The 144,179-nt window shown below is 34.3% G+C and overlaps 2 protein-coding genes, 4 long non-coding RNA genes and 1 pseudogene across 6 annotated transcripts; 1 reads left to right on the top strand and 6 right to left on the bottom strand.

Annotated features, from left to right (window-relative positions):
- Positions 1-17,404: 17,404 nt before the first annotated feature.
- LOC133175638 (uncharacterized) lies at positions 17,405-27,832 on the bottom strand (annotated as a pseudogene).
- Positions 27,833-48,912: 21,080 nt separating this feature from the next.
- LOC133175945 (uncharacterized) lies at positions 48,913-103,219 on the bottom strand. The gene is made up of 5 exons (XM_061311101.1): positions 102,705-103,219; positions 92,203-92,370; positions 85,795-85,918; positions 79,777-79,938; positions 48,913-49,409 (listed from the first exon to the last, which is right to left on the bottom strand). The coding sequence occupies exons 1-5, from the start codon at positions 103,217-103,219 to the stop codon at positions 49,065-49,067; spliced, it is 1,314 nt and encodes a 437-aa protein (XP_061167085.1). The 3' UTR covers positions 48,913-49,064.
- On the top strand, positions 58,624-59,592 carry LOC133175637 (tigger transposable element-derived protein 4-like). The gene has a single exon (XM_061310752.1). It carries the CDS (start codon positions 58,642-58,644, stop codon positions 59,590-59,592), a length of 951 nt encoding a protein of 316 aa, XP_061166736.1. The 5' UTR covers positions 58,624-58,641.
- A 28,199-nt stretch (positions 103,220-131,418) lies between the features above and the next one.
- Positions 131,419-131,972, bottom strand: LOC133175776 (uncharacterized). The gene is made up of 3 exons (XR_009719324.1): positions 131,861-131,972; positions 131,602-131,754; positions 131,419-131,494 (listed from the first exon to the last, which is right to left on the bottom strand). It is a non-coding gene; the product is annotated as an uncharacterized LOC133175776 (long non-coding RNA).
- Positions 131,973-132,895: 923 nt separating this feature from the next.
- On the bottom strand, positions 132,896-133,756 carry LOC133175612 (uncharacterized). The gene is made up of 3 exons (XR_009719311.1): positions 133,660-133,756; positions 133,402-133,554; positions 132,896-133,041 (listed from the first exon to the last, which is right to left on the bottom strand). It is a non-coding gene; the product is annotated as an uncharacterized LOC133175612 (long non-coding RNA).
- A 423-nt stretch (positions 133,757-134,179) lies between these two features.
- LOC133175978 (uncharacterized) lies at positions 134,180-135,041 on the bottom strand. The gene is made up of 3 exons (XR_009719363.1): positions 134,945-135,041; positions 134,687-134,839; positions 134,180-134,326 (listed from the first exon to the last, which is right to left on the bottom strand). It is a non-coding gene; the product is annotated as an uncharacterized LOC133175978 (long non-coding RNA).
- A 3,259-nt stretch (positions 135,042-138,300) lies between these two features.
- Positions 138,301-139,162, bottom strand: LOC133175979 (uncharacterized). Its single transcript, XR_009719364.1, has 3 exons — positions 139,066-139,162; positions 138,808-138,960; positions 138,301-138,447 (listed from the first exon to the last, which is right to left on the bottom strand). It is a non-coding gene; the product is annotated as an uncharacterized LOC133175979 (long non-coding RNA).
- Between the last annotated feature and the right edge of the window lie 5,017 nt (positions 139,163-144,179).

The raw sequence follows: 144,179 nt of genomic DNA, 5'->3' as shown, positions 1-144,179 counted from the left end.
AAGTTTGTTTCGTTATAATGTAAGGTAATGTAAGCATTTCTTAAATCTGTCAAATTTATTCCAACATTTCCAATTTTCACGTACGTTCCATTTCATGCCATCAGGAAAACTATATCATATATGTAGAAAGTTTACTTTGATGCTTTGTGCATTCAAAATTATACCAAAAAATAATGAAGGGAAGTATTCCATAACTGGATCATCTTAATTCCAAAGTAATAGTTAGTAACAAAACCAAGATGCCATTTGTACGCATTTCTAATGCCAGACAAACTCTGCATTGAAGAATTTCTATCAACAAATTTCTTTGTTTAATGTTCAATATATATCAGATTGATACATAAAAAGGAAAGAAATTGATCTGAAGGACAATTTTTCTACATGTGTCTTCATGTTCTTCCATTGTCGGAGACCTATGCACTAGTTGAACATCTATATGCTTTTGTGCATACCATGTAATATGTGCGAAATGCTAGAGTACATAATGATGAACTGTACGATGTATATCCATATATGCATGACATGAATTGGAAGTAATGCTAGTAGTGGAAATGATATGTCAATGTCCATATTTCCGAAGAAATGGTACTGTAATGTTTTCCTTTAATATGTATAATTAGCTTGAAGTTTGACGTGCAGAATATGTACTTTTCAACTATGCATAATCAATGTTATACATGATACTAATTATAATAATGAAAGTAAGTATACCTATCATTGAAAGCAACATAGAATTATTTCTGTCCACATTGTTTTTGTTTAATGTACAATATGCCTACATAAGATTCTGTCTTATTTCATTAGTTCTTTCGGCAATAGCATTTTGATGACATCTGAAATACTAATTCTGTATGTCACATACACTGCAGCTTTCTTGAGGGCCTATATTTGTGAAGTTACCTTTATTGTTAGAAAAGATCCATCGGTACGAATCATCAAAAATGACATTTGAAACCAATCTTAAAACAATTTTGATATATGTATTTCCCAAATGTTATATGTCGCTATCAAGAGAAAGCTAATGATTCTTGTTTAATTTCTACTTTGATGCTATGCGTATCCAATGTTATACATAAGGTTTACAACTTTAATGAAGGTAAGTATTCCAAGACTGGATCATCTCAACGATTTAGAGCAGGTAAGAGTGCAAAATCAATGTATGATGCCTTCACTTTTCTAAGTGCATTCAGAACCTAATAGAAGTCATTCTATCTACAATTTCCTTTTTTCTGGTATACAGTATATCAATCTTAGATTCTATCTTCAATGCTAAGTTACTCAAGAATTGGGTTTGCTGACATCAGATATACCCTTTCTTTATGTAAGACATAAACAAGCTAAGGAGACCCTAACAGAAAAATACTATAGTCAACTATAATTAACTATAGTTAACTATTGTAAACTATAAAAAATCAAAGTGTCAAAGTCATCACTATATAAATCAAAGTTTTCAAATTGATCATTATTATGTCATAGTGATCACTATAGTAAATCAAAGTTTTCAAAAAGATCACTATAATGTTATAGTTATCTCTACAGTAAATCAAAGATTTGAATGTCATACCTATAATTAATCAAAGGTCTCATCAATGTTTTCACCATACTAAATCAAAGTTTTCACAGTGATCACTATAGTAAGTCAAAGATTTCAGAGTTATTATTATAGTGTCAAAGTGGTCAGTATAGTGAATCAATGTTTTCAAAGTTATCACTATAGTAAATCAAAGTGTCAAAGTTCTCAATATAATTAACAATAGTTTTCATAGTGTCTGAGTTATCACTATAGTAAACTATAGTAAGCTATTGTTAACTATAGTAAACTATAGTTAACAATAGTATTTTTTTGTTAAGAAGAGAGCTTATATTTGCAAAGAAATCTCTTTTGCCAAAAGAAGATGCATGTACTATCAGTTGGAAATATAAAAGGAACAAATGAAACCTTTAGATATTCGTCATATAAGTATTTTCAAATCCTACACTTTGGTGAAAACTATTCCAAAAGTGGATCATCTTAACAGTTTTCGTGTGTAAATGCTAGAGTCGTTCATGGTCGATGCATGATAGATAAAGTTTAGGAAGTTTGTTTCGTTATAATGTAAGGTAATGTAAGCATTTCTTAAATCTGTCAAATTTATTCCAACATTTCCAATTTTCACGTACGTTCCATTTCATGCCATCAGGAAAACTATATCATATATGTAGAAAGTTTACTTTGATGCTTTGTGCATTCAAAATTATACCAAAAAATAATGAAGGGAAGTATTCCATAACTGGATCATCTTAATTCCAAAGTAATAGTTAGTAACAAAACCAAGATGCCATTTGTACGCATTTCTAATGCCAGACAAACTCTGCATTGAAGAATTTCTATCAACAAATTTCTTTGTTTAATGTTCAATATATATCAGATTGATACATAAAAAGGAAAGAAATTGATCTGAAGGACAATTTTTCTACATGTGTCTTCATGTTCTTCCATTGTCGGAGACCTATGCACTAGTTGAACATCTATATGCTTTTGTGCATACCATGTATTATGTGCGAAATGCTAGAGTACATAATGATGAACTGTACGATGTATATCCATATATGCATGACATGAATTGGAAGTAATGCTAGTAGTGGAAATGATATGTCAATGTCCATATTTCCGAAGAAATGGTACTGTAATGTTTTCCTTTAATATGTATAATTAGCTTGAAGTTTGACGTGCAGAATATGTACTTTTCAACTATGCATAATCAATGTTATACACGATACTAATTATAATAATGAAAGTAAGTATACCTATCATTGAAAGCAACATAGAATTATTTCTGTCCACATTGTTTTTGTTTAATGTACAATATGCCTACATAAGATTCTGTCTTATTTCATTAGTTCTTTCGGCAATAGCATTTTGATGACATCTGAAATACTAATTCTGTATGTCACATACACTGCAGCTTTCTTGAGGGCCTATATTTGTGAAGTTACCTTTATTGTTAGAAAAGATCCATCGGTACGAATCATCAAAAATGACATTTGAAACCAATCTTAAAACAATTTTGATATATGTATTTCCCAAATGTTATATGTCGCTATCAAGAGAAAGCTAATGATTCTTGTTTAATTTCTACTTTGATGCTATGCGTATCCAATGTTATACATAAGGTTTACAACTTTAATGAAGGTAAGTATTCCAAGACTGGATCATCTCAACGATTTAGAGCAGGTAAGAGTGCAAAATCAATGTATGATGCCTTCACTTTTCTAAGTGCATTCAGAACCTTATAGAAGTTATTCTGTCTACAATTTCCTTTTTTTGGTATATAGTATATCAAAGTTAGATTCTATCTTCAATGCTAAGTTACTCAAGAATTGGGTTTGCTGACATCTGATATAACCATTCTTTATGTAAGACATAAACCAGCTTAGGAGACCCTAGCAAAAAATATTATAGTTAACTATAATTAACTATAGTTAACTATTGTTAACTATAAAAAATCAAAGTGTCAAAGTTATCACTATATAAATCAAAGTTTTCAAATTGATTATTATAGTGTCATAGTGATCACTATAGTAAATCGAAATTTTCAACGTCATTAATATAATGTTATAGTTTTCTCTATAGTAAATCAAAGTTTTCAAAGTGATTACTGTAATGTTATTGTTATCTCTACAGTAAATCAAAATTTTGAATGTCATACCTATAATAAATCAAAGGTCTCATCAAAGTTTTCACCATACTAAATCAAAGTTTTCACAGTGATCACTATAGTAAATCAAAGTTTTCATAGTTATTATTATAGTGTCATAGTGATCAGTGTAGTAAATCAAAGCTTTCAAAGTTATCAGTATAGTAAATCAAAGTATCAAAGTTCTCAATATAGTTAAATATAGTTTTCATAGTGTCAAAGGTAGCACTATAGTCAACTATAGTTAACTATAGTAAACTATAGTTCACTATAATATTTTTTTGGTAGGGAGAGAGCTTATATTTGCAAAGAAATCTCTTTTGCCAGAAGAAGATGCATGAAATATCAGTTGGAAACATAAAAGGAACAAATGGAACCTTTAGAAATTTTTCATATAGGTATTTTCAAATCCTACACTATTGGCGAAAACAATTCCAAAAGTGGATCATCTTAACAGTTTTCGTGTGTAAATGCTAGAGTCGTTCATGGTCGATGCATGATAAATAAAGTTTAGGAAGTTTGTTTCGTTATAATGTAAGGTAATGTAAGCATTTCTTAAATCTGTCAAATTTATTTCAACATTTCCAATATGATAAAAATATCATAATATATAGTTGAAAATTGTTGAGATAAACATATATGCTTCAGTACGCAGCACTGTTAAGGCGTACTTCGAAGAAATCAACAGAATATATACGTGTATAAATACATACCTTTTTAAAATGAATATTAATTTTGTAAAGGTACTATATTATCTTATGACTTTAACATTCTTTGAAATAACATTGTATACCCCGCTCTGTACTGAATTTGGTTTGGTCACATTATTTGATAGTCACGTGATAAATGCTTGTAATGTGTACTGTATGTAGGTCACAAACAAATTTCAATATCGCAAGGGCATACCCTAGTTAAAATTAAAAATTAAAGTAATAGATTGTTTCTACATAACTTGTAGTTTATGGAAAGTGCTGCTACTTTAAATAGAATTCGCATTTTATTAGTTTAAATTTCAAGTTATCTTGCTAATGTCGAAATATGTATGATCTTTACCAAGTATTTTATGTATTTATTAAGTTATGCTATCGATTTCAGGAAAGCAGCAGCACTTTTCAAGTTAAGGAATATGTCCATTATGTGTATTCAAAAAATGGTCAAGATCTATTAAGTGTATGCCCTTGCGAAAAGGCGATTTAAGGAGTTATTGATTAAAGTCTTTCGGCCTTTCTCGGCCCCTGATGTGATGAGTCAGCCCTTTCTCTTTGATATCATATAAAAGATCTTGTAATTCTACACAATTTCTCTTCAATATGTTCATAGTTAAAAAGTTATCGCAAGAAATGTCTCTAAAATTCACTCATGATTCGTTTCCTAAATTTCAATCCCTACCGAGGTTCCATACTAGGCACTTCCGGAAGATTTGAAAACCCAGGTGATCAATGGCAGCATGTCATCTATCATCGCTGAAAATATCAGCTTTTTAGCTTAAATCGTTTTTGTGTTCCATTGCAGACAAGGAGGTCCTCTGAATTTTGATTAAAGGGCGATAACTTCCGACCGGAAGTAAAATTTCAAAAAAATGAGAAAAACATATAATATTCAGACAAATATATATCTTCCCTGAAATTTTCAATCAAATCGATTGAGCCAACTCCGAGAAATCTTCTGCACAAGAATTGTAAAAAAAAAATAAAATAAAATAAAATAAAAGTGAAAAAGAAAGAGGGAAGACCCTAATAATAGGGAAAAAGAAACCGAACGAAAACAATAAGGTCTTCCGTTGGAGACGAGAGACCTTAACTAGAACGTCTGCTATTGCAAGCAATAGCGTATGTTGCCCCGAACTGGCTTTATTAGAAATGGTCTAAAAGTGTTTTTTTAAAAGAAGCTTTTAAAAACACATGGGTCGCCCGCGTGGCACGGTGGTTAGAGCGTCTGCTCTGGAGTCGCGTAGTAAGGAATTGATCCTTACGTCGCGGGTTCGAATCCCATTGTGGGGCGTGGAGACCGGTCCTTCGGATGAGACCGTATAAACTGAGGTCCCGTGTCGCAGTAGGTGCTGGCATGAAAAAGATCCCTCACTGCTCAATGGCCGTAAGTGCCGAGTATAGGACAAAATTTGCAGCTCTCCACCGGCAAGTGGTGGCGTCTCCATATGAGTGAAAGATTCTCGAGAGGGACGTTAAACAACATACAAACAAAAAAAACACATAGTCCAGTTGCTGGAATTGGACTACCGACTCTTAGATTGTGGAGGATTTGTTGTGCGGAGATAATAGTTTTGACAGGCAGGATTGTGATTAAAGAAATTTTGATTTCCTCAAATTCCCCTTTTTGTTTTATTTCTGATTGATGAACATGAAATACATCTGAATACCTATCTGTAACTAACACTACCGTATCCGGAGAATTGGATTGTATTGAAGGAATAGTATCGCTAGTTTTTAGTTACTACTAATACCGGAAATAATTTAACTAATACAAGTGGTTTATATTAGGATGAAGTGATCGTAAATAAGATGATTTACACACACGCAACAGAAAAAGCATCACGGTTCATATATTAGGGATACTTGATTTACAAAAAGTAAATTTTATATCTCTGCTCATCTGTACAGAAATTTTGCGATTGAGTCAAAGGTTTTAAAATACATTGCATCATGTCATGAAATTGACATCAGAAATCATATGGAAATTTAAATTTCTGTTTCTAAATAGACATTTCATTTTTTCATCACTAAAGCAATACTTATTAGCTAAGCTTGGAAAACCATCAACTCGTAAAAGTCCTTTCAGTACTTTGATTAAAAGAAATTTCTGATACATGTAGCACGTGACCGCGACTTTTCTTAAATCATTTGTTCCTTACCTGGCGTCGGCGACAAACTTTGAAAAATTAAAATATCCCATGCACAACTGCAGTTGGTGATTTTTATTTCTGTAAAGTTTCACGAAGATTTTGAAAGCCATTTACGAGAACGCTCGAGTACAAAACTAAGTTGAGCCAAAATACGACTTCGTTCCGGTGGTTGAGGCGATGGACCTGCACCAATTTTTTTTGTGGAAAACCATTTGATAAAATAGAAGGAATAAACCTTTAAAGTGAGATTAAGTCACCAGACTTATATGAGGAACAGACTTTAAGATGTAGCCAAAACCATTTGGGTTCAGACCGTCAGCCGTCACTTCCGGTCGTCACAGGAAGTGATCAAAGAAATCGAAAATTTCAACTTTTCTTTTTTTAATTAAAAATTGCATCACCTTATTGCATCTTTTTCGCAGATTCGAATGATGTTGGCCCATCGGAAACAAAAACGTCAACTTCCGGTTATAAGAGAAAAACTAAATAATTTGAGTATTTTTTTTTTACTTTCCAGTAAATATTCTTTATACATAAAGTATTTGAAATGAATTTTTAATATGTTATTCAGAGTGCAAATGTCTAAAGTAACTTCAAATATCTTTCAAAAATTCACTTCCGGTTGCGTTTTTTTTTTCTCTCACAATGAGAAATTGTCTGAGCGAGATCTCAAAAACAGGTAAAGGATTAAAACACCATTTTTTATGATAAACAGAAATTGAGGAGTAAGCGAAACCATTTTGATTAAATGCGTCAGTCGTAACTTCCGGTCGTCACAGGAAGTGATAAAAAAAAATCAAAAAAATTAACTTTTCTTTTCAAAATTAAAGTTTGCATCACTTTATTGCATCTCTTTCGCTGTTTTGAAATATGTTAGATTCCACCGGAAACAAAAACTTTAAACTTCCGGTTTTAAGAGATAAACTACGTTATTTCGTGGTTTAACTTTCTCATAAATATCACTTATAGATAAGTATTTGAAATGTTTTTTACATATGCTGTAGATACTGCAAAAGTCAAGAGAAAATTCAGAGATTTTTATTCAGTTCAATTCCGGTTGTGTGTTTTCCTGTCCTCTAAATTAGAATTTGTTCTCACAATTGTTCGGCAACAGTAAAAGACTGAAGTCTAAAACTTTCAGGACTTATAGTCAGTCATCAGTTCATTTGCATCTTGTAAAAATCGTGTGTCGTCATTACTTCCGGTCGTGACAGGAAACGAAGCAAAAAAGAATTTTTTCAAGTTATTTTGTTTCTACATAAGTTTTAGGCTAATACCGACGTTGGAAAAGACATGTTCATGCAAATAGGAAGTATAGCGGAAGACCTTCTCATTATTAGTAATGAGTTTCTAGTTCTTCTTCTTATTTTTTTTTTGACTTTCTGATTTTGTGCACGCGATTTCTCAGAGACTATTGAGTGGATTGGGATGAAATTTGCACGGAAAACGTGTCGTAGGCTGAAGTTATTTTATCTGGGAGCAAATTACAAAAATCAGATCCGGTGCCAAGTTATTGACCATTTCCTGATTTTAAAATGACATTTTGTCCAGGGATAATCTCAAGAACGGCTTAAGATATCAATGTCAAACTTTCAGGGATAATAGATCGTGATAAAGACTTGCCGGGAAACATATTTTTGTACGCCGTCGGCACTCCCTGTCGCTACAGGAGGTGGCTTTAAAAAATCGATTTTTTCACTGTTTTTGTTCTTCAATATTTTTCTGCGATGTTAGTAGAGATAATAGAGCGTCTTATTGGATTACTAAATATATAATTTGTTTTAATGTTGATTCAAACATTATCTAGAAATTCGCTTTTTTCGTTTTAAGTGACTTTCTAATTTTGTGCACTTGATTTCTCAAAACTATAGAATGGATTTACATGAAATTTTCAGGAAAAGTGTGTTGTGAAATGAACTTGATCTATCTAAGAGAAAATTTGGAAATTTTACTTCTGGTGCCAAGTTACAGACCATTTTCTGATTTCAAAATGACATTTTGTCCGCGGATAATCTCAAAAACGACAAGAGATATCAATGTGAAACTTTCAGGGATTATAGTTCGTGATAGATACTAGCCGGGTCGCTACTTTTCGTTCGTCGTCGGCACTTCCAGTCGCTTACGGAAGTGATCAAAGAAATCGTAAAATTTTAACTTTCCTTTTTTTCAAATCAATACTTACATCACGTTATTGCATCTCTTTTGTAGTTTCGAAATATGTAAGTCCCACCGGAAAAGAAAACGTCAACTTCCGGTTACAAGAGAAAAACTACATTATTTGAGTATTTTTCTTTCCCATTAATATATTTTGTAGTTATTAATGTCTTTTGTAGTATTTGAAATGAATTTTTAATATGTCATTCAGTATGGAAATGGCTAGAGTAATGTCAAATTTCTTTGTAAAATTCACTTCCGGTCGTGTGTTTTTCTGTCCTCAAAATGAGAAACCTGAGCAAGATCTCGGAAACGGTAAGAGATTAAAACACCAAACTTATATGAGCAACAGACCTTAAGATGTAGGCAAAACCATTTGGGTTCAGAGCGTCAGCCGTCACTTTCAGTCGTCACAGGAAGTGATCAAAGAAATCAAAAATTTGAACTTTTCTTTTTTAAATTAAAACTTGCATCACTTTATTGCATCTCTTTCACTGTTTTGAAATATGTTAGATTCCACCGGAAACAAAAACGTCAACTTCCGGTTTTAGGAGATAAACTACGTTATTCTTATATTTAACTTTCTCATAAATATTGCTTATCGATAAAGTAGTTGAAATAATTATATGTATGTTGTAGATACTGCAAATATCTAGAGAAAAGTCTGAGATTTTTCTAAAAATAAATTCCGGTCGCATGTCTACCTGTCCTCAAAATTAGAATTTGTTCTCACAATACTGCTCGGCAACAGTAAACAACTGAAGTCTAAAACTTTCAGGACTGATAGTCAGTCATCAGTTTATTTGAATCTTGAGAGAATCTTGTATCGCCGTTACTTCCGGTCGTGACAGGAAGTGATACAAAAAAGTGAATTGTAAATGACTAGCACGTTGGATTTTCACGCTGATGACCAGGGTTAAATCTCCAGAGTGTCCGAATTTCATTTATCACTTTTTCAGCTTGAACTCTCGTTTTATTTTCAGAATCTGACGGAGTACCTCTCATTGCTCGCGATGAGTTTCTAGTTAAGGTCTTCCGTTTCAGACGGAAGACCTTATAGTGATTCTACTGTTTTTTTTCTTCTTTTTCTTCTTCTTCTTATTATCCCCCCCTTTTTGTTTTCACGATTTCTCAGAAATGGCTTGACGGATTTTCTTGAAATTTTCAGGGATAATAGAGAATGAAAATACTTTTAAATGTATTTTTCATTTTTTTCAAAATTCACTCCCGGTCGTCAGATATGTCCGATTTCCGTTTTTTTTTTCAGAAATATTTTGTCCGAGTCATATCTCAGAAACGGCAAGAGATTAAGACACCAAACTTATATGAGTAATAGATCTTGAGGAGTAGGCAAATCTATTTGGGTTAAGAACATCAGCCGTCACTTCCGGTCGTCACAGGAAGTGATCAAAGAAATCGAAATTTTCAACTTTTCTTTTTTGATTTTTTTCTTTCATCACATTGTTGCATCTTATTTGCAGATTCGAAATATGTTGGTCCCACCGGAAACAAAATCGTCAACTTCCGGCTATAAGCGAAAAACTGCATAATTTGAGTATTTTACTTTCCCATAAGTATTTTTTATAGATAACGTATTTGAACTGACTTTTGAATATGTTATCAAGACTGCAAATGTCTAGAGTAACGTCAAATATCTTTGTAAAATTCACTCCCGGTCGCGTGTTTAAATGTCCGCAAAATGAGAACTTGTCCGAGTGAGATCTCAGAAACTGTAAGAGATTTAGACACCGAACTTATAGGAATATTAGACCTTGAGAAGTAGACAAAACCATTTGGGTTAAGAGCGTCAGTCGTCACTTCCGGTCGTCATAGGAAGTGATCAAAGAAATAAAAAAGTTCAACTTTTCTCTTTTTGAATAAGACTTGCATCATATAATTATATCTTTTTCACAGTTACGATATGTGTTGGTCCCACCGGAAACAAAAAACGACAACTTCCGGTTATAAGAGAAAAACTACATAATAGGGGTTTTGAATTTTCCCAAACATATCGCTTATAGATAGAGTTCTTGAAATGATTTTTATATATGATATTGAGACTGCAGATGTCTAAAGTGACGTGAAATATCTTAGTAAAAATAACTTCCGGTCGCGTGTTTTCTTGTCCTCAAAATGAAATGTTATTTCAGCGAGATCTCGCAAACGGCATGAGATTAAGACACCAAACTTATAGGAGTAATAAACCTTGGTGAGAAGGCAAAACACATAGGGTTAAAAGCGTCAGCCGTCACTTCCGGTCATCACAGGAAGTGATCGAAGAAATCGAAATTTTCAACTTTTTTTTTAATTAAAATTTTCATCACTTCATCACTTCCTTTTCGCTGTTTTGAAATATGTTAGATTCCACCGGAAACAAAAACTTTAAACTTCCGGTTTTAAGAGATAAACTACGTTATTTCGTGGTTTAACTTTCTCATAAATATCACTTATAGATAAGTATTTGAAATGTTTTTTACATATGCTGTAGATACTGCAAAAGTCAAGAGAAAATTCAGAGATTTTTATTCAGTTCAATTCCGGTTGTGTGTTTTCCTGTCCTCTAAATTAGAATTTGTTCTCACAATTGTTCGGCAACAGTAAAAGACTGAAGTCTAAAACTTTCAGGACTTATAGTCAGTCATCAGTTCATTTGCATCGTGTAAAAATCGTGTGTCGTCATTACTTCCGGTCGTGACAGGAAACGAAGCAAAAAAGTATTTTTTAAGTTATTTTGTTTCTACATAAGTCTTAGGCTAATACCGATGTTGGAAAAGACATGTTCATGCAAACAGGAAGTAGTATAACGGAAGACCTTCTCATTACTAGTAATGAGTTTCTAGTTATTATTATTATTATTTTTGACTTTCTAATTTTGTGCACGCGATTTCTCAAAGACTACAGGATGGATTTACTTGAAATTTTCAGGAATAGTGTGCTGTAAAATGAACTTGATCTATCTGAGAGAAAATTTGGAAATTCACTCCCGGTGCCAAATTACAGACCATTTTCTGATTTCAAAAAGACATTTTGTCCGCGGATAATCTCAAGAACGGTAAAAGATTACAATGTGATCTCAAGAACGACAAGAGATATCAATGTGAAACTTTCAGGGATTATAGTTCGTGATAGATACTAGCCGGGTCGCTACTTTTCGTTCGTCGTCGGCACTTCCGGTCGCTTACGGAAGTGATCTAATAAATCGTAATATTTCAACTTTCTTTTTTTTTAATCAATACTTGCATCACATTACTGCATCTCTTTTTTAGTTTCGAAATATGTTGGTCCCACCGGACACAAAAAACGTCAACTTCCGGTGATAAGAGAAAAACTATATCTTTTGTAGATAAAGTATTTGAAATGAATTTTGAATATGTTACTCAGACTGCAAATGTCTAGAGTAACGTCAAATATCTTTGTAAAATTCACTTCCGGTCGCGTGTTTGTCTGTCCTCAAAATGGGTAGTTGTCAAGTTGTGTGAGCAAGATCTCGAAAACAGTAAGAGATTATGATACCAAACTTATATGAGCAACAGATCTTAAGATGAAGGCAAAAGTATTTGGGTTATAAGCGTCAGCCGTCACTTCCGGTCATCACAGGAGGTGATCAAAGAAATCGAAAATTTCAACTTTTCTATTTTTAATTAAAACTTGCACCACTTTATTGCATCTTTTTCGCAGATTCGAAAGATGTTGGTCCCACCAGAAACAAAAACGTTAACTTCCGGTTATAAGAGAAAAACTAAATAATTTGAGTATTTTACATTCCCATAAATATTCTTTATAGGTAAAGTATTTGAAATGATTTTTTAATATATTATTCAGAGTGCAAATGTCTAGAGTAACCTTAAATATCTTTCAAAACTTCACTTCCGGTCGCGTGTTTTCCTGTCCTCAAAATGAAAAGATTTCTGCGCGAGATCTCAAAAACAGGTAAAAGATTAAAACACCAAACTTTTAAGAGTAATGAGCCTTGAGGGGTAGGCGAAACCATTTGGGTTAAACGCGTCAGTCGTCACTTCCGCTTGTCACAGGAAGTGATCAAAGAAATAAAAAAATTAAACTTGTCTTTTTTAAATTAAAACTTGCATAACTTTATTGCATATCTTTTGCTGTTTTGAAATATGTTAGATTCCACTGGAAAAAAACGTCAACTTCCGTTTTTAAAAGGTAAACTACGTTATTTTGATATTTAACTTTCTCATAAATATTTCTTATCGATAAAGTATTTGAAATGATTTTATGTATGTTGTAGATACTACAAAATGTCTAGAGATTTTTATAAAATTCACACCCGGTCGCGGGTTTGCCTGTTCTCAAAATTAGAATTTGTTCTCACAATATTGTTCGGAGTAAACAACCTGAAGTCTAAAACTTTTCAGGACTGATAGTCAGTCATCAGTTTGTTTGAATCGTGAGAAAATCTTTTATCGCCGTTACTTCCGGTCGTGACAGATAATTTATAATAGATGTTTGATAAACACACAGCACCTCCTAACCCTCTAACCATGTCCCCATTTTATTTTTTCAAAAGTTTGTTGCATCAGATTTACTGAAAGATCATTTCGAACAACTTTACTGCTGTACATACAGTGTCAAGTGATTTTGACTGACAGACCAAACATGCACATGTGTACTTTATGTGATACTTTTTAAGCACACAAATACAGGTTGTATTTTGTGATCATGACTGACTATGAAATAAAAAAAAATTGATTAAAAAGAATGGGTGTGACTGATACAGAACGCTTCTTTGGTCTATGTATATGGATAGGAGGAATGGGATTGAGAGGGAATCTCTCTCTCTCATATAAATTTAACATTTCATTATCATAATGTCATATTATAAGAAAATCTACCATTATAGAATATGAAATTCTGCATACATGTATACTGTAAGTATAACCACATGTTCTGGATTTATTTCTATAATGAATATATAATTCAAATGCCTATTTGCGCAAACTTCTCCAAATATCAATTAAGAAGCCGGGGTGGGGGGATGGGGATGGCTTTAAAGGAATTAGATAGGTTTATGAATTATAAGGATAAATAGGGGCGTCAGTTGCATGTACCATACAGTAGGTAAATGGGAAAAGGGCGGTACCTAAAATCTAGAAAATGAGCAACCAGATTTTAAAACAAATTATATATATGGTATTTGTAGACTAATCTCTGTTATGCATAACAATGTCTTGAAAAATTATTAAAAAACAAAAAAGTCAAAAATTGACCGAAACACAAATTCACTTCTGGTTCGGACAGAAAGAGCATGACAAATATCATTATATAAGATTCCTGAAAATTTCACTTCTTTACCTCAAACCGTTTCCGAGAAAACGCCAGACAAAATTCCATTTTAAAATTTGAAATACGGCCGTAACTTCGGACCGGAAGTGAATTTTAAAAAAAACGGAATTTTATATAAACTTCACATATCAATCTATTATCCTGTAAAAAATTGTAAAAATCCATCGAAACATCTCTGAGTAATCGCGCTCACAAAAGAAGATGGGTGAACAAGGCGTGCAGAATGCCTATAGTTTCAGATATTAAAAAGATCATATTCAATTTTGAATCAAGTATTTAAGGTAAAGTTCCCATTATACAATTATGATCAGCAAAACTTTTCTGAGAAAAAAAGATCTCGGAAAAAAACATTATTTTATTAAATAAATAAAATGGGATTCGTGGGATTCGAACCCCTAACAATAAAAATCTGACGTATCATATTGATTTGAGACTAACACGCTAACCACTCTCGGAAAGATGTGAATGCTTTGTCATAAAAGTGTACTTTTTAGGTATAGTGGGTCTTTGCTCCATGTTTTTGTAAACCAAAAAAATGTATATTTTTATGCAAACTTTTAGGATTAACTTTCAAAAAATGGAGCGAAGACCCACTCATATCGAAAAATTTGGTTAAAGTGTGAGAAAATGATCCTTTTTGTCCTCTTTAGTGTGTAGTGTTGCCTATTTCGTAGGCAAATATTTTCAGTCTTTTTGAGATTTTTGTAAATTGTAGAGATTTTACATAGAGTATACTTTAATGTTAGATGAAATATCAAATAAAATTTTGATATAATTGTGATTTTATCTTTTCACTTCATGTTTGTCGCACTATAGGCACTTCATCCGCCTTGTTCACCCATCTTCTTTGGGAGGAATAATAAAAATAAAAATTATAATAAATTATAATAAAAAGAAACAAAACATCACTATAGGTCTTCTGTTGTGAACGGAAGACCTAGAAAAGTTGAAAAGAAACAACAGAATAATAAGAAGGTCTTCCGTTGAGACAGAAGACCTTAATAATAAGGAAAAAACCGAATGAAAACAATAAGGTCTTCCATTGAAGACGGAAGACTTTAATAACAAGAAGCCCATGGGCCACATCGCTCACTTGAGCACACTGGCTAGGAAAAAAGCAACATTCAGTTCAGTATTGAAAAGTTTACCGGGGAGGGGGGGGGGGACTTGCATTTTAAACTATCTGATGATGCTTCCATATCAATATAACAAACGGCTTTGCTGTTCTTGAGCAGATTTTTTCCTATACATTCGTTTGTAAAAATTTGATCCCCCATAGTGGTCCCACCCTACCCCCAGGGGCCCTCATTTGAACAAATTTGAATCTACACTACCTGAGGATGCCTCCATATAAATCATGGCTTTTCTTTTCTTGAGAGAAAGATTTTTTCCCAAAACATTCCTATGTAAAACTTTGATTCTCCATTGTGGCCCAACCTATCCCTTGGCGTCATGACTTGAACAAACTTGAATGTACACTACCTGAGGATGCTTCCATATCAAATGACCAATCATGGCTTTGCTGTTCTTGAGAAGAGTTTTAAAGATTTTTCCTATGTATTCCTATGTTGAACTTTGATCACCCATTGTGGCCCCACCCTACCCCCAGGGGTCATTATTTTAACAAACTTGAATCTACACTACTTGAGGATGCTTCCATATAAATATGACCAATCATGGCTTTGCTGTTCTTGAGAAAATTTCTAAATATATTTTTCTATATATTTCTATGTAAAACTTTAACCCCCCATTGTGGCCCCACCCAAGCCTCGGGGTCAATGACTTGAACAAATTTGAATCTACACTACCTGAGGATGTTTCCACGTAAGTCTCATCTTTCCTGTCCCACTGGTTCTTGAGAAGATTTTTAAAAGATGGCATTAATTTTTCACTTGTTTCTAATTATCTCGCTTTGAAAGAGGGTGTGGCCCTTTATTTGAACAAACTTAAATTCCCTTCACCCAAGGATACTTTGTGGCAAGTTAGGTTGAAATTGGTCCAGTGGTTCTTAGGAATAAGTCAAAAATGTGAAAAGTTTACAGACAGACACCGGACAAAATGTGATCAGAAAAGCTCACTTGAGCCTTCGGCTCAGGTGAGCTAATAAAAACAATGGAAAAGAAACCCAAGAATAACAATGTCTTCTGCTGAAGACGGAGGACCTTAAATAGTGGAAAGAAACCTATGAATAACAAGGTCTTCCGCTGAAGACCTTAAAAGGAGGAGACCAGTATATACTCATTGTGTAATCTACTTAATTCTTTTTTCACTTTAGAATTTTTGAAGACAGAGTGATAGATGGATTTCATATTGCTTTGCAATCGCTTGATATGATTGCAACATCAATCAGATACATTTACACCATTCTGATAGAGCTTAAAAGGTCTTTTTTCATGTTAGGTCGATTTCCTGGCGTCATCTTCCAAAGAATTCATCATATTTATAAAATTATGACACCAGTTCAAAGATCAGGGTTCAAATAATTTTAGCCCCTATAAAACAAAGGCCCAAGGGCCTTAAATCACTCTTTGGCTATAGATTGTACAACCTATCACATCGATTTGAAGCCTCCAAATATCCTATATAATTAGATAAGGCCATGGTGACCTACTTTTCTGTTGACATACTCCACAACCTAAGATGCATCAACTGACAAACTTGATGATTCTTAGTCTCTTATTATTTGAAATATTTAAATATAGCCAGTTTCAAAAGTAGGTCACATTGACCAACTTCTCAGTAGACATAATTCGAGAACCTAGGAAACATTAACTTACAAATTTGATGATTCTAAACCAATTAGTATCTGAAAATATTGAAAAATATCCAAAAAAATTCCAAAAGTACGTCAAGGGACCTACTTTTTCAGTTGACATTCTCCAAAGGCCCCAGATGCATAAGCTGAAAAAGTTTGATAATGTTATGCCAATTAGTATCTGAAAATTTATATATAGCCAACAAATTTTAAAAGTAGATCATTGTGACCTACTTTTCAGTTGCCATAATTTGTGGACCCAAAATGCATCAACTGACAAAATTTGATGATTCTTTTTAACCTCCACATCTATATTTTCATTTGATGTTCACATTTTTAGAGTCAAGATTTCAACAACAAAAAAAGAAAGAAAGAAAATTACATATTTATTTCATCAATACAAATACATTGCATAAATAATATTAATGTCATGGAGATGAATTATGATATGCAACTTTAGAGTAAATTTTATTTAAAACATATATGAAATAAATGGATGATATAATACCATAGGGGTGGATGATAATCATAAAAAATACAAAATAATTTAATGAACCCCTACTATCCCATTGCTAAAAATATATTGAAAAATACATGGAAGACAAAACAACAAAAACACATTTAAATTTATTTTTTTCCAAACTGTTTTTGAGATGAAAAGACAATGATACACTGTACTTAATTTAAGTAATCAATGTGTCCTCCTTTTTTATATTAAATTTCTCTTTTAGAAAAACAAGTAAATATAGAGAATTGTTTTTTTTTTCTTTCTGAATATATCTGTATTGTTCAGTCTGTCCATCATACTAAAAAAAATTTTTTTGAGAGAGAAAAAAAACTTCCTGGTCAAAGTTATGTTAAAGGTTAATATTTAGAAAGTCAGAGTGTAAGTTGTGAATACATACACTGTGTATATTTCATTTGAAAAGGTTTTGCACTGGAAATGCACTTATAAAAGATGCAAGTCCTGTCTTTCACATGCAAAAGCTACAGTTAAGGTTGAAACTTTTAAACTTCAAGATTAATGTCAAGAATAATAGTACTTCAAGAAAGGTCTTGTCACAGATATTTTTGAATTTTATTTTCTTATTCCTTATATAATTTAAGAATCCCAATAAAAATAAAGGACCGTTGTGCGATTTTTAGATGTCTGTACAACTCTTAATCAACTTTTGAGGAAATACTGGCTTTAACTATATTTTTGATTATTAAGAAAAATATATATCAAGGATTTCCGTCATTCAAATCTTTTTAAAGCTCCTGGTATTGTATACTGATATTTTTGTCTTGAAATATCTTATGACACTATGATTTTGAATTTAGAATATCTCGGAAAATTATCAGTTAGAAAGGTATAATGTTCAGTACTTGCACAATACGCTGCATATGACTTTAAAGTTATTTTTTAAAAAGTCTTCAAGGTCATGAGGTCAAAAATTCATTATTCAATTGGAACGGTTTTGCCACAGGAAGTTCACATTAAAAGTATGAAGGCCCTCTATTTTCTCACTCAGAAAGTTTTCACCAAGATTAATCTTTTCTGACAGACAGACTGACAGTGGGGCATATGATTGATATTTAATGTTCATGTGCTTTTGCACATAAATCAGGGGATAAGATGTCCATTTGTTCCAACTAAACTATTGGATGCTACAGATCTCAAATTATTACCCCTGCAAAAATGTAAATGCTTAAGACAACTGAAAATTGTATAAAAACCATTTCTACTTAATTGTTTAAAAAACATTTCTATTAAATTGTATAATCATTTTACAGCAATTGATTTTTTCCAACAATTTGCATGAAATAGGATAAAAGTTAATTCTCAAGGATCACATAAATGTTAAAATTTGATCACATATTGTGGCCTCCCCCACCTCTAGATGCCTTGAACAAATTTGAATCTACAACCTGAGGATGCTTCAATATAAATATGACAAATCATATCCTTGATGTTCTTGAGAAGAAGATTTTTTTTTCTATGTATTTCTATGTAAAATTTGATCCCCCCCATTATGGTGCACCCTATCCCTGGGGGGGGGGGGGTCATGATTTGAATAAACTTGAATCTACCTGAGGACCATACATGTTACCCTACTGTGATAAAAAAAGGGGAAGATTCAAGCCTCAAAAGAGGTAGCATCGCACACATTGTTTTATGCTTCAATTTTGAGAAGATATATATGTAAATATGCCTCAAATAATTTAAAATTGAATTACCCAGAAGTAGACAAAAACACCATTGACAAATTATATGCAAATAAAAATGTTTTTCATGCTCATCACTATGGTTTAAGTACTTTAGCTTTTTCAAGAGCGATCTTTGTTGATATAGCATGAAAGCAATACTACTCAATGGAAGCAATACTACTCAATATGTTCATTAAGTTGCCAAATAGAGTAAATGATGAACTAGTTTACATTTTGTTAAAAAAAATGGATTTCTGCGAAGAATGAAAGTGAAAGTAGAGATCTGCAAAATGAATGTTAAATGAATGCCCATTCTTTTTTTTTCTTTTATTAACGATGTCAGAAGTTTTCATCCAGGTTCAAATATTATATCTCCCCTTTTCTTGGTTGGAATGTTGACAAAATTTATCGTAACCTAGTCCAATGTATTAATCACACAGATGTGTTTCAAATAGTTCTGACTTTTATTTGTCTTATAACTTTATCCTTAAACTTGAATCTACACTATGTCAGAGAGCTTTCACTTGTTTCATCTTTTCTCGCCAAGTGCTTCTTGAGAAGATTTTTTAATAACCTCATCCAATTCTACTATTTCTTTATAATTTCCCATTGGAAAAGTCCCATTGGAAGAGAGTGTGGTCCTTCATTTGAACAAATTTTCATTTCCTTCAACAAAGGATACTCTGTGCCAAGTTTGGTTGAAAATGACCCTCTTGTTCTAGAGAAGATGAAAATGTGAAAAGTTATGAAAATCAATGACAATGCCATAATGAAGGACAACGGACAAATTTTGATCCGAAAAGCTCACTTAAGCCTTTGGCTAAGGTGAGCTAATATGCGTAAGATGAGCAGGGCGGTTGCTAAAAATTTGAGTACAATAAACCTTTACAGTAATTGTTTAAACATGTATGGAAACTACTATAACAAGTCTACTTTTTCTGCTTGAGTTTCCACTCTCCAATTCTTCTGCGACTTTCCATCAAAAAATCATTAAATTCCCATTCATTTGGTAAAATGATCTCCTTTATAGGTGTTTGACCTACATTATGCATCTGAAGTCCATTTTCGTATACAATTTTCCTGTTATTAGCTTCTTCAAAGAAACATGCTTTAAATGGGAGCATTTCATCTGTTAAGCCTGTGCAAAGAAATCTGTAATTGACAGCTAGCCAAGTGACCAAAATTGCTTCCACTGAAAACATGCTTTTACATGTTGAAGATAAAAGAGGAATAAGGGAACTCTCTAAAAAGACATTATGCTCTGAATTATAAAACATCAACAGCATTACACTACTAGCAATGCCTACACATGGAATAAGGAAATTAGACAGCTCAGGGTGTGTGTTTTTTTTTTTTTTTTTGCAAAAATGAAAACACAATAGTCTCTGCAACCAGCTGAGGATTTCTACTTAAATTATTACTTTTCATTTTAACCTCTACAGGAGATCTTCCTCCTGGACTGTCTGGTTCCTTCTCCAAATTTTCAATAACAAGGTCATTCTTGACAATGATGTCGACACTGCCATGCCATACTTCAAGGTTTCCTGCAAGAAAAACGTAAAAACTACTTGCTATTACATTTCAAACAAGAGGCCCAAGGGCCTTAACGGTCACCTTAGTATAATGTAACAATCCATAGATTAAAACAGAATAAGCTGATTAATAAAGCTATGTTGCCCAAAAGCAAGAGAAAAAGGATAATCAGGGATCAGCAAAATATTAATTTAGTACTCAATAACAAATCTTAAAGTTGATCTATTTATTTGCCTGTACTTTCCCCCATTTGTCACTATCCTCATGCAGACTAGACAAAACACTATCAGTTAGCACATTTCATTCCCCCTCGCATTGGCCTCTCTTGCAATTATTTATTGTACAAAGATATGGTATTTTTGTACCATTTTCATTAATCTATGATTTATAACTTTTCCTGACCATTAAAAACTAAGAAAGTACTTTTGTATTAAATATTACGAAAATTTCTTGTATAATTCTGTTATTCAATTGACCTTTTAAGTTACATTATTTACAGTGATTAACTATTATAGGTGAATAGCAAAGGGGAATAACTTCTTTCAGTAGAAATTAATAAATTGACGAAAGGGTACAGAATTTCAAAATCTGGTAAAAACATCCCTGATTAATACAACTTTTTACAATCTTTTTACCTCAAAGATACCCAGGAACAGAGAGGAAGATTTTCAAGGAAATAATCCATTTTCACTATAGATTCAATAAAGCCCCGCCCTAAAACCAAACTCCTGACCCAGGGGCCAAGATAATCACAATTTTGAAAGAGTTGCCCTTGCTCGTCATAACTATATACTTGGTTGGTCTGCTATATACCCAGGGACAGAGAAGTAGATTTCAAAGAAATAATTCACTTTCACTATATAATCAATAGAGCCTCGCAATACAATGTAACATGAGAGCTCCTGACCCTGGGGCCACAAAGGATGACTGCACTTAAGGACATGCGAAAATTGCGACAAAATAAACTTTCAAAACAAGCATTTTTCTTTTAATTGCAGGAATGGTCAAAATGTAATCTACAACTTTACGTAATTACATTGAATAAAAGTATGTATTTATGAAGTACGAAGCTGTTTTCAAAGGGGGTCGTCACAATATCTTGAATCTCTGTACGATAAAGAGGGCGCCCACTTTTTCATTGACTTTGTACATTGTCAGCACATGTTTGTCGATTGTTCTTTGTTTAACAGTAGTTGTATATTTGCATTAATAATGTTGTGTCAAAAGGAGATTAAAAGACAAACATGTGCTCATGGTTTAAAAGAGAAAAAAAACTACTTCTTCTTATATTTGCTCCCTCTATTGTAACCAAAGGCTGTGGCATGTTGAATATTATAATTCACCATATTTAAGTATGATAAAAATATTTTGAATGGTTTATTTAAAACTGAGCTAAACACAAATTTAAAATAAAAGAAGTTAAGGTCAAAGAAAGGTCAAGGTCAAAAAATGTTGATGCAGTTGAAAAGGTTACATCAGTATGTATAAGCATATGAAGTTTGATAAAAAATATTCTGGATGTATTTTTTTTAAAACTGAGTTAACACAAATTGACAAAATTTAGGTCAAGGTCAAAGGAAAGGTCAAGGTCAAAATATGTTGATGCAGTTGAAAACCTCTCATCAGTATGTATCACCATATGAAGTTTGACAACACTATATTGAATGGTTTCTTTAAAACTGAGCTAAACACTAATTTAAAAAAGTGAGGTCAAGTTCAAAGGAAGGGTGAAGGTCAAAAGATATTGATGCAGTTGAATAGCTTTCATCAGTATGTATAAGCATATCAAGTTTGATAAAAATATCTTGAATGATTTCATCAAAACTGAGCAAAACACTAATTTAAGAAAAGTGAAGTCAAGGTCAAAAGAAAGGTCAAGGTCAAAAAATGTTGAATGCAGTTGAATAGCTTACATCAGTATGTATCAACATATGAAGTTTGATTACACTATCTTGAATGGTATCTTTAAAACTGAGTTAAACACAAATTGACAAAAGTGAGGTCAAGGTCAAAGGAAAGGTCAAGGTCAAAATATGTTGATGCAGTTAAATAGCTCTCATCAGTATGTATCACCATATGAAGTTGACAACACTATATTGAATGGTTTCTTTAAAACTGAGCTAAACACTAATTTAAGAAAAGTGATGTCAGGGTCAAAGGAAGGGTGAAGGTCAAAAGATATTGATGCAGTTGAATAGCTCTCATCAGTATGTATAAGCATATTAAGTTTGATAAAAATATCTTGAATGATTTCATTAAAACTGAGCAAAACACTAATTTAAGAAAAGTGAAGTCAAGGTCAAAAGAAAGGTCAAGGTCAAAAAATGTTGAATGCAGTTGAATAGCTTACATCAGTATGTATCAACATATGAAGTTTGATTACACTATCTTGAATGGTATCTTTAAAACTGAGTTAAACACAAATTGACAAAAGTGAGGTCAAGGTCAAATGAAAAGTCAAGGTCAAAATATGTTGATGCAGTTGAATAGCTCTCATCAGTATGTATCACCATATGAAGTTTGACAACACTCTATTGAATGGTTTCTTTAAAACTGAGCTAAACACTAATTTAAAAAAAGTGAGGTCAAACTCAAAGGAAGGGTGAATGTCAAAAGATATTGATGTAGTTGAATAGCTCTCATCAGTATGTATAAGCATATTAAGTTTGATAAAAATATCTTGAATGATTTCATTAAAACTGAGCAAAACACTAATTTAAGAAAAGTGAAGTCAAGGTCAAAAGAAAGGTCAAGGTCAAAAAATTTTGAATGCAGTTGAATAGCTTACATCAGTATGTATCAACATATGAAGTTTGATTACTATCTAGAATGGTATCTTTACAACAAAGCTAAACACTAATTTAAGAAAAGTGAGGTTAAGGTCAAATGAAAGGTCAAGGTCAAAAAATGTTGATGCAGTTGCATAGCCCTCATCAATATCTATCAGCATATGAAGTTTGATAAAAATACCTTGGATAGTTTCTTTGAAGCTGAGCTTTGAACAGAGCTAAACGCAAAGCATGACGGAAAGATAGACGGAAGGACGGAAGATGGACATGACAAACACTATATGTCCCCGCAATATTCATGGCGGGGCATAAAAACACATAAAAACAAAATTTTATCTAGACTTTCTATCCTAACAACAACATAAATGTTCACAAATGAAACTGTCAACATCAAACAGAATCTAAACTTCGTAACTCGACGTAACTTTCATGCCTTTGCAGTAGTATGCAATTAGTGAACTTTGATCCTGATTGTGAACTCAATTACATAGCAATTCATATCGGGATCAAAGTACGTTTTTTATGTACTGCTTCCGTCTTTACTTTCTTTGAACTTTCAATAGTCGTTCTTTTTATTATTTGAAGACTTCTTTACATTAAAATGCACTTGTCCAATCGGTCAAGTGCCAAGCAATATTCACTTGTCCGTATTTTTTTTTCAGTGGTACCGGACAAGTGGACAAGCGTTAATGTCGAGCCCTGGTAACATGGGGTATTTTCCACCGTGTGTTTTCCACGGTGGGGTGGCAATAACTCGTGAGCTGTACTGTATCCCACTCACAGCCAGTGGATAAGTGTTCTATTATACTGAGTGTATCAATTTCTAGGGTTGGAATTACCCGATACTACAGTTCCATAGGAAAAAACATGAAAAAAAATAATTATAAAAGTATTTGGAATAAGATAACACTAGTAGAATGAGCTGAAATCTTGACGACGTCACAATGCTACTGAAGTCAGGATGACATCATAAGACTATAGATTGATTACAGGAAATAAAAGTTGGCAGCAAAAATTGAATGAAAATTTTCAAAGGGGTGGGTAGCAAAAACTATACCCCAGAAATTTTCAGACTATATAAGATAGTTATTTTAGGCCATTATTAAAAATATCTTTTGTTTCCCCTAACCCGACCCTAAAATTTCAAGTTAGGTAGGTTGGTAGGTAAATTATTTTTTTTCTGACAACAGTTTTGAAAATACATGCTGAAAAATAAATAATATATAAATAATATATAAATAATATATAAATAATATAAATAAGAAAGAACAAAAGAAACCGATTTTTAAACCGAATATCATCATGATCATACAAATGAAATTTAAAAGCAACATGTATGGTAAATTAATTCACAAATATTATTCATTTGAACTTGTGAAATATCTCAGGCCAGCGTAAATTTGTTAAAATCGAATTTATACAAAAATACAAGATTCGCAAATACTCAACCATCTGCCATCCGAGTACATTTTTTCAAACCTACTATCATCTTCGAGTGCTTACACAGACAAAATGTCAAGGGCCTCGCGTGTTGCACTGATTCCAGTGTTTCGTTTTGGAGTCATGACGTAAGTCAGGAGCTTATTCTAAGTCACAGGTCCCAACGTGTGACTTGGAGACTGGTTAGTCAAATGAGATCGTAAACAACGTAGGTCCATGCAGTGTTGCAGTATACATGTAGATGTTGGCACGAAAAAGGTCCCTTATTGATGCTTTATGATCAATGGCCATAAATACAGAGAAAAATTCTAAATTAGGATCCCTCCACCAGGCAGGTGTTCAAATGGTGTCGACCTAACATTTTTTAAAGGTATTTTAAAGCAAAGAAACAACCTATTTTCAAGGGCCTAACTAAAGAAAAATACATTGGACATCTCAGGAAGCCATATCATAAGCCAATTTTAAAGATTTCTACACTATTTGTTAAGAGTGTACCTGTATAAAAATATTTAATTCAACCAAACCATATCTAAAATGATTAAAGTTTCATATATCTAATGTTATAGTCACGAAGTTTACCCCATAACTAAAAGAAATGAAGAAACGACTTCTGAATAATATTTATCAGGATGAAATAATTATACAAAGACATATTTACAACTCCTATGGTCCTATATAGTAAAAATAGAATCATGATACATGAACTGTTTAATAGATCCAAACGAATGAAATCAGTAAAATTTATTGATATGCATACATAAGGTGGGCCCCTCATCTGCTCATATGGCAGGCTTTGCCTTGCTTACTACGTACATTAATTTTAGAAGACACATTTGCAAATACCATCTTAACACTCCTTAGTCATGGTATATTTAACTCACGAAATGTTTCAAGAGTGAAGGATTCTAATACGTTAAAGATATATATTAAGACTGATACATCGCCGTTGTTTTATAACACGCCGTTGTTTTATTAACACGAACTAATCCTCTGTGGCCACATCTTGTGGGTGCCAAATGAGAGTAAAACAAAAGCCGCCGTTCTGATAGAATAGGGATTTTAATGAAATTGTATTTTATAAAGTTGATAAACAATAAAAAAAAATATTTGAATAATCTTATTAAAAAACTTTTCAGTCGGCAAGATTTAAGTTTATTTTGGCCTTACCTTCTTTACTTTATATGTGGAACATTTTAACAGATTGAAGTATAATAATTAAAAGGCTACTACAGAGCTTGAAATTTTAACTACCTGATGATGCTTCCATGTAAATAACAAATGGCTTTGTTGTACTTGAGAAGATTTTTTTTTTTAATTTCCTATATATTCCTTGGTAAAAATTTTATCCCCCATTAAGGCCCCTCCCTATCCGAAAGGGTCATCATTTCAACAAACTTGAATCTACACTACCTGAGGATGCTTCCATATCAATATGACTAAGTATAGCTTTTCTGTTCTTCACAAGAAAATTTTTTCCTATTTGTTCCTTTGTAAAATTTTTGATCCCCCATTGTGGCCCCACCCTATCCCTTGGGGTCGTCATTTTAACAAATTTGAATCGAACCTGAGGATGCCTTCAAATCAAAATGACTAATTATGGCATTGCAGTTCTTGAAGATATTTTCTTATATATTCCTATGTGAACCTATGTAAAACATTGATCCCCCATTGTGGCCACACCCTACCCCAGGGGGTAAGGATTTGAACAAACTAGAATCTACACTACCTGAGAATGCTGCCACATATACCAGGTAAATATGACAAATCATGGCTTTGCTGTTCATGAGAAAAAAGATTTTTAAAGATTTTTCCTATATATTTCTATGTAAAAATTTGATCCTCCATTGTGGCCCCACCCTACCCCCGGGGGTCACGACTTGAACAAATTTGAATCTACCTAAGGATGCTTCCATATAAAAATGTCCAATAATGGCTTTGCTGTTCTTGTTGAGATTTTTTAAAGACTTTTTCCTATATATTTCTATGTAAAACTTTGATCGTCCATTGTGGCCCCACCCATGATTTGAATAAACTTGGATCTACACTACCTGAGGATGTTTTTACATGAGTTTCATCTTTCCTGGCCTTGTGGTTCTTTAGAAGAAGATTTTTTAAAGATGCTATTAATTTTTCACTAATTTTTAATAATCTCCCCTTGGAAGAGGACAGGGCCCTTCATTTGAACAAACTTGAATCCCCTTTACCCAAGGATACTTTGTGGCAAGTTTGGTTGAAATTGGCCCAGTGGTTCTTGAGAAGAAGTCGAAAATGTGAAAAATTTACAGACGGACAGACAGAAGGACAACGGACAAAATGTCATCAGAAAAACTTACTTGAGCCTTCGGCTCAGGTGAGCTAAAAATACCCTTACAGAAATGTTAGCGGATGACTGACAATGAACAAGGAATGACACAAGTGAAAACAGGTTAGTGACTCAGGTGACCTACAACTGAAATTTTATAGGGAATCTATCATAAAACACAATGAAATAGAAGCCTTGCCCACGTGAACTAAAATCTACTACATGCATTTACTTTATACCTATACTGGTATCTCCAAAATCTCCAGTTAATACACAATTTTCATCACTGCAACTGCATTTTTTTCCTCTTTTACTTTTACAGCCTTTGTCAATAGTGAAGTCTGGTGAAGTTGCCAGCTTTCCGAAGAGATGGTTTGCCAGCAGAGTTTTCATGTTGGTTTCATTTTCAAAATCTGCATCAACCACCTCACCTGCAAAATTAGATTTTCAAAGAATTAATGCATTTTCACTTTATAATCAATAGAGCCCCCTCCTAACACCAGAATCCTTGACTCAGAGGCCATGAATTTCATACTTTTGGAGGAGGCACCCTTATAAATCAATTTTTAATACCTGTTCTATGTATTAATTACAACAGCATAAAGCAGTCTAGATTTCAAGGGAAAAACAGCATGCGTGAATAATTTAATTTAAAATGCTGCAAATAAACTCATTACAAAAGACTTTCAGAGCCAGCAAAAATGTTTCGGGTTAAATATTATTAGCTTAATAGAGATCAGGGCTTAATTGACCCTTTTTGAAATAAGAGTCCTGTATCCTTTCAATTGGGAATTCTAAATCAAAGAAGAGGCCCATGGACCACATCGCTCACCTGAGCACTTTGGCTAGGAGTTCAGTATCAGGGTTCTAAATTAGCTCATGTCCGTAAGTCCGAGACTAGTGAAAACTGTGTCGGACTAGCAAACTTTGCAAGGCACTAGTCCACACTGTTTTCAGAAAGTATAGCAGCTGTTGCAAGAAATGATATGTCATCTTTTGTAAAGCAGTGTCCTTTCCTTTCAATTATCACAGATGGTGCTACAGATACTGCTATTTTGACCCAGGAAATAGTTTATATCAGAGTCGCAGTGTCTGGTCTTGTTAAAACATATTTTGTTAGTGTGCAGTCAACAGAGAAATCAGATGCTGATGGTATTCTAGGGGCAATTGGGAATGCTATGAATTCTCTGAATCTAATTGAAGAGGAATGGTCAGGGAAGCTAGTTGGATTTGGTTCTGATGGGGCCTCGGTGAACATTGGAAAGAAGTCTGGTGTTGCTACTAAGCTTAAGGAACTACAGCCATTAATGCAAGTAATCCACTGCCATGCCCATAGACTTGAGCTGGCTTACAAAGATGCATTGAAAAAAAAATTCTCTGCATAGTAAAGTTGAAACTTTACTGACAGGACTATACTATTTTTATAGAAATAGTCCTCTGAATAGGTCAAATTTGAAAACGAACTTGTGATGCCTTGAGTTTGAATCTTCTAGTCCCTACTTGTATTGATAAAACACGATGACTGCCACACTGGCATAGAGCATTGGAAAATTTATGGAAAGTATTCCCTGCAATAGTTACTCAACTCCAACAGGTACAGAAAAAAAAAACATTATCATTATATCACTTGAGGATTATATTGAAATCTGAAAATTGCAGTGTCCAGATTTAATTATTTATTAATTATTTAATTATTTAACTTTGATTTTATTAAGTGTAAAATTAAAATAACAAAATCAATTAGGTCATCATTTCCCCTAACCCGACCCTAAAATCTGAAGTTGGGTAAGTAGGTAGGTAAGTAATTTTTTTTCCTGACAGCAGCTTTGAAAATACATTCTGATTTTCTGATTAGAACGGGTTTTCATGAAATTGTATTTTATAGAAGTTGATAAACATTAAAAAAAAAATATTGAAATAATCTTAAAAAAACTTTTCAGTCGGCGGGATTAAATTGGGTCGGTCGCGTTAGGGGAAACAAAGGTATTTTTTTTATTTTGGCCTTAAATATTTATTTTGTTTAGATGCCAAAGCAGCCAGGAGTTTCTGTTGAACCACTTGGAAAATCTAAAGGTTACTTGAAGCTGTTGCTTGACAAAGATGTCTTGGAGTTCATGGCTTTTCTTACCATGCTTACAGACATCATAGGGGTCCTATCCAAGCTTAGCCTATTCTTACAAGAAGAAGCCTGTGTTAATGGTGAAGTTCACCTCAGGGTGCAATTTACCATAACTCTGATAAAAAAAACTTCAAGATCAGGTTTTTATAAATTAAAAAAACATATATTAAAATTATAGTTATATGCTAATTATATTATTTTATTTTCCAGCAACAATGCATGACAAACAGTTCTTTAGAATTGTGTGCTAGGTACTGATCTCTCATAAAAGATTGCAGGGATGGTCTTAATCTTAAAGAATTGAAGGCATCATGCATTGTTGATGACTCAGAAGAAGCTGTAACTACATTCAATGGATTTGAGTTAACATCTTCTCCTGGTAGAGTCAATATGGCCACTTTTGTATCATCCTGGGAACAGTGTGTTGAGAACCTCTCATCATGCCTCCAGTGCAGGTTACAGGATGCACAAAATGAAGTAGTAGAAGCAACCATGGTGGCAGATTTTAACCAATGGCCATTAGAAGCAGAGGGTTTTGCAGGTATAAATTATAAGAAAATCAAAATCATGACATATGAAGGAAAAAATAAATTTTGTTCAAAATAGTTTTAAATTTATTATTTCAGATTTTGGTGATGATGAGATTCACACACTGGTTGAGCACTTTAGTCCCATTCTTGATAGGGCTGGCTTACAAGTAAATGAAATTGAAACAGAGTGGTGTACTTTGAAGACTGGCATTTATCAAAAAAATTTCCTATAATATAAATATTTGACAATGTCAAATTTAAAATTTTAACTTTTATGTAAATTTATAAGAAAAATAATACATGTACTTGCATTCAATCTGTTGTAAAACTTAAATGTTTCTAAATTTTAGAGGATCTGCTGCTTCACTGAATGACCTGAGATGGGACTTGGTTGGAAGAAAATCTGACATTACCTGCTTCTTCTGCAGATGCAGAAAGAGGTTTCTGTGAACTAAAATTAACCAAAAATGACTGGAGATCTAGGCTAAGAAACGCTGTTTTAAATGATCTTCTCTTGACTCAGTCTATGACACCTACAATAGAGGTGTTTAACCCCGTTCCTGCAATACATCACTGGAACTCACGTGGTGAAAGAAATAGACGACCATTAGATGAGGAAAGTAATGAGGAAGTAACTATGACTGAAGAAGAGGCTGCAGCCCTAAAAAGAGTCTATTAAGTATGGTTGCCTCTATCTTTCACAAAAGGTAATAGTTTCCAACTGATGTGTGGAGACACATTTTATTGAATAAATGGATTAAATTTTAAGTTTTGTGTCACCATTTTTACATGCTAGTGGGCGGACTAGTGGAATGCTTTGCGGACTAGTGAAAATTAGAAGTCACTAGTCCGTACGGACTAGTGCTAAAAAAAAGTTAATTTCCAACCCTGAGTATTTATGAGTGGTATCAACCCAGGGTTTGAAGTAAGCTCATGTCCGAGACTAGTAAAAATTGCATTAGATTAGTAAACTTCATGTAGTGCTAATCGGTACGGACTAGTGAAAATACGACTATAAATTCAAGTATATATTTTTTTCCAATGTTTTCTTTACATGTATAATGAATGCCTGTTTATGCACAGGAATCAGCAGTTTTATCATTAAAACAATGTAAACAACAACCATTGAGCTTTTTGAGCATAAGCATTTCCAGGATCAAGGGACGATTAGGACAAATTAAAACTGCCAGGTTTTCACAAGAGGTTTGGCATGGCTGGGGTAGTGTTGTTTAATCACCTTCTCTATTGACTTTCACAGAATCATCTTAAATTATTTGAAAAAGTAAATGTATTGAAAGCTGTTTTTACAGCCTGCAACAGTAGTTCTCAAAAATCTCAACAGAAATCTGAATATCTTCAAGCAATACATCTGGTAAATGATGAAGCGATGTTTCATAATGATACAATTACAATTACATAAATATAAAAAACTAGAAATATGTCCATAGGACATGAATGCCCCGCCGAGGGTATATTAGTAATGCAACATGAAAATTTGTATTAGTGTATGAAATTTGATGAGAATATCTTGAATAGTTTCTTTAAAATTGAAATCTAAAAAGTTGGATATAGATGATAAATTCTCACCAAATTATGTATAAGTGCATAAGCTTACATAAATATATCTTAAATGGTTTCTTTAAAATTAAGCAAAATGCAAATTTAAGAACAAGAGGCCCATGCATGGGCCACATCGCTCACCTGAGCACATTAGCTAGACACAAATCAGTTCAGTATTGAAAAGATTACTGGGGGTTGGGGGGGGGGAGGTGAATTTTAAACTACCTGATGATGCTTCCATGTCAAAATAACAAATAGCTTTGTTGTACTTGAGAAGATTTTAAAAACTTTTTTCCCATACATTCCTTTGTAAAATGTTGATCCCCCATTGTGGCTCCTCCCTACCCCAGAGGTCATCATTTGAACAAACTTGAATCTACACTACCCGAGGATGCTTCCATATCAATATGACTAAACAGCTTTTCTGTTATTGAGAAGAAATATTTTTTTCTATGTGTTCTTATGTAAAACTTTCGATCCCCATTGGGCCCCACCCTACCCCTGGGGGTTATCATTTGAAAAAAAAAAATGAATTTACACTACCTGAGGATGCTTCCATATCAAAATGACTAAACATGAATTTCATTTCTTGAGAAGAAGATATTTTCCAATATGTTCCTATGTAAAAAAAATTTGATCCCCAAATTGTGGCCCATCCCTATCCCCGGGGGTCATCATTTTAACAAACTTGAATCTACACTACCTGAGGATGCTTCCATATCAAAATGACTAATCATGGCTTTGCAGTTCTTCATCAGAAGATACCTTCCTATATGTTTCTATTTCAGACATTGATCCTCCATTGTGGCCCCGCCCTACCCCAGGGGGTCATGATTTGAACAAACTTAAATCTACACTACCTGTGGATACTTCCACATAAATATGATCTATCAGGGCTTTGCTGTTCCTGAGAAGAAGATTTTTAAAGATTTTTCCTATATATTTCTATGTCAAACTTTGATCCTCCATTGTGGCCCCGCCCTACCCCCGGGGTCATGATTTGAAAAAAACTTGAATCTACACTACCTGAGGATGCTTCCATATAAATATGACTCATCATGGCTTTGCTGTTCTTGAGAAGATTTTTCCTATATATTTCTATGTTAAACTTAGATCCTCCATTGTGGCCCCGCCCTACCCCCGAGGGTCATGATTTGAACAAACTTGAATCTACACTACCTGAGGATGCTTCCATATCAATATGACAAAACATGACTTTGCTGTTCTTGAGAAGAAGATTTTAAAGTTTTTTCCTATATATTCCTATGTAAAACTTTGATCCCCCATTGTGACCCCACCCTAACCCTGGGGGTCATGATTTGTACAAAATTAAATCTACACTATCTGAGAATGCTTCCATATCAATATGACTTAACAAGGCTTTGCTGTTCTTGAGAAGAATATTTTTCCAGTTTTTTTTTCTTCTGTATATTCCTATACAAAACTTTAGCCCCACCCTACCCTCAGGAGTCATGATTTGATACAAACTTGAATCTACACTACCTGAGGATGAATCCACATCAATATGACTTATTGTGACTTTGTTGTAATTGAGAAGAAGATTTTTCAAGATTTTATTTCCTATATATTTCTATATATTTCTATGTAAAACTTTGATTCCCCATTGTGGCCCCACCCTATCCCTGGGGGTCATAATTTGTACAAACTTGAATCTGCACTACCTGAGGATGATTCCATATCAATATGACTAATTAGGGATTTGTTGTTCTTGAGAAGAAGATTTTTAAAGATTTATTCCTATATATTCCTATGTAAAACTTTGATCCCCCATTGTGGCCCCACCCTACCCCAGAGGGTCATGATTTGTTCAAATTTGAATCTACACTATGTAATGAAGTTCTCACATAAGTTTCAACTTTTACAGCCCAGTGGTTCTTGAGAAGAAGATTTTTAAAAGATACCACCAAATTTTCACTAATTCTTAATTATCTCCCCTTGAAAGAGGGTGTGGCCCTTCATTTGAACAAACTTGAATCCCCTTTACCGAAGGATGCTTTGTGGCAGGTTTGATTGAAATTGGCCCAGTGGTTCTGGAGAAGAAGTCGAATATGTGAAAAGTTTACAGACGGACGGACAGACAGACAGACAGATGGACAGCTAGACAGATGGACGACGGACAAAATGTGATCAGAAAAGCTCACTTGAGCCTTTCGGCTCAGGTGAGCCAAAAACTCTGATCATTACACTAAATGATGAATAATATTAGTGCATTTTTCCATAATGAATAAATAGGAAGTTAATTTTTGTAAGATTGCATTTATAGAATGATATTAAAAGTGAAACATGTTCTATGCCACTAAAAGATGATTTATATTTATATGCCCAGTGTTCGATATACTCTCTCTTCTCTTAATCATTAGAATATAGGTAAAGTTTTCTATTTCAGTCTTAATAAATTGATTTTTTTCATTATATTTAATATTTTGATACTAAATAAGACTATCTCTTCAACTAATCATAACCATCAAGATTTCTATATATTTTTCTTTCTTAAACTCTGTATTCACTATACATGTATTTTATATAATTATCATATATATCAATGATATCAACGTTTTCAAACCAAATTAAGCTATTGTGAAAGATATATGCAATTTTCCTCTGAAATTAGATGTATTTACGAAGTTATGCCCCTTTTATATCAATTTCCATATACAGGTATAGGTAAATAAATCATACCAAATAATGCTTTCCCTTTCACCAGATTTTGTTGGAGTTTTCACCTCGTTTGTTTTGCATGATTAAGCTTCTTTTTTTTTTTTACTAAACAACTTTTGTTGGAATTAGTTTGAGACTGGTCTAAGTTTTTGTGAGATTAACCAGAGTTTTTCTTTTTCTTTTTCTTTACACATAACAAACGTTGATATTAGCATTGATAATGACAGAAACAGTTGGTTTCTAGAATATGTAGCATTGAGTAAGGGAATACAATGCATGTAGTATTGAGTAAGAGAATTTGAATTGGGTATTGTGTAGTCTTATTTTCAGTTGTGATATTATGTGAAAAATGTGTATCATTGGGTAATGAGTGAAAACAGTGGAGTCAAATTAAGTATAGATTAACTTCAGTATCTTAAGATTGGACAGTGTTGACTACATTTGGAATATTCACATCTGCCCATAGTCCTTGTGGTATTTCCTACATACTAGTAAATGATTTGCAAACACTCGGATATACATGCGACTTATTTACTTCATTTGTTGCATTTACAATTAAGGAACTTTTTTTTATGTAGATGATTAATGAACAATGATAAATTGAGTTTTCATGTGTATATATTATATTGATTCAAATTAATTGATGATGCATGTGAATAGAGCGATCTTTTATATAAATGCATTTATGTTTTCCAGGCCATGTCACTAGTGAATGATTCCTGAATTCATGACAATTGGAATGAAACTTTTCTATATTATCAACAATACCCACACATCAGATGAGGATCCCTTCCTAAGAATAGAAGAATTTGCTTATTCAAATAGTATATACTTTGTGTAACATTAAGAGCATAAAAGTAGTGCTGGCAAATTAATTAACAATGAAAGTTTATGTTTGGGAAAGAGGTGAGGGATCCCCCACTGATACTAGTGCCTAATATACCAGGGTTGGCAAAAAACTGGGAAATACTCATATTTCCCAGGACGATGGGAAATACTGGTAATTACCGGGAATTACAGGTACATGTATTTCCCGGGAAATACTGGGAAATAAGGAATAGCTACATATTTTATTCATATTGACAAAGATCCCAATCAGGTTTTTATGTAACTAAAGAAGAATCTAAGAAAATTCTTAAATGTAAAGTACATGTATGGTATAAATATCAAATCTAAGAAGAAGCCTTAATCAGTTCTACTTATGGTAATTATCTCTCAAAACAGGAGCACAAAACTGTCCAGAACAATTTGTTAAAACAACATGATTGTTTGAAATAACTACAGTGTTTATAGAAAAATTAAAACAAAGTTTTTTTGTTCTTGGATTTATAATTAATAAACTTAATAATCTTACAAAACTGAAAAGAAACTTGAATTGGAAAACTTCAGTTTTATACAGCCAGGGAAATTAATGTTTCAGAATGCTTATAGGTATGGGACCTGGAGTACAGTGATACATTCTGAATATGTTAAATTGCAATTTGAGACATATTCCATAATATTCATTTTCTGTTTTTATGTTAATTTTATTTTTAAATTTTGTATAAGATTGAATGAATAAGAGAAATAAAATGAAAGAAAAAGTGAGCAAGCTCACATACCCCACGCTCCCCCAAAACTCGACAATGCAACATGTACTGAATAGCACAGTGCATTTTAAATACACAGTATAATTCAAAAATAAAGTGCCCCGCCACAGCATGATACGCCCGTCAAATATTGTTCAATTATCACAAACAGTTCAGAGTGCAAGAAAATCAAGTCAACCTTGATACAAGGATTTCCAAGATTTTTCCATTCCTTATAATATTTGTTTATACATTTCCTATGGTGTAGGCATGAATTATAACAAATATAACATTATCGATCCTCAACTGGTTGTGTTAGAGCTTGACAAATACCCATCTGCACCCCCCCCCCATACACACACACAAAGTGACAGTGACACACACACAATCTTTCATATTTGTGAGACATGATGCTCTGAAATTTGTTCGTCAATATTTTCAAAAAGTAAAATAAAAATATCAATCAAACAATATCAATTTAGTCTTAACTTAATCTATACCAAATTAATTTTAAAATAAAAGACTGGCCATCAAATGACATATGCTATAAACTGACCAGCAGTTCTTCTGTCTAATTCCCAAAGGATACAGATAAGAGCTTGATCAGAGATCCTCTAACAGAAATGATCGAGACAGCTAGCCTTCCTACACTGAACTCATTAATTATTCTTTAACTGGATGCATGTCCACTCATTACTCCCAAAGGATGAATGGATCTGCGCTATCTGCTTTGTAGTGCATTTAAAATGAATATTTATGTCATTCTGAAATTAAATTTGAATACAAAGATTTTTTTTTCAATTTGTTACAAAGATTTATAAAAAGAAAAAAAATTGTAATCTTGATGCAACATTTTTAATAAGGTTTCTGCTAGACTCTTAGATTTGTAGGGACTATCTACCATAATTAATTTTCTTTAAATACTTTCTTTTTTTCTCTTTAGATTCAATGTCAGACTGGTTTTAAGCTGCAATTCATATGGACAACGGGCATGCTAATTCCAATATCACCCCCCCCCCCCCAAGTATAATTAGTTTTAATTAATTAGTTTATTATACAATATCAAACTAGTTTATTATACAATATCAAATTAGTTCTAATTACTTTTCACCAAATTCATTTTAAAAGTTAGGCTAGCCCACAAAAACTATTTAATCCAACATGGCTGATTCCTCTGCCCAATTCCCAAGAGACATAGATAACACCTGCTTGATCAGAGATGCTCTACCAGTTAGCTCCTCACACTAAACTCATTAATTTCTCTCTAATTTGACATGCAATTTTCTGTTATCAAAATTCTCCTTGACCAGTTCTTGATAATTACACCCATGGGAGAGGTGGAATTTCTCTTATAACATTATATTTCTTATAGATTGCTGTAAAGTATATAATGAAAAAAATAAGTATTTTCTTGATTTTAACATTTTTTGATAAGGATACTGCAACACTTTTACATTTTTTGGGATTGTGTAATTTAATAGTAAAAAGAAAAAAAAATTCACTTAAATTAAAGGTCACAGTGACCTTGAAATAGGTCGCGACACACCTTCTACCTAAGATGCATAAATTGGCCAAGTTTGATGATTCTAAGTCTAATAGTTTTCTAGTTATCAGCCGGACAGGATTTTTCCATATTTGGCCATAGCATCTTAATTAAAGGTCAGAACGACCTACTTTTAGTGCGCGACACACCTTCTACCCAAGAAGTATCAGCTGACAAAGTTTGATAATCCTAGGCCTAATAGTATTAAAGTTATGAGCTGGACACGAGAAAAGCTAACAGACAGACAGACGGACGGACATGAACGCCATAACATAATACGTCCCGTCTAAAGACGGGCGTATAAAAAGGGGCTTTACTTGCCAAAAAAATCACATCAAAACTTCTTGCATATAAGGACATTCAAATCTTTGTATGTTACAAATTTTATTGGGCTGAAGTTTCTAGATAAATAATGGAATAAAAATTTCTTGGTAATATACAAATCTATACATTATGTCTGAAATACCTACAAAGTTTCAGGAAATTCAGTGCAGGAGTTATGCTGACGAACTCTTATTTAAATTCCTCAGTGATTTCGATTTGTTAATGAGTTTAAGTCCATGTCCAACACATGACAACTTACACATTTAAATAATTGATGGAAACAAAATTATGATGTAGTCATATGAATTTGTTTATATACTGTACTTATGAAATTATTTAAGGTAAAGCACCAATTTGAGAGGGGGGGGGGGGTGAGAACTATCCAAGATTCAAGATTTTATGTGTGTGTTAAATCATTAATATTTTGATTAATCAAAATCAATAGGGGTCTTTTAAGGTCATAAAATATTTCACATAAAATGTCATTACAAAGGCCGATTCGAGTGTGGATTTCCTTATTACCTACCCGGAAAGTTTCTTCAATAATAGGCAAAACTCTTATGGCAAAAATAATGGAATCGGAATTTCCTGGTAATATGCACTTCTACACACTGTGTCCTAAATATCTGCAAATTTTGACGAAATTCTGTGCAGCGGTTTAGGAGGAGTTGCGCTGACAAACTGTTCATCTCTATGTTCAAGATGTGGCAAAAAATCTAAGTTGAAAAGTGCCGAAATTCCCAGAAAAAATAAAGGAATCAGAATTTCTTGGTAATATGCACATCTACACACTGTGTCCTAAATATCTGCAAAGTTTGACGAAATTCTTTGCGGCGGTTTACTGTTCATCTCTATATTCAACATGTTCAAGATATGGCCAAAAATCTAAGTTTAAAAGTGCCGAAATTCCCAGAAAAAATAAAGGAATCGGAATTTCCTGGTAGAATGCACATCTACACATTGTGTCCTAAATATCTGCAAAGTTTGACAAAATTCTGTGCAGCGGTTTAGGAGGAGTTGCGCTGACAAAAAAAACAGGACTGACGGACGGGCCAAAAACATTATACCCCCCGCAACTTGTTGCGTGGGGTATAAAAAAACTTTGACAACTGTATTTCCCAGTATTTCCCAGTTTAGAGAAAATTTGTAGTATTTCCCGGGACGGAAAATATCAGTATTTACCACTCGTAATTCCCACAAGTGTTATTTCCTGGCCAACCCTGTAATATACATGTACATATTTTAACTACAAAGGTATTTTAAAACCGATTATCAGTAAAAGAAAAGTAAACTATGCTAGTTTTTCACTGGCTTTTATAGAGATTAATTATTTAAATAAAAAAATCAAACTCGAGCATATTATAGTATGCAGAAAAAAAAATATATTATGTATAACATGTATAAGCTACTTTGTTATGTATATTTAGTTGTGTAAAACTTAGGGAGCTTGTGAAGGATGTTCAGAAAAAAAATGTTTAAAAATTTATCATAAATATCTAAAGCTATTAGCAAATGTCCTCAAATTAACAATTTAACTTGTTGTTGAACATTCCATTGTCTGTCTACTTGTAGTAGTCTTTTTTCTTAAATGAATAAATATGAATACATGCTGTTTGTTCACTGTGTCATTTTTTTCTTTTCTCTATGAGTCCTGATATACACAATTATATATCCATATATTTTTGTTGAATTGTTTAACTTGTACCTTTGTTCATTTAACTTAACAAAATGCTAACTGAATGTAATTGTGGAGATTGACGTACAAGGTACATGTGCAACCAAAAATACCTTGGTACTTGAAAATCAGAATGTTTATTAAATGGAAATTAATTTACATATGTGTATTGAAAGTAGATAAACTGTTGTTGAACCATTTTGTTATGTTTATGCTGACTCAACACAAAAAATGAATTTTATAGAGTTTAATTCAAGCGGGTCTGATTAAATAAAGGATACATGTATATCATCATAAAAATTCTTTTTAATATTTAATTAAACATACTTCACAATATTTAAGAACATTTTTAAATGGAAGAAAGAAACTATATATAATGAATGCAATGAATGCTCCCTAGGGTTCATGACCCTGAATATTGATAAGGTTGGGAGGTGTGTAATAGTAATGATTATAATATTTGGAAACAAGAAGTCTGTGAGCCAGTGCTCACTAATAATACCCCCGCTCTGATGTGAATACACAAGTTCAGTTACGGACAAACATAGTGATAATCAAGAAATTGACAAAATGAATCCCATTATATGGCATGCCTAAACAAATATTGTGCTAAAATTTCAAGCATCTGCGATGAGTAGTTGCTGAGAAAACTACGACCAAAATATGTTATGTATGGTATGGACAGACGCACAGATAAACAGGAAGTTGACATCAGATTCATACCAAAATGAATCCCACCATATGGCATGCCTAAACAAAGAGTGTGTTAAAATTTCAAGCATCTGCGATGAGTAGTTGCTGAAAAAACTACGACCAAAGTTTGTTACGGACAGACGCACGGATAAACAGTAACTTGACATCGGATTAGTACAAAAATTAATCCCGTCATATGGCATGCCTAAACAAAGATTGTGCTAGAATTTCAAGCATCTGCAATGAGTAGTTTCTGAGAAAACTACAACCAAAATTTGTTATGTATGGTACGGACAGATGCACGGATAAACAGGAAGTTGACATCGAATTCGTACATAAATGAATCCCACCACATGGCATGCCTAAACAAACATTGTGCTAAAATTTCAAGCATCTGCAATGAGTAGTTGCTGAGAAAACTGCGACCAAAATTTGTTAGGGACAGACAGACACACAGACAGAGAGACACACAAGGGTAAAACAGTATACCTCCCTCTCCTTCGGAGCGGGGGTATAAAAATATTACATGTATACATTAATAATAATTTTAACATATGATTTTGAACAAATCAAAATTGACTATTTAACATGAAAGTATAGGGGTAACAATTCATTCTTCCTTGAAAAAAATACTAGGATTCTTTTAATTGCTTGTATTTTTACTTATGCAAGTGCTTTTGACTTTAAATTTTTTTTTATCAATAAGAATAAAATTATCTACTCAGTGCTTAAACCATGCTCTCCAGTTAACATTACATAGCAATGGTTTAAAATGCATAGCGACGGGTAGCCTAACAGAATAACAAGAGGCCCATGGGCCACAGCGCTCACCTGAGTAACTTTGGCCTGGCTGTTTTTCACCTGATTCTCTCACCCCTCCTTGTGGTACTTATTGTGGCCCCGCCCTACCCCCAGGGGTCATAATTTGAACAATTAGACTCTACACTACCCCAGGATGCTTCCACATAAGTTTCAACTTTTCTGGCCCAGTGGTTCTTGAGAAGAAGATTTTTAAAGATTTTTACTATATATTTCAATGTAAAAATTGGATTCCCTATTGTGGCCCCGCCCTACCCCCGGGGGTCATGATTTAAACAATTTAGAATCTACACTACCCAAGGATGCTTCTACATAAGTTTCAGCCTTTCTGGCCCAGTGGTTCTTGAGAAGAAGGTTTTTAAAGATTTTTACTATATATTTCAATGTAAAACTTGGATTCCCTATTGTGGCCCCGCCCTACCTCCGGGGGTCATGATTTAAACAATTTAGAATCTACACTACCCAAGGATGCTTCCACAGAAGTTTCAGCCTTTCTGGCCCAGTGGTTCTTGAGAAGAAGACTTAAAGATTTTTACTACATATTTCAATGTAAAACTTGGATTCCCTATTGTGGCCCCGCCCTACCTCCGGGGGTCATGATTTAAAAATTTAGAATCTACACTACCCAAGGATGCTTCCACATAAGTTTCAGCCTTTCTGGCCTAGTGGTTCTTGAGAAGAAGACTTAAAGATTTTTACTACATATTTCAATGTAAAACTTGGATTCCCTATTGTGACCCCGCCCTACTCCCGGGGGTCATGATTTGAACAATTTAGAATCTACACTACCCAAGAATGCTTCCACATAAGTTTCAGCCTTTCTGGCCCAGTGGTTCTTGAGAAGAAGGTTTTTAAATATTTTTACTATATATTTCAATGTAAAACTTGGATTCCCTATTGTGGCCCCGCCCTACCCCCGGGGGTCATGATTTAAACAATTTAGAATCTGCACTACCCAAGGATGCTTCCACATACTGTAGATTCCTAAATATACGCGAGGAATAAATTATCGCGTAATTACGCGAGAAGCACCGCTCGCGAAATAAAATTACTCGCTTTTATTTTTATGGGGCTTTAATGTATGTAAAATCTGTAGATAAATCACACATTCGCGAATTATTATTCTCGCAATTTGACGCCCTTGGGCTATTTCGCGATAATAAGTACTCGCGTAAAATAGGGAATCTACAGTAAGTTTCAGCCTTTCTGGCCCTGTGGTTCTTGAGAAGAAGACTTAAAGATTTTTACTATATATTTCAATGTAAAACTTGGATTCCCTATTGTGGCCCCGTCCTACCCCCGGGGGTCATGATTTAAACAATTTAGAATCTACACTACCCAAGGATGCTTCCACATAAGTTTCAGCCTTTCTGGCCCAGTGGTTCTTGAGAAGAAGACTTAAAGATTTTTACTACATATTTCAATGTAAAACTTGGATTCCCTATTGTGGCCCCGCCCTACCCCCGGGGGTCATGATTTAAACAATTTAGAATCTACACTACCCAAGGATGCTTCCACATAAGTTTCAGCCTTTCTGGCCTAGTGGTTCTTGAGAAGAAGGTTTTTAAATATTTTTACTATATATTTCAATGTTAAACTTGGATTCCCTATTGTGGCCCCGCCCTACCCCCGGGGGTCATGATTTAAACAATTTAGAATCTACACTACCCAAGGATGCTTCCACATAAGTTTCAGCCTTTCTGGCCTAGTGGTTCTTGAGAAGAAGGTTTTTAAATATTTTTACTATATATTTCAATGTTAAACTTGGATTCCCTATTGTGGCCCCGCCCTACCCCCGGAGGTCATGATTTGAACAATCTAGAATCTACTCTATCCCAGGATGCTTCCACATAAGTTTCAGCCTTTCTGGCCCAGTATTTCTTGAGAAGAAGATTTTTTAATGACCCCACCCTATTTTTGTATTATCTTGATTATCTCCCCTTTGTTGGGGACTGGACCCTTCATTTTTAAAATTTAAACTCCCCTTCACCCAAGGGTGTTTTGTACCAAGTTTGGTTAAAATTGGCCCAGTGGTTCTTGAGAAGAAGTCAAAAATGTGAAAAGTTTACAGACGGACGGACGACGGACAACGGGTGATCAGAAAAGCTCACTTGAGCTTTCAGCTCAGGTGAGCTAAAAATTAATAACTGTGCAGAATCTTTGTGCATGCATTTCATCATATTTTCCTCTCAATGCATTGTAGCTATATTTAAATAAAATATTACATGATTTTTTAGGGTAACGTGAAAATTGTTACCCGTGAAATCCGGCTGCATGTTGGCAGTGATTTTTCTACAATTTTTAAAAGGGGCCTGGGCCTTTACAATTGGGAAAAATCATCGACATTTGTGTCAAATTGGGAAAATTCAATAAAATTGTAATGAGCCTTAATTAAAAGGTAAAATAAAATATTTATGTAAATGTTACATCATTTATTCAATTTATTTGCTACAAAATTACAAATTAGACACAATTCTACATTCTTAACTTTAAAAAAAAATATTTGAAAGTTGTAAGTGTGACCTTCCAATATTTCAATTTTTTTTTGCCATAATAGTAGACATAAGAGAAAATCCTTCTCGTAATAGCCATTGAAGACGGGATAATCTGACATGATTAATGACAAATAATTTATTTATTTAACAACTTATTAACTGGTTAAAGCTTTATGAATTACCCTAATCATATTGCCGCAATTTCTCTGCAATACTAGTTGCATCTACCGGGTGTAAAATCAGTTTGATTTTCGTGGAATCAAGGATGCATGTTGTAGAACTACTACTAGACTTAGTTTGATTTACAAATAAAGCTCAGTTCAAATGCATCCTTCCACAAAACGTGTTTCTACATCTTGTAAATGCACAAAATAATCTGCTATTCCTCACCATTAATTTAAGAGTCTGAATGACCAAGAACAAAAAATAGCATTCCTTATTTAAGATAAGTCATACATAACAAGAGGCCCAAGGGCCTTAACGGTCACCTGAGTATAATACAACAATTTAGAGGATCCATAGAGTATAAAATGAACTGAAAGGTGAAGCTGTTGCCCAAAGCAAGAAAAATAGGGTGATCAGGATTAACAAAATAATTAGTCTACTGTTCATTAACAGTTCATAAATTAGGTTCTAATCTGTTCCCCATTGATCACTATCACCATAAAGTATATTAACAAATTATCAGTGATTCTGTATTATTTTAATTCCTTGATGAAATCTCTTACATTGGACTCTCTTGGTCTTTGTTGAACATTGAATAAGACAAGTTAGTTTTGTCTCATTTTTATTTATCTATTACTTACAAGACTACCTGATCATTTAATCTATAAAAGTTCTTTTTGTATTATACAATAAAAAATGTTGCATAATTCTCCTATTCTATTAACCTTTCAAGTACATTATTTACAGTGATTAATTATCAAAAGTAAATGGCAAAGGGGAATAACTCCTCTCAGTTGAATACAAATTAATAGAGCCCTGGCCAGGACCAGAACACTTGACCACTTGATCCAGATGTTCAAAAATCTTTATTAAAACTTTTACTCTTTTTGCCTCTGATATGCCCAGGTGCAGAGAAGATTTTCAAAGAAATAATGCATTTTTACTACAGATTCACTATATTATTAATAGAGCCCCCCCCCCCCCCCCGCACCAGAACCCCTGACCTTGGGGCCATGAATTTCACAATTTTGGTAGAGTCACCCTTGCTTATCATAACTATGTATTGAATTTGTTTCAATAATACCCAGGAGTAAAGAAGATTTTCAAAGAAATAATGCACTTTCACAATATGATCTATATAGCCCCGCCCTAACACCAGAACCCCTGACCCTGGGGCCATGAATTTCACAATTTTGGAAAAGTCACCCTTGCTTATTAAAGCTATGTATTCAATTTGTTTCAATAATACCCAGGAGTAGAGAAGAAGATTTTCAAAGAAATAATGCATTTTCAGTATATAATCAATAGAGCCCCGCCCTAGCACCAGAACCCCTGACCCTGGGGCCATGAATTTCACAATTTTGGTAGAGTCACCCTTGCTTATCATAACTATGTATTCAATTTGTTTCAATAATACCCAGGAGTAGAGAAGAAGATTTTTCAAAGAAATAATGCACTTTCACTATATGATCTATATAGCCCCGCCCTAGCACCAGAACCCCTGACCCTGGGACCATGAATTTCACAATTTTGGTAGAGTCACCCTTGCTTATCATAACTATGTATTCAATTTGTTTCAATAATACCCAGGAGTAGAGAAGAAGATTTTTCAAAGAAATAATGCACTTTCACTATATGATCTATATAGCCTCGCCCTAGCACCAGAACCCCTGACCCTGGGGCCATGAATTTCACAGTTTTGGAAAAAGCATCCTTATGCACTATTACTATGCACTTAGTTTGTTTAAATAATACCCAGGAGCAGAGAAGAAGATTTTCAAAGAATTAATGCATTTTCACTATATAATCAATAGAGCCCCACCCTACCACCAGAACCCCTGACCCAGGGGCCATGAAATTCACAATTTTGAAAAAGGCATCAATGCTTATTATAACCATGCACTTCGTTTGTTTATATAATATCCAGGAGCAGAGAAGAAGATTTTCAAAGAATTAATGCGTTTTCACTATATAATCAATAGAGCCCCCCCCCCCCCCCCCTTACACCAGAACCCCTGACCCTCGGGCCATGAATTTCACAATTTTGGAAAAAGCTTCCTTGTGCACCATTATAATGCACTTAGTTTGTTTAAATAATACCCAGGAGCAGAGACGATTTTCATAGAATTAATGCATTTTCACTATATAATCAATAGAGCCCCGCCCTAACACCAGAACCCCTGACCCTGGGGCCATGAATTTCACAATTTTGGAAAAGGCATCATTGCTTGTCACAACCATGCACTTAGTTTGTTTAAATAATACCCAGGAGAAGAGAAGAAGATTTTCAAAGAAATAATGCACTTTCACTATATGTTCTATATAGCCCCGCCCTAGCACCAGAACCCCTGACCCTGGGGCCATGAATTTCACAATTTTGGTAGAGGGCCCAATGCTTATTACAATCATGTCCACAGTTTGACTGCTTGATGTTCAGGAGTAAAGAAGAAGATTTTAAAGATTGCATCAATTTTGGTGGTTTTAGCCCCACCCCTCAGGCCCAAGGGGGGCAGAAACCATGAAATTCACTATTTTTGTTCCCCTTCACCCAGAGATGCTATATGCCAAAATTGGTTGAAATTGGTTGAGCGGTTCTAGAGAAGAAGTTGAAAATGTTCAAGAGTTAACGCACGACGCACGACGGATGACGCACGCCGACGGACAGAAACGGATAGCAATAGGTCACCTGAGTGACTCAGGTGACCTAAAAATTTCAATATAACAATAACCATGATAACTACAGCAAATTTATTTTGGGGAAAAAAGCAACTGAAATTGGGAAAAAATCGGTAATTTTTGAGAGGGGAAAAGGCCGATATTCGGACCTAAATCACTGGTTGGTCAACAATGATTTTCAAGGGATAACAATTTCAGATTTTATCCTAAAAACGTGCATGTAATTGAGGGTAACACGGAAAATGTTTTGGAATATTTTTTGGAATATCACCATCTGTCAAGCAATATTGAATGTTGCTATGATCTAATCACGCTGGGGCGTGGTTTCATCATATGGAGGGTAATAAAATACAATTATCCACTTGATGTAAGATAGCACTTTTATTTAAACCCGTCACAAGAACTACTCCCGTAGGGCTCACCCGAGGGGAAAAGTTCCTATCAAAGGTTCGATGTAAGAGCTATCCTACTCATAGCCAGGGTATAAGCATTTTATTATACTGATGCATATTGCTATTTCTGAGCATTTTATACCCCCGAGTATAGCTTTGGGGACTTCTCAGTCTTGGAGGAGTTGCCAATCAATCATATTGCAGAAACTCAAAATTGGCATCAAAAGTTGAATAAAAATTTTCTGAGGGGGGATGGGTGGACAAAACAAACTAATCCATGGGGAAAAGCTTTGCTATACGTAAAATTTTTCAGACTTAAAAAATATTTTTTTGAAAAAAAGGTTAACCATATAGAAAAAAAACATATAAACTATTGGGGGAGGGGAGACACTTTCCTCTTTCTTCATATACAGGCAAAACCTTAGTTTCAAGAGGGATACGTGTTTCTGGGGGGAGGGGTAGTGGTGAAACGATATGCCCCCTTCATGACATGATACGTATCATATAATTTTGACTCGGTTCAGTTATTTTCGATACAATTTCTTTTGACAGAAGGAAGCAAAGTCAACGTTCTTTTTTGTTTTGTTTCACTAAATCAAGTCACTTAATCTACATGATATACAGGCAAATTGACAAGAAGAAATTGTTATTATGAATTGATGTTAAAGATTATTTTACAAACTATCAGTTCTCAAAAATTTACGCTTTTGAAATTGTGGACTGTGGACAAAAGTATCGGAACGATTTACCTTACGTTATATATGAATGCAAATGTTCGCGTTATTTATAGTTATCCCAAACATCATCATGATCATTGCTCCAAATCGTCAATATGCATCAGATGGTCTTAAAAAAATCAGTTGTTATGTTAGTTCAGAATGGAAATTCTTTTCAGAAAGTTGCAGATATGTTTACAATGTCTAAAACAACTGTGCACCGAATCTATAGAAATTTTTGTGAACAAGGAACTGTAAAAACTGCCCCGAAAACAGGTCGAAAGAAAAGGCTGAGCAATCGTGACAGAGGACAGGGTATTAGAAATATCATACTACTCTTAGTATCAGCTGCTTAAGGACCCTCTCTACACTGCAATTAATTTCAGGGTACTTCCTGACCCACCTTTTTAACATTTCCTACATAGAATAAATTGTAATCTGCACTGTATGACACAATTCAAAATAAATCCGAGCATTCTAGACGTTATGTTAGACAGAGTAATATAAAAATTATTAGCATGTATTTTCTCATTTTAGTAAGCAAAATCATTTTTTTTCATTTCTTCATTGTCTTTGAGGATTTTTTCTTGAAGAAAAACCCCCCTGCTCTCTGTATTAAAATGAATTAATTAATTTCGAATAAGCCCTTTTTTATGCTATATAACTTTCTCAAAGTAAAAAAAAAACAACAAAGAACATTTTCATCACTGTATTAGAGGGGTTCTTAATTATCAAGCATACTAACAATTTAATATCAAATTTTTAAAACCATTTACCATTTACAGGCTACAGATAATCAAGTTCTTATTCAAATAAGACAGAGTTCAATTGTGGTATTTTTTTCCAAATACAGTTTTTAAAATTTCATTCTTTATTCTGTTCTGTAAAACATATTTAGCAGTTCTATATTACATCTATTCATGTCATGGATATAATCAGAAAATGAAACATCTATTGCACATTTATTTTTCAAAAAATGAATAAATTATGAAAGAAAACAAAATAGAATCCATTATTGTACACTATTGAAACAGTAAACAGTTTCTTTTCAATACATTATATAAACACATTACCATTAAAAAGGTTAAAGCATTGAAATACATGTTGAAATATCTATAATTCATTAATCAAACACACTAAATATTCAATTATTCATGAGAATATAAATACATATGTTACATAAAATTGAGCATAAAAAGTTTATTTTAGATATCAAAAATAAAAACAAGTGAATCATTAACAAAATTTAATACAATAATAATAATTTTTCACATAATTCCCTAAAGGACTGTGTAAAATATATAAGTGCCACAGTATATGAAGATTAAAAAAAACTCTTTGCATTTAATCACATCACCAGAAAAATGTCTCAAGTAAATTTAAATCCTCTGTAATGTTTTTTATGGGACACTAGCTTTCTACTTAAATCCATCACTATATTTTTAGATAGGAATAAACTTCCAGTTTGTTCCATATATATATAAAATAGAGAGAGAGAGAGAGAGAGAGAGAGAGAGAGAGAGAGAAATATAACAAATATAACAAAACTCATATTTTTACTATGAAATTCATAATTATGATTGATATATTAATTGAATAAGAATAATATACAGATCAAGGCAAAATATATGGCCAATTGTGAGCAGTAAACACATGAACAAATACTTGTATTAACTCTTATCACATTTCCTGAGGTCATAACTTTTAACAGATCTATTCCACGATTTCAAATCAAAGATTTCTGATTTTCTCAATGCTATTTTATTTTCTAATTCTCCTCATATGCCCGTTCCTAGCCCATTTACCCAAAATGCTTTGCATTATGTTTACTTGATATTGATATGCTGATTATGTAAAGTCAAAATTGTGAGAAGTAACATAAACAGACTTGCAAACAAAAGAAGATGATATTTTAGATAGACAGAATATGAAGTTTCCTTTTTGGTTGTAATGCATTAATTTTACTATAACATCAAAATTGTAGTCCTATAAAAAAAAGATAATAAATAATCAATTCTTTTGTAATGTTGCATTTTGGCTCTTCAAAAATTGGAAATTACTTCGAGAAACAGTAAAAAACATATAATGTTGCTCTTGAACGATTTAAGCAGATGATACAGTAACTCTTTCACAATTTATTCCAATCCAAAATAAAAATTCCATCATTTCTTTCCTATCCTTGGAAATAAGGTAGTTATAGGGTTTTGTGTAAAAAATGGTTCCACTTTTTCTACAATCCCTCTTAAGATTTGGATCTGTAGATGCCGTGGTTTCCTTTTCATGGTCTGTCTTTTTATAATATTCATCTTTTTCATCCTCATCATCTGATTTACTTTTGATCAAATCGGAACTGTCATCTACTTCCATTCCCTTTATCACTACATCTTCACCAAAATCATGTATGAATTGATAATGCTTCGTACTGATTTTCAAGCAGGTAAAAATAAGCTGAAAAATATATCAGGTATGGGGGTAATAACTTTAAAATTCAAAGTATTAGTTAAATTTCATTTATTTTTATTTTTTCTTTAAATTACACAGCTTTTAAGACATGCAAACTCTGTTTTTGTTAGACTACCATCCCTCCTTTTGAACTTGGAAACAATAAGTGACATTTTTCTTGAATTAGGAATTTTTTTTTATAGTATATTAGAATGAAAAAATGCATAAAATAATCATACATAAAGAATAACTTAGGTTTTTATTTGATATAAAAAAAATCATACAAGAGACCAAAGGGCCTTAACGATTACCTGAGTACAGTGTATAATACAACACTGTAAATGATCCATTGTTTGTTTGTTTATTGTTTAACATCTCTCTCGAGAATTTTTCACTCATATGGAGATGCCACCACTTGCTGGTGGAGGGATGCAAAGAGCTAAGGGCTAGAATGCACATATATGGCCCCATAATTAACAATATTTTAAAAATATGATTAATGAAATATATTTTTGTGTATTTATTATTTAAGAAGTTGCTCTTAATGAAAATGAGTGACATTCCAAATATGCCACGTCTATGACGTCATCATAACTAGTCAAAATGACGTAGTTTTCATCAATTAGGGAAAATATTGCATTTTTTTTCAACAGATTTTTCAAAATTTCAATGCCTCCACATGCACCCACCATTATAAAAAGTTTGTTACCATTTTATCTTCTTGGTACAAATAAATATTGAAAATATCTTTTTGGTGGAGACATGTGCAGGCTACTAATTTTTAAAAAATATGATATGCACAGAGAGGAGATTTTGCATATGCCATCTGATATTGATGATTTACTCCTACCAAAATATCATATTATTAAATAATATTTGTATGTTATGCTTATATAAGAGTATCCACGTTTGTTATTTTAAAAAAGCATGTTTGATGGCTTTATAAATGTACATTATATAAATACTGCATGTAGTTGAGTGTAACATTGAAAATTTTCACCCCAAGAAAACCATTGGCAACCGAGGCGCAGCCGAGGTTGACAATGGTTTTCAAGGGGTGAAAATTTTCAATGTTACACTCAACTACATGCAATATTTATTATATTATACTGAATGTTTTATACAAATACATATAACAGCGAACCTTGCGTGCATAAATTCTTCGCAGTCACTTTTTTTGGAATATCACCCGTCGTCAAGCAAGGTTGACTGTTGCTACGCTGGAGGGTGTGGCTTCATCATTCGGCGGGTAATAGTGTTTTCAACGAATGTTTTTAAACAAATCAGATTCAACTAATTAACATGAAAGTATAATATAATGATATATAAGGCACCAAGAGCATGTGATGGATAATCTCGTGTAAAATTTTATAATGGTATATGTTTTTTAAACTATTGACTTGATTAATAGTGCTCATACACATGTTTAATTTCCAAATAAAATATTGCTTTCTAAATATATATAAAGTTATATAGTTTTTTTTTCTGTGCGTGCATCGTGCAAGTTCTATAAATACAAAGGTTGCTAGATACGCTAGGTTCATAACAACAGAAGCTTCCGCTTTGTAGCCTACCTGATGAAAATCACCCGGGGTATTGAACCTATTGTTTTATTATGAATGACAGCTGACTAAAGTTACGATATTACAAAGAGAATCAGAAAGGTATTTATCTTTTTTTTTAACACTGACAATCAGACATGAAAAATATTTTTGTTGATAAACAATCAGCCATCCCACCTAAGTTTTTTTTATCGGCTGCTCATGAAAACTACCCTCAGTCTGTCTATGTTCACGCATAACAAAAGGCTTCTGGCATTTAGTTTAAAAGAAACAAATACATAAGGTCCATTTTATCAATAAAGTAACTATATCATCGTGTTGAACACGCCTTGCTGTGCAGCTGCAGCATGCAATCTTGACGTGTTTTTCATACACATATTATATATACCTACATGTGGGTGCTAGACCTATAATTATAGTCCAAGTAGACAGGGTTTGAAAACATAATGCACTTGCCTTCAGTATGTCCAGTATGTGCAAAACCTTCGCTATTGTTATAAAACACATATACTGGAAAAAGTATATATATTAGCTTTCACCTGAAGTAGTGTCGTCTGCGGTGGTGCAGTTGGTTAAAGTGGATGAATGCTGCACTGAAGGTCATAAGTTCGACTCCCATATAAATATTTTTTTTTAATTGTTAATTTTTTTGTAATGAATCTATAAAGAATGGTGCATTTTTGGTTTCTACTTTATAGCGTTGTTATCTAAATGTGATTATGCCAATGCATGTAAATTTTGACACACAAACATTATATTCTACTTACATAATATTACAAAAACTCTATGATTATTTATAATTTAGCCTTTGATGCGAGAAAAAAAAAAGAAATCCTTAGTCCAATCAAGGAAAAATTGCTACTACTGCAGAAACAGAATTAAATAGTGCAATCAATGAACAAAAGTACAAACCACTATAATTTTTCAATTCGAAAAAGGGGAGAAAGATTTTAAACATTATTTATTTTAAAGAATATTGCATTCAGAGTGGAGAGAAAAAAATGATCCATCCTCATTTAGTGTGAAAAAGTTTCTTAAGTGTCCATTAAATATATTACAGGCTTTCTCATTCATAAGCATGCCACTCAGAGGGGTTGAAAGATATGTATCACTTGCAGACTCTATTGAACAGAGAAAAAAATACATGTACTGATTAATAATTTTCCTTAAATGAAGTATATCAATTCAAAGTTACTACATGTTTTTCATTTCTCAGTCGCAGGAAGCAAAGATTTAAAATATAATTTAATTCTTAATATGTTTTCTCATTATTATGGAAATGGCTAAATTCGGAAGATTATTAATGCCAGACTTAAAAAAAAAACAAACAAACAAAAAAAAAAACAACAACAACAAAAACTGAGTTTCTAGATTTTAAGAGGACTTGCTTGTCCCACCCAAATAAATGTTCCAAACTGTACCTGTCCCATCAAACATTCAGTGTATGTTCATTTGTATGTTACACCGGCCCAAGATAAATATTCTCTGGTCCCCAGTTCTCATGGCCATACATGTTACTTACAAAACAGTAGTTTTATTCATGATTGTCGATTTCTACCCAAATAGTTGCAATAAGTACACATGTATAAGAAATGTTATAACTTGCATGCAGGCATGTAGTATCGTTTTAAAAGTGGGAAAGGGGGGGGGGGCTAGAAAAAATGACAAGTTTTTGACAAATCTGAAAAATCTTTGACAGGTACTCAAAAAGGGGGGGGGGGGTCCAAACTTGAAAATCCTTTTGTGTATGTGTTTGTTTGGATGTGGGGGGAGTGTAAATTTTAAATTTTTCCATAATTTTTATTAATATTTTAATTTGGGTCGATTTGCTTTATACTGCAATAAAAAGTGTGGGGGGATTGACTGGCCTTCGAATCAACATTTTCAACTGTGAAATATTATGCTTGGACCCCCACCCCCGATACTACATGCCTGACATGTACATTCACAAATTACTTTCAGTAAATTTTGAAAGTCTTCTTTTTTCGTTTTGTAGTATGTCATCAGTGCAACGTAAATATTTTCCATGCGTCATTTGTAACAAAAGGACACACTCAAAGGAAAGAAGATATTTATCAGGAGCAAGCAACAAACACCTGAGAAAATACATTAGAAAATTGTTTTTAGTTGACTGTGGTGAAAAAGATGTGCTGTGTGGCAGATGTAGATGGGAGTATTACACAAATACAAAGCAGCAAAAGGATCTTCAGGGAAAATCCGCACCCAAAACAGTAGTCCAAACAGGCTTAGCATCATCATCAGGTTTTTCCCCCAAGAATATTACACTGCCGCTTCCAGCAATAGGAGGAAGTCATTCCCCATGTTGTATTTGTAAAAAGCGGGGACTGAAGTTAATAGTTGTGTCATCAAAAGAAAGGTTTAACTGCTTTTTATATCAAAATGTTATTATTCCCTACGGCTCCAGGTGCTGTCCAGTACATATTGAAGATGACATGATGACCAAGGATGCAGTCGATGCTATGAGCAACTTCAGAGAAAACACACACTTTAATAGATCGGATATAATGAATCTCCTGGGAAAAGTACGCGAAGCCCTCCTGAAAAAGGAAGACAAGGGAATCAACTTTGACTCAATGTTCAGTGATAATGACATCAAGAATCTAACAGGACTGGACCAAGCACATTTTGAGAACCTGTTGACATACTTGACATCAATTCGCGATACTCAAGTCTGAAGTGCCAGGACTTGTCTTGGTATGTACCTAACAAAATTAAAAACTGGATTGTTCAATAAAATTCTTGCAACATTATTTCAAGTTTCCAGAGACTTCATCAGATGTGCTGTAAAGTCAATCCAAAAAAATCTCATGCAAACTTTTACCCCTCAGAATAATGGATTCAAACATTTGCCAAGATAAGAGCTCATTACAAATCACACCCGTCCCTTGGCACAGACCCTTTTTGGATATGGTTTGAATCCTGCTATTCTAGTGCTGGATGGAACCTACATTTATATACAGAAAAGTTCGCAGTTTCGGTTCCAACAAAGGTCATACAATTTAGATAAACATTGACCTCTCATCAAGATGATGGTGATAGTCTCTACAACAGGATATTTTGTTAGTGTCATTGGACCATACCTATCAGATTCCCAGAATAATGACACAAAAATACTAAAGTATTTGTTTGCCCATGACAAAGAAGAAATAGTGAACTGGGTTAAGGAAGGAGATGTGTTCGTGGTCAACAGGGGCTTCAGAGATTCGGTGGACTTTCTTAGCAACATCGGAATAAAGACTGAAATTCCTGCATTCTTGAAAAAGGGAGAAAGTCAATTAGACACAGAGCAAAGCAATACATCATGCCTGGTTACCAAAGTGATGTGGATAGTGGAGTCAGCAAATGCCAGACTGAAATCTTGGAAATATTTTGACAGAGTTCTACCAAACACTCTAATTCCCTTCCTTGGTGAGGGTATTTCCATAGCAGCAGCAATTTGTAATAGATACTTACCAGCCCTTAGTACAGGAAAGGAAAATGATGCAGCCATTGAATCAACAGGATTCACAATTGGTGTGTGCCAACCTTCAGAGTCGTCATGTTTCATCTAGAACGTATTTACTTTGGATAATGTTTGACAAACTGCAAGTAAAGTCCTGGTATTGCAGGTGCAGAACTGGTTCACGAGTTGTGGACATGTGTGCGCACATTGCATCTGTGTTATGGTACTTAGCATATGCTCGGCATCTCTCTCAGCCATTCTCCCATGTTAAGGACTGGGTGCACTACTTACAAGATGCAAAGGATTTGCCGCTGCCAGAGGAAATTGACGAAAGTGACACAAGTGAGGATGAATGTGTTGAAAAATAATTGGAATTCAGAGCTGGATTTGTTCATAAGACCTTGTCATTTAAAAATGTAACAAAAACAAACAACTGTATTATTATAAATTATTTTTCAATAACTACATGTAGTAAGCTATTATTGTCACCATTGTGTACTATATATTTCATGTAAAATGTATATGCTTACCATCCCTCATCTTTACGGAATGGAGAGCACATTTTCAATTACAACCACCATAAAAAAGTCACCCTTTGAAATCTTTAACTCATATAATGCAATAATTTGTAATAAAATGCGATTTAGCTTTTCATTGCATACAAAAAATAAAGGTTGTCAATTTATTTTAAATTCAACAATTTTTGTGTTATTTAAAAAAAATTAGCAATAAAATCAGAAAATCAAGTTTTATGGTGAATTGCATAACCCATTAAATAGTTTTAATTGTTGCCGTTGGAGAGACACTTATACCTTTATACTCCCATAATTCCTAGATAAGTAAGTTATTATCTTATCTTTAAGTCCTGCCAATGGTAATTTTTTTCCAAAAAGTTTTGAAAAGAATCTATTTTCATGTATTGTACCCTTTAAATGTAAATGTATGACCTTCTACATGAATAATGTTAATGTCATGATGCTATGGTAACGTCATGACATAATCATATGCACAAATCAATACCAAAATTTATCAATAAAACATTGGTAATCAAAGATTATGAAGCTCACCTCCATGAATGTTATCTATAAGTGAGGCAAATTTCACATCATAATTTTTTTCTAGTTAGGGCACATCCCAAGATCAATATCCATGCAAGTTTGGTTTAATTATAGACCTGCTCAAAAAACTTTTGACCTGTTTACTAATCAAGAAAATTTTGGTCAGTTCTAACATCCAAAGCAAGTCTGGAAGTTTCATCCTTAAATGCACCATCTATGCAAGTTTAATCATAACAGGCTGTAATTTTATATAGCTAATCCAAAAAAAATTTACCCTGGTCACTCATCTAGAAAATGTAAGTCAGATTCAGAATCCAAAGAAAGTCTGGAAGTGTTCATACCTAGATACATCATCCATGCTAATTTAGTTAAAATATTGCTAAAATTCACTCATGTGGAAAATCTAGGTCTGATCCAGCATCCGAAGCAGGTTGGTTAGTGTACATCCCTAGATGCATCATCCATGAAAGTTTGGTCCTGGCAGGGCTTATAGTCACTTTGGAATGGACCTGCTCCAAAAACTTTAACCTGGTCACTCATCTGGAAAATCTAGGTCAGATCCAGCATCCGAAGCAGGCGTGGTAGTGTCCATCCCTAGATGCATCATCCATGCAAGTTTGGTCCAGGTAAGGCTTATAGTTACTTGGGAATGGACCTGCTCCAAAAACTTTAACCTGGTCACTCATCTGGAAAATCTAGGTCAGATCCAGCATCCGAAGCAGACGTGGTAGTGTCCATCCCTAGATGCATCATCCATGCAAGTTTGGTCCAGATAGGGCTTATTGGGAATGGGACTTGCTCCTAAAACTTAAACTGGGACGCCGACGCTAACGCCGACACCGACGCCGGGGGTATAGCATATGTTCATCTCGACTTCGTCGAGGTGAGCTAAAAATAAATTGTTTTATAAGTATTAGAGAATTATTTAAGAGAGTCCCATTCATTTCTGACATGGGGCCAATTTTAGCCCTTAGAGCCCTTACCTCTTTATACCTATACTCGACACTCAGGGCCATTGAGTGAGAGATCTTTTTCGTGCCAACACCTACTGCGACACGGAACCTTGGTTTATAAGGTCTCATCCAAAGGACTGGTCTCCAGTGGATTTGAACCCACGATGTAAGGATCATCTCCTTACTCCGTGACTCTAACCACTGCACCATGTGGGTGACAAATGATCCATTGAAATACAGAACAAAATTAACTGTTAGATGAAGCTATTTTGCCCAAGAATTTTAAAAAATCTGGTAAAAATCCCCTTGCTTATTATCCCCTCGCAACAGAGCAAATAAAAAAAAAACAAGAGGCTCAAGGGCCTTGAATCGATCTTCTGATATCTGATAAACTGTACAACCTATCACTTCTATTTGAAGCCTCTAAGTATCCTGTATATTTAGATAAAGCCTTGATATTCCAAAGGAAGGTCATCATGACCTACATTTTAGATGAAACACTCTGAGAACCCAAGATGATTCTAAGCCAATTAGTACCTGAGAGTTGGTCATGGTGACCTACTTATCACTTGTCATTCTCTGAGGACCCAAGATGCATCAACTAAGTTTGATGATTCTAAGCCAATTGATACCTAAAATATTTTTTAAAATTATAACCATAAAATTTCAAAAGTAGGTCACAGTGACCTCCTTTTCAGATGACATGCTTTGAGGACCCAAGATGCATCAACTGACAAAATTTGATGATTCTAAGCCAATAAGTACCTGATATATTTAAATAAAGCCATAAAATTTCAAAAATAGGTCACAGTGACCTCCTTTTCAGTCGACTAACTCTGCGCACCCAAGATGCATCAACTGACAAAGTTTAATGATTCTAAGCCAATTAGTACCTGAAATATTTTATTAAAGCCATAAATTTTCAAAAGTAAGTCATGGTGACCTACTTTTCAGTTGACCTACTCTGAAGACCCAAGATGCATCAACTGACAAAGTTTGATGATTCTTAGCCAATTAGTATACAGTCAAAACTGCCGAAGCGGTCACCCCTATTAAGCATTCACCTCTCATATGCAGTCATTTTATTTCCTCCCAATGAAAATTCCTGTATAATTACCCTTGATCACCTGTCTAACGCGGTCAGTGGTCATCGTTTTTGATCCGAATTGTAATTTCCGACATGCATTAGGCGGCCATTTTGTTTGGTCACATGATTTACATCCGGGTTTTCAAACACGGAATTCCAGGTAACCAATGTACACAAAAATTATACGCTCGAGGTGAGAGAAGGTAAATCGATCAATTTAATTAAGAGTTCAGATACGGATGGGTAAACAAATTAATTGTTGAAATGTATTTACAGTGTTTGTTTTATATATATAACTCAATGAAAATAGGTGATGTTATTCTTGCGAAAAAATGTCAGCGACGAGGAAGGTCTTAACTCTAAATGAACGGCATGAAGCTATTAAATTAATGGACTCGGGACTGAGTGCCCGTGCCGTTGCAAATAAGTTCAATGTTGGGAAGACACAGGTTACAAATATACTTAAAAGAAAAGCTGAGATTATTAAAGATATTGAAATAATGCCCCCGGTGACATGAAAAGAAAGCGACAGAAGACCGGCAACGAGGAAATAAACGACCTATGTTGGAAATGGTTTCAGAATGCGGTGGGAACACGGATAAACGTGACTGGCCCACTGCTGAAATTGAAAGCTCTGAAATTCGCCAAAGATTTAAGAAATGAAAAGCATCTAATGGCTGGTTGGCCTCTTTCATAAAGAGACACAACATCGTGTTTGGAACGCAAAGTGGCGAAAGGGGGGATGTCGACGATAGTCTTGTGCAGACTTGGTTGAAAAGAATTCCAGACCTTATCTCGGAATATGAACCTGAGAACATCTTTAATATGGACGAGACAGGCCTATTCTTTAGGTATTATATTGTTTATATTTAAATAAATATGGTAAAATAACAAAACTATTGATGTAATGTACATAAACATTCATTCATTCATTCATTCATTTATTTTTTTATTTATTTATTTATTTATTTATTTATTTATTTATTTATTTATTTATTTATTTATTTATTTATATTGACAGAGCTACAACCAGACAAACTTTTTATATCAAAGGAAATGACTGTGCTGGGGGTAAAAGATCAAAGGAAAGGATCACCGTAGCCCTCTGTGCCAGTATGACAGGTGAAAAGCTGCCCCCTCTAGTTATAGGGAAATGCCAAAAGCCAAGGTGCTTTAACAGAGTTGACCCAAATACTCTACCAGTTGTTTATAAATTTAACAAAAAGGCATGGATGACATCCTACATCATGGAAGAATGGTTGAAGTCACTTAACAGAAAAATGGTCTGCCAGAAAAGAAAAATTTTATTATTCCTTGACAACGCTCCATCACACCAAAAAATCAATCTATCCAACATTAAACTTCAGTTTTTTCCAGCAAACACTACATCAAAATTACAGCCAATGGACCAGGGTATTACTCAGTGTCTAAAACTGAAATTCAGAAAGCGTCAACTTAAAAAAATGGTCCAAGAAATGGACCATAGCTCAAAATGTGGATCTGAAATTTTGAAAAAAAATTCCTTGCTAGATGCCATCTATTGGATAGACAGAAGTTGGAAAGAGGTTGAGACACCAACTATTGTGAAATGCTTCAAAAACTGTGTTTTTTTTGATAAACAAATTGCTGCATGTATGCCTACTTCAGAAGTGAATGTGGATGATGATGATGATGATGATGAAGATGATGATGTCCCCCTTGCTGTCCTACAGCTGTCAAGAGAAATTTTTGGTTGTGAATTCTTGGAATTAACTAGGATAGATGCCTGCGTAGAAACATGTGACAACAGAGAACAGGACTGGGACAAGCCAGCTTCAGAAATCATCGAGGAAATGAATGAAGAGGAAGAGGAGGAACAAGAGGAAGAAGAGAGTGAAGAGTATGAGTCTGTGATCTGTCGACAAAAATTCTGTGAGCATGTTGAAGAAATGAAAATGTATGCAAGTGTTCATGGGCATGATAAGATTTTGGAAAAACTTGTACATATTGATGAGATGATGACAGAGGACTACATTAAGTGCAAATCTGGAGTTCAAACAAAAATAAGTGACTTTTTCAAAAATTAAAAGACATTCAAAATTGCATGAACTCTATATGTATATACATGTATATAATGATTGTATATATATAATAATTGTGGGCTAAATATAATATATGCTATTAAACAAAAAGGATAAGCCAGTACTTTGTCAATTTTTTGATATATGCCAATACTTTGCCACCATAAAAATGCATCAAATATTTAGTTTAAAAAGTTGTCTATCTTGACAAATTCAGAAATCTGTATTCAAAGGTCACCTCTGTTAAGAGGTCACTTTGTCTGCTTCCCAAAGGTGACAGATTAATACAAGTTTGACTGTACATGTTAATTAGTCATATTTGTCATACAAATTGAAAAATAGGTCATGATGAAAAATATACCAATGGTATATCAACTGAAAATTTTGATGATTCTAAGCATATTAGTCCCTGAAATATTTTATTATAGCCATATTTCAAAAGTAGGTCATGGTGACCTACTTTTCAGTCAACTTACTCCGAAGACCCAAGACACATCAATTGACAAAGTTTGATGATTCTTAGCCAATAAGTACCCGAAATATTTAATTATAGTCATATAAATTGAAAAGTAGGTCGTAAGATGCATCAACTGACAAATTTTGATGATTCTAAGCCAAATAGTACCCAAAAATATTAAATACAGCCATAAAATTTCCAAAGTAGGTCAGGGTGACCTACTTTTCAGTTGTCATACTCCAAGGACCCAAGTCGCATCAACTTACAAAGTTTGATGATTCTAAGTCAATTAGTACCTGAAATATTTAATTAAAGCCATAAATTTTCAAAAATAGGTCATGGTGACCAAGCTATGATGCTGCTATGCCCCTATGGAATATGCAGGTCTACCTTTATTTGCCTGCCATGTTTATCTTAAACCGGAAGTACAAGTTCGTAAATTTGAAATATCGATCCCGACTCAAATTCGACATCGGGAAAAGAAAAAAAAACTGTTTTTCTCAATTCTATTTTTTTTCCTAAAAATTAAATAATTCCCGAGCAGCTGGTTTGTACACCTAAAAATAAAAAAATGCTGGCTTAAATAACTTTTTAATTAAAACTTCGCTGTGCTCTGTGTCACCATCCCATTGGTCTATTAATGAAGTCATAATTGTAATTATACATTTAAAATTTAATAAAATTTTACATTTTGTAATTCACATAAAGTAAAGGATTATAAATATGCTGATACATGTACCAGTAATAAATATCTTTAATATAATTTTATTTAAATTTTAGCTTGTCCACGAACTTTAATGACAACCCTCATATGTTCTAAAACTTTGATCCCCCCATTGTGGCCCCATCCTATGCCCACACGTCATGTTTTAATTAAATTTGAATTTACACTAAATAAGGATGCTCCCATATCAATATCACTAATCAAGGAATTGCTGTTCTTGAAAAGAAGATTTATGAAGATTTTTTGCTATGTTTTCCTTTGAAAAACTTAATTTGAAAAACAATTTTACCTGACAAAAGCACTCAACCAAATCAAAACAAGACTTCAAACTGAATAAAAATTCATAACATGGAGGTTACCCATACAACCTTAAGTTAAGACCAAAAATGTTGAAGGTGTAGCATTTTTAAAGTATTTCAAAGAAATTTCTATTTTAAATAAACATGGCAAAACTTTTTCTTTGAATTCTAAAACTAACTAGAACTGTCCACAAGGGACAAATACCCCCCACTGGGTTTTTCAGAGAAGGTACCAAATCACTAATGTTTTCTAGATGTGAGAGGTGTTCACAATTTGCTTAAACATTTAGAGTGAAAATCTAATAACTCATTATATTTTTTAATGAATGAAAATAAGGTGCAGCCTAATAAAACATCAATACTAATAATTACAGTGTTTTGTATTACATTGAAAAAAGAGTTTGCAAGTATCTGTCATCTTTGTGAGACATGCCACTCTGCAAACTGATTGTTGAAAAAAATATCATAATTAATTAGATGCTGTCATGAGACAGTAATACCCGCACTAAGGTGTTTGCCTCTAAATGCACACTCCTTCATATTGGGCTTACCAAGGAAAAAGTCCAAATAATTCTATAATTTACACAGTACATCTATTCGTCAAATCGAGCATAAAATGCTCAGGTGACCATGTGACCCATGAACCTCTTATACACATTTCATATACTTAATTCATTACCAGTCTGAAATAACAGAATTTAATTAATGATGTAAATTAGGTTTTGATAAAGGAGGGGGGGGGGATATATATTTTTGGCCCATAATTGGAACTTTTTAAATTTATTTTCTCAACAACAAATAATATTATTTTATTACAAAGCATTTTTGATGAATTTATCAAAATGTGCAAGCTTTTTTTTAGTATTGATTAGGCAAAAACCTCCTTGAAAAGCCTTGACCCCCCCCCCCCCCCCCCCAACACACACACACAATTTGCCTGTTTTTGGAAATAGGCCTAGATTGCAACGTTATGTTAAAACATCGTTTGTTATGATAATTTAAAATTTGTTCTTGTACTGTACATGTATGTGAACACCTTTTTGAAAATTTCTACATCACATTGGGCTTGCGTCACCCTACCAGTGCTAGTACTAGTTTTACCATTATCATTTTTAGATTGCACATGCCATGTGACATGGTGCAGTGTTACATGTTTATCAGTGGAAATTAATTCATTTTGTGTTTTAATTGGATTATATTTCATGAAGTTGACAGGACCTATGACAGTCAGTAAGTACAAGTTTAAGTATAGATTGGGTTAAAATAAACCGAAATGCAAATGGTTAGGTTAAAGTTTAAAAAGGATCAAAGATCATCGGCAATCTCTTATGCAGAGTTGTCATTCGTTTCTCTCTCAGACACTGAATGTATGAGCCGATGGTAGAGAGTGGATCATCGGATGCCACAATAGATGAATTTCATATTCTGAAGAGTTATCTCCCGTTGTCGACATTACATTCAGTTACAGGCACAGATCCGGGAATTTTTTTCCGGGGGGAGGGGGGGGGGGGGGGGGGTTGGGATCCACACCTCAGTCCAAAAAAATTCCAGCCCAGAATTTCCTGAGGAGCAAAAAAAACAAGAGGCCCATGGGCCACATCGCTCACCTGAGTAACTTTGGCCATGCTGTTCTTTACCAGATTTCGACCCTTTTAATATACCTATTGTGGCCCCGCCCTACCCCCGGGGAAAAAAATTTGAACAATTTAGAATCTACACTACCTCAGGATGCTTCCAAATATGTCTCAGCTTTATTGGTCCAGTGGTTCTTGAAAAGAAGATTTTTAAAGATTTTTCTTATATATTTCAATGTAAAACTTGGATTCCCTATTGTGTCCCGCCCTACCCCCGGGGGTCAAGATTTGAACAATTTAGAATCTACACTACCCCAGGATGCTTCCATATAAGTTTCAGCTTTTCTGGCCCAGTGGTTCTTGAGAAGAAGATTTTTTAAGATTTTTCCTATATATTTCAATGTAAAACTTGGATTCCCTACTGTGGCCCTGCCCTACCCCCGGGGGTCATGATTTGAACAATTTAGATTCTACACTACCCCAGGATGCTTCCATATAAGTTTCAGCTTTTCTGGCCCAGTGGTTCTTGAGAAGAAGATTTTTAAAGATTTTTCTTATATATTTCAATGTCAAACTTGGATTCCCTATTGTGGCCCCGCCCTACCCCCGGGGGTCATGATTTGAACAATTTAGATTCTACACTACCCCAGGATGCTTCCATATAAGTTTCAGCTTTTCTGGCCCAGTGGTTTTTGAGAAGAAGATTTTTTAAGATTTTTCATATGTATTTCAATGTAAAACTTGGATTCCCTATTGTGGCCCCGCCCTACCCCCGGGGGTCATGATTTTAATAATTTAAAATCTACACTATCCCAGGATGCTTCCACGTAAGTTTCAGCTTTTCTGGCCCAGTGGTTCTTGAGAAGAAGATTTTTTAAGATTTTTCCTATATATTTCAATGTCAAACTTGGATTCCCTATTGTGGCCCCGCCCTACCCCGGGGGGTCATGATTTGAACAATTTAGATTCTACACTACCCCAGGATGCTTCCATATAAGTTTCAGCTTTTCTGGCCCAGTGGTTCTTGAGAAGAAGATTTTTAAAGATTTTTCTTATGTATTTCAATGTAAAACTTGGATTCCCTATTGTGGCCCCACCCTACCCCCGGGGGTCATGATTTTAACAATTTTTAAATCTACACTATCCCAGGATGCTTCCACATAAGTTTCAGCTTTTCTGGCCCAGTGGTTCTTGAGAAGAAGATTTTTTAAGATTTTTCCTATATATTTCAATGTCAAACTTTGATTCCCTATTGTGGCCCCGCCCTACCCCGGGGGGTCATGATTTGAACAATTTAGATTCTACACTACCCCAGGATGCTTCCATATAAGTTTCAGCTTTTCTGGCCCAGTGGTTCTTGAGAAGAAGATTTTTAAAGATTTTTTCTTATGTATTTCAATGTAAAACTTGGATTCCCTATTGTGGCCCCGCCCTACCCCCATGGGTCATGATTTTAACAAATTAAAATCTACACTATCCCAGTATGCTTCCACATAAGTTTCAGCTTTTCTGGCCCAGTGGTTCTTGAGAAGAAGATATTTTAATGACCCCACCCTATTTTTGTCTTTTCTTGATTATCTCCCCTTGTAAGGGGACTTGGCCCTTTATTTTAACAATTTACACTCCCCTACACCCAAGAATACTTTGTACCAAGTTTGGTTAAAATTGGCCCAGTGGTTCTTGAGAAGAAGTTGAAAATGTGAAAAGTTTACAGACGGACGGACGGACGGACAGACGGACGGACGACGGACAACGGGTGATCAGAAAAGCTCACTTGAGCTTTCAGCTCAGGTGAGCTAAAAACCAAACAAACAAACAAACAAAATATAAACAATGATGGTAGGGTCCATGTTTTTAAAGGGGGAGGGCATCCAAAGTCATTTTTATTTGTTTCTGTAAATCAGTATATAGTCCTATTTAAATAACTCTGCAAATTCCAGGGGGGGGGGGGGGTTCCAATCTCCCTAGCCACTCCCTGTCCCTGAAATGACAAATGATCATGTGACTCCTAAATAGTAGAAAACTTTTCCTTTTGACTATACATAATTTTGTTTCTTGTGTTATTATGTTATGTACATCTAATGGTTTAAGGTTATGAACCCCTGGAGGTCATCCCCACTCTCTTAATGAACTGGAAATGTTCATAATATGACTACATCAAGTTAAATAAAAGTGCATCAATGATAAGATTACTTGACATTTCATTCATGAATTTGGGTCAACCCATGTACCCTCCTAGAATTAGGAATGAAAATCATTCAAAGAGATGGACCATTAAACTATTTGTATATATTCACATTTTTTTTTATGTCAAACCAAAGTATTAGACTAGTTTGCATACATGAACAAACAGAGGTCTGGGAAGGAGAAGGGGCAAGGGGAAGGAGTTATCTCTTTACGTCTTAATTGTTGACTCCTAAAATGAATGTTAACCTCAAATCCGACTTGTACATCTTCATTATTTTTAAGTAATGGTGTCTCCGTATGAGTGAAAAATTCCCAAGAGGGACATTTAACAACAAACAAACATTAATGACTTAAAAAACACAATATACATGTACATGTTTATAAGTCAACCGATATACTTCTGATCATATCTCTAGTTCTCCCTTGAATCAGAAATGATGATATAAATATTTTAAGAATAATTAAGAGTTGAAAAGGTTGTGCATTTTAAAATTTACTAAGTTCTGTGGTTGAATTAGCTATACCAGTTTAGCTTATTTTACTACTCAAAGCACCTTGATTAACTATTTTTAATCATACTGTTTTCTGAAATGTGAAGTTTTTTCAACATGGATACAAGTCATACCTTTTCAGCTTCTGAAAACAATGCATGAAAAAAAAAACTGCTTTTCAAATACTGTAACTCTTTTCAAGTACTTGTGATCATCAGTTTTTAGCTCACTTGAGTTTTTCTGGTTTTCTGATCACATTTTGTTTGTCATCCATCTGTCCGCCTGTAAACTTTTCACATTTTTGTCTTCTTCACTAGAACCACTGGGCCAATTTCAACCAACCCTGCCACAAAGCATCTTCGGGTAAAGGGGATTCAAGTTTGTTCAAGTGAAGGGTCACACCCTCTTTCAAGGGGGGATAATCAAGAATTAGTGAAAATTTGGTGGTATCATTTTAAAAAAGTCTTATCAAGAACCACTGACTGGGCCCAAAAAGTTGAAACTTTCTTTACATAGACTTAGTGTAGCTTCAAATTTGTTAAAACTATGACCCACTGGGGTAGGGTGGGGCCACATATGGGGATCCAATGATTTACATAGAAAAATGCAGGGGATTTTTTCCATCATAAATCTTCTTCTTATGAACAGCAAGGGCATTATTGTCATCCGTTTTCACAAAAGGGACCTAGGGGACATTAAATCTCATTTGTCTGTCAGTCTGTACGTCTGTCACAATAAATTTAACCTTGGTCATAACTTCTGAATAATAAGAGATAGGGCTTTCATATTTCACATGTACATTACCTACAAGAACTTTCTAAACACACCATGATTTTTGAACCCATGACCTTGACCTTGAAGTTTGACCTACTTTTCAAAAAATTTAACATTATTTTCAATGATCATTTTGAAAGAGAAAAGATAGGGCGTTCATATTATACATGTATATTACCTGTGACAAGACCTTTCTAAATATATCATGACTTTTGACTCTGTCACATTGACCTTGAAGTTTAACCTACTTTTCAAAAATGTTATATTTCCTTATAACTTTTGATTGAGAAGAGATAGGACTTTTATATTTGACATGTACATTACCTGTAATAAGATGTTTCCAAGCATGCTATGATTTTTTTTACCCCTTGACCTTGATGTTTTACCTAATTTTCAAAAATTTTAACTTTGGTGATTACTTTTGAACGACATATGATAAGGCCTGCATATTTGAAACAATATATCATAAATAATGGCATCCCATCCAATAGGACACGGAAAGCAGGGGACCACAATTCTTTGAATTTGCTTGTTAGTCATTTTGATATGGAAACATTCTCATATAGTGTAGATTCAAGTTTTTTATGCCCTGCCATGAATATGGCCGAGGCATATAGTGTTTGTCATGTCCGACTTCAATAAAACATCATATGCTGATACATACTGATGTAAGCTTTTCAACTGCATCAAAATTTTTGACCTTCACTTTTCCTTTGACCTTGACCTTACTTTTTAGGTCACCTGAGTCACTCAGGTGACCTATTGCTATCTCTTTTTGTCCGTCGTCGTGCATCTTTCGTCGTTCGTCGGTCGTAAACTTTTGAACATTTTCAGCTTCTTCTCTGGAACCAGCAAACCAATTTCAACCAATTTTGGCATATAGCATCTATGGGTGAAGGGGAACAAAAATTGTGAAATTCGTGGCCCCTGCCCCCCCAGGGGCCTGAGGGGTGGGGCCAAAACCATCAAAATTAATGCAATCTTTAAAAATCTTCTTCTTTGCTCCTGGACATCAAGCAGTCAAACTGTTGGCATGATTGTAATAAGCATTGAGCCCTCTACCAAAATTGTGAAATTCATGACCCCAGGGTTAGGGGTTCTGGTGCTAGGGCGGGGCTATATAGATCATATAGTGAAAGTGCATTATTTCTTTGAAAATCTTCTTCTCTACTCCTGGGTATTATTGAAACAAATTGAATACATAGTTATGATAAGCAAGGGTGACTCTACCAAAATTGTGAAATTCATGACCCCAGGGTCAGGGGTTCTGGTGCTAGGGCGGGGCTATATAGATCATATAGTGAAAGTGCATTATTTCTTTGAAAATCTTCTTCTCTACTCCTGGGTATTATTGAAACAAATTGAATACATAGTTATGATAAGCAAGGGTGACTCTACCAGAATTGTGAAATTCATACATTGTAGCCCCAGGGTCAGGGGTTCTGGTGCTAGGGCAGGGCTATATAGATCATATAGGGAAAGTGCATTATTTCTTTAAAAATCTTCTTTTCTTCTCTTGGGTATTATTTAAACAAATACATGGTTATGATAAGCAAGGATGTCTCTTCCAAAATTGTGAATTTCATGACCCCTGGATCAGAGGTTCTGATGTTAGGGCGGGGCTCTTTTTATTATATAGTGAAAAAGCATTAAATAATGCTTTAAAAATTTTCTCTGCACCTGGGCATATCAGAGGCAAAAAGAGTAAAAGTTTTAATAAGGAAGGGTATTTTTACCAGATTTTTGAACACCAGGACCATTTGTTTAAGTGTTCTGGTCCAGGCCAGGGCTCTATTAATTTGTATTCTACTGAGAGGAGTTATTCCCCTTTGCCATTTACTTGTGATAATTAAACACTGTAAATATTGTACTTCAAAGGTTAATAGAATAAGAGAATTATGCAAGAATTTTTATTGTATAATACAAAAAGTACTTTCATAGTTTTACATGTAATGATCAGGTAGACTTGTAAGTAATAGATAAATAAAAATGAGACAAAAATAACTTCTCTTATTAAATGTTCATCAAAGACCATGCAAGAGAGGCCAATGTTAGAGATTTCAACAAGGAATTTAAATAGTTCAGAAGCACTGATAGTTTGTTAATATACTGTATATTGAGAGTGATAAATGGGGAACAGATTAGAACCTAATTTATGATCTGTTAATGAATACTAGACTAATTATTTTGTTGATCCTGATCACCCTATTTTTCTTGCTTTTTGGCAACAAAGCTTCACCTTTCAGTTCATTTTCTACTCTATGGATCCTCTAAATTGTTGTATTATACTCAGGTGACCGTTAAGGCCCTTGGGCCTCTTGTCTTAAATTAGTGTCTAGATCAGTTTTGAATAAACAATTCAAGATATATTTATCAAACTTCATATGCTGATATATACTGCTGAGAGATATCAATTGCATCAACTTTTTTGACCTTGACTTTTCCTTTGACCTTGACCTCACTTTTTTAAATTAGTGTTTATCTACGTTTTAAATAAACCATTTCTAATATTTTTATTGAACTTCTATGCTAATAGTAAATACATACTGATATAAGCTTTTCAACTGCATCAGCATTTTGACCTCAACCTTTCCTTTGACCTTGACCTCTCTTTTCTCAAATAAGTGTTAAGCTCAGTTTTAAATAAATCATTCAAGATATTTTTATCAAACCTAATATGCTGAAATGTATTAGTGAGAGCTATTCAACTGCATCAAAAATTTTTCACCTTGCACTTTCCTGTGACCTTGACCTCCCTTCTCTTTAATTTGTACTTTGCTTAGTTTTAAAGAAACAATCTAAGATATTTTTATGTAAGCATGCACTTATACATAATTTTGTGAGAATTTATCATCTATATCCATTTTTTTTTTTAGATTTTAGTTTCAATTTTAAAGAAACTGTTCAAGATATTCTCATCAAACTTCATACACTCATACAAATTTTCATGTTGCATTATTAATATACATTCCGCGGGGCATTTTTGTCCTATGGACATATTTCTAGTTTTCAAATCATGACCTCCGAGGATAGGGTCAGGCCACAATAAGGGATCAAAGTTTTACAGAGATTTAAAAGGAAAAAAATCTTCAAAATTCTTCTTTTTAAGAACAACAAAAGCATGATTAATATGGAAACATTCCCAAGAAGTGTAGATTCAAGTTTGTACAAATCATGACCCCATGGGTTAGGGAGGGGCCATTTTTTTCCTGCCCCTATTTGCTATCCACATGGAAATGCAAATTTTAAAACCATTTTACACATCCACAGGACAAAATCAATCATCTTCCAGATGATCATGATTTAAGGCTAGTGCATAAAATATAAGGGAAGTTCTGGGAACCAGGATGTTTAAACATGTTAAATATTTTTTTTTAAAAAATTGACCTCCATTTGACCCCCAGGGGGAAAATAAGAATTCCAAAACCTTACTGCACATGTATAGGACACCACCAACCATCTCCCAAAAGATGATTAGGCTACTGTGTAAAATGTAAGAGGAGTTCTGGGAACCAGGGGCTTTTTGCATAAAAAACGTCATTTTTCGACCCCCATTTGACCCCATCATGAAAATGAAAATTCCGAAACCTTACTGCACATCTACATGACACCACCAACCATCTCCCAAAAGATGATTAGACTACTGTGTAAAATGTAAGAGTTCAGGGGACCAGGGGCTTTTTGCATAAAAAACGTCATTTTTCAACCCCCATTTGACCCCCAAGGTGAAAATGAAAATTCCGAAACCTTACTGCACATCTACATGACACCACCAACCATCTCCCAAAAGATGAATAGGCTACTGTGTAAAATGTAAGAGGAGTTCAGGGAACCAGGGGGCTTTTTGCATAAAAAACGTCATTTTTCGACCCCCATTTGACCCCCAAGGTGAAAATGAAAATTCCGAAACCTTACTGCACATCTGCAGGACACCACTAACCATCTTCCAAAAGATGATTAGGCTACTGTGTAAAATGTAAGAGTTCAGGGAACCAGGGATTTTTGCATAAAAAACGTCATTTTTTGACCCCCATTTGACCCCCAGGGTGAAAATGAAAATTCCAAAACTTTACTGCACATCTACATGACACCACCAACCAACTCCCAAAAGATGATTAGGCTACTGTGTAAAATGTAAGAGGAGTTCTGGGAACCAGGGGCTTTTTGCATAAAAAACGTCATTTTTCGACCCCCATTTGACCCCCAGGGTGAAAATGAAAATTTGGAAACCTTACTGCACATCTGCAGGACACCACCAACCATCCCCCAAAAGATGATTAGGCTACTGTGTAAAATGTAAGAGGAGTTCAGGGAACCAGGGGCTTTTTGCATAAAAAACGTCATTTTTCGACCCCCATTTGACCCCCAGGGTGAAAATGAAAATTCCGAAACCTTACTGCACATCTGCAGGACACCACCAACCATCCCCCAAAAGATGATTAGGCTACTGTGTAAAATGTAAGAGGAGTTCAGGGAACCAGGGGCTTTTTGCATAAAAAACGTCATTTTTCGACCCCCATTTGACCCCCAGGGTGAAAATGAAAATTCCGAAACCTTACTGCACATCTACATGACACCACCAACCATCTCCCAAAATATGATTAGGCTACTGTGTAAAATGTAAGAGGAGTTCAGGGAACCAGGGGCTTTTTGCATAAAAAACGTCATTTTTTGACCCCCATTTGACCCCCAAGGTGAAAATGAAAATTCTGAAACCTTACTGCACATCTACATGACACCACCAAACATCTCCCAAAAGATGATTAGGCTACTGTGTAAAATGTAAGAGGAGTTTGAGAAATAAGAGTGTGACAGACGGACGGACGGACGGACGGACAGACATGAGTAACAACAATATACCCGAACTTTCTTTAGAAAGTGCGGGTATAATTATACAAAATCAAATTGATCTTTATACCTTTATATCAAACTCATTTTAAAAATAAAAGGCTGGTTCCAGTAACTATTTATTTTAACAGACACAAATTACAATTAAGAGACTTAGACAACAGAGATCTTTATTTCTTTCTGCCCAATTCCCAGGAGATATAGATGAGACCTGCTTGATCAGAGATGCCCTAACAGCTTCCCACACTGAACTCATTAATTAATCTTCAACTGGATGCATGTCCACTCATTACTCCAAAGGGACAAATGGATTTACACTATCTGCTGTGTAATGTAAGAACTTTTTTAATACTTTGTGATTTTTTTTTAGTTCTAATGAGCTGTAGTTTTATCGCAAATCTCGCTTGAAAGTATACACTTCGACCGAAATAGCATTGCGTTGAGTGATGACACTATTGGATTTGACAATTGAACAATTTGAACCACGGATTGCATTTTATAAAACATGCGTTTTAATTGGTTGATTAGGACCCGCCCACTCTCGTGTGGTATCCTTTGCCTACATATAGTTGGAAAGCATCCAACGGCCTAGCCAATAGCCATGTCTGATGGTCGCAAACTAATGTTGACTTTTTTGAACTAAGAAAAAAAGAAATAAACCATAAAATCATATTTCAGTATGTGATATTCCTTTCACATACGGTACATGTATATTGTTCAATGACAAAAACTGATTTATCCTACATGTATCTGCCGATTTCCTCTGCAATAAATTGACGACATTTTCCATTTTTGGTGTTCGTTAAATTGAATAGTCTGTACGACTTTTCGGCGCACTAAAATTCTTTTTCTCAATGTTTTAGTCCCTAGTGAGTAAACAAGTGAACTATTACATTGGGTAGGCAAACACAAGCAAAATTGAAAACTCGGGCATTATTGTATTTAGCATGTACCCAGCTGATACCGGAGCACTTGTTACTGAAAAAAAAATACTAGTATATATTGATAGCTGGTAAAAAAAAAAACCGTGAAACATCGGAATTATTCAAAACTTTACTGTTTTATTGCCACAACTGTCACAAATACCATGTTTCAAATGTGTGTGTGCTACTGCATACCCATTTTAACGGCCGTCATGGCATATAAACAAGCGACCAGAACATTCGAAATCCTTGTGTTTTTTCAGTGCAATTTTTACTGTAACGGCGGATATTATTTATATATTCATTATTAAAAAAATCATTATCATATATACTTGCATGTTAAAAAATAAATAATTAAAAATATTTATTCACCGAATCTAAGTACGTTTAATTTTATCAGGGACCTATATACTATATAGTATATAGGTCCCTGATTTTATTGATGTACTGAAAAAGAAAACGGGGGGAAAAACGGTCGTGTTTTTCAATCGCAGAAATACATGTATGTACCGGGGTACATGTACAGATACATGAAGTCCTGGCACATATTTTATTTGCAAGGCCATTTAACAGTTTACCAACACTCACAGTCATTTAATAAGGTATTGCATCGTTCCACTTATTCACCAAAAGAAAATACTTCAGATCTTTTGCCCGTTTTCTATCTTGGAAACATTCCACATTTTTCGGCAATACATTTGAGAATGTGGGCGGACCTATAAAAAATGCACCAATCAGATTCTTTGTTGGATTTCGCAATGGTATGTCAGTCAGATTCAATTGTATTTCAGTCAGATTCGACAGTGTCGTCACTCAACGCATCACTATTTCGGTTGTAGTGTATACTTTCAAGCAAGATTTGCGATAAGCTGTAGTTCACAATGTTGTACAGATGTTCTAGAATTTATGTCTCAAACCTTAGATATGAACCCAATATGACTAAGTCAATAGAAATGAAAAAAAAAACACCTGTAAAATGCAGAAAAATTAGCAAATAATGTTGAAAATACCAGGTGCACATCTTCATATGGTAAATAATAAGACAAATTTTCATACAAATCTATGCAATAGTCTCTGGGAACAGATCTGGACAAAACCACATAATAAAAAAGAAAAATCGAAGTACTGAAAGTACTGAAAAATGATAAATCAAAGTACTGAAAGTACTGATGGGAGTTGATTTTACGGACAGTTTCAATAAAAAACAAATTATGTAAACTTTGAACGGGACATATTGTCGTTTTGCACATATTGTCGTCAGCGACAATATGTACCTACCTCACTGCACATACTGTCGAAATATTCATATGAAAGCATTGTCATGTACTGTCATGTGACATGTAATGATAGACAATATGTGTAGTGAGGGTAGGTACACATTGTCGCTGGTGACAAGAAGAACTGGATGACAAAATGTGCCGTCACAATCACGATGCATGAATTGGCATCTGAGACACGTACGTTAGACTAAGTGTAATTTACACACCAATTACATTTATAAAACTACAAAAAAACAACAAATCTTTATTCCCCAATATCTGAGGGTGGACAATATGTCCAGTAAAGATGGATTACAAAATGTTGCCAGTGACAATATCTACGTTTAACTTTTCAGCAGGTGACAATTTGTACCGATGGATGACAATATGTGCAGTGTGTGCAGTAAAGTAGGTACATATTGTCGCCAACGACATTATGTACAAAACGACAATATGTACCGTCACAAACCTTGTTCACAACTTTTCAAATTATGTACACTATAATGCTTCATAACTTTAAGTTGGTATGTGAGACGCAATTGACTAAGAGGATGTCACGATTCTATAGAGTCAAAGAGGCAAGGTTTGTTCCAATCTGATCTTTCTGCGCTTTGCGCTATGTAGAGATCTGTATTTTAATCAGATTGGGTTTGTTCTCATTGTCCGTAACTTTAGAATGATATGCGAAAACGTGTTAAATTTCTCCGCTGCTGCAATACTAGTCCCCTACCGGAAAGTGTAATATGGTTCCCATTAAAAATTGAAATATCATAATTCCATCAAAAATTCACTGAAGCAGAACGATGAGATAAACTTAATTTTTAACTCATAAAGGTAAAGTCACATACCAAAAATCAGCTCAATATTTGCAGGTGCTTAGAAAAAAGATTGGGGAAAACACTAAGAAATTAAGAAAGACGGACTGAAATGCAATATTGATCTGAGTCATCAAGATACACTCACATACCAAAAATCAGCCCCATATCCGCAAGCATTTGGAATAAAAGTGCAGAAAACCATGTGGGAGAGACTGACAGACAGACAGAGGCACAGCTAGCAGACAGAAGAACAGATGGTGAGACACAGAGGAAACCTATAGTCTGCTCCGTTTTGGTTTGAACATATTTTATTGTAATTTCTTATTATAAAGGGATTGGGCACAATTTCTAAAAACTTATGACGCCCTCTCCCTACATGTAAATTACAAAAATTTAATTAGGTCACAATTGAATATGTATATTCAAAGTATTCAATATTTGCAAAATTTACAAATCAATGCAATTTAAAGAATCATACATATAATTTTGTATATACATGCATATATTAATAAATATATTGATAATAATACCAATACTAACCGGTAGGGGACTAATAAGCAAACTTAATTAATAATGCATCTAGAAAAATTAATCCTGTTTATACTAGTTACTACCATTAATCATCATTCTGGACACAAAGGTAAAAGGCTGCTAAATCAAAAGTTAAGTTTGCACTAGGTCACATCTGCTGCAGTGGGAGATTATATTATCTGCAGCTTTAGAACTACACATATTAGAGAATGCCCGCTGTGATAATTAGTCATGCGCACACATGTTTGTAAACATAACAGTTGCACGTTGCATTTATATTAATTGTCTGTATCAATTTGATACAATTCTCTGTATAAACATCATGCATTTAAATGCATTTCTAAATATTAATCCCCATGTAAGTTTGTTGACAAATGGTGTTAAACTGATAATTTACAATTGTCTGCTATCGAACGTAAGAGACAAATTATTATTTGAACTCAAGATAACGATATTCATTAGCATGTGCATTCTGTTGTGTGTTTTGGTTTCCTCAACATATTTTTTAACAAATTTACACCTGCTCAGGGAGAGTATTTATCAGCCAAATAGCACCTCTTTTCATTACTGACCACATGTCTTTATATCACGCAAGTATCAGAGGCTGAACCAGATTATTGAAATATTCCGCACTGTATTTGAGTGTGGGAAAATTTACAACTGCAAATACTATCACTGAGAGTTAGTAGTTGCATCATTTAAATTTCACATGTTTTCAATGTATTGAAATTGAAGAAAAAAAAATCTCTTGATAAATAATGTGTTCTGAAAGTATTTCATCAAATTTTTTGATTATTTGCAAGAACTATTTCTTGTCAGCAGCGATAATTTTCCATTGATGATTTTTCTCTCAGAGAAGTGATTAGGTCGAAACACTGTTTGGTCTTGGTAAGTGCAATGGAGAGTTGATAAAATCAACTCCCAAAAACACCTGTAAAATGCATAAAAATCATGATGAAAAAACCATGTGCACACCTTCAAATGGCGAATAATAAGTGTACAAATTTTCAGACAAATCCTTGCAACAGTTTCCAAGAAATGGTCCGGACAAAATCTCGTCTACAGACAGATGGACAGACAGACGGACATGCTGATTCCAATATACCCCCCTAAACTTCGTTTGCAGGGGGTATAATAAGCAGAGTTCTGTATCTTATTGTAGCCTACTTGTGTTTCAAGTTGTATTATTAAAATGAAATCTAAAACTGTAGTAGGAGTAATGTTTGAAAGACATTTTACAGATTTTTCTATTTTTCATAACCATGGGAACAACTTTCATTGAAATTAACAACTGATAAACAGAATTGTGTATCTTAGAGTAGTCTACTTCTGTACAAAGTGTTATTAAAATCAAACCAAAACCACAGGAGGATTAGCATTTCAAAAAATTGTCTACAGACAGATGGACAGACAGACAAACAGATTACTGACACCTTCAGTGTTTTCCCTTTATTTCAAAGTAAAGGGTTCGAGATCAATTTACCAGGCTTTGGGTTGAAGTTTTTGACAAATCTCTGTGGACCTTACAACAATTAAATTTTGATTTTTATGCCCCCGTATCAAAGATTCGGGGGTATATAGTTTTTGCCCTGTCCGTCCGTCTGTCTGTCTGTCTAGCTGTTTGTGTGTTTGTCCGCAAAAACTTTAACATTGCCCATAACTTTTGATTGGTTGGAGCTATGGCTTTCATATTTCACATGTGTATTCTTTGTGACAGGACCTTTCTTTGGGTACCATCATATTTGACCTTTTGATCTTGGAGTTTGACCCAGTTATACGAAATTTTACCCAACTTTAACCTTGGCCATAACTTTTGAACAGTTGGTGCTAGGGCTTTCATAATTCACATGTGCAATCCTTGTGACAAGACTTTCCTTTGGATACCAACAACTTTGACCCTTTGACCTTGACCTAGGAGTTTGACCTACTTTTGGAAAACTTTAACCCTGGCCATAACTTTTGAACGTTTGGTGCTAGGGCTTTCATTCTTCATATATGTAATCCTTGTGACAAGACCTTACTTTGGATACCAACAACTTTGACCTTGGAGTTTGACCTACTTTTGATAAACGTGAAACTTGGATATATCTTTTGAATGTTTGGTGCTAAGGCTTTCATATTTCACATGGGTATTTTTTGTGAGAAGGCCTTTCCGTGGGCACCATTAATTTTGACCATTTGACCTTGACCTTGATGTTTGACTTACCTTTGAAAATTTTTAACCTTTTCCATATCTTTTTAATGGTTGCTGCTAGGGATTTCATATTTCACAGGTATATTCCTCGGGACAAGAACTTACTTTGGGTACCAACATATTTGATTTGCATTTGAGAAAGTTTAACCTTTTCTATAAGTTGCCATAGGGGGCATCAGTGTTTCACAAACACATCTTGTTATTATTTCAACGCGACATTTTTATAAAATGAAGCAGTCAATTTGGCTTGTAGCCAGTTCTTAGGAAAAACACTGCACCTTAATATCACATAAGCTCTTCTTGTCTCCAACTAGTAGAGCTATAATGAACTATTACTATATATATATATTCAATAGAGCCCCCACTTCTTCCACAGAACCCTTCACCCTGGGGACATAAATTTTACAATTCACCTAGATTATCTGCTTTCATATATAGGGGAGAGAAGATTTTAAAAGAACTTATGCTTTTCACTAAATGATCATTAGAGCACCATCCTTACTACTGAACCTGTGACTATGTAGCCATGAATTTCATAATTTTGATAGAGGGGCCCAATGCTTATTACAGTTATGCCAACAGTTTAACTGTCCAAGAGTAAAGAAGATTTTTAAAGATAGCACTAATTTTGATGGTTTTTTTAACCCACCCGTATGGCCTGATGGGGACAGGAACCTTGAAATTTGTAACTTTTGTTCCCCTTTACTCATAGATGTTCTATGCCAAAATTGGTTCAGCAGTTTCCAAAGATGAAGCTGAAAATGTTCAAATGTTAACACATGACAATAAAGTGCCCCACCACAGCATGATACGCCGTCAAATATTGTTCAATTTTCATAAACAGTTAAGAGTGCAAGAAAATCATGTCAACCTTGATTCAAGATTTCCATGATTTTTCCATTCCTTATCATATTTGATGTTTATGCACCTCCTGTAGTATAGGCATTAATTATAACAAATATTACATCATATATTTCTCAACTGGGTTGTGTTAGAGCTTGACAAATGCCCATTTACAGCCTACCCACCCACCCTCCCCACCCCCTCTTTCATATTTGTTTGATATTTTCAAAAAACTAATAAAAAAAATAATATTAAACAATATCAAATTAGTCTTAACAATTTAATCTATACCAAATTAATTTTGAAAATAAAAGGCTGGCCATCAAATGACGTATGCTATAAACTGACCAGCAGTTCTTCTGTCTAATTCCCAAAGGATACAGATAAGAGCTGCTTGATCAGAGATCCTCTAACAGAAATGATAGAGACAGTTTCCTACATTGAACACATTAATTAATTAATGTCTTTAACTGGATGCATGTCCACTCATTACTCCCAAGGGATGAATGGAACTGCACTCTGTTTTATTGTCTGTATTGATATAAAAATGCATATTTACGTCATTCTGTTAAAAAGAGAGATTTTTTTTTTTAATTTGTTACAAAGAATTATGAAAAGAAACAGAAACTTGCGTAATCTTGATGCAACATTTTTAAAAAGGTTACTGCATGACTCTTAGATTTGTAGGGACTATCTACCATAAAACATTTTTCAAAAAAATACTTGATGATTTTTTTTGAGATTTAATGTCAGACTGCTTTTAAACTGCAGCTCATATGGGCAAACAGACATGTTGATTCCAATACCCCCCCCCCCCCCCCCCCCCCCCGGAGTTATAATTAGTTTTAAATATATTGTACAACATTAAATTAATTTATCATGCAATATCAAATTAGTTATAATTGCTTAATTACTTTTCACCAAGTTCATTTGAAAAGTTAGGCTAACCAACAAGATCTATTTAATCCAACACAGGCTGAGTCCTTTGCCCAATTCCCAAGAGATATAGATAACACATGCTTGATCAGAGATGCTCTCCCAGTCAGTTTCACACACATTAATTTCTCTCTAATTTGACATTCAATTTTCTGTTATCAAAATTCTCCTTGACCAGTGCTTGATAATTTCACCCATGGGAGAGGTGAAATTTCTCTTATTACATTACATTTGATATAGATTGCTGTAAAGTATATAATGAAAAAAAAAATATTTTCTTGATTTAACATTTTTTAATAAGGATACTGCAACACTCTTAAATTTTTTGGGTTTGTGTAATTTAATAGTATAGAGAGACATTTTCTTTTAAATTTCACTTAAAGTAAAGGTCACAGTGACCTTGAAATAGATTGCAACACAACTTCTACCTAAGATGCATAAACTGGCTAAGTTTGATGATGATAAGTCTAATAGATTTCTAGTTATGAGCCGGACAGGATTTTTCCATATTTGGCCATAACATCTTAAGGCCTAAAAAAAAAAAAAATGTTTGTTTTCTGTAACATTTCCAAAAAATCAAGGGTCTGTAGGTCGGGATTTTTTTTTTTTTTTTTTTTTTTTTTGCATATGAATAATGGAGTCAAACACCCCGGACTGAATTATCCAGGTGTTATATTTACAGTGGACACCCAACATGGCTGCCTAGTGGCAGGAAAAGAACTTCAAAAAGTTGTGGGGGAAATTGTTGTTACAATAATGATTACTCTTTATATTTAAGGTAAATGTTGACTAAGTTGACATATTTTATATCTCAAATAAAGATACAATTAATATTTTTTTGAATAATTGGAATCAGCTGAATGATCAAACCTGAGAGCAAACGAAAATTTGGCAGAAAAAAAAATCCACCCGTGGGTAATTTGAATGGGTCGGTCGGGTTACAGGAAACAAACATAATTTTTTTTAGGCGCCTAATTAAAGGTCAGAGCAACCTACTTTTAAAATGCGACACACCTCCTACCCAAGATGCATCAGCTGACAAAGTTTGATAACTCTAGGCCTAATAGTATTAAACTTATGAGCCGGACACGAAAAAGCTAACAGACGGATGGACGGACAGATGGATGGACATGAACACTATAACATAATACATCCTGTTTTAAGACGGGTGTATAAAAACAGACAGCAATTGGTCACCTGAATGACTCAGGTGAACTAAAAAGTTGACGGGCCACTTATGACACAAGGCAGACATACACTAGACATCCTCCAATCAGAAAAGCTCAGTTGATCCAATGGCTCAGGTGAGTTAAAGCTTTAAATGGTACTTACTGTAGTTTGCATGCAAATTATACCAAAAACAGCCTGTAAGTCACGAAAAACAGAAAGCTGGAAATCTAGTAGCAACTCCCCAGCATGTTGACCAAGAACTCGATTGTCCAGTGCTTGGTGAATATTAAACGGTACACAACTAGCCAATGCTGACTTTTTAATCTGATAGAAGAAAAGAAAAATTAAAGGTACATTGAAAAAGAAAATATGCACTATTAAAAATTTAAGAATAATACAAAAGAAAAGTAATAAGAATACACAAACTCTTTATACTGTAAACCAATTTTTATTTGTGTCATGTTTTATTCCCATTTTGTCCGTTTGAAATCAATCTGCAATGATTAATTTTTGCGACTGAGGAAACATTCTCTACAAATACAATGCAAAAATGGTTCGAGGCAATTAATATTGGCAAGTTAATGTAGGTATTTCTTGCATGTGGATAAAAGTTGGTTTATAGAATATATATATGTACATACACACACCACATTTTTTTCCTTGTATAGTTAAGATGCTATTACCCTATGAAGTTGTTATATATTTCACTGCGTTTAGACTGTCATGGTAGCTCAGTTGGTAGAGCGCTCGCTCCATGATTGGAAAGTCATGAGTTTGGATCTCGGCCGCGACTGACCTAAGTCGACAAAAAATAGGTAGCAACTGTTCCTTTGCCAAGCGCTTGGCACTTTGAAGTGAAATTTGCGGGTCCTTACGGATGAGGCATTGGCACGAGAAAGAACCCTCACTGCTCAATGGCCCTGAGTGCCGATTAAAGGTCTAAATTTGAAACAGTTCACCAGTATATGGTGACGTCTCTATACGAGTGAAAAATTCTCAAATGGGACGTGAAACGACATACAATCAGTCAATCAATCATTGCAATTAGTCAGACTTTAGCACTACGATTTCATCGATGTTGTCAATTTGGAACAAAACAAAAAAAAAATACTGAGCATTTTTAACTTAATATTTGCATATGATGAATATTATCTCCCATATTTCTAATGAAAATCAATCAGTAAACGCCTCTTGGCAAGCCAAATGTATAGTTTTGTTGAGCAGCAGCTCTTCCATCAATGAAACATACAATGACAAATGTATCAACAGTATACAAATACTGACTGGGGATTGAGAGCAACATTGATTATGTTAGCCCCAAGGGGATGAAGTATTGCCTGACGTGGAGTGTAGGGCAATATTTTCATCCCGAGGGAGCTTTTTTATTATTTAATTTTCATGAAATACAACAATGAAATATTTAACATACTTAAATTTACTTTATATGGTTATTTATACTAATATAAATATAAACAATAAAATGCTTTCTTTGGTTGTTAGTATGGGAATTAACGTTGCAGCTATTGCAGAAAAATTTACTTCACCTGCTTATGTGTGTCATGTTTTAATTTTTTCTGCAATTGCTGCAAGATAAATTCCTGAACTTTGTTAACAACCAAAGAAAGCATTTTATTGTTTAATTGTCAGACAAAAAACCAATCTATTAAAAATATTGCATTTTCACTATTATATTCAACAGACCCCCCCACCCCCCTTTCCACCTGAACCCCTGACCCTGGGGCAAGAAATATCACAATTCTTAAAGAGACACTCTTGATCATTATAACAATGCACTGTGTTTTTTTGATAAATTCATAGGATCAGACAAGATTTTGAAAGAACTAGATATCATTGAGATGGTGGCCATCTCAAAGGGCCCTGCTTTCAGTAATGATTGTGAAAATGTAAGGTAGCTGAAAAGGGTTTACTTTGAAGAGGAACATTTGTGTACTATTAACGGATGTGTTGTTTGAGTCTAAAGGGCTTCTATGTCATCCTTGTTTTGATAAAAAATGGCACAAAAATCATGAGTGCTCCATACCCTCCATCAAAAAATGGCACAAAAATCACTAATGTTGCATATCCTCTATGAAAAATGTTGCATATCCTCTATCAAAAAATGGAAGGAAAATCACAAATGTTCCATTCCCTTGGTAAATTGGTAACTTGGTAAAGTTTGAGGCTGACTGGACTTAAGGGAAAGAAATTATGCACCGAACAAAGATTTTAAACAGAGAGGCTATTTTTGACCTTGACCCTTGACCTAGAAACTTCGTTCAAGGTCACTGCACATCCAATGACCAGTGGCACTCTGTGAGTGAAGTATGAGCCACACTGAACCAAGGGGAGAGAAGATATGCTCTGGACAAGGATTTTTCATATAATTCTGCTATGACCTTAACCTTAGACCTAAAAACAGGGTTCAAGGTCAATGCACACCCTTTACCCAAAGGCACTCTGTGGGTGAAGTATGAGCCAAATTAGACCAAGGAGAGAGAAAATATGCTCCGGATAAGAGATCTCAGACATACAGACGGATGGAAGGACAGCTAGATGGATGGACGGACAGACTGATCACTATAGGGCGCCCGCAGAGTGGGGCCCTAATTAATGCATTTTCACTAAATAATCAATAGAGCCCTGCTCATCACCAGAACCCCTGACCCAGCTTGTTCATCATTACTACATACTTGGTTTGTTTGCTTAATACACTGGAGCAAAGATGAAGATTTTCAAAGAATAAATGCATTTTCGCTATTAACACAATAGAGCTCTGTTACAACGCAAAAAGTAATAACAACGCAAAATGTAATTAACTTGGATTATTGCATTGTGCGTCATTACATTTTGCGATGATATCAATGCAGAATGTAATAATGCAAAATGTAAAAAAAGAAGACTTTTTAGGATTGTTACATTTTTGTGTTATTACATTTTGCGTAGAGATCAACGCAAAATGTAATAATGCAAAAAGTAATAACACGATTTTTGGATAATTACATTTTGTGTTGTTACATTTTGCATCGAGATTAAGCAAAATGCAACAACGCTAATAACACACTTTTTGGTCAGTCAGGTTGAAAATAATTTTTAATTGAGTAGTGGATGAAGAAAATAAATGGAAAGAAAATAAAACTAGAAATATGTCCATAGGACATGAATGCCCCGCCGAGGGTATATTAGTAATGCAACATTTTAACACAAATTGAGAAAAGTGAGGTCAAGGTCAAAGAAAGGTCAAGGTGAAAAAATATCAATGCAGTTGAAAAGCTTACATCAGTATGTATCAGCATATGAAGTTTGACACTAATTTAAGAAAAGTGAAGTCAAAGAAAAGGTCAAGGTCAAAAATTGTTGATGCAGTCGAAAAGGTTACATCAGTATGTATTAGCATATGAAGTTTGATAAAAATATTTTGAATGGTTTCTTTAAAACTGAGCTAAACACTTATTTAAGAAAAGTGAGGTGAAGGTCAAAGGAAAGGTCAAGGTGAAAATATTGATGCAGTTGAATAGCTCTCATCAGTATGTATCAGCATATTAAGTTTGACACTAATTTAAGAAAGTGAGGTCAAGGTCAAAGGAAAGGTCAAGGTCAAAAAAATGATGCAGTTGAATAGCTCTCATCAGTATTTATCAGCATATGAAGTTTGATAACACTATCTTGAATGGTATCTTTAAAACTGAGCTAAAAACTTATTTAAGAAAAGTGAGATCAAGGTCAAAGGAAAGGTAAAGGTAAAAAGTATTGATGCAGTTGAATAGCTCTCATCAGTATGTATCAGCATATTAAGTTTGACACTAATTTAAGAAAAGTGAGGTCAAGGTCAAATGAAAGGTCAAGGTCAAAAAAGTTGATGCAGTTGAATAGCTCTCATCAGTATTTATCAGCATATGAAGTTTGATATGAATGGTATCTTTAAAACTGAGCTAAAAACTTATTTAAGAAAAGTGAGATCAAGGTCAAAGGAAAGGTCAAGGTAAAAAATATTGATGCAGTTGAATAGCTCTCATCAGTACGTATCAGCATATGAAGTTTGTTAAAAATATCTTGAATTGTTTCATTAAAACTGAGCTTAACAATAATTCAAGAAAAGTGAGGTCAAGGTCAAAAGAAAGGTCAAGGTCAAAAAGTGTTGATGCAGTTGAATAGTTTACATCAGTATGTATCAACAAATGAAGTTTGATTACACTATCTTGAATGGTATCTTTAAAACTGAGCTAAACACTAATTTAAGAAAAGTGAGGTCAAGGTCAAAAGAAAGGTCAAGGTCAAAAAATGTTGATGCAGTTGAATAGTTTACATCAGTATGTATCAACATATGAAGTTTGATTACACTATCTTGAATGGTATCTTTAAAACTGAGCTAAACACTAATTTAAGAAAAGTGAGGTCAAGGTCAAAGGAAAGGTCAAGGTCAAAAAATGTTGATGCAGTTGCATAGCTCTCATCAATATCTATCAGCATATGAAGTTTGAAAAAAAATATCTTGGATAGTTTCTTTGAAACTGAGCTTTGAACAGAGCTAAATGCAAAGTGTGACGGAAGGAAGGACGGAAGACGGACATGACAAACACTATATGCCCCGGCCATATTCATGGCGGGGCATAACAAAAGGAAAATTAAACATATGCTGATTCTTACATTAAATCTAATTTCATCATATATTGGTTTCATTATCCATTTAAAATCAGTTGATATTCAAATCATAGGTGTTGCAAATTGAAATGTGCGTGCGCACGTGTGTGTGTGTGTGGGGGGGGGGGGAGGGGGGTATTTTGTTGATCAGTGTATCACTTTGCTTTTGCTTTTTGATAGGTGCATGCATGAAATTTATTAAGAAAAGAAATCTATTTATTTTTACTGGCAGGTGTAAATATATCGGGATGGGGGGTTTCTTTACAATTAAGATTTCATACTGATTTACAAATCATGTGCATTGCAGACCAGCAAAAATAAAATTTTCTCTCTCTCTCTCTCTCTCTTCAATAATAAATGGATAGTCTCAGCATGCACATAAAAATACAATGATCAACATACGAAGTAACCCCTACCCTTTCTCCTCGCCAGACACACACACACACACACACACATGCATTTCTAATTTGCTAACCAATCTACACATGCATGTCGTATATGCGTATCAAGAGCTTTTAATGGACCCATGATCAATCTTTGGTAATTAAGAATGTCAGTGATATATATTAGATTGATTTATAAATAGATATGTCAATCAAAGTTAACTAAATGTTTTATTAGTATTCAATAAAAATGTTAGAAACAAAGTTATAGTAATAGGTGTGTCTGTCTAGTAAAGTGAGTTTCCCCAATTGCTAAATGTTGAAATCAATTTTGTGATGTTTCGTGTTGAAAACAATATAAAAAAAATTATATTTTGTTTTATTACATTTTGCGTTGTCCTCAACGCAAAAATTAAGTAACCCAAAATGTAACAACCAAAAAGTGCATTATTACATTTTACGCAAAATGTTATAATGCAAAATGTAATAATCCAAAAATAGTGTTATTACATTTTGTGTCATTACATTCTGCGTTCAACTCCATGCAAAATGTGATAAGTAATGCAAAATGTAATAATCCCAGTTCATTACAGTTTGCATTGTTATTACATTTCGCATTGCAACAGAGCTCCTCTCCCTCAGAACCATCACTCAGAGGCCACAAATTTCACAATTTTAGAAGATAGAAGACCTAGTTTATCTTATTTTCATACAAGGGGAGAGAAGATTTATAGGAACTTATGCTTTTCACAATATGATCATTAGAGCCCCTCCCAACTCCAGAACCCCTGACCTTTGGGCCAAAAATTTCACAAGTTTGGTAGAAAGTTCTTATGCTTATTACAATCATGCCAACATTTTGACTTCTTGGTATCCATGAGTAAAGAAGATTTGTAATCATAGCACTAATTTTGATGGTTTTAAAACCCCACCCCTAAGGCTTATAGGGAAAGAACCATGAAATTCAAATTTGAAAAAAAAATTCCCCTTTACTCATAGATGTTCCATGCAAAAATTGGTTGAAATTGGATCAGTGGGTTCCATAGAAGAAGTTGAAAATTTTCAAATGTTAACTCATGATGGATGACGAAAACACTGTCAGATAGATTCGGCTGACCTAAAAATGCACCAAACAACATTCCTAAACTAATACTCTTACCTCAACAACTTCAACAACAAAAAGGGAAGGAGGTGAAGACGTTGAGAGTGTCAGACGAAGATCTGGAATACTGGATGTTGGAATGTCCTTTATGATCATCACTGATTTACGAAATTCTCCTCTTCTATAAATGAAACAAAACCCACTGTATTTTAAATATCATAATAGAGATCCCCATGATGGGCCACAATGCTTATCGCAGTCACTCTGATCTTGCTGTTCTTCATCAGATTTTTCCCTTTTATACACGTGTATTCCTATGTAAAATTCTTAATATGGTCTTTCATAGCCCCATCCTATATAAAGGATCCATGATTTGAATAAAATTGAAACTACACTACCAAGGATACTTCTTAATGACTAAACACATCCTCACAATGTCAAGATTTTGTGATTTCAGAACTCCACACAAACCCTTGACAAAAGTTGTTATTTAAAAGTTGGGCTAGAAAGCTACTATTTTATTTGTTCCTGGTCTAGGAATGGAACCAATCAGAAAACAGCTTTTATTGTAGGTAAGTTTTGTAAACAAATATGCATTTTAAAATGGAAAGTGTCAATATTGTAGGATTTGTGTCACTTAAGTTACTTTAAATGAAACATTGGGGATTAATTTTTTGAAGATCGTCCCCCTTACAATCACAAAAGATATGCTCTAGAGTTGGGCAATTTCATAATGACAGATTTGAAAAATATATTCTCATTGGTTAGTCATGTGTAACCACAAGCCCAACTTTTAAATAACGACTTATGTCAAGGGTTTGTACGGAGTTCTGAAATCACAAAAACTGTGAGGATGGACTAAACATGTCTTTATTGTTCTTCAGAGAAGGTTTTTACAATCTTTTCCTATAAATTCCTACGTTAAACTATCATCATCTATTGTGGCCCCAACCTATTCTGGGATTCAAGATGTCAATAAACTTGAATCTACACCACCTGAGAATGCTTCCACATTAAAAAACAATAATAATGGCTTTGCTCTTCTTCATCAGAAGAAGTTTAAAGACTTTTTCATACAAAATCCTATGCAAAACTTTGATTGCCTGTTGTGGCTTCATCCTACCCCTGGGAGGTCATACTCTGAACAAAATTGAATCTATATTACCTTAAGTTTCTTTTTCATTAGTCCATTGAAACCAAAGGGGACTATAGGTTTCCATTGCATCTGTCTGTCTAGCTGTCTGTCACTCTGTCTGTCACACTTGGTTTTCCGCACATTTATCAAGTTTGCTTTTTGTTCTGCTTCAAAGATTTTTAACGGAATTACAGCCTTTTTAATTTTGAAGGATTTTCCGCACTATTTTCTAAATGCTTGCAGACACTGAGCTGTATATGGTATGTGAGTTTACCTTGATGAGTTTGTATTTTGCCTGCTTCAATGATTTTTTGAGAGAATTATGGCGTTTTCAGTTTTTAATGGTAACTAAATTACATTTACCAGTAGGGGACTAGTAATGGTAATGCAATACTCTCAGAATCCATGTTAATATGACTAATTGTGGCTTTGCTGTGCTTGAGATGATTTTAAAATGTTTTTTATAGATACAGTCCCTGTTTTTACTTTCCCACTTAAACGGTGAGCGAATGCAGAGCGAACGGTGAGTGAATGATGTGTGAACACTGAACGCAATTTGGTGAACAGTGAGTGAAAGCAGAACGCGAACAGAGCGCAACACGAGAGCAAAGTGGACAGTGAATGAACGGTGAACGCAAGATGAACGATTTATTCAGAATGTCTCAGATCTTTTCCTTGCATTGTATGCATTCTATTTTATACTATTGTAGGTGCAAAAAAAACCAATACATCTCAATTTTGGAGTGCCGACCTTTAGCACACCTTGTAAAAAATTGTTCTGAACACTTCCAGAACAAATAAATCAATAAATATAAATAAATAAATAAACATTCCCACATTAAGAAAATGAGTACGCCTATTTATTGTGTTTCATACAATATTTTCTGCACATACATGTACATGTTGTATATATTATGTATAAATTAAGCTCTTTAGTCACAAATGGTTTATCGCTGTTAAACGTTGCTACTAATCTAAAATTCTGTAGTCAGAGAAAATTACAAGGATACACATTTTTCCATACAGAGGTGATTTCTTCGTGTAAAATAACTTAAAAAAAAAAATTCACATTTAAAAATATTTTACAAAGGTCTGTGGATGTGTTACATAAATACACATGTATTCTTCTAAAATTTTCATGCAATTACAGGTATATATTTATGTGATATTTTTATTTTTTTTTAGCAGACTTCTACTTTAGACATCTCCCCCCCCCCCCCCTTCCCCATCATGACATATATGGACAAGAGGATACAAAAAGGCATTCATATTATTTGTTATACGAAGGGTGATCAAAAAGTTCACAAACTATCTCTATATTTAAAAAAACACAATTCAGATCAGAATGAAATTTGGCACACGTATAGTCATACACGTTCTTTAAATAGCAGATGTTAAATAATTTTTTTCTCCGTGTTTGTGACGTCACAATGTGAAAATGACGTCAGTATGTAGGTCACTTGTGACAAAAAATGATTGACTCGGTCATACTTGAGAACGAACGGCTGTAAAGTTTAATGTATATCTCAGAAAAGCCTTTGCAGTAGAATATGATAATTTGTACAAGGTTTATGAAGACAAAAGACTTACCAGAAGTTCGATCATTAATTGGATTGAATGATTTAATGAAGGCAGGGAGATGGTTAAAAATGATGTTTGTTCTGTTGCCCAGCGAAAGCAAGCCGGTAAAAAGATGTGTCCTTAATTGAGCAATTTGTTTTGAAAGATCGCAAAGTTACAGTATGAAAAATAATTGAATATCTGAGCAATAATATAATTATTAAATCCCTAAAATATCGTTTACTTTAGACTTTAAACATATGAGATATGAAAAAAAAGAAGGCGCCCACACTTTTTCCACATTGGATAAACGCACTCCCGAGACAGAGGACTTGGGTTGTGATGGTCACCATGCTAATTTTGGGAAGGGTTATCCTTATCCACCCATCCTATTGCCGAGATTTGGCCATTTGTGACAGATGGTCTGTTCTTGTTATAAAAAATTACTTGCATGGTAAGAAATATGACTCAGAAAAATCTCTTAACTTCTGTGAACAGACCGCTACGAAGCATGTCAAGTGACCGCCTGGATCACGTGATTCGCGCATGGGCATAGCAATGGCAGATATGCATTATAATCGGAGAGGACTACTTTAAAAAATAATGAACACTGAAACCTCGTATTATTTCTTATAAGGAAGTAATTCAATTAGTTCGCGAACTTTTTGATCACCCCTCGTAGCTTTGTGCACGGTATTGTTTGTTTTGTGTACGGTACGGTTCACTTTGTGCACGGTATGGTACGCTTGTTGCACAGTACGGTACGCTTCTTGCACGGAACAGTACGGTTTGTTTCTGAGGTGTAGTAGCATGTTTTAGGGTCTGATGTCTAATGATGGCTTAGCTATTCTTGAGAAGAAGATTAATTTAAAAATATTTTCTATATATAATTTTGACTCCCTCTTTTGTCCGCATTCTATCCCTGGGGGTCATGATATGAACAAATTTGAATCTAGAGTATGTAATGAAGCTTTCACATAAGTTTCATCTTTTCTTGCCCAGTGGTTCTTGAGAAGAAGGTTTTTAAAAGATGTCACAAAATTTTCACAAATTCTTAAATTATCTCCCCTAGAAAGAGGGCGCGGCACTTCCTGTGAATAAACTTGAATCTCCTTCACCCAAGGATGCTTTGTGGCAAGTTTGGTTGAAATTGGCCCAGTGGTTCTTGATGAGAAGTCGAAAATGTGAAAAGTTTACAGACAACAGACACTCTTTGATCAGAAAAGCTCACTTGAGCCTTCGGCTCAGGTGAGCTAAACAAGAGGCCCATGGGCCATAACCCTCACCTGAGTCAATATAGCCCTGCTGTTCTTTGTCAGCAGATTTCTTTTTTTATATATTCATATGTAAAGCTTTGATCGCCTGTTCTAGGCATACCCTATCCCCAGGTGCCATGTTTTGAATGAAATTGAATCTAAACTTTCTGAGGATGCTTCCATATTCATAGAACTAATCATGGTTTTGCTGTTCTTGAGAACGGAATTTTAAAGATGTCTGACACCCTACCCTAGGGGGTAGGGGGGAGTGGTCATGATTTGAACAAACTTGAATCAACACTACCTGAGGATGCTTCCATATCAATATGACTAATTATGGCTTTGTTGTTCTTGAGAAGAAGATTTTTAAAGATATTTCTTATATATATTCTTTTGTTAAACTTTGATCCCCCATTATGGCCCCACCCTACTACTGGGGGATGCCTTGAACAAACTTGAGTCTACAATACTTGGTGATGCTTCATTATCAATATGACTAATCTTGGCTTTTCTGTTCTTGAGAAGAAGATTTTTAAAGATATTTCTTATATATATTCTTTTGTTAAACTTTGATTCCCCATTGTGGCCTCACCCTACCCCCCAGGGATCTTGATTTCAACAAACTTGAATCTACACTACACGAGGATGATTCCATATCAATATGACAAATTGTGGCTTTGTTGTTATTGGAAGATGATTTTTAAAGAATTTTTTTCTATATTATATGTAAATCTTAGATCCCCCATTGTGGCCCCACCCTACCGCCGGGGATCTTGTTTTCAACAAACTTGAATCTACACTACACGAGGATGATTCCATATCAATATGACTAATTGTGGCTTTGTTGTTATTGGAAGATTTTTAAAGATTATTTTCTATATATTCATATGTAAATCTTTAGATCCCCTAATGTGGCCCCACCCTACCCCCGGGGTCATGATTTGAACAAACTTGAATCTACACTACATGAAGATGATTCCATATCAATATGACTAATTGTGGCTTTGTTGTTCTTGAGAAGAAGATCTTTAAAGAATTTTCCTATGTAAAACTTTGATCCCCCATTGTGGCCCCACCCTACCCCCGGGGGTCATGATTTGAACAAAGTTGAATCTACACTACCTGAGGATTATTCAATATCAATATGACTAATTGTGGCTTTGTTGTTCTTTGAAGATGATTTTTTAATTTTTTTTTTCTACATTATATGTAAATCTTAGATCCCCCATTGTGGCCCCACCCTACCCCCAGGGGTCTTGTTTTCAACAAATTTGAATCTACACTACCTGAGGATGATTCCATATCAATATGACTAATTGTGGCTTTGTTGTTATTGGAAGAAGATTTTTAAAGATTTTTTTCCCTATATATTCATATGTAAATCTTAGATCCCCTATTGTGGCCCCACCCTACCCCCGGGGTCATGATTTGAACAAAGTTGAATCTGCACTACACGAGAATGATTCCATATCAATATGACTAATTGTGGCTTTGTTGTTCTTGAGAAGAAGATTTTTTGAATGTACATAATAGAAAAATTCCTTAACATGAAAAGTGCTAGCGTGCTTCGTGAAATATGCCTACGTTACAAGTCTGCGTGATTTACACACCAATAACTCACACAAAACTAAAAAAACATTCCATAAATATATATATAAATATATATATATATATGTATAAATATTACAGTTGTCAACGAGTACCCGGTTAACCGGTTAATCGACAAACGATGCGAATATTGGTTACTAAAACAGCTAATTGGTTACTTAGATACATTTGAAAAAAGTAGAACAAAAAAAAAATATATCATTTCTAAATGAAATATGTAAACGTGGTACTGTTTTTTTCAGTTAGATTTGATCTAGAGTTTCACAAAACGATCGATTTATTTAGACTACACTTGGTTTTCACAGTTCATGAATTAATAGCTTTGATTGCCAAAGGGTATACAAATTTCAAAGACCTGAGTTTACTATAATTATACCTTATTAAACTGTGCTAGTACGCAACAAGTCTTGAACAAGATGCCGCCACAGCCATCAAAAGCAAATATTCCAATATATTTTTTTAAAATTTAAATCTGTTAGGTGTAAAATGAATATATGAAATGGAACTGACATACACATTCTGAAGCCAGCAATTATATATAAAGGACACCCTGCAAAAACAGCCAACTGTCGGAGGATATTCGATAAATTTATTACAAAATGTAGAAGCTTTTGTAATTATAAATATATAGATAAAGTGTGCAAATAAAGCACACTTAAGGGTTTGTGTTTTATGAATGATAAATATAGAAACTATAACGACGTCCCATATATTACAGTTATTACCATGAGCAAGGGTGTTTTAGCTATTAAAGAGGTCCAAAGATAAAAACCCATCCGAGTAACCGGGTACTTGATCGAACAAGTAAGCGAGTAAACCATTACAAAAAATCATCCGATTTGACAACACTAATAAATATATATATATATATATATATATATATATATATACTATATTTTGTTTTACCTTGACATAAGTAAGAAAATTTCGAAGAATTTTGCACACAGTTCTGTATAGGTTCCCTCTGGAACATCTGATGGGGTACAGCTATTACTTCTCCAGATCTCCTCTTGTACATAGTCTTTCAGCGCCATGTAGAAATTAACTAAAGCAGCATAACACCTGATGTGGTTCCTGAAAATGACCATTATAAAATTAAATCATCTCAGTTTACACGAAGTCAGTAAGATTATGAAGATACAACTTATCACTTATACCATTAACTAATTAGCATTGTGACCTAGCCCTACCCACTGGTTTTGAATAAACTGGAATTTTAACTTTCTGAGGATGTTTCCATTTCCCTATGACTAATCATGGCTTTGCTGCTCTTGAGAAGAAGATTTTTAAAGATGTTGCCCCACCCTATATGTGGGGGTCATGATTTGAACAAACTTGAATCTACACTACCTGAGGATGCTTTCATATCAGTATGACTAATCCTGGCTTTGCTGTTGAGAAGTGTGCTAAACCCATGAACATCGTAATTGGATAGGAGGGCTGCTCCCCCACTTTTTTATCAAACAAAACTTCTTACTATTGAAAATATTCATTGAAAGGCTGGTTGCCTTTTTTTTTTTTTTAAACTTCCATCCCTCCTTTTGCATTTGGAAAGATTAGAGACATTTTCTCAGATTGGGAAAAATCATTTATTATAGCATATAAGAATGATAAAAATTGCATAAAATTATCAAACAAGCATGTTTCTGTTTGAGGTTTATATCAGATCTGGTTAAATATTAAACTTTTTTTTTTGGAATTTTTTTTAAAAAATCTTAAACATTTAATATATTTAATGGGAACATTACTAAATTACTATTACTTACCCTGGTATGTCATAGTCACACCTTCTATAAATATTATTTATTTTCTTGGAATTACTTATTGTTTAATAAAAATAACAATTTGCTAGCATTTGGACTTAATATTAGTGTACAGAACATCTTTACTATTTGTGTTTTTGATTTTAATAAAATACAATACTTTTGTTCATTTCCTGTTATTAGCCTAATCCTGTGTTCAATATAAATGGTGGTCAAACTAATATTCTCCACAAGGCTTGTATCTTGAAACATATACTAATTTTGTAATAAGCTATTTATCAACTTACATGGATACCTCCAATGTTTTACACATTCATCACAAACCTTGACAAGTTGTGTACAATGTGCATGGATTTTGAGAACAAAACTTCAGAGAGAGAGAGAAAAAAAAACATATTTGCTGTTTGTCAGCAATGTTTAAAATTTCACCTTTATTTTATCACATTTGAAATTGGGAATAAATTAAGTACCCCACCACAGCATGATACGGCCATCAAATATTGTTTAATTGTCATAAACAGTTTAGAGTACAAGAAAATCATGTCAACCTTGATACAAGGATTTCAATGATTTTTCCATTCTTTATAATATTTGTTTATACATCTCCTGTGGTGTAGGCAATAACAAGTATTACATTATAGATCCTCAACTGGTTGTGTTAGAGCTTGACAAATGCCTATCTGCACCCCCCCCCCCCCCCAAAGCTTTCAGATTTGTGGGACATGATGCTCTGAATTAGTTTGTATTTTCAAACAAGAGGCCCATGGGCCACATTGCTCACCTAAGCACAGTGGCTAGGCAAAAGCACAAAAATCAGTTCAGAATTGAAAAGATTACCGGGGGAGGGGGGGGGGGGGGGCTTGAAGGCTTGAATTTTTATCTACTGGATAATGCTTCCATGTCAATATAGCAAATGGCTTTGTTGTACTTGAAAAGATTTTTAAAAAAATTTCCCATATTTTCCTTTATTAAAATTTGATCCCCCATTGTGGCTCCTCCCTATCACAGGGGTCATCATTTGAACAAACTTGAATCTACACTACACAAGGATGCTTCCATATCAATATGACTACACATAGCTTTTCTGTTCTTGAGAAGAAATATTTTTTCTTATATATCTCCTTATGTAAAAATTTCGATCCCCCATTGGGCCCCACCCTACCCCTGGGGGTCATCATTTGAACAAAATTGAATTTACACTACTTGAGGATGCTTCCATATCAAAATGACAAAACATGATTTTCAGGCTTTCAGGCTTTGCTGTTCCTGAGAAGAAGTTTTTTAATAATTTTTCCTATATATTTCTATGTAAAACATTGATCCTCCATTGTGGCCCCGCCCTACCCCTGGGGGTCATGATTTGAACAAACTTGAATCTACACTACCTGAGGATGCTTCCATATAAATATGACTCATCATGGCTTTGCTGTACTTGAGAAGAAGATTTTTAAAGATTTTTTCCTATATATTTCTATGTAAAACTTTGATCCTCCTTTGTGGCCCCGCCCTACCCCCAGGGGTCATGATTTTAACAAATTTGAATCTACACTACCTGAGGATGCTTCCATATGAGTTTCATCTTTCCTGGCCCTGTGGTTCTTGAGAAGAAGATTTTTAAAAGATGCTTATTAATTTTTCACTAATTCTTTATTATCTCCCCTTGAAAGAGGGCATGGCCCTTCATTTGAACAAACTTGAATCCCCTTCACCCAAGGATACTTTGTGGCAAGTTCGGTGGAAATTGGCCCAGTGGTTCTTGAGAAGAAGTCGAAAATGTTAAAAATTTACAGACAGACAGACGGACAGACAGACAGACAGACAGACGCCGGACAAAAAGTGATCAGAAAAGCTCACTTGAGCCTTCGGCTCAGATGAGCTAAAAATTAAATAAAAATATCATATTAAACAATATCAATTTTATCTTAACAACTTAATCTATATCAAATTAATATTAAAATCAAAGTACTGAAAGTACTGAAAGCCGGACTTTAATATGCTCGAGTATATTGTCTAATTCTAAATTAGTATATATTTGAAAATCTTTCTGACCATTGATATTTAACAGGTAGAGTTTGTATGATTATGATTTAACAATAAGCCATCTACCAATAATTAAAATTAACGGTCCAGAACCCAACATTAAGACCTAAGGGTGCAACGATAAACCGTTTGTCGGTATATCGCAGTATATTTTTCCACGGTTCAATTCAAGATACGCTAAACTGATATCGCGGTTTTGTTCAATCGGTCCAGAATTATCCGAATCGTTCGTTTTGTTTCCTTTTTTACAATTTCAAAATGGCTTCCGCGCAAAACGTGAGGTCGCCGATAACTCATTAACAGAAGTTAAACTTATCTCCAGCATCTTACAGACCTCAGATTTAACACTGAGAAGGACTTACTGTGGTTATAAGTTATAGATGTTAAGACAAATGATAAACCCTTTAGATCTAAACGTATTCTTTGGTAATATACGATATTTCATCACGTGTGTATTTCGATGAAAATTCACTGTCTTGTTGACTAAAACGTGTTAACACGAGAAATATGACAACTGGTTTTCTACGTAAATAAAAGGAATTAAAGAATGAATGTCTTCCTTTTTCATTCCAATTTAAAAGGAAGATTATAAGGAAAGGTCCCCGTAGTTCCCTATAAATGTTCATCATTGGTTTAGAATATTGTCAAAACTCAAAGATGTACCCAACAATCCAATTCAAGTTAACAAAATTTTATTTTAATTATTTATCAAAAAATATGAACATTTTATATAACCCTGTCAAGTTTAAAAAAAAATATGGTGACAAACTTGAAAGACTTTTAAACCTTGTCATGTATCGTGATACGTATCGTACCGTGAACTGAATACCGTGATACGTATCGTACCGTGAGGTTAGTGTATCGTTGCACCCCTATTAAGACCCCAGGATAGGACTTGGTTATTATACCTTTCTAAATATTAAGCTCACAATGGTTATGCATGGTGACAGTGCACTTTGAGTGGTTTTGCTGATTCATACAGGCACATAGTATCGGAGGAGCTAGGGGTGTCACCGTTTTTCAAACATAAACTTTTACAATGGACAATGTACATTGAAAGGTTGATTGACACTTCACAATCAAATCTAAATTAGAACTTTCAACTCACTCTTCATAATATATACCAGGTATTTGTCACGAGCGACGAACAGATTTACTAAAAGCAAATGGGTGGTCTAATTTTAATTAGATTGTACCAATTATTTTATTGTAGCATATTAAAATTACTGTAATTTGGTAATGTATTCATGAAATTTGAAATGTGAAAGTAAGTTATAGCCCACCCCACTCCTTCTCCAACAGAATAGGATTCTCAGGTTTGAACAATTTTCCTTTTTTCTCTAGGAAACCACCTGCATGAAAATTATAATTATCTAATTTTTATGACATGAATATAAGTCTAGTTCTAGTTCCAAGTTCGGCCAAAATGATCATTGCCCGAGAAAATCATGATGAATTCATTGACAGGTCTTTGTGGCTTGTACATAGATGGCTCTTCATTCTGAACAGGAAGTTTTGAAGCAAAGACTAACCAACTTTTTCTGAAAAATTATAATGTGTTGTACTTAGATAAAGAGTAATGAACATTTTTATATGTTGTATTTTTTAAATTATATATTAACATAAACGATTTTTATTTCCCAACACCCTTGAGGGTTTGCATGTATGTGTTTTTCGACAATTTTTTTTGGAATGCGCGCGCACGCTCAATATACTGTAAATTAGCGCTTTGGAAGCACATACGAGATGAATCCAAGGTGAGAAGTCTCGAACAAAATTTTCACATTCAAAACATACCGTTGACTTTTCACGAAAAATTTGATCTGAATTTGTAAGCATTTAAATTTTCGATGCTAAATTGATTGTTCAATGGGTATAAATAATTAATATATTATACATAAACATATTCACATGAAATTTCTATCTTAAAGTTTACATTTTTATTTATTTATATTCCATGCTTCACAGAATATAAATCTTTATCCCTGAGGCCATCATTAAAAATATCTTTGTTTCCCCTAACCCGACCCTAAAATCTCAAGATGGGTAGGTATACGTAGGTAGGTAAATTTTTTTTTTTTTTTTTTGACAGCAGCTTTGAAAATATATTCTTAAAGTCTAATAGAATGATATCTTTATAAATAAGTTAAGTACAAACGAAATTGATTTGTAAACAGCTAGAATACCATACAAATGCAGTTTTAACTCAACATTTAAGGTAAATTAATTCACAACTATTATTCAATCGAAATATCTCATGCCAGAGTAAATTTGTTGAAATCGAATACATCTGTTTAAAAGATTCTAGGGTACGCAAAGACTGGGCACCAGTGTTTAATTTTTTATACCTACTATCATCTTCCATTGCTTTGTATTTTGTACTTTTTCAAGGGCTTCGAATTGTGCAGTACTTCTAGAACATTTCGTTTTGGAGTCTCGAAGTAAGAAGCTATTTCTAAGTTAGAGGTTCAAATCCCAATGCGGGACGTTGAGACCGGTTCTTCGAATGGCACAGTAAAAACTTAGGTCCAGTTACGCAGTAGATACTGGCACAAAAAAATCCTCACTGCTTATGGCTTAAAGTGCCGCGTACACGTCTAAATTTGGAGTCCTTCACCAGACAAATGTTGAAATAAATTTTGTTGTCCCAACAATTATCAAAGGGATTCAAATCAAAGAAAAAACCAATCTTCCAGGGTCTTATTAAAGAAAAATACACGGACGTCTCAGGAAGCTTGTATCATAATTTCAAATCTATTTGGAAAAATTTGATTGAGGCAAACAATATATAAAAATGATAACATGTCATACACAATGTCAATGTTACGAAGTTTAACCCATGATTAAAAGGCATGAAGAAAGGACATATTTGAATTCTATTCAGTAGGATGAAATATGCAGACTTATTTACAACTCCTATGGTCCCAAATAGTAAACATTGGAATATTGATGAGCTGTGTATAAGATCAGAACTCAAATTAAATAAAATGCAATGAAATTGATTGGTGTTTTCACAAGGTGGGCCCCTTGTCTGCTCATGAGGGGTATCATGAGGAGGGCCTATAGGCCTAAGCATGCTCTCTACGTACCTTAATTTTAAGACAGGCTAGTAAATACAACCCAAACACTTTCAATTAGTTATTGGATATTATATTTTATAAAAAAAATTGTTTTGAAGAGTGCAGGATTCTAATATGATAAAGGCATAAGGTTGATACGTTGCCTTTCTTTTAAAACATAAACTAACCCTCCGTGACCACATGTTGTAGGCGCTATTTTGATTCCAATGAACGCTTGAAAATCACAGAACAAAATCAGTCGTTCTGATAAAAAACAGATTTGATGGAATTTTATTTTATAGAAGTTGATAAACATTAAAAAAAAAAAATATTTGAATAATCTTATGAAAAAAACTTTCCAGTCGGCGCGTTTTAATTGGGTCGGTCACGTTAGGGGAAACAAAGGTATTTTTTATTTTGGCCTGAGTCATCTAAATTAAAACTTTTAAATTAAAATATTAACCAAATGGAATTGCATTGTTTATTTCATATTATGAAAGAAAACTTATAGTTTTGAATTTCATTTAAATCACCTTTACACAAGATCTTAGTCGCCCGCGTGGTGCAGTGGTTAGAGCATTTGCTCTAGAGTCGCAAAGTAAGGAGTTGATCCTTACGTCGCGGGTTCGAATCCCACTGTGGGACGTGGACCCTCACTGCTCAATTTCCGTAAGTGCCGAGTATGGGACAAAATTTGCAGCTCTCCTCCGGCAAGTGGTGGCGTCTCCATATGAGTGAAAAATTCTCAAGAGGGACGTTAAACAACATACAAACAAACGCAAGATCTTAACCATCATAAGGAATTTTGTTCAAAATTATTTATAAGAAAGGAGAAAGTTATTTTAATTGCATTCAGAGTTATCGAAGTAATACCGTATTTTCAAACCCTTTTCTTTAAACACATTCAAATTTTAACTTTTTTTTATTTGAGTAGTAATATAATGAAAACATTTCAGCATTACCAGTTTTACAGCGTAAAATTTGTCCGTCAAATTCTAATTCTGGGCCAACCGTGAGTTTTCCTCTTATTGTTGAACCCAGATTCATAAAACCTCCAATAAGCCAACACGCATTATAGTTTTAGTACTTTTATATAGAATCAGCATGGAATATACTTTTACATGAGTTTAGGATGTATCAGCACCGAAGGTCTGATTCCAACTGACTATAAATTTTCACAACAAAACATACATACTGAACAAAGAAAGAGTAAAATAAAGGATTAACAAAAAGTATTAAGAAATCAAGTATTAAACAATTATTGAGCGAATGATGACATTTTAGCAGCATGTATATAATAGAATTAAAGTAGATGAAAGATTAAGTGTCAATAAATATAAACAGAAGTCAATTAAGGGATTAGGTGTCCATCTCTGATTGTGCCTCGGGTAGGATTACTAGATTTATAGAATTTAACAATTCAATTCTACCAATAACATATGGCTAGTTAAGGGAATACATAAGTCATTTGTTTTATTTAATGTCACTAATTTAAACATTTAAGGTCACTAATTTAAACATTTAAGAAAACAATTTTTTACAAAAAATATTTGTCTGTCAATTGCCAAACTTTTTTTAAAAAGAATGTTGAACTATATGGTTTGCTGATTTTTCTTTAGATAGATTTGAATTAGAATTTAATTCAAAAAAATTAAATTCATATTGGTTTAATAATTTATGCAATTCATAGTTAAAGGGTTTTTATCACGTCTCAAAATTTTTTGATATGACAAAGTTTACATGCTATTAAAATCACATATTTGAAAATCTTTGCTAGAAAATTAATATTTTTGATGTTTCAGCGACTCAAAGTTTGAATTTCTCAATATGCATATTTTGATCGCCGATGTTACGCGCCATTGCTCTGACGTCATAGGTGTCAATCCTGGCCAAGCGAAGTACTTATTGTGTATACAAAAGGGCTCATTTGTTGTGTCTGTTAAACCTGTTAGAAAATAATTAAGTAATAATTGAATAATTGACAGCTTGTAAGGTATAATTTATGGCTTAATGGTGCACAAATGTGCACAAGAAAGGTTTAAGGAAGATTTTTTTTCCCCCACATTTCCTGGACTTGGTCGAGAGATGAAAGGGGGCCTTTCTCTGCAAATGCAATGGCGTTTATCTCCATTCAGAACAATCGTTTTTGCCCGATCGATCACAATTTTTTTTTTCTGTCCTATAAAAAATTTTAAGGAAAGATACTTTAAAAAAAATTAAAAATGACAAACACGCAATTTTTAAAAGTCACACAGAATATACTATTAGCAGGAATGTTGTGAACTTCGTAATGGCGTGCGGCGCCATTGAAGAAGAGTCATTTCTAGTACATGATATTCACTGCTAGAACAGATAGAAGATATACAGGATTTATTTATTTATAATTAATTAAAATAATAATGAAGAGAATTTAAAATTCTCATATTTATAAATGTTTATGAAGTTAAACTTTAGTATTTCGTTCTATTTAGTTGAAGTCCCGAGTTGTCAAAGACTTCGTCTTTGGTGACCTCTCTCCAATTGTCGGCATATTTTCTGGTTATTTCTCTCTACTAGATGTTCATACCTAAAATGTGACAGTCTATAATAACCAAAGGAATATAGTCGATGTCAAAATTTCAACCGGCCATACTTTGTATTCTATTAATTTAGCGTAAAAATCTATTCAATATATTTTTTCTTACGATAAGCTTTAAGAGTTCTATTGACCATTGACACCTATGACGTTTCAGTACCACGTGACCCCTATCTAATTAGTGGAGATTTTCACTTCGAGGACCCTATATTACAGGCGTTTCATCGTCTAATTACGACCGTTTTCAACATTATTGCATAATTAAACGATAATTATATATGTTTCATGAATATAATAGTGTTTCATTTTTAAGAAATTTAGATACGTGATTAAAACCCTTTAAGGTATCTATATCAAAATGCAAGTCCTTTACATTTTCTTAGTTCTTGGAGATTCCTGGTTTCTATTTGTTGTTGGGAAAATGATGCCACTGGAATAAAACAATCAAATAATCTCTCGGGAAAGGGGGCAAATCATTATTTTAGGAAAAGTTGGTGGAGACCTCTTCTCCCTCAATACCACATGCATGTATACACTTGTACAATGTAGAGTAGTGTTAATCATACAAATAAGAATGAAATGTGATTATCGAGTACATAAATCAAGACTACAAAATTTATTTATATTATTCACTTTTTGACATGTTCCCTTACGTGAAAAGTCCGCTGTCTGAAGTCAACTGTAGGGTGTCTGAGATTCCGAAAATGTTCTTTGGCCCCTGGTTTGGGGTGTCTTTTAGAATGATGCATCAGATTATCAATAAAAACCTCTTGTCACCGCTGCCACAAAATGAGTATTGGTTCTAAGCTATGGGATACGCAAAGGTCACAGGAAGGACAAAAAATATGTCAATTTCCGAATTTTCTCATTTTTATGCAAATTTTCATCAATTTTACAACACATTTTGTTTCAGGAAAACAGAGAGCACAAGCTTGCCATTCTACCTGCAAATTTATATATTTCATACAGTAGTATCACTGTGGCTAGGAAAACAGCAATGAAAGAAAAAGTGCAGAGCAACATGACAGTACCTTTAGAAGACTTCTTGAATTTAGGCAGCTAAACAGGGTAATAAAGTTTCTGAATTTTAAAATATAAAATTTATATTTAGCATATTAGAACATGACTACAATAATGATAGAGATTTTAAGAAAAAAAATCATATATTATAATAAGAGTAAAAGAAAGAATAGAGGATCTGATAATCCATGTATTTCATTCATACTAGATTACACATGTTATTTTAAAGGATGGAAGTTTTGATCATTTCAATTTCAGATCTTTAAATCCAGGACACGGCTCTCTTGCTCCCTACTAGTGAGGAAAATCCATTCATCCATCAATTAAAAGCTGGAAACTCAGACTGTCTGAAGAACCTTATTAATTTTTCTAATTGCCGAGTTAAACTATGATATTTACCATGATTATTATTTAAATTACACTCTTATGGGCATGCATACTATACAGTGAAGCACATATTTTTTTTTTTATAATTTCAAAAAATTACATATGGTACTCATAAACAATGTATGAATAAAAAGTTGTAAATCTTATAAATAAATAATAATATTTAAAAAATGTTTTTAATTGTATCACTATGTTGTTTATTTTTGTTTTATAATACAGTGAAATGTGCAATTCTTTTTTTTTTACAAAAGGTCATCGCGCATTTTCTCCCCCAAAAAATGTTGGCCATGATTGAATTATTGCTTGAAGTTAAAGGTACATTTATTAAATCTGGAATTTTCCACGAATCCCGAGGACTGGAAATGAGAGGATTGTATTGATACAGATGATTCAGCTGGCTGTCGGGGGGGGGGGGGGTCCCCATACCAAACCAGGTTATACAGAAATAATTGTGTTCCTTTTTGGCTATTAACCAATCAGAGGCTAGAATACAAACAAAATCAAATTATTATCCAATAACTTATTAAATAATTTACTTATATCTGTGTAACTAGTTGAACTCACCCAGAATAAACTGCAGGTCTGCAAGACTCATTCAAAACCCTGACTGCATCACAGCACTTCGTCCAAACAAAGGGCCAATCTGCAGCTACTGTCCATTCCCAGCCCGTCTCCATTTCAACTCCGTGTTTCTCTATCATTTTATCGGTCTGCTCCACCAAAGATTCCAACAATTTTTTTTCTTCACCCTCTAACGGATAGATAAAGCCATATCTGCTTTTACCCTTGCAGGAACTAAAAAGATCATAAAATTCTGAAAAATTCGATGCTTTCTTTTCATAAAACAATCCATATGTCTCAGCCCTTTCTTTTGTCCAACTTGATACATGTGTTTTCCTTTTGTGCGACTTTGATTCCCAGTTATAATCAGTGTCCGAAGATCTGGAACTTTGTTTTTTCTTTTTAGCTCCATCATCCTTCGATAAGCATCCACCTCTTTTTTTCCTCGAACGGTTTGGGGGTGATGCTAAGTCACATGAAGCACTAGTTGATGTATCACTCGACATTTGGTCCGCCATTTTGAAAGTAAACAAAGAAAACGGCGTCCAGTCTAATCGTACTCAAAGCGGAAGCCAGACGTCTCGACCTCCAGATTCTTCGGTCCATCATACATAAGCCCAATAAGATGTACCCCCACCCCACCCCGAAATAATAATAATAATAAATAAATAAATAAAAATAAGGAAACTGATATAAATACTCATACATAGTATCTAACATTTAACCATTTAAATATTGTTAGTGATATATCTTCAACAAAAGCTGTTTTAGCATGTCTTCTTGTCAGGAGATCAATAATGAAACAATCATGATTATAAATTTTGATACCAAAAAAAAATTTTTTTTTTCCATTTCAAAATACTCCATCTTCCTTCCTTTATCTCTGATTTTCAAAATTGATGAAGTATGATTTATTTTGATTAGTATATAGGTCACTGATTGCACTGAATATTAAGAAGATGGGTTAACAAGACGAGGGAAAAGCCTATAGTGTGACAAACATGAAGGTGAAAAATTAAATCTCAATTATATCAAAACTTTCCTCAATATTTCATCTAACATTAAATTATACTTTATATAAAATTTCTACAATTTGCTAAAAAACTCAAAGATTGAAATTATTTGCTTATGAAATATTGTACACACACTAAAGAGGGCAAAAAAGAGTCATTTTCTCATTCAATTCTATAATACTATTTTTCGATATGAGTGGGTTTTTGCTCCATTTTTTTTTAAAGTTAATCCTCGAAGTTTGCATAAAAATATACATTTCTTGGTTTCCAAAAATATGGAGCAAAGACCCACTATACCTTAAAAATATACTTTTATGACATGTCATTCACATCTTTTTGAGAAGTACTTGAGGTCCATTAAGTCAAGGGTTATATCACAAACATGATTTAAATGCCACTATTCTTCAGGACTTGTGTATAGTCTAGTACGCGCACTGGTTAGCGTGCTAGTCTCGAAAGAAAATGATACTCAGGATTTTTATTGCTATAGGGTTGATCGAACCCCACAAATACCACGTACATCATTTTTTAATAAAAGAATGAATTTGCCAAGAAAATTTTCCTGAGAAAAGTTTTGTTTATCACAATTTGGTATATTTCAATAGTGAGAACATTACTCTAAATACCGAATTCACAAACTGAACATGATTTGTACATTATCTGAAGCTATAGGCTTTCTGCACGCTATGTTCGCCCATCTCCTTTTATATTGAACATCCATGCATTAATTCTCTTCAATGCCTCTAAAAAAGTCATTCCACAAACTGACATGTACACTGTAATGCAAGAAATGAAGTTGCTCATTATTAAGGTATGTATACAAAACATAGTACAAGAGGCCCATGGGCCACAACCCTCACCTGAGAAACTTTGGCCCTACTTTTCCTCACCAGATCCTGTCCCCCCCCCCCTGTAATACTTATTGTGACCCCACCCTAACCCAGGGTGTCATAATTTTTGAGCAATTTAGAATCTACACTACCCCCCAGAAGCTTCCAGTCATAAGTTTCATTTTTTTCTGGCCCAGTGGTTCTTGAGAAGAAGATTTTTAATGATTTTTTCCTAGCAATATTTCAATGTAAAACTTTGATTCCCTATTGTGGTCCCACTCTACCCAAGGGGGCAATGATTTGAACAATTTATAATCTAGCTATCCCAAGTTTCATCTTTTCTGTCGCAGTTGTTCTTGAAAAGATTTTTAGAGATTCTTCCTATACACAACTGTAATTGATGCACTAACTTGCTTTTCTTTATATCTTCTTTGATATCTCTTATCAGCTGCAGCTATGAGGACCAAGGGCCATGATGCTCATCTGAGTGGATTTGACCTGCTGAACATAAAACAATTTCTAAAAAATTAATATTTTTCTTCCTCTTAGTATATCTTTATGAAATATTTTGAACTCTTTTGTAATATAGATTGAACCCATTTCATTTGTACTATAAGCCCGAATTTTATCCCCAAACTAACCACCGGGTCCATTATATTTAAAAAATTTGACACAACTTTGGTATGTTTGCATAAAACCTTTAGTGGTTTGCTACTTAATGCTTTGACTTTAGGGTCAAAACACTTCTTTCTTTAACTGACTTGCATGGTCAATGAGGAGAACAACTTAGAACCCCCCCCCCCCAAAAAAAAAAAAAAATAATGTGCCCCGCCACAGCAAATATTGTTTAATAATATCATAAAAAGTTTATACTGCAAGAAAATCATGTCAACCTTGATACACACACAAATGCCCATCTGCAGATTTGTTTGTTGTATTTTTTTATGGAAAAGATTTGCAATGCTACAGCCTAATAAAACTTCAAAACACTAATTATGTTTATTCTTTAGACTATAAAATTGTTACCTAAGCAGGGTTCTCTTGACTACATTTCAGAATTTAACCATGGAGGAAGCTGCCCGAAAGTGAAAACGGGAGGTAACTCCAAGACTTGGACGTGGTGATTGGCTTTCGTGTCCATTTTATCAGAAAAATAATAAAATCAACATTAAAAATGGAGCAAGAGGAATTAATTAAATACAAGGGATAGGAAATTTTGAAAGGGTGAATTCTTTTTGGCCACAGAAACTGATTTAATTGCTTGTCGATTATTAGACATTATTACATTACTGTGCGCTGTTATCTTTACGGGTTGTAAATCTGAACATTACTATATAGTGAACATGTTGGAGTTTCCCGAAATTACATGTGTACAGGAAAATTAACTCTCAAGATATTGATCATCTGCTGATTCAGATTGACTCTCAATTGTCACGCTTCACGGTATGCAGGTCAACGACCCTGTTTGTTTAGCATGTATAGTCTGCTTGCTCTTGAGGTAAATGCCAATCATAGTATAAACACAATTAACTGCTCAGGTAATTAATAATAAGGTGTCAATACTGAAATGCAATAAAATTTAATCATGGCAGCTGCTGATTTTAACCATGGTGCAGCTCTTTTAACAATGGTGCACATAAATTGAACCATGGAAGGCCGCCATGGAAAAAACCCTTGTGGAGAACCCTGATCTAAGAGACATGACACTCTGCAATTTGTTGTAAAGATACAAAAATAAAACAAGATGTGTTTGTGAAACACTGATGCCCCCATATGGCAGCTTATGGTGAAGGTTAAAGTTTCTCAGATGCAAGTCAAAATCTAAGGCCAAAAGATAAAAAAACGTTGGTACCCAAAGAAAGGTCTTGTCTCTTGGAATATACCTGTGAAATTTGAAAGCCCTAGCTGCAACTGTTCAAATGTTATAGTGAGGGTTAAAGTTTTTTAAAAGTAAGTAAAACGTCAAGGTCAAGGTCAAAGTTGTTGGTATTCAAAGGGAGGTCTTGTCACAAGGATTACATATGTGAAGTATGAAAGCCCTAGTACCAACCATTCAAAAGATATGGCCAAGGTTAAAGTTTTATGAAAGTAGGTCAAACTCCTATGTCAAGGTCAAAAGGTCAAAGTGATTGGTATCCAAAGAAAGGTGATGTCACAAGGATTACATATGTGAAGTATGAAAACCCTAGCTCCAACTGTTCGAAAGTTAAGACCAAGGTTAAAGTTTTCCAAAGTAGGTCAAAATCCTAGGTCAAGGTCAAAGAGTCAAAGAGGTTGATATCCAGAGGAAGGTCTTGTCACAAGGAATACAGATGTGAAGTATGAAAGCCCTAGCACCAACCATTCAAAAGTTATGGCAAAAGTTAAAGTTTTACATTGCTTACTTACCCTTCATTGAAATTTATCATGTTAAAAATGTTTACGAAAAATATACTTTTGTGAAATGTACTCTGTGTTATACCCGTGGTTGGAGGTAGAATTTATTTTGTGTGTATAAAAGAGTCTGGCGCAGGTGATTAATGAGGATTAATCTGAGATTTTTTGTGGAAATCTGTAAGAAGAGGTTGTTCTCTAACTGATTCTTGCTTGGGAAAAATGTGTGTTGGCTTTGTTTTAATACAGATTATGATATTGTGTGGAAAATACCCTCAAATTTGCAGGCAAGTTGAATTTCTCATGAAATATTTTGTACGCAGGTAGGTTAAGGTTTCCCGTAGAATATCACAGTGCACTTTGTGCCTACACATCTCTGAACTACCAAAATGTGACGTCATAATGGAAAAGAACGTCAAGTCACTGCAAACTTGATGTGTTATGACGGGGAGAGTGTCATGAACTTTACACTTTATTTCACACTGCATGTAAAATGCTAGATAGCTTTTGCAAAATTCACAGGTCGTTAATGGTTTTTTAAGTCTTATATGTCAGAATATTTGAAAAAAACACCTCTAACCTACCCTTGATTGGAATTCAGTATGTTCAAAATGCTTATGAAAAATATACTTTTGAAATGAACTCTGTTTTATACCCGTGGTTGGAGGTAGAATTTATTTTGTATGTATAAAAAGAGTCTGGCGCAGGTGATTAATGAGGATTAATCTTTTTTTTTTTTTTTTTTTTTTTTTTTTTTTTTTTTAATTATTTTATTTTTTTCAACACAATTCCTTATATACAAAATATCCAATATCTTTTCTTTAACAGAATTGTGTATAGAGAGAGAGAGAGAGAGAAAGTTACAAAAATAGTTGGTTCCACCTGTTCCACTGATCGTCAAATTTCTCTTTTTCACCATTTTTATATGATATATATTTTTGTGTTTGGTTAAAATAACTCAAGTGTGATATCGCAGAGTGCACATTTAGAGGTTTTTCAGTGCATCTAGAAGTATAAATATAATATTTCAACCATAAGATTAAGATATTAGCTATTTCATTATTTTTTCCTCCAATACCTAAAATAAATGATTTTTTTGTTATGGACAAATGGAGGTTTTTCTGCTGGAGATAATATTCAAAGTTTTCAAGGAGTGATTGTACAAGATCACATTCCCATAAGATATGTTCAATTGTCTCTTCTTCTTTTTGACAAAAAGTACATTGCTTTGAAACAACCTTCTTAATTTTGAATAAAAAAGAATTTGTTGCCAATATTTTATTTAAAATTCTGTACTGAAACCACTGGAGTTTACAGTTTTTTGTGACTTGAAATGGTAATTTATGAATTATTTTGCATTCCTTGCTATCCAAATCAAATAATTCAATCCATTTTTTGTAACCAGCTGTTATAGAAGAATTTTTATTGAGAATTTCATAGAAGTTTTTTGATTTATTGCATTTTGATACAAGATAAAAGTTAGACATAATAAGAGGATTTTCTGATTTTTGTAAATTTTTATCGAAATTGCTCCTCTTTATCCAAGCTTTAACTGCATGGATCAAGCTAGAATATTCTAAAAAATTAATCTTTATATCTGGATAAGTATTGCAAAAGCATTCATAGCTATAAAAAAAAGCCATCTACTCCAATAATGTCATTAATATATCTAATATTATTGTCAGAAAATTTTTTACTATAAAAGGTTTTCCCTCCAATATGGATCATAGGGTTATAAAACAGTGGAGAGTCTACAGTACCATCAGAATCAGTACAAATTTTATTCAAATCAACCCAGGACTTGAACACATCAATGAAATTAATGAGGATTAATCTGAGAATTTTTGTGGAAATCTGAAAGAAGAGGTTGTTCTCTAACTGAATCTTGCTTGGGAAAAATGTGTGTTGGCTTTGTTTTAATACAGATTACGATATTGTGTGGAAAATACCCTCAAATTTGTAGGTAAGTTGAACTTTTGTACCCAAGTAATACTATGACTTTTCCCAAGCACATTTCTGATACACAAGTATATGATGAGTTTATTTATATAACAAAATGTTAATAAATTTTGTGTTAATCAGCTGCGCCGAAGCGATTTATATGAACCACTTCAAAAAATTATTAATGACCGTCACGTGATCAACAAAGTCATGTGATATCACAACAAATATCTTAATATACAGCCGAGGAAACCCTCTATATAAATTGGAAGTACTTATTATAAGTTCAATACTTATAAATAGGGATGGCAACGAATATTCGAACATTCGAATATTCATTCGATGAGTTGATATTCGAATATGAATTTAATATTCGAATATTCGGTGTTTTTTCAGATTTCATAAAAAGAAGTACTGTGATTAATAAAGTTTGGTTAGAACGGTGCTGGAATTATCCGTGTTTAATTTACTAGCGATTAATTTCGATCGCCTGATTTCTTCCACTACTTTCTTATCTTATAAATTTACTAAATTACATGTAATTTGTTTTGCGTAAGGTGTTAAAGAATTGTACAATAATGCTTTATGTATAATACAAAACGTACTTGCATAGTTTTATTAGTTAAATACGATCGGATCTAGAATCGAGGACAACAAAATGAAAACCTTCTTAGAATGTCTAAAAGATGTGAAGCGTATACTTATCAAAACAAATTAAATTGATCATTCAAATGAATGTCCAATAGAATTAGACTGTAATTAATATTGTAAAGGGCTCAATTTCAGAATAAATGATTATATATTGGGTGGTACATAATCCTGAATTTCATATTCATTATCGGGAAATTAGTTAATTATGTAGGAAAATTGTCGTTGGAAATATTTGTTTATATTTTAAAAACATTGTATCAAAGATTATAATTATATCTCTAATTAGGCAGATAATTGTAATTTATTACACATACTGAAATCTGAACAGTATACCGTTACGATTATCTTGCCTTTGGCAAGACGACTGGTTCCTCAGTTGGAGCTACTATAAATACACATGTTTCTTTTGTTAAAATTATACTTTTCTACATTTAAATCAATTATTTATTTCAAACATTAACAAATATCAAATTTCTTATAGTACAACTACAAAAGTCTTCATACAATTTTACTTCCAATATCTTACGCTAAACCTTTCACGAGAGTAGCTAGGATGTTGCATTTTAAAAATAAAAAGATTTAATTTATTTTATCGAATATTCGAATATATTCGAATACTTTCATTGAATATTCGAATATGAATCATTGCCAAAATTGACATCCCTACTTATAAATTAAAACCAAAACCGACCTCGCAATGACATATTATGTTTTGAGCTCATTTTAAAGCTTCGGGAAGCCTTAACATAGCTGCGTACCCAAGTAATACTATGACTTTTCCCAAGCAAATTTCAGATACACAAGGATAGGGTGAGTTTATTTATATAACAAAATGTTAATTATTATTGTGTTAATCAGCTGCGCTGAAGCAATTTATGTGAAATACTAACATTATAAATGACCGTCACATTATCAACAAAGTCATGTGATATCAACAAATATGGTAGACAAGGGAACCCTCTATATAAATTGGAAGCACTAAAGTACAATACTTATAAATTAAAACCAAAACCGACCTCCCAATGAAATATTATGTTTTGAGTGCAATTTAAAGCTTCAGGAAGCCTTAACATAGCTGTGTTGATAATTCTAGGCCTAATGGTATTAAAGTTGTAAGCTGGACACGAAAAAGCTAACTGACAGACAGATGGACAGACAGACAGACATGAAAGCCAAGACATAATACATCCCATCTTAAGACAGATGTATAACAAGAGGCCCATGGGCCACATCACTCACCTCAGCATGTTGGCTAGGAAAATAAACAAATCAGTTCAGTATTGAAAAGTTTAAATGGGGGGGGGGGGACTTAAATTTTAAACTACTTGAGGATGTTTCCATATCAATATAACAAATGGCTTTGCTGTTCTTGAGCAGAAGATTTTTAAAGATTTTTTTCTATATATTCCCTTGTTAAAAATTTGATCCCCCATTGTGGCTCCTCCACTCCCCCCCCCCCTTCCCCTTTGGGAGGGGGGTCATTATTTGAACAAACTTGAATTTACTCTACCTGAGGATGCTTCCATTATGAATAAACATGGCTTTTCTGTTCTTGAAAAGGCTTTTTCCTATTTATTCCTATGTAAAACTTGGATGCTCAAAAGTCAAAAATTTTGTTGCCACTAAATAGCTCTCATCAGTATGTATAAAAATATAGAGTTTAGCGAAAATATCTTGCTTAATTTTTTTGAAATTTAGGTAAACACACATCTGAAGTCAAGGTCAAAGGAGAGGTCAAGGTAAGAAATGTTGACATCATTGAATAGCACTCATCAATAAGTATAAGCATATTCAGCTTAATAAAAATATCTTAAATACCTTGTTTGAAATTTAGCTAGACACAAATTGGAAGTCAAGATCAAAGGAGAGTCAAAGTTTAAATAAAGTGCAAATACGCCCGTCAAATATTGTTCAGTTATCATAAAACGGTTTAGAGTGCAAGAAAATGATTTTTCCATTCCTTATAGTGTTATAATTATACATCTCCTGTGGTTTAGGCATTAATTATAACAAATATTGCATCATAGCTTTTTCAACTGGTTGTGTTAGAGCTTAAAAAATGCTGATCTGTAGCTTTGTTTATTGTATAGTTATAATTATTATAACATAATCTATACAAAATTAATTTTGAAAATAAAAGCCTGCCTGGCCATCAAGTGACATATTCTAGAAGAAAGAGACCAGCAGTTCTTCTGCCTAATTCCCAAACGATAAAGATAAGAGCTGCTTGATCAGAGATGCTCTAACAAAAATGATTGAGACAGCTATCCTTCATACATTGAACACATTAATTATATAATGTTTAACTGATGCATGTCCACTCATTACTTCCAAGGGATGAATGCATCAATCTGCAATATCTGCTCTGTAGTCTGTAGTTCAATAAAAATGCATATTTATGTCATTCTGTTGAAAACAAAGTTTTTTTTTTTTAATTTGTTACAAAGACTTAGAACATGAAAAAATTGAGTGATTTTGATGCAACATTTTATTAGGTTTGTAGGGACTATCTACCATAAAACATTTTTTAATACTTCATGATTTTTTTTTTTAATTTAATGACTGGTTTTAAGCTGCGATTCATACAGACAGATGGACATGCTGATTTCAATATAACCCCTCTTTTTTAAATTGAAATTTTAAAAAAAAGTTATATTATATAATATCAAAACTTTACACCAAATTTATTTTCAAAGTTAGACTAGCCAACAATTAAGAACTATTTAATCCAAGACAAGAGGCTGATTCCTTTGCCAATGCAATTGCCAAGAGATACAGATACATGTAACATCTGTTTGATCAGATATGCTCCACCAGTTATCTCCTCACATTAATTAAACTCATTAATTTATCTCTAATTTGATGTGCAATTTTCTGTTATCGAAATTCTCCCTCACCAGTGCTTGATAATTACACCCATGGGAGAGGTGAAGTTTCTCTTATAACATTACTTTTGTTATAGATTGCTTTAAAGTATATAATGAAAAAAAGTGTATTTTCTTAATTTAACATTTTTTTTATTAAGGATATTGTAATACTCTTGCAACTTTTGGGATTATGGAATTTAAGAGTTAAAAGACGTAGTTCTTTTTAAAATTTCACTTAAATTAAAGGTCACAGTGACCTTAAAGTAGGGTGTGACACACCTTCTACCAAAGATGCATTAATATGCTAACATTGATGATTCTAGGTGTAATACATGTAGTTTTCTAGTATGAGCCAGACAGGATTTTTCCATATTTGGTCATAGCATCTTAGTTAAAGGTCAGAGCTACCTGCTTTTAATATGTGACACACCTTCTACCCAAGAAGTATCAGCTGACAAAGTTTGATAGTTCTTGGCCTAATAGTATTAGAATTATGAGCTGGACACGAAAAAGCTAACGGACAGACAGATGGACGGACATGAAATGTCATAACATAGTACGTTCCATCTCAAGATGGGCGTAAAAAAATGGGCCAATAACATGAAACTAAAATTTGATATGTAAGTCATCAGTATCAAGACACAAACTAAATATCAACACTTAATTTACAAGCATAGCAAAAAAGTCAGGAAAACTAATACTGGGTATGTCCGAATGACAGACAGAGAGGATGCCAGGTCTCACTTCTATATATTAGACCTCGGCCATTTCATTGCAAGGGTATAAAAAAAAATTGGATGCAAAGCTAGGTACATATTTCTGGAATTTTTTTGGTTGAAAATGATGCATACATATATATATATATATATATATATATATAATTATAAGCTTTTCTATGTTGCTAAAAATTCTCACTTTTTGCTGTTCCCCTTATAAATCTAGAACAATCTTAAAACTTAACTTGTGGAAAAATCTTAAATAATCTTCACAAAAAAGTCAACTTTATGTGGCTAAACTTATTCATTCTACCTTTGTAAACAAGTGACTATTTTCATTATTTTTTAAACATGTTTGTTTGTATAGCAAGTGGCCTTATTGATATAATTAATTGCCGAGACTTAATTCTCATCATAAGTTACTGCAGTCTGACACTTCTTCAAAATGCACCAGATAATCTTGACAGGCTATATTTTACCATCAATCGTGTCTAGTTCTTTTTCTCTCTGTTTGTGTCCATTGAAATTTCCAGGGGAAGTAGGCAATGCAGAAATGTTTGTCTGTGACCAGCTACCCTGATTCAAACTTTTGTCATTCTGTGTAAAACTTATTCTTGCTGGTAAAATATTCATATGCTATTTTTATCTCATTCTGTCTTGTGGAGTATATAATTGTCTTCCTTGCAGTTTCACTCTTTCTCTCCAATCCTTATCATTACCATCTGCAAATAACACATGATGTCTTTGTCTAAGAATCTTTTCCAACTCAAGCTTAAATCTTTTATAATCTGCAATAAGTTTTTGTATTAATCTACTTGTGTTTTCCAGTGTAAGTCTGCTGACCCAAAATATTCATTTGAAAGAAATTATGTATTCATCGAATTAAAATACATGTGTACATGTATATATACTGTTTGGTCATGTTTGATAATTGCATGTAGGTCATTGACACTCTTGGCATGAGTCCCCCAGCAGCAAGAAACAAGAAGCTGACACTATCGGAAGGGGCAGGGAAGTACATCATCACACGAAAGTTTTCATGTACATGTAAATATATCTGCATGGTCTCTAATGGTTCTGAGAAGAATTTGGCCAAATAATTGTCTTACTGATACAGCATTTTTTTTTCTCAATATCTGCTGTTCATAAGCCAAAGTTGTTTAGCAAAATCTTCAATTTCTTTGTAAAAACTGTACTTTAAATAGCTCATGAATACATTTCCAATTATGATAATGTAAAGCACAATCACTGTTCAGCTCTATCACACAATGTTCAACTTGTTTTATTTAAATGAATAAATTACCTAGCTTTCTAAAGTTTTCATCAAAACTTTAAGATTACCGATATTTATTCTTCTTGATAATCACAGTTCTTTTTACTCTCTACCCTTAACTTATTCTACCTTGTATGCAATTCAGTTTTGCATAGTGATCTTTTGAAGAAACTAGAAATCAAGTGTCAGTTCAAGTTTCTGTTAACTGTATTATCTGCTCAAGGGCAGGGGTATCGTCTGTCGCCGCCAGACTCATTGTTGCTCAGTTCAGAAGTGTCCATGTTGCCCTACCAGATTCTTATAACATGGATACACTTAGAATGAGCGAAAATGTCTGTGCTGTAGTAAAATGGGAAAGTCTGAAAGTCATTAGATTCACTTTCATTGGTTTCTACTTAAATTGATTCTTTTGTTTTACAGTTTAAATAACTGAATCAACATCTTTACAAAAAATTTACAAAACAGCCAAAAAAATACAAATTCATTGTTTTCAAACCTCCCCCAAAAAACAACTATCTTAAAGTATGCGTAATATGATGTATATCTGAACATTGACATTAATTTGATCTGGTTAGAATAAAGTGTATTTCACATTTTAATACAGAACAGACACATTTGAACTACCATACTGTTGCTCTTCACTGGTTTGTGCTGTAAATAAAAGAAAAGCAAACGCTTCTAAGTTTTACTTTAAATATCATTTATGTTCCTGGTGTTTTCTAAACTTTTTCAATTGCTTGTGTTCCAAGTTTTACTAATAATTGAGATGTAGTTATATATATCTTTAAAGATATTTACAGATATTTCAATCTTAGTAACCATGGCAACACCATTACATGAAATCATTATCAGGGCAACAACACTCAATGAAATCAATTTAACATGTATAGAATTATGTATGTATTGTAGTATATTGATGCACCAAACCAGAACAGTACAAAAAATAGGAAATTGAAAGGATTTCAAAACTTTTTTTTCAATATAACCACAACAATTCCTTTCATAGAGTCCAAAAAGACTGATCCACAGAATTATCTTTGTGCATCTACTAAATGTCTGTGATACTATTTATAACCTTTTGAAACCAGATCAAAACTCTAGGAGTAGCATTTTCAGAGAATTTCACAAAATTTCTGTTTTCATTGACTATATGTCATCACTGTTCATTGAATTTATGATTTATGGAATAATGTATCTTTAGTTATTGTAATCTAATTGTGTATCAAATATTGCCATCAAAACCAAAACCATAAAAGGATCAGTAGTATTTTAAACTAAAACTTCCAAAATGGACAAATACCCCCCACAGGGTTTTTCAGAGAAGTTGCCAAGTCACTAATACTACTATTTGATGGATCTTAGAGGTGTTCACAATTTGTATAAACATTTAGAATGAAAATTTACCGATAATTGCTCATTATATCATTTAATGAATGAAACTATGGCACAGCCTAATAAAACATCAATACTAATAATAACATTTTTTTATTACATTGAAAAAATAAATAACAATTTTTTCAAGTATTTCTCTATTGGAAAGTATAAGGATGCATTATTTATCCATTTTTTCAACAATGTCTATAGGTCAAGACCATGACACACCCTCAGGTCATAAGCAATCTTTGTGTGAATTGGAAACTCCCAACATCCCAAATTATTCTCCATAAGAAATATATGGAACGGACACAAATTATGAACTCTTTTAGTGACCTTGAACTTGCCCAAATGACCTTAGTCAAGGTCATGACACACCCTCAGGTCATGAACAATCTTTGTGTCAAATTGGAATTCACCAAGTTTATCCATGAGAAAGGTATGGACAGGACAAGGATTATGAACTTTTTCTTTCAGTGACCTTGAACTTGCCCAAATGACCTTGGCTCAAGGTCATGACACATCCTCAGGTCATGAACAATCTTTGTGTGAAGTAGTAGATTCTAATGTTCCTCCATAAGAAAGATATGGACAGTCTTTGTGTGAAGTAGTAGATTCTAATGTTCCTCCATAAGAAAGATATGGACAGGACATGTTTGCAGACGGACGGACAGACAGATGGACAAGGGGATTCCTATATACCCCCTGCAAATGAAGGTATAAAAATGAAATCTTAGAACTTTTTTGTAATAGCTTAGGCAACACTGCTCACAAAAAATCAAACCCAATAAAGTGAAATATTTATTTTAACATAGAGTACTTGTATATTGAGTCTTATCAAAACTTTAAGAATAAGCATTTCCAAAACTTGTTGACAGACAACCAGATGGATGACAAACATCTTACCATTGCATAGGCTTGCCCAGTTTTTTGACCGGTACAGCCAATAAATCTAGAAGCAGCAAGCAAATATAAAGATACAAGATGAGTTTTAAGAGTACCAACAATTTTCAGTTTCATTCCTTGATGTCCATGGTTTTATTGATGGCTAATTGTAATCCTCTGTGTCCACTTCAGAGAGCATGCTTGGTTGCTAAAAAATTAAATATTTAATATGATGATAAATTCCTATAAACACATCATGATTTCCTCTGTATGTTAATCATTTTCTTAAACAACAGGCCCATGGGCCACAATGTTCAACAGTCACATTGGATCTGCTGTACTTCATCAGCAATTTTCTCCCTAATTCAAATAAACTTAAATCTAAACTAGCTGAGAAGTGTATTAATATAACTAATCAAAGCTTTGTTGTGCTTGAGAAATCCTATATATTTCAATGTAAACTCTGATTAACTATTGTGGCCCCACTGCACCCCAGAAGACCATAATTTGATTTGGAAACTACATAACCTCATGATACGTCCCCCTACATGCAAGCTTTTTCAGATTTTCTAGTCCAATGGTTCTTGAGAAAGAAAGATTTTTCCTTTTATTTCAAAGGAAAACTTTGATTAACTATTGTGGTCACACCCACCCTATCCCTGGAGCCATGATTTGAACAATTAATCTAAACTACCTCTGGAAGAGTTTCAACTTTTCTGGCAATGTAGTTCTTAAGACGATTTTTATAATTACCCCATCCTATTTTTCTCTGTCCTTTTCTTGATTATCTCCTTTAGAAAGGGGCTTGGCCCTACATTTGAGCAATTCAGAATCCCATTTAACTAAGGATGCTCTGTGCCATTTCTTGTTAACAAGAGGCCCAAGGGCCTCAACGGTCACTTAAGTATTATGTAAAACTGTAATGAATATAAGGACAATGCTTACTCTGACGACAAAAAATTCCACCAATAAGAATGAAAAACCACCTATTGTATATTATAATTGTAATGTTATAATTCACTTTCAAATAAGTAGATCACTGACCTTCTGTTTATGCTAGTGGTCCCTGAGTATTTCCTGGAAAATACCTCAATTTTCTACACTATGATCAATGTTTTCTTTTTTAACAAATTATAATAACTAAAAAAAAACTCTTTAGATAAGGAAATGTAAAAGGGATAGTTTTGCTACAGATAAATGAACAATCGAGTTTGAATGTAGTAAAAATATTTTATCTGTCTGGAATGAGCTTCCTGTTCATAAATAATAATTATTGCAAGGGACTTTCTCTCTCAACCAGTCAAGCAAAGTGTTTCAAGTATTCACTGACAAGTCAAAACTAGATGCTGTCATGAGACAGTAATACCCGCACTAAGGTGTTTGCCTCTAAATGCACACTCCTTCATATTAGGCCTAACAAGGAAAAATCCAAAATAATTCTATAATTTACACAGTACGTGTATTTGTCAAATCAAGCATAAAATGCTCAGGTGACCATGTGACCTATGAGCCTCTTATAGGTATTTCCTTTAACTTAATTCATTACCAGTCTGAAATAACAGAATTTAATAAATGATGTAAATTAGGTTTTGATAAAAGGGGGGATATAAATTTTTGGCCCATAATTGAACTTTTTAAATTTATTTTCTCAACAACAAATAATATTATTTTAGTACAACGCGTTTTTAATGAATTTATCAAAATGTGCAAACTTTTTTTTAGTATTGAAACCCTCTTGAAAAGCCATACCCAATAAATTTTGTCCCCCCCCCCCCCCCAACACACAATATGCCTGTTTTTGGAAATAGGCCTAGATGGCAAAGTTATGTTAAAAACATCGTTTGTTATGTTAATTTAAAATTTGTTCTTGTACTGTGCATGTATGTGGACACCTTTTTGAAAATTTCTTCATCACATTGGGCTTGCGTCACCCTACTAGTACTAGTTTTACCATTATCATTTTTAGATTGCACATGCATTCGGCAAACCTTGGCTGATTCCGTCACCTTCATCAAACGTTAGATAAGGTACGAATCGGCCGAGGTGTGCCGAGTGATTGCACATGGTGCAGTGTGGTGAAAACATCATTACATGTATATCAGTAGGAATTAATTCATTTTGTGTTTTAACTGGATTGTATTTCATGAAGTTGACAGGACCTATGACAGTCAGTAAGTACAAATTTAAGTCTAGATTGGGGTAAAATAAACTGAAATGCAAGTGGTTAGGTTAAAGTTTAAAAAGGATCAAAGATCATCGGATGCCACAGTAGACGAATTTCACATTATGAAGAGTTATCTCCCATTGTCGACATTACATTCAATTACATGCACAGATCCAGGAATTTTTTCAGGGGGGGGAGGGGGTCCACACCTCAGTCCAAAAAATTTCCAAACCAGAATTTCCTGTGAAGCAAAAAAAAAAAAAAAAAAAAAAAAAAAAAAAATACCAACAAACAAAATAAAAACAATGATGGGGGGGGGGGTCCGTTTTTTTTTTTTTTTTATAGGGGGAGGGCGTCCAGTCATTTTTTAATTGGCTTCTGTAAATCAGTATAATCATAGTCCTATTTAAATATCTCTGCAAATTCTCCAGGGGGGGGGGGCAATCTCCCTAGCCACTCCCTGTCCCTGAAATGACAAATGGTCATGTGACTTCAAAAAAGTACAAAAATTTTCCATTTGACTATGCATAATTTGTTTCTTGTGTTATTATGTTATGCATATCTAATTGTTTAAGGTTATGAACCCCTGGAGGTCATCCCCACTCTCTTAATGAACTGGAAATGTTCATGCACAATACATGTATGACTACATCAAATTAAATAAAAGTGCATCAATGATAAGATTGCTTGACATTTCATTCATGAATTTGGGTCAACCCATGTACCCTCCTAGAATTAGGAAAATCATTCAAAGAGATGGACCATTAAACTATTTGTATATATTCACATTTTTTATGTCGAAACAAAGTATTAGTCTGCATACATGAACAAACAGGGGTCTGGGAAGGCGAAGGGGCGAGGGGAAGGAGTTATCTCTTTACGTCTTAATTGTTGAAAACTCCTAAAATGAATGTTAACCTCTAATCCGACTTGTATGTCTTCATTATTTTTAAGTGGTGGTGTCTCCATATGAGTGAAAAATTCCCGAGAGGGACATTTAACAACAAACAAACAAATGACTTAAAAACACAATATACATGTACATGTTTATTAGTCAACAGATATACTTCTGGTTGAAAAGGTTGTGCATCTTAAAATTGACTTAACCTAAGCTCTGTAGTTAACTTAGCTTTACCACTTTAGCTTATTTTGCTACTCAAAGCACCTTAACATGCTTAAGATTAATTATTTTTAATCATACCTTTTCTAAAATGTGCAGTTTTTTCAACATGAATACAAGTCATACATTTTCAGCTTCTTAAAACAATGCATGAAAAAAAAAACTGCTTTTCAAATACTATAACTCTTTCCAAGTACTTGTGATCATAAGTTTTTAGCTCACTTGAGTTTTTCTGGTTTTCTGATCACATTTTGTCTGTCATCCATCTGTCTGTCTGTAAACTTTTGACATTTCTGTCTTCTTCACTAGAAGCACTGGGCCAATTTTAACCAACCTTTCCACAAAACATCTTCGGGTAAAGAGGATTCAAGATTGTTTAGATGAAGGGTCACACCCTCTTTCAAGGGGAGTTAATCAAGAATTAGTGAAAATTTGGTGGTATCATTTAAAAAGGTCACCCTGTCCTACTTTTGAAATTGTATGGCTGTATTTAATATTTTTGGGTACTACTTGGATTAGAATCATCAAATAGAAGTGATAGGTTGTACAGTTTATCAGAAGAGCGATTCAAGGCTCTTGGGCCTCTTGTTTCAAATCATGACCCCGGGGTATGGCGGGACCACAACAGGGGATCAAAGTTATACATAGAAATATTTAAGGAAAAGTCTTTTAAAAATTTTCTTCTCAAGAACAGCAAATCCATGATTAGTCATATTAAAACAGAAGCATCCCCAGGTAGTGTAGATTTAAGATTGTTCTATTCATGACCCCTGGGGGTAGGGCGGGGCCACAACAGGGGATCAAAGTTATTGATTGAAATATATAGGAAATATCTTTAAATATCTTCTTATCAAGAACAAGAAAGCCATTATTAGTCATATGTAGAAGCATCCTCAGGTTGTGTAGATTCAAGTTTGTACAAATTTTGTTCCCCGGGGGTTGGCCGGGGCCACAATAGACAATCAAACTTTTACTTAGGAATATACAGGTAAGAATCAATAAAAAATCTATTAAAGCCATGATTAGTCAAGGAAATATTAAAGCATCCTCTTTAAGTATAGATTCAATTAGTTTTAATCATATCCCTCGGGGGGGGGGGGGGGGGGGGGGGTAGGTTTGGACCACTTATATATTTAAACTTTTCAATACCAAACTGATTTCTGCTTTTCTGTGACCAAAGTGCTCAGGTGAGCGATGTGGCCATGGGCCTCTTGTTTTTTAAAAGATTCATTCCTTGGTTAATATAAGCCATATGCTGAAAGACATGCATGGATGATGCATCCAGAAATCCATATTTGTTTCGGATGCTGATTTTTACTTACATTTTCTGGGTGATTGAACTGATAAAAATTTCAGAGCAAGTCCATTTCCAAGTAACTAAAAATCCTACACAGACCAAACTTGCATAAATGTTGTATGTAGGAAAGCATGCTGCCAGAACAATCAAGACATTTGATTTTAGACTTTGCCTTACTTAAAGATAACATTCATTGAGGTTAGCTATGTAATCTTTGATTGCCTATGTTTTATTCAGACATGAAGTACCTCTTATTCACCAAGTGCATTAATGCTTCCTCCTCCCGAGGTGTGTTGCATTCAAAAGAATTCTGAATTATTGCATTTGCTTTCCCATGTTAAGTAACCCTCTGAGAACTGTTTAACCGGTCATCAACCCTGACTACTATTTTGGCATAGTACCTCCAAATAATAACACTATTATATAGAATATAACTGATGATAAGGCCTACAAACAACAGTTTGTTTTTATGATTAAAAAAATATTTAATACATTCTCTTACTTGTAAAAAAGAAAAAGTTCTGACGTATCAGCTGCACAGTTTTGACATAGTTCTGGCAGTAAGGAGGATAACAGATAAATTACAGTATTTCACTATAATTGTACTTGTATCTTAAACATAATTATTAACCAGCACATAGACAGGTGCTTATGATGCCAATGTATGAAACATACTGAATTCAGTCCATGTAAAATATTTTTTCTCATTAGTTGTATAAAATGAATACAATGCATCTTCAAATAGTGTAGTTTCAGATTTGTTCAAAGCATATCCCCCAAGGTAGGAGGGGACCACAATAAAAGTTAGGGAACAAAGGCACAGTTAGTCAGAGAAATATGTAAGTACATGTATTCTATTCCTTAGTTAGAGTGGCTTAAATTGTGATGAAATCATACCACACCCTTCTTTAGGGGTAGTTTGGGACCACTTTTGAATTAAAACTTTTCAATACTGAACTGATTTTTGCTCTTTTCCTTGCCACAGTGCTCAGGTGTGCGATGTCACCCATAGGCCTCTTGTTTGCAATGGAGATTTTGTAAAATTTAATGGTCTCTTGTGAGGCATTGCAATGATTGTAAATAAATGCAAATACAGAATGAAGTTGGTTTACTTGAGTAATATTTATCGCGCTTGTTAAAATCAAAACTGTACAGGTAAGATCTTTAACCATGTTAACAGGACATTAATTACAACTCACAAGAACTCTCTAATAAACAGCAGGCACAGATAAAAAGTGACCTGAATAGAAAATCATTTCAAGAACAGCCTTATATGAGCCTTTGTTATAAGTAAAAAGCGGTAGAGTTATTCATTTTTAACAGAACTTAAGGACAGACGATACGTTCCTCAATAATACATAATTTTTTCTAAGATTTTGTCATTGAAGTATTGCTACTTTAATATGTTTACTCGCGAAAAATTGAGGTACCTTACCAGGCATTTGTGCAAGATACCAGAGGATGTTGTTTCCTATAAAATCCTTTTGGAAAAAACTTCATTTGCCAATATCACATTTTTTAGTGTTCTAATTTTTAAAAGACAATTATAAACCAGTTTAGAAATCAGAAGGTAATTAGAATTTTGAATATTTTCCATACAATACGAAGATATACAAAACATATGTGTGAGGAACGTCTCGTCTGACCTTAATTGACAGTTGTGTTTGGATTATGATTTTTTACCATGACATTTAGGGAAACATTTTGCTGTAACTTAACAGAGGAATTATGTGAAGTTTTGATTTTTTGCTGTCAATTTGTGTTCAGTATAGTACTTGAAACAGTCGACATACTTTTACAATTCAATAAATCTCAATACACATGTAAATCTGACTCCTGTATCTGCAGAAAGAACTTTGTAAAGACGTCAATTTTTCACAAAAACCAACATTCCAGGTATCAAAAGTAAGTTTGATATGTATTTTAACAAACACCAAAAGCTTGTTGAAAATAAATAATTAGAACACTGGAAAATATCAGAATATTTTCGTGATGTCATTTTACTATTTCTGTATACCAATGCTATGTGTTAATTCTCCGTAGTTTTCTTAAATGTAAACGCGACTGTTATTATACCCCGGCTTGAAAAGCAGGGGGTATATAGTGATGGGAGTGTCCGTCCCTCTAGCTGTATGTTCGTCTGCCTGTCTGTACGTCCATCTGTTACGCAGTGGGGTACCCATCTCTTATCTGCAACTCCTGCTATACCTTAATGAGACTCATAGAATTTTAGTTACATAGTGCCATTGTGCATCTTCAATTTTACTTTTTGATCGACCACATCTTTTGGTTTTCCCGTAGCAAAACATAGACACTGCCATTCTTTCAAAAATTTTGAAGGATACCCATCTCTTATATCTGCAACTCCTCCTATACCACTGAATAAAATTTAATGATACTTTCACAGATTCTTTATTACATAATGCCATTGTGCACCTCTTATTTTACTTTTTGATCTGACACTTATTTCGGGTCTCCCAGAGCAAAACATGAACTTTACTATTATAATCGTATGGGAGGTGGGGGGATATAATATAGTGAGCTCATTGCTCACAGTACTTCTATTTTTTTTTTTATCCTCTGGAAATACCACTAACCTACTGCTAAGCAATTATTTTAACTTTTCCCAGGCCTGTCAATGGATAATTTGTGGGACGAATATTTTTTATTTAGGGTTCAATTGCATGGGAACTGCTAAGGTATTCAGAACTCGTTGGCTTATTCTTAACTCGTAAAATGAGTACTTGCTAAAATAATTTTTTTTTTTGAAATGCTGAACTTTTATTAAACAATATTTTATTCCACAAGTCATTGAACTACTTTGACAATAATGCCCAATGTATTTATAGCATCGCTGAATCAGTTTCTTATTCAGAACTGGTCAAACAACTGTATTTTTTTTTTACCTTAATTTTCAGATTTTTGAGATCCTAGATATGCACCAGTTTAACAATATACTGGATAATGGGATAAACAAGTCAGAGAAAATTATAAATCATTTGAATAATTTATTTATTATTTATTTATTATGAAGCATTCTTAATGTTTTAACATTTACGAGGGTTGTCCCAGAAAAATGCGAACATTTTCACTATCTTTTGTTTCACTAAGACTATAAAGTTAAAAATTGGCAGACATCATTATCAACATTCTTTGAATAATGCCTAATTTTTTAAAAAAAATATCTCTATAAATAACACTTTACTCTCAGGTAAACGAATCTAACAAATCAGCTTTCGGCGGAGCACTGACGATGTCAAAACGTAACTCGTAGTGTTGTGAATTTGTTCACTGCGCCTCTAATAAAATGTATTTAAGCATAAATTCGGCATGGTATTTAATTTTCTTTTAGTTATGAAGTTGTACATCTAAAATGCTTGTGTTACCAATAGATTGCGGAGTTAATTCTTTTAAAAGACAATTTCACAATCCTGATCATAAACCTTACTGATCAAATTGTTAAATAGCGGCCTTCACGTAGGCCTATGACATCCTGCTCCTGTCTTTTCAGTTCGTCTTCATTTTAGTGGTCTATTCTATTCTATCGGATAGCTAGTCAAGTCAACATCAAACCCCGTTAACTAGAGATAAACATGTTTCCCATACTTAAGTGTTTTTTTAGCTCACCTGAGCTGAAAGCTCAAGTGAGCTTTTCTGATCACATTTTGTCCGGCGTCCGTCTGTCTGTCCATCTGTCTGTAAACTTTTCACATTTTCGACTTCTTCTCAAGAACCACTGGGCCAATTTCAACCAAACTTGCCACAAAGTATCCTTGGGTAAAGGGGATTCAAGTTTGTTCAAATGAAGGGCCATGCCCTCTTTCAAGGGGAGATAATTAGGAATTACTGAAAAAATAATGGTATCATTTAAAAATCTTCTTCTCAAGAACCATAGGGCCAGGAAAGATGAAACTCATGTAAAAGCATCCTCAGGTAGTGTAGATTCAAGTTTGTTCAAATCATGACCCTTGGGAGTAGGGCGGGGCCACAATGGAGGATCAAAGTTTTACATAGAAATATAAAGGAAAATATCTTCTTCTGAAGAACTGCAAACCATGATTAGTCATTTTGATATGGAAGCATCCTCAGGTAGTGTAGATTCTATTTTGTTCAAATGATGACTCGCAGGGGTAGGGTGGGGCCCAATGGGGGATGGACAGTTTTACATAAGAACATATAGAAGAAATATTTCTTCTCAAGAACAGAAAAGCTATGTCTAGTCATATTGATATGGAAGCATCCTCAGGTAGTGTAGATTCAAGTTTGTTCAAATGATGACCCCTGGTATAGGGAGGAGCCACAATGGGGGATCAAATTTTTACAAAGGAACATATGGGAATTTTTTTTTAAATCTAATCAAGTACAACAAAGCCATTTGTTACATTGACATGGAAGCATCATCAGGTAGTTTAAAATTCAAGCCCCCCCCCCCCCCGTTCTTTTCAATACCGAACTGATTTGTGCTTTTGCTTAGCCAATGTGCTCAGGTAAGCAATGTGGTCCATGGGCCTCTTGTTCATCGTTAAAATCTATTTTCCATATGTACAGGACTCATATCCCGCTCAACATAGTGTTGCTTGATAATTTGGTGCTCCACATTACCGCCCAACATCACCATTTTTGAAAATGTCTAAATTAAAGTGCTTTGGCACAAATCGTCATATATTTGTCATTAATGATGTCAAATAAATGAATTTTTAAACACGATTACACCAAATTATAGAGTATTTATGTTGGTAAATTTGTGACATTGTTATATAGCCTGATAAAGAAAACTTCATTGTTGATACTATTTGTAAAAGTCAAAAAATTTTCGTGCACTGACCACCAATATTTTAAACCCTTAAAATGCTGTTTTTATATGCATAAGACATCACAGGCCTATAATATTTTGTCAAAATAACAAAAAGATCATTTTCCAACAGCATGCAAAAAAAAAAAAATTGTTTTGGTTGAATAGTATTTGAAATATTCAAAAAGTTTGCGTTTTTCTGGGACAACCCTCGTACTTGGTACAGTGTATAAGCTAGCTAGTTTGATTCACATTTAGATGATAATTGTTAAGATGGGTAAACAATATTTGATGAAGACTAGCATTTGAAATAAATACATGCCTTTATATTAAAAAAGTAAATATCTTTATATTAAATATGTAAATATATGTACATTAAAAGTATATGTCTATTTAATCTATAATTTTTTTTTTTTCAAAATTGTAAAAAAAAAATTTCTAAAGAAGGCTGTGAGAATAATGAAATTAAATTTATTCTGTTCTTTTGAACATACAAATGTATTTAATAATATGCTTATAATTGAGAAATTTGTTATATTTTGTATTTTCACAATTATAAAATGTATACTGATGCTCATATCATTGTTTGATGATTAGTGATCATTCAAATCTAGTTTTCGTTTTTTAGCTTACCAGAACCAAACATTGTGAGCTTTTCTGATCAAAAATTGGTTGAAATATCTATTTTTGTTTTTTTATTATTTTTTTTTTTTTTTACCTCACCTGATCTAAAAGCTTTATCTATTATTTGTCATCTGTACATCTATCCAACTGTCTGTTTACTTTTCACATTTTTAACTTCTCAAAAACCACTGGGCCAATTTAAACTAAAGTGGCAAAAATTATCCTTCGGTAAAGGGGATTTTAAATTGTTCAAATGAAGGGCCCAGCATGATTCAAAGGGGATAAAATCAAGAAAAGGCAAAAAAATATCACTGGGGTCATTAAAAAATCTCAAGAAGCACTGGACTAGAAAAAGGGGAAATGTAGATTATAAATTCTTCAAATCATGACCCAGGAGTTAGGGTGGTATAGCCACTAACCAAAAGATTAGGGGTCATACAAAATGTAAATTTAAAATAATATTCTAAATTTACGTTTTGTATGACCCCCTAACCTTTTGGTTAGTGGCTATACATTAATTAATTTTTACAGTATTAAGGTCTACCAGATGGCTTGGCTATTATTGATTGATTGATTGTTTGTTGTTAAATGTCCTCTCAGGAATTTTTCACTCATATGGAGATGCCACCACTTGCCGGTGGAGGGCTACAAATTTTGACCTATACTCGGCACTTACAGCTATTGAGCAGTGAGGGATCTTTTTTGTGCCAGCACCTAATGCGACACGGTACCTCGGTTTATACGGTCTCATCCGAAGGACCGGTCTCCACGTCCAACAGTGGGATTCGAACCCATGACGTAAGGATCAACTCCTTACTCCGCGACTCTAGAGCAGACACTCTAACCACTGCACCATGCGGGCGACAGGCTTGGCTATTATTAATCCTTATGATGTGTAATTAGTTAATCTTTTAAGTCAATTAAGTTGCCTAATTATCTATTCTTAAGGCATGACAGGTGTGACAACAATTATCACTCTGCCTGTTCATGTCATCTACTCATTCATTGACAAGCAAATTTAAGTAAATCAAACAATAACTAGATTTACTCTAAAACAAAATATATAATAGTGTAGTAGTCAGCAGTAGTAGACAGAGGATAGTTAGTCAGAGTTAGTGATAGAGAGAGTTAGCTTGAGTTAGGGCATGCAGCTAGCAGACCCAGTCTTAGATGTTGTATATATAATGTACACATTCCTGTAATAAAGACTGGAAAAGACATTTCTACTTATGTCTTAATCCTTGAAGGTTTTATGTCAAGGACAGTAACCAAGTCTTATGGTTACTGCGTGACCAAGTGTTGTAGGATGCACTACTTATTCCAGGTGGACCCCTACCCCCCCCTAGCGGCGGTCACAGTGGGATGAAAGTTTAATATCAAAATATATCAGAAAAGTTTTTAAAAATCTTTTTTTAAATAACTGGGCCAGAAAAGGTGAAACGTGTGTTATGTCTACCAAATTTCCATTACAGTTTTCTCAGCAACTAGTCTTCACGCGAAATATTAGCACACTTTTCGTTTCCTTAACAAAATACTCCACTATTGTTACCCTATACATGTACCTTGACATGATTTGTCAGTTGAGATGTTCCTTTGAACATACCTGAATCTACTTCATCCAACCAATTATGGGAATTTGGTTGCACATTGTCTCTATGGTTGTGGACTATACAAAATAGAGGATCACCACAGAATCTCTTTGATCAGAAAGCCTATGAGCTAAAAATAGCACTGCATGGTTTAAAAACTCTAGGCTGTGGGTCCCCAATTTGCAAGATATATTGAACTGACATCTTTGGGGGGGTTGGGGGGGGGGGGGTTGGAGTTTTCTGATATAATTTAAGAACTACAATTTTCTCAAAACTAAAATGATATCATGGAAGCAAATTCCACTTCTAGAATACAAGTAAAAACAACAAAATATGTTTTCTTATGAATAAGTCTTTCTTAAATTAATTAGCCCGTTGATTGAACATCCCATATTTGAACAGTTTAGGATGATCAATATTCAATGTCTTGTTGCTGTACAATTAATTATTTGTCAGATTTAAAAAAAATATTCTTTACAAATGCTTAACTTTTTTCACACAGCAAATAACATCACTTCATTAATAAATAAATAACAGTATTTCAATTCTGTATTTGTAACCAAAAATAATTAAGGAAAGAAAAACATTTTTGGATCTAGGCAAAAATAATAAGTGAATCCTATGGGTGTATCAATATAATAGTGTTGGGCCCTAATTAAGCCCATGCAATAATTATTAATATTGATACCGGGTAATTTGCATCTTTGTTTCTCTGCTACATAAAGGTGTCACACACATGTATCAGTTTCTATTCTACAAGCAATAAATATAATAATATATCAGAAATAGGATCTGAAACAAGTTTGTTAATTATATATGAAAAGAGTGATGGAAAATCGTCATATTATTCCTTTTTCATGTCCATGTATTTACAATTTCTGGTCTTTGTAACTAAAGTATCACCAGCTGGGTACTAGAGGACAAGAAATAGGGTTCTACAAAAACTAAACAAATATGATACAATATCTGAAAAAAAAGATGCGTTTGTAAATATTCAGCAAATATTCAACTATCGTTTGACTTAAGCCTCCGACTGTTCAACTAAAGTGTCCGAATAAAATTAAAATCCCTAATTATTGACATGAAAAGTATTTCACAATTCTCCCAAAAAAGAAATCTTACGGCTGAAAAAGATGTATCATTCAAATGACCTCAAAGCCTCCAGATTGTGGGTTGGAAAGTTTCATACTCTGTCCCAAATGGCCTTTTTCTATAGGAGTCTAGCAGATTTCTAAACTTACAACATACATTTTAACACTGTTACAAACCATAACATACCATCAAAAACCACTTGTACTTTTTCACAATTATAAGACTAAAGAAATCTTACTGCAGGAAATGATGTGTCATTCAAATGACCTCAAAGCCTCCAGATTGTGGGTTGGCGTAAGTTCCACGCTCTGTCGCAAAGGGCCTTCTTTCTCAGGCAGGAGCTTTCAACAAGTATTCACTGACAGCAACAGCAGTACATCATTTCATGGGTCTGAATAAAAAAAATTTAACATTCATTTTAACATGCATTACAAACTTACACATCCTACACATAAACAGTCAAACTTTTAACATAACCAAGAGTAAGAAGATCTTACTGCGGGAAATGATGTGTCGTTCAAATGACCTCAAAGCCTCCAGATTGTGGGTTGGCGTAAGTTCCACGCTCTGTCGCAAAGGGCCTTCTTACTCAAGCAGGAGCTTTCAACAAATATTCACTGACAGTAGCAGCAGTACCTCATTTCATGGGTCTGAAAAATAATTCAACATACATTTTTACATGCATTACAAACTTACACATCCTACCAATAAACAGTCAAACATTTTCACAAAACCAAGACTAAAGAAATCTTACTGCGGGAAATGATGTGTCGTTCAAATGACCTCAAAGCCTCCAGATTGTGGGTTGGCGTAAGTTCCACGCTCTGTCGCAAAGGGCCTTCTTACTCAAGCAGGAGCTTTCAACAAATATTCACTGACAGTAGCAGCAGTACATCATTTCATGGGTCTGAAAAATAATTCAACATACATTTTTACATGCATTACAAACTTACACATCCTACCAATAAACAGTCAAACATTTTCACAAAACCAAGACTAAAGAAATCTCACTGCGGGAAATGATGTGTCGTTCAAATGACCTCAAAGCCTCCAGATTGTGGGTTGGCGTAAGTTCCACGCTCTGTCGCAAAGGGCCTTCTTTCTCAGGCAGGAGCTTTCAACAAGTATTCACTGACAGCAGCAGCAGTACATCATTTCATGGGTCTGAAAAATAATTCAACATATATTTTAACATGCATTACTAACTTACACATACTATCAATAAACAGTCAAACTTTTTCACAAAACCAAGACTAAAGAAATCTTACTGTGGGAAATGATGTGTCGTTCAAATGACCTCAAAGCCTCCAGATTGTGGGTTGGCGTAAGTTCCACGCTCTGTCGCAAAGGGCCTTCTTTCTCAGGCAGGAGCTTTCAACAAGTATTCACTGACAGCAACAGCAGTACATCATTTCATGGGTCTGAATAAAAAAAATTCAACATTCATTTTAACTTGCATTACAAAGTTGCACATCCTACCAATAAACAGTCAAACTTTTAACATAACCAAGAGTAAGAAGATCTTACTGCGGGAAATGATGTGTCGTTCAAATGACCTCAAAGCCTCCAGATTGTGGGTTGGCGTATTTTCCACGCTCTGTCGCAAAGGGCCTTCTTACTCAAGCAGAAGTTTTCAACAAGTATTCACTGACAGCAGCAGCAGTACATCATTTCATGGGTCTGAAAAAAAAATCAACATATATTTTAACATGCATTACAAACTTACACATACTATCAATAAACAGTCAAACTTTTTCACAAAACCAAGACTAAAGAAATCTTACTGCGGGAAATGATGTGTCGTTCAAATGACCTCAAAGCCTCCAGATTGTGGGTTGGCGAAGTTCCACGCTCTGTCGCAAAGGGCCTTCTTTCTCAGGCAGGAGCTTTCAACAAGTATTCACTGACAGCAGCAGCAGTACATCATTTCATGGGTCTGAAAAATAATTCAACATACATTTTAACATGCATTACAAACTTACACATCCTACCCATAAACAGTCAAACTTTTAACATAACCAAGAGTAAGAAGATCTTACTGCGGGAAATGATGTGTCGTTCAAATGACCTCAAAGCCTCCAGATTGTGGGTTGGCGTAGTTTCCACGCTCTGTCGCAAAGGGCCTTCTTTCTCAAGCAGGAGCTTTCAACAAGTATTCACTGACAGCAACAGCAGTACATCATTTCATGGGTCTGAATAAAAAAAATTTAACATTCATTTTAACATGCATTACAAACTTACACATACTATCAATAAACAGTCAAACTTTTTCACAAAACCAAGACTAAAGAAATCTTACTGCGGGAAATGATGTGTCGTTCAAATGACCTCAAAGCCTCCAGATTGTGGGTTGGCGTAAGTTCCACGCTCTGTCGCAAAGGGCCTTCTTACTCAAGCAGGAGCTTTCAACAAGTATTCACTGACAGCAACAGCAGTACATCATTTCATGGGTCTGAATAAAAAAAATTTAACATTCATTTTAACATGCATTACAAAGTTGCACATCCTACCCATAAACAGTCAAACTTTTAACATAACCAAGAGTAAGAAGATCTTACTGCGGGAAATGATGTGTCGTTCAAATGACCTCAAAGCCTCCAGATTGTGGGTTGGCGTAAGTTCCACGCTCTGTCGCAAAGGGCCTTCTTTCTCAAGCAGGAGCTTTCAACAAGTATTCACTGACAGCAGCAGCAGTACATCATTTCATGGGTCTGAATAAAAAAAATTCAACATTCATTTTAACATGCATTACAAAGTTGCACATCCTACCAATAAACAGTCAACTTTTAACATAACCAAGAGTAAGAAGATCTTACTGCGGGAAATGATGTGTCGTTCAAATGACCTCAAAGCCTCCAGATTGTGGGTTGGCGTAAGTTCCACGCTCTGTCGCAAAGGGCCTTCTTTCTCAGGCAGGAGCTTTCAACAAGCATTCACTGACAGCAGCAGCAGTACATCATTTCATGGGTCTGAAAAATAATTCAACATACATTTTAACATGCATTACAAACTTACACATCCTACCAATAAACAGTCAAACATTTTCACAAAACCAAGACTAAAGAAATCTTACTGTGGGAAATGATGTGTCGTTCAAATGACCTCAAAGCCTCCAGATTGTGGGTTGGCGTAAGTTCCACGCTCTGTCGCAAAGGGCCTTCTTTCTCAGGCAGGAGCTTTCAACAAGTATTCACTGACAGCAGCAGCAGTACATCATTTCATGGGTCTGAAAAATAATTCAACATATATTTTAACATGCATTACTAACTTACACATACTATCAATAAACAGTCAAACTTTTTCACAAAACCAAGACTAAAGAAATCTTACTGCGGGAAAAGATGTGTCGTTCAAATGACCTCAAAGCCTCCAGATTGTGGGTTGGCGTAAGTTCCACGCTCTGTCGCAAAGGGCCTTCTTTCTCAAGCAGGAGCTTTCAACAAGTATTCACTGACAGCACCAGCAGTACATCATTTCATGGGTCTGAAAAATAATTCAACATATATTTTTACATGCATTACTAACTTACACATACTATCAATATACAGTCAAACTTTTTCACAAAACCAAGACTAAAGAAATCTTACTGCGGGAAATGATGTGTCGTTCAAATGACCTCAAAGCCTCCAGATTGTGGGTTGGCGAAGTTCCACGCTCTGTCGCAAAGGGCCTTCTTTCTCAGGCAGGAGCTTTCAACAAGTATTCACTGACAGCAACAGCAGTACATCATTTCATGGGTCTGAAAAATAATTCAACATACATTTTAACATGCATTACAAACTTACACATCCTACCCATAAACAGTCAAACTTTTAACATAACCAAGAGTAAGAAGATCTTACTGCGGGAAATGATGTGTCGTTCAAATGACCTCAAAGCCTCCAGATTGTGGGTTGGCGTAGTTTCCACGCTCTGTCGCAAAGGGCCTTCTTTCTCAAGCAGGAGCTTTCAACAAGTATTCACTGACAGCAGCAGCAGTACATCATTTCATGGGTCTGAAAAATAATTCAACATATATTTTAACATGCATTACTAACTTACACATACTATCAATAAACAGTCAAACTTTTTCACAAAACCAAGACTAAAGAAATCTTACTGCGGGAAATGATGTGTCGTTCAAATGACCTCAAAGCCTCCAGATTGTGGGTTGGCGTAAGTTCCACGCTCTGTCGCAAAGGGCCTTCTTTCTCAGGCAGGAGCTTTCAACAAGTATTCACTGACAGCAACAGCAGTACATCATTTCATGGGTCTGAATAAAAAAAATTCAACATTCATTTTAACATGCATTACAAAGTTGCACATCCTACCAATAAACAGTCAACTTTTAACATAACCAAGAGTAAGAAGATCTTACTGCGGGAAATGATGTGTCGTTCAAATGACCTCAAAGCCTCCAGATTGTGGGTTGGCGTAAGTTCCACGCTCTGTCGCAAAGGGCCTTCTTTCTCAGGCAGGAGCTTTCAACAAGCATTCACTGACAGCAGCAGCAGTACATCATTTCATGGGTCTGAAAAATAATTCAACATACATTTTTACATGCATTACAAACTTACACATCCTACCAATAAACAGTCAAACATTTTCACAAAACCAAGACTAAAGAAATCTTACTGCGGGAAATGATGTGTCGTTCAAATGACCTCAAAGCCTCCAGATTGTGGGTTGGCGTAAGTTCCACGCTCTGTCGCAAAGGGCCTTCTTTCTCAGGCAGGAGCTTTCAACAAGTATTCACTGACAGCAGCAGCAGTACATCATTTCATGGGTCTGAAAAATAATTCAACATATATTTTAACATGCATTACAAACTTACACATACTATCAATAAACAGTCAAACTTTTTCACAAAACCAAGACTAAAGAAATCTTACTGCGGGAAATGATGTGTCGTTCAAATGACCTCAAAGCCTCCAGATTGTGGGTTGGCGTAAGTTCCACGCTCTGTCGCAAAGGGCCTTCTTTCTCAGGCAGGAGCTTTCAACAAGTATTCACTGACAGCAACAGCAGTACATCATTTCATGGGTCTGAAAAATAATTCAACATACATTTTAACATGCATTACAAACTTACACATCCTACCCATAAACAGTCAAACTTTTAACATAACCAAGAGTAAGAAGATCTTACTGCGGGAAATGATGTGTCGTTCAAATGACCTCAAAGCCTCCAGATTGTGGGTTGGCATAGTTTCCACGCTCTGTCGCAAAGGGCCTTCTTTCTCAAGCAGGAGCTTTCAACAAGTATTCACTGACAGCAGCAGCAGTACATCATTTCATGGGTCTGAAAAATAATTCAACATATATTTTAACATGCATTACTAACTTACACATACTATCAATAAACAGTCAAACTTTTTCACAAAACCAAGACTAAAGAAATCTTACTGCGGGAAATGATGTGTCGTTCAAATGACCTCAAAGCCTCCAGATTGTGGGTTGGCGTAAGTTCCACGCTCTGTCGCAAAGGGCCTTCTTTCTCAGGCAGGAGCTTTCAACAAGTATTCACTGACAGCAACAGCAGTACATCATTTCATGGGTCTGAATAAAAAAAATTCAACATTCATTTTAACATGCATTACAAAGTTGCACATCCTACCAATAAACAGTCAACTTTTAACATAACCAAGAGTAAGAAGATCTTACTGCGGGAAATGATGTGTCGTTCAAATGACCTCAAAGCCTCCAGATTGTGGGTTGGCGTAAGTTCCACGCTCTGTCGCAAAGGGCCTTCTTTCTCAGGCAGGAGCTTTCAACAAGCATTCACTGACAGCAGCAGCAGTACATCATTTCATGGGTCTGAAAAATAATTCAACATACATTTTTACATGCATTACAAACTTACACATCCTACCAATAAACAGTCAAACATTTTCACAAAACCAAGACTAAAGAAATCTTACTGCGGGAAATGATGTGTCGTTCAAATGACCTCAAAGCCTCCAGATTGTGGGTTGGCGTAAGTTCCACGCTCTGTCGCAAAGGGCCTTCTTTCTCAGGCAGGAGCTTTCAACAAGTATTCACTGACAGCAGCAGCAGTACATCATTTCATGGGTCTGAAAAATAATTCAACATATATTTTAACATGCATTACAAACTTACACATACTATCAATAAACAGTCAAACTTTTTCACAAAACCAAGACTAAAGAAATCTTACTGCGGGAAATGATGTGTCGTTCAAATGACCTCAAAGCCTCCAGATTGTGGGTTGGCGTAAGTTCCACGCTCTGTCGCAAAGGGCCTTCTTTCTCAGGCAGGAGCTTTCAACAAGTATTCACTGACAGCAACAGCAGTACATCATTTCATGGGTCTGAAAAATAATTCAACATACATTTTAACATGCATTACAAACTTACACATCCTACCAATAAACAGTCAAACTTTTAACATAACCAAGAGTAAGAAGATCTTACTGCGGGAAATGATGTGTCGTTCAAATGACCTCAAAGCCTCCAGATTGTGGGTTGGCGTAGTTTCCACGCTCTGTCGCAAAGGGCCTTCTTACTCAAGCAGGAGCTTTCAACAAGTATTCACTGACAGCAGCAGCAGTACATCATTTCATGGGTCTGAATAAAAAAAATTCAACATTCATTTTAACATGCATTACAAAGTTGCACATCCTACCAATAAACAGTCAACTTTTAACATAACCAAGAGTAAGAAGATCTTACTGCGGGAAATGATGTGTCGTTCAAATGACCTCAAAGCCTCCAGATTGTGGGTTGGCGTAAGTTCCACGCTCTGTCGCAAAGGGCCTTCTTACTCAAGCAGGAGCTTTCAACAAGTATTCACTGACAGCAGCAGCAGTACATCATTTCATGGGTCTGAAAAATAATTCAACATATATTTTAACATGCATTACTAACTTACACATACTATCAATAAACAGTCAAACTTTTTCACAAAACCAAGACTAAAGAAATCTTACTGTGGGAAATGATGTGTCGTTCAAATGACCTCAAAGCCTCCAGATTGTGGGTTGGCGTAAGTTCCACGCTCTGTCGCAAAGGGCCTTCTTTTTAGGCAGGAGCTTTCAACAAGTATTCACTGACAGCAACAGCAGTACATCATTTCATGTGTCTGAATAAAAAAAATTTAACATTCATTTTAACATGCATTACAAACTTACACATACTATCAATAAACAGTCAAACTTTTTCACAAAACCAAGACTAAAGAAATCTTACTGCGGGAAATGATGTGTCGTTCAAATGACCTCAAAGCCTCCAGATTGTGGGTTGGCGTAAGTTCCACGCTCTGTCGCAAAGGGCCTTCTTACTCAAGCAGGAGCTTTCAACAAGTATTCACTGACAGCAACAGCAGTACATCATTTCATGGGTCTGAATAAAAAAACTTTAACATTCATTTTAACATGCATTACAAAGTTGCACATCCTACCCATAAACAGTCAAACTTTTAACATAACCAAGAGTAAGAAGATCTCACTGCGGGAAATGATGTGTCGTTCAAATGACCTCAAAGCCTCCAGATTGTGGGTTGGCGTAAGTTCCACGCTCTGTCGCAAAGGGCCTTCTTTCTCAAGCAGGAGCTTTCAACAAGTATTCACTGACAGCAGCAGCAGTACATCATTTCATGGGTCTGAAAAATAATTCAACATATATTTTAACATGCATTACAAACTTACACATACTATCAATAAACAGTCAAACTTTTTCACAAAACCAAGACTAAAGAAATCTTACTGTGGGAAATGATGTGTCGTTCAAATGACCTCAAAGCCTCCAGATTGTGGGTTGGCGTAAGTTCCACGCTCTGTCGCAAAGGGCCTTCTTTCTCAGGCAGGAGCTTTCAACAAGTATTCACTGACAGCAACAGCAGTACATCATTTCATGGGTCTGAATAAAAAAAATTTAACATTCATTTTAACATGCATTACAAAGTTGCACATCCTACCAATAAACAGTCAAACTTTTAACATAACCAAGAGTAAGAAGATCTCACTGCGGGAAATGATGTGTCGTTCAAATGACCTCAAAGCCTCCAGATTGTGGGTTGGCGTAAGTTCCACGCTCTGTCGCAAAGGGCCTTCTTTCTCAAGCAGGAGCTTTCAACAAGTATTCACTGACAGCAGCAGCAGTACATCATTTCATGGGTCTGAAAAATAATTCAACATATATTTTAATATGCATTACTAACTTACACAAACTATCAATAAACAGTCAAACTTTTTCACAAAACCAAGACTAAAGAAATCTTACTGCGGGAAATGATATGTCGTTCAAATGACCTCAAAGCCTCCAGATTGTGGGTTGGCGTAAGTTCCACGCTCTGTCGCAAAGGGCCTTCTTTCTCAGGCAGGAGCTTTCAACAAGTATTCACTGACGGCAACAGTAGTACATCATTTCATGGGTCTGAATAAAAAAAAATTCAACATTCATTTTAACTTGCTTTACAAAGTTGCACATCCTACCCATAAACAGTCAAACTTTTAACATAACCAAGAGTAAGAAGATCTTACTGCGGGAAATGATGTGTCGTTCAAATGACCTCAAAGCCTCCAGATTGTGGGTTGGCGTAAGTTCCACGCTCTGTCGCAAAGGGCCTTCTTACTCAAGCAGGAGCTTTCAACAAGTATTCACTGACAGCAGCAGCAGTACATCATTTCATGGGTCTGAAAAATAATTCAACATATATTTTAACATGCATTACAAACTTACACATACTATCAATAAACAGTCAAACTTTTTCACAAAACCAAGACTAAAGAAATCTTACTGCGGGAAATGATGTGTCGTTCAAATGACCTCAAAGCCTCCAGATTGTGGGTTGGCGTAAGTTCCACGCTCTGTCGCAAAGGGCCTTCTTACTCAAGCAGGAGCTTTCAACAAGTATTCACTGACAGCAGCAGCAGTACATCATTTCATGGGTCTGAAAAATAATTCAACATATATTTTAACATGCATTACAAACTTACACATACTATCAATAAACAGTCAAACTTTTTCACAAAACCAAGACTAAAGAAATCTTACTGCGGGAAATGATGTGTCGTTCAAATGACCTCAAAGCCTCCAGATTGTGGGTTGGCGTAAGTTCCACGCTCTGTCGCAAAGGGCCTTCTTTCTCAGGCAGGAGCTTTCAACAAGTATTCACTGACAGCAACAGCAGTACATCATTTCATGGGTCTGAAAAATAATTCAACATACATTTTAACATGCATTACAAACTTACACATCCTACCCATAAACAGTCAAACTTTTAACATAACCAAGAGTAAGAAGATCTTACTGCGGGAAATGATGTGTCGTTCAAATGACCTCAAAGCCTCCAGATTGTGGGTTGGCATAGTTTCCACGCTCTGTCGCAAAGGGCCTTCTTTCTCAAGCAGGAGCTTTCAACAAGTATTCACTGACAGCAGCAGCAGTACATCATTTCATGGGTCTGAAAAATAATTCAACATATATTTTAACATGCATTACTAACTTACACATACTATCAATAAACAGTCAAACTTTTTCACAAAACCAAGACTAAAGAAATCTTACTGCGGGAAATGATGTGTCGTTCAAATGACCTCAAAGCCTCCAGATTGTGGGTTGGCGTAAGTTCCACGCTCTGTCGCAAAGGGCCTTCTTTCTCAGGCAGGAGCTTTCAACAAGTATTCACTGACAGCAACAGCAGTACATCATTTCATGGGTCTGAATAAAAAAAATTCAACATTCATTTTAACATGCATTACAAAGTTGCACATCCTACCAATAAACAGTCAACTTTTAACATAACCAAGAGTAAGAAGATCTTACTGCGGGAAATGATGTGTCGTTCAAATGACCTCAAAGCCTCCAGATTGTGGGTTGGCGTAAGTTCCACGCTCTGTCGCAAAGGGCCTTCTTTCTCAGGCAGGAGCTTTCAACAAGCATTCACTGACAGCAGCAGCAGTACATCATTTCATGGGTCTGAAAAATAATTCAACATACATTTTTACATGCATTACAAACTTACACATCCTACCAATAAACAGTCAAACATTTTCACAAAACCAAGACTAAAGAAATCTTACTGCGGGAAATGATGTGTCGTTCAAATGACCTCAAAGCCTCCAGATTGTGGGTTGGCGTAAGTTCCACGCTCTGTCGCAAAGGGCCTTCTTTCTCAGGCAGGAGCTTTCAACAAGTATTCACTGACAGCAGCAGCAGTACATCATTTCATGGGTCTGAAAAATAATTCAACATATATTTTAACATGCATTACAAACTTACACATACTATCAATAAACAGTCAAACTTTTTCACAAAACCAAGACTAAAGAAATCTTACTGCGGGAAATGATGTGTCGTTCAAATGACCTCAAAGCCTCCAGATTGTGGGTTGGCGTAAGTTCCACGCTCTGTCGCAAAGGGCCTTCTTTCTCAGGCAGGAGCTTTCAACAAGTATTCACTGACAGCAACAGCAGTACATCATTTCATGGGTCTGAAAAATAATTCAACATACATTTTAACATGCATTACAAACTTACACATCCTACCAATAAACAGTCAAACTTTTAACATAACCAAGAGTAAGAAGATCTTACTGCGGGAAATGATGTGTCGTTCAAATGACCTCAAAGCCTCCAGATTGTGGGTTGGCGTAGTTTCCACGCTCTGTCGCAAAGGGCCTTCTTACTCAAGCAGGAGCTTTCAACAAGTATTCACTGACAGCAGCAGCAGTACATCATTTCATGGGTCTGAATAAAAAAAATTCAACATTCATTTTAACATGCATTACAAAGTTGCACATCCTACCAATAAACAGTCAACTTTTAACATAACCAAGAGTAAGAAGATCTTACTGCGGGAAATGATGTGTCGTTCAAATGACCTCAAAGCCTCCAGATTGTGGGTTGGCGTAAGTTCCACGCTCTGTCGCAAAGGGCCTTCTTACTCAAGCAGGAGCTTTCAACAAGTATTCACTGACAGCAGCAGCAGTACATCATTTCATGGGTCTGAAAAATAATTCAACATATATTTTAACATGCATTACTAACTTACACATACTATCAATAAACAGTCAAACTTTTTCACAAAACCAAGACTAAAGAAATCTTACTGTGGGAAATGATGTGTCGTTCAAATGACCTCAAAGCCTCCAGATTGTGGGTTGGCGTAAGTTCCACGCTCTGTCGCAAAGGGCCTTCTTTTTAGGCAGGAGCTTTCAACAAGTATTCACTGACAGCAACAGCAGTACATCATTTCATGTGTCTGAATAAAAAAAATTTAACATTCATTTTAACATGCATTACAAACTTACACATACTATCAATAAACAGTCAAACTTTTTCACAAAACCAAGACTAAAGAAATCTTACTGCGGGAAATGATGTGTCGTTCAAATGACCTCAAAGCCTCCAGATTGTGGGTTGGCGTAAGTTCCACGCTCTGTCGCAAAGGGCCTTCTTACTCAAGCAGGAGCTTTCAACAAGTATTCACTGACAGCAACAGCAGTACATCATTTCATGGGTCTGAATAAAAAAACTTTAACATTCATTTTAACATGCATTACAAAGTTGCACATCCTACCCATAAACAGTCAAACTTTTAACATAACCAAGAGTAAGAAGATCTCACTGCGGGAAATGATGTGTCGTTCAAATGACCTCAAAGCCTCCAGATTGTGGGTTGGCGTAAGTTCCACGCTCTGTCGCAAAGGGCCTTCTTTCTCAAGCAGGAGCTTTCAACAAGTATTCACTGACAGCAGCAGCAGTACATCATTTCATGGGTCTGAAAAATAATTCAACATATATTTTAACATGCATTACAAACTTACACATACTATCAATAAACAGTCAAACTTTTTCACAAAACCAAGACTAAAGAAATCTTACTGTGGGAAATGATGTGTCGTTCAAATGACCTCAAAGCCTCCAGATTGTGGGTTGGCGTAAGTTCCACGCTCTGTCGCAAAGGGCCTTCTTTCTCAGGCAGGAGCTTTCAACAAGTATTCACTGACAGCAACAGCAGTACATCATTTCATGGGTCTGAATAAAAAAAATTTAACATTCATTTTAACATGCATTACAAAGTTGCACATCCTACCAATAAACAGTCAAACTTTTAACATAACCAAGAGTAAGAAGATCTCACTGCGGGAAATGATGTGTCGTTCAAATGACCTCAAAGCCTCCAGATTGTGGGTTGGCGTAAGTTCCACGCTCTGTCGCAAAGGGCCTTCTTTCTCAAGCAGGAGCTTTCAACAAGTATTCACTGACAGCAGCAGCAGTACATCATTTCATGGGTCTGAAAAATAATTCAACATATATTTTAATATGCATTACTAACTTACACAAACTATCAATAAACAGTCAAACTTTTTCACAAAACCAAGACTAAAGAAATCTTACTGCGGGAAATGATATGTCGTTCAAATGACCTCAAAGCCTCCAGATTGTGGGTTGGCGTAAGTTCCACGCTCTGTCGCAAAGGGCCTTCTTTCTCAGGCAGGAGCTTTCAACAAGTATTCACTGACGGCAACAGTAGTACATCATTTCATGGGTCTGAATAAAAAAAAATTCAACATTCATTTTAACTTGCTTTACAAAGTTGCACATCCTACCCATAAACAGTCAAACTTTTAACATAACCAAGAGTAAGAAGATCTTACTGCGGGAAATGATGTGTCGTTCAAATGACCTCAAAGCCTCCAGATTGTGGGTTGGCGTAAGTTCCACGCTCTGTCGCAAAGGGCCTTCTTACTCAAGCAGGAGCTTTCAACAAGTATTCACTGACAGCAGCAGCAGTACATCATTTCATGGGTCTAAAAAAAATTTCAACATACATGTTAACACGCATTGCAAACTTACACATCCTATCAATAAACTGTCGAACTTTTTCACATAACCAATAGTAAAGAGATTTTACTGCGGGAAATGATGTGTCGTTCAAATGACCTCAAAGCCTCCAGATTGTGGGTTGGCATAAGTTCCACGCTCTGTCGCAAAGGGCCTTCTTTCTCAAGTATTCCAGTTTTTAATGGTGACACTGCTAAACCACTAGGACTCATTTTCACACAACAATGGTTGAAGAGGCTGTTGCATTTGGTTCTGTTTTGGAAAGCAAAAGCTTGAGCATGATTGATAGAAAATAGGTTTAACTTAATTTTTTTAATTTATTTCCCTACATTTTGATCAATAGCAACGGTGTGAATTCACAAAATTTGGAGTCGTAAAACTTAAAATTAATGAAAGTAAATTGATGCCAAAATTTCCAGATTTACAGTAGTGTTTCTGAATTTTTTTTACATACAGATGTAGAGGTCAACAAACAAATGATAAACATACACTTTACCTCTGAACTTGAAGCTCTTCATTTACAAACAGTGAAAATTAAAGTGACATGTAGTTTTTGTTTTTCTTACCTTTTTGATGAAGATCAATAGAGATGTTGGGGAATTATACTCTTCTTTTAATTATGTTGTAACTCCTTCATGTACTTGTAGTATCTCTGCCTGTTCTGCCTTCTGAGATTTATCACTTTAGTACGAATCTTTTTTACTTTTTCTTTATAGTCATAGTCTTTCAAAACCACTGGGTATTCAGATATGAATGTATGTATTTTCTTAGTCACTATAAAGAAAATAAACTAAATCTGTAGCTCTCTGGTTCCAAATTTTCTCAACCAGAGAGCTACATTTCTCCAGCTTTGAAAATTAGTGATGCATAAACACATCAGGTAAATGCACCAATGTTTAAATACCTGGTACTATATTGATTATGAAAACCTTTACAGTCATCGTGACAGTGCCTTTTATGGTAAATTAGGATAAGGCTGATATTCCAAAATGTGCATAAAAAAAATTCCAAGCTTATCTTTATTTTCTCAACAAGATAGACCCAAACCCTATACAACATCCATGAAAGTTTAGTCCAGGTTACTTGTGAATGGACTAAAACCAAAAACTTACATATGGTCATTCATCTACAAAATATAGTAACTTGTAGGATTCATTTATCCACAGATCCATTTATCCATGCTAGTTTGGTTCAGGCATAGCTATAATAATTACTTGTGAATTGGTGCTCCATATCTTTTAAAATTGAAAAAAAAGAAAGTTGAATCAAATGTCAGAATACAGAGTGAAGTTAACTGCATGGACCTCAAGGAAATGAGCTAAAAAATACCTTGTAGTTTTCCTTTGTTTCCTAAATTGGAAACATCATTTATGTCACATTTGAAAAAGTTCCGTATTGCCTCATCCTCCTCTTGAAGCCACACATGCCTTGGTCTTTTGACTGCTAAATGGTTAATAATTTACAAGATTATATGAGTCTGTTATATAAACGCTAGTTATTTGGTTAATCATATAAAACACTACAAAAGTGATTCAAATTTAAACAAGAGGTCAATGGGACCTTGATTGTCTCCTTAGTATCATGAATTTCAAAGGTTACATTTGATTCACCCCACCTGAAATAGAATGATGTCTTCATGTGACAAAAATATTACCTGCTATTGATGCCTGTGAGTAATATGGAATACATGTATTATATATAAGAAATATGACTAAATTTGAAATAAGGGGGAAGAAGCAGACAAACAGGAATGGTTAAGAAGTTGGGGTTTTTTCTCAATCTGATTGAAAATAGGTTTCAGAAACAATAGTCAGCATCACGAAATGTCTTGATTTAAGTTTGTAGACATATGCATTTAGACTATAGTAAAAATTACAGTTATTTATTTCTTTATTGACTTATTTTAACATAAAGTTTGTTCTTTGAGTATGTATAACTTTTGTTTTGAATTTCACATTATATCCTGAGTATGATGTATAGAATAATCCTTAGCTACCAAAAGATTTAAACTGAAGAACAAATTTTCACCAGACAATGATTGTTATAAAGAGTAATATGGACACATTCTGTTGTGTTCATACTACTTTATAA

Source organism: Saccostrea echinata, unplaced genomic scaffold (assembly GCF_033153115.1).
Source record: "Saccostrea echinata isolate AGI-Se365-2 ecotype Australia unplaced genomic scaffold, CSIRO_AGI_Sech_v1 ptg000064l, whole genome shotgun sequence".
NCBI lineage: Eukaryota > Metazoa > Mollusca > Bivalvia > Ostreida > Ostreidae > Saccostrea > Saccostrea echinata.
Note: the sequence above shows the minus strand (reverse complement) of the source record. Positions and strands in the feature narration are given on the sequence as shown.

What these genes read in the sequence shown, in the direction of transcription:
- LOC133175637 (XM_061310752.1), top strand. Translation starts at nt 58,642, where the DNA reads ATGACAGGTGAAAAGCTGCCCCCTCTAGTTATAGGGAAATGCCAAAAG.
- LOC133175945 (XM_061311101.1), bottom strand. Translation starts at nt 103,219, where the DNA reads ATGGCGGACCAAATGTCGAGTGATACATCAACTAGTGCTTCATGTGAC. An exon ending in ATTTTCTTACTTATGTCAAG is followed by an intron (nt 85,919 to 92,202) that starts GTAAAACAAAAT and finishes TTTCATTTATAG; the next exon opens with AAGAGGAGAATTTCGTAAAT. An exon ending in TAATTTGCATGCAAACTACA is followed by an intron (nt 49,410 to 79,776) that starts GTAAGTACCATT and finishes TATATTTTTCAG; the next exon opens with CTTATTTTTACCTGCTTGAA.